Source organism: Pongo abelii, chromosome 10, assembly GCF_028885655.2.
Source record: "Pongo abelii isolate AG06213 chromosome 10, NHGRI_mPonAbe1-v2.0_pri, whole genome shotgun sequence".
Taxonomy (NCBI): domain Eukaryota; kingdom Metazoa; phylum Chordata; class Mammalia; order Primates; family Hominidae; genus Pongo; species Pongo abelii.
In genome coordinates, this window is record NC_071995.2 from 69,992,552 (window position 1) to 70,136,730 (window position 144,179).

General features: G+C 39.2%; 1 protein-coding gene across 1 annotated transcript; it reads left to right on the forward strand.

Moving 5' to 3' along the window:
- Window positions 1-8,913: 8,913 nt before the first annotated feature.
- TPH2 (tryptophan hydroxylase 2) lies at window positions 8,914-110,723 on the forward strand. Its single transcript, XM_002823521.4, has 11 exons — window positions 8,914-9,137; window positions 11,612-11,761; window positions 14,311-14,494; window positions 14,603-14,703; window positions 19,602-19,669; window positions 48,716-48,912; window positions 55,142-55,277; window positions 70,625-70,751; window positions 98,491-98,586; window positions 107,336-107,469; window positions 107,599-110,723. The coding sequence occupies exons 1-11, from the start codon at window positions 9,033-9,035 to the stop codon at window positions 107,771-107,773; spliced, it is 1,473 nt and encodes a 490-aa protein (XP_002823567.1). The 5' UTR covers window positions 8,914-9,032; the 3' UTR covers window positions 107,774-110,723.
- Window positions 110,724-144,179: the final 33,456 nt, after the last annotated feature.

Genomic DNA, 144,179 nt, shown 5'->3' on the forward strand with positions numbered 1-144,179 from the left:
ACTGAATCATTCTGAACTTGAGAATACAACTTCCTTTAAAAAAACAACACACACACACACACACAACACTTGTAGAAAAGGAGATTCTTTACCACAGAAATTCTCATTTTTATGGGTCACTCTGAATTTGATTTTGTGACACTTTTTCCCATGTCTGGGTTGCTGAGGTTTCCACATCCTTCTTCAGCTCTACTCCTCAGAATTGGACATAAAGAAGTAAGTTTAGAAGAGAGTTTATTCTATAAGAAGGTTTGAATTATAAATATTGTATTTGATAGCTTCACAATACTGAGTGGATCCATAAGAGGCCTAGCCTTGGTCCAGGGTTCACTCATATTTTAGTTTCCTGTTTTCCTTAAAGTCTCACATTGTCTAAGAGCATCACCTTGGATTTTAAAAAATACAGTCTTCGTTGTTAAGCTTGCTTTAAAAAACTGTGGCCGGGGACGGTGGCTCATGCCTGTAATCCCAACCTTTTGGGAGGCTGAGTTGGGTGGATCACCTGAGGTCAGAAGTTCAAGACCAGCCTGGCCAACATGGCAAAACGCTGTCTCTACTAAAAATACAAAAATTAGCTGGGTGTGGTGGTGGACACCTGTAATCCAGGCTTCTAGGGAGGCTGAGGCACAAGAATCACTTGAACCCAGGAGGCGGAGGTTGCAATGAGCCGAGATCGTGCCACTGCACTCCAGCCTGGGCAACAGCAAGACTCCATCTCAAAAGAAGAAGAAGAAAAAAAAATAGAAGTTTTATATGCCTTATTTTTATTCTTGTTCTCTTATAATTTATATGCTATCACTGACCCAAAGTTTCTTGGCCACAATTTAGAATTTTATACCCATGTAAACACAAATAATGTGAGCCGTGTTGATAGGTGGTACTTCTGATCAAATAGTACAACTTGCTTTAGGGGCTTGTTTTCTCAAGTTCAAGGTGAATTCAGGGTGGAGTCTGGATGCCTGGGTCACCTTTATAAGGTGCTTTATATTCTTGCAAAGGATATAAAATTTATTCTGTAAGCTTTGGAAGTCAAATGTCAGAAAATAATTTAGTCAAACTGAATTGTTCATATTAGAAAATGTCTACTTATGAAGTAAAACAAAAAGCTTAGACTAACACAGATTGAGTCAGTCATGGATTTGAGACCTGGTTCAGTTGCTTCTTAGTTTTGTGACCAGGCCTCTCAGCCCTCAGTTTCTCATCTGTAGATGAGGATATTACCTACCTCAGTTGTGAGGAGTAAATGGAGTGCATATAAAATGTCTAATATGGTGCTGGGTATGATAAAGCACTTATAAATGCTATCATTATTATATTTCATGGCAACCAAATAGATACTGCCACAAACTATCTTTTTGAATCTTAAAGCTACATGGTTTGCTTTTCCTCCCAAACATGCTATCCTACAGATAGAGCCTTGGGCACCCATTGATTTGTTTTCTATTGACTGAGGTCATTTTGACTCCAAATCTGAACTGTGTATTCTGGTTTCTTCTGAGCCACAGCCTCAATGACCCCACCATAAATCACTATTGTTTTTGTGCTTCAGTCTTCTTCATATTTGGCTTAGATATGCTTGCCTTTTATCCATTCCCCCTTTATAAAAATTATTATTAAAAATGATGATGAGAGATGAGTTAAGATACAGTTCATGTTTTGCTTTTTATGAAGTCTGATCACCCTCAAATCAATAAATAATCACAAAATTAAAAATGACATGTCTGCATTAAACATTTTTAGTAGTATGGGAAATTATACTGTCTGACAGTCAGTGAACATTTTATTAGGCAACAAATTAATGCTTAATATTGTGGACAGCTGTTTTTGGTTATGCTTCAACATTAGGTCAATTCGGTCAGACTCTGATATCAAATTGTCCTGCTTGATTTCAGGTCAGATTGTATTATCTGCATGTCTAGATGGTTGACACAACCTTCATGCAAAGTTTCAGTGCACTTTTTCTGTTTATCCTTTTTCCCTCTCAAAATGATAGTTTATGTAGTATCTGAGAGTAATCAGCAGGAACAAATACTTTTTTTGTGTTATAAACACCTTCATCTGTTACAATATGAGTTGAAGTGCTAAAAGCCACTTGAGTATTAATTTTTGGAAATTTTCATCTGAGCACAGTGCATCACTCATATCGACTATTGAGACTAATAATCAATCAAGACTTTTCACTCAAAGTCAGGAGAGATGTCGGTTTGTGCATATCTTGAAAATAAAATGGTGTTATGGAGGAGTCTGCTTGAGTTTCCTAAAGATAAATCATTGCATGCTTATTTCATTTCCTTTTATTGATAAGTTACAATACTACTAAATCAAGGAAGCACCTTAGGCAATAAACTTATTTTGGTATGATATTCATGTGATTAATTTGATGAAATTAGGAGCAGTTGGTAGTAATAGAGAACAATTCCTGCCAAGAAGACTAAAGTATACCCTATAATCTCTAGAAGACAAATGTCAATGGGAAAAAAATCCAGCCAAACTGATTGTTAGCTTGGTTGTGTGCTATAAATATAAAGGTCAGCCCTTTCTCTTGCCTTGTTCAACATGAATTTAAGCATAGTAAGCACACGCATCAAATTTGCTTGTGGCACATACTTGATAGACTAGAATGATGGCTTAAAACCTAAAGGACAAGTTATTAAAGGAAAAGGAATCAGACTTTTTGTCGAATTCCAATCTTGAAACTCTTACTTTGAGTATCTCCAAACTCTCACATCCAATATCTATCCTTTAATAACTTTACACCTGCTTTCTCCATTCACACTGGGGTGTTGCCAGGCAAATTCTCCCTTACTTTAAGTCTACTCATGTCCTTTCATTCTTTCTCCCAAACGCATTTCTTTGCACTACTGAAGCCTGGATTTCTCTTCATGACATTGCATTTCCAGCTGGCTTCTAACTTGGCTAGCATGGTGAGTGTGAGTGGTAAGGGAAGGAGAAGAAATAAGGAGTTCTCAGGCCTCTCACTTTCTGTCTACAAAATGGAAATTGGTAGGCATGGATAGGTTGGTCTCTTCCAATTGTGGGCCACGGATGCTTCAGCATCCCCTTGGTTGTCTTAGTTTATTTATATTGCCTGTTTCATTTCTTTGTTCATATGGGCTACAGCCTCTCAGAAGTCATTTCCATTTTTCCAGGTGTTTTAAGGACTAGTTTATAGTATTTCTCTCATTTCACTGCTTTCCTCAATGACAACAAATACCTATGTTGAGGACTTATTGATGTCCTTAACATAAAACTTCCCTAATTTTGTGGACCCCTATTTCATATCTCAGCTGTTTGCAATCATGGCCATTCATGATCACATGGCCCTCTTCCACCTGTAAGATCTTATGTTGGAGGTCTCCTTATCTGACAGTATCTCTCTTTATATTTTCCCACTCAATTTTTCGCTTCCTGACTCCTAGCGTCTTTAGCTGCTTGATCCAAGCCAATTCTGCTGGCTCACTTTATGACTATTGACTTCTTACTTATCATGAATTATGAGGGCAACCACCTCATTAAAACCTAGGTATCCACGTCTCTTAAATTTCTGTCAAATATTGCAAACCAATGCTCAATTTTATATTACTCTGGCTTCAGAATCAATGAGGCATAGGGAGATAATTAACACTTTGAGAGTTGAATATCTGCCAGCCACCATGTTAATCACTTTATACATATACAATACAATCAGCATAACAGCCCTATAAGGTTTAGATATTATTGCCCTTCTATTACAGAAATGGAGGCTGAAAAGTGTGAAGTAATGTGTCCTGATTAAGCACAAGTAGGCAAATAGCAGAGCGAAGATTTAAACTTAGTTTTATTTTTAAAAATGCCTTATTTCCATGCAGTATTTATTTATTTATTTATTTATTTACTTTAGAGATGGGGTTTTGCTCTGTCACTCAAGCTAGGGTGCAGTGGCATGACCATAGCTCACTGCAGCCTTGAATTCCTTGGTTCAAGTGAGCCTTCTGCTTCAGCCTCCTGAGTAGCTGGGAATACTGCCACATACCATTACACTAGTAATTTTTATTTTTATTTTTTTGTCTTTTGTAGAGATGGAGTCTCATTATGTTTCCCAGGCTGGTCTTAAACTCCTGGCCTCAGCAATCATCCTGCCTTGGCCTCCCGAAGTGCTGGGATTATAGGCCTGAGCCATTATGCCCGGCATAATTTATTTTTAAAGTTTATATTTTTGTAATCAATATCACACATGTACATGGTTTCCACAAGACTTTTTGTTATGAGAAACTGTTCCTCTCCTTCTCCCCACCATCCATATCCTCCTACCCTCCCCATCCCCCACCAGTGGCAAGACTTTCAACTGTCAGGTCATGCTTGTGGTATTTACTTCCATATGTCTCAATGCTGTCATATGTGTATGCTGCTGCTACTTTGATTTTCAGCCCTAGGCATTAACCATTGATTTTTCATCTTGGAAGACAAGAATTTAGCTGTTTACCCTCTCCCCACAGCCCCTATTATTCACATACACACTTTCTTATCTGTCTGTCTTCCAATATAATTGATATAATATTGGTTAGGTCAATATTTAGTGCTTATGTTATGACTTTGTAACTGTAATCCCCAAATGAGACATGCTCCCCTTCAGCCCTAATTTTCATTTTTCTTGGGGAGTTAATTCTTATCAAGGTTTTCTACTGGCTGATTTTATATACAGTTGTCACTAATCTAACCCCACACTCTCTACCAAATATTTAAATTGAGGCTTGTCAAATGTGACCTTACCTACAGGGTAATCTCATTGCAATATTTTGTTAAGAGCTTTCAATATTAGGTCTTTCAATGTGTTTTAAGATCTTGAGCTTTCAATGTGTTTTAAGATCTTGCCTTTGCCAGATTCTCCAAAGATATTTTTTGTCTTTATTTGGCTGGAGAATAAATGCCTGGCTGTCAGCCTTCTGAGGTTTGGGAGTCTCCATGTCATGATATCATGAGTCTCAATACCTCAATATATTCATTTAATCAGAATGGTACCCCTGTTCTCAACTATGCCTGATGCTCCTAAGTACCAGAGGCCCTTTGTTTTACCCTTTCCAGAGAGTAACCTTCAATTTTCTGCCTGGGGGCAAAAGAGGAGTTGGCTTGGCTATTTAGTCAAGGGGAATATGGAATTTTAACTGCTTTTTAAAAATAAGATAACAGCTTTATTGAGATACGATGTATATGCCAAAAGATTCCCTCCCTTAAAGTGTACAATTTTGTGGTTTTTGGTATATTCACAAAGTTGTGTAAATATCACTAATATTTAATTTTAGGACATTTTCATACAGAAACCTTGTACCTTTTAGCAGCTATTCCCCACCTCTTCTTTTTTTTCCAGCCCCTGGCAGTCACTGATCTACTTTCTGTGTGTGTCTCTCTCTCTTCTTAAAACGATCTCTTTTTACATCTTCTAGACATTTCATATAAACAAAATCTTAGAATACATGCATGGTCTTTTGTGACTGGCTTCTTTCACATTATGCTATGTTTTCAAGGTTCACCAATATCGTAACATGTATCAGTACCTTATTTCCTTATATTGCTAAATAACATTTTATTTATCATATATCATTTTTTGTTTTTTTATTAGGTGATAGTATTTGAGTTGTTTCTACTTTTGGCTACTATGAATAATGGTGCTATGAACATTCATGTACAGTTTTTGTGTGGATATATATTTTCATTTTTCTTCGGTGTATACCTAAGAGTGGAATTGCTCAATCTGTAGTAACTGTAGTTTTACCTTTGTGAGGAACCGCCAAACGTTTTTTCAAAGTGACTACACCATTTTACACATACCTAGGAGTGAAATTGTTGAGTCATACAGTAACTTTATGTTTTGCATTTTGAGAAACCACCAAACTGTTTCCCAAAGTGACTGTGCCATTTTATAATACCACCAGCAATGTGTGAGTGTTCCACATTTTCTGCTTCCTTACCAACATTTGTTATTGTCTGTCTTTTTTATTTTAGCCATCCTAGTCGGTCAGAAGTCATACTGTGTTTTTTGATTTGCATTTCCCTAATGACTATTGATGTAGAGCACCTTTTCCTGTTTGCACTGGCCATATCTTCTTTGGAGAAATGTCTATTAATTTTTTTTTTGCCCAGCCTGAGCATGATAGCAAGACCCTGCCTTTACAACAGCAACAAAAAATTAGCTGGGTGTGGTGGCCTGTGCTTGTAGTCCCAGATGCTTGGGAGGCTGAGGCAGGAGGATCACTTGAGCCCAGGAGGTTGAGGCTGCCAAGAACTATGATTGTGCCACTACACTCCAGTGTGAGTAACAGAGCCAGCTGTCTCAAATAAATTTTGTTTCCCAATTAAAAATTGGTCTATTTTTTTTTTAATTGCTGAGTTGTAAGAATTTTTTATTCTGGATACTGTTTCCTATGAGATATGTGATTTATAAATATTTCCTCCCACATTGTGGGTTGTCTTTTCACTTTTCTGAGGGTGTCCTCTGAAGCACAGAAGTTTTTAATTTTGATGAAATCTTATTTTTTTCTTTAGGTGCTTATGTTTTTGGTGTCCTATCTAAGAAACAATGGCCTAATCCAAAGTCAAAAACATTTACTCCTATCCTTTCTTCTAAGAATTTTAATTTTAGTTCTTACATGTGTGTTTGTGATTCATTTTGAGTTAATTTTTGTGTGCACTGTGAAATAGAAGTCCATCTTCATTATTTTGCATGTGGATATCCAAAGTTGTCCCGGGACAGTTTGTTCAAAAGATCATTTTTTCCGCATTGAATTGTCTTGGCACTTTTGTTGAAAATCAATTCCCTCTACATGTAAGGGTTTATTTCTGGACACTCAATTCTATTTCATTTACCTATATATCTGTCCTTAGTACCACACTGTCTTGATTATTGTAATTTTGTTATAAGTTTTGATTTGCCTAACTGCTTCTCACACTTTGAACCACTCTTTTTCAGTCTCATCTACCTTCAATTCCAGAGGTATTTGAGCCTTTAGGGTATTCTGTCATGTAAAGTGTGTTGCTTCTAAGTCTTCTTCATTGATAGCTTAAGGTTCAGCTTTCCCATGACTGCAAAGCCTTTGATCATTTTTTTCTTCTTTCAAGCTGCTAATTTTTTGTTGCCATTGTTTTCCAATTTATGCGACTCTTGTGTACCTTGAAAAGGAATTTTTTATCTTGTTTTAATAGGGTTTCCAGGGTGAGCAAAAGTAGTTGTCTTTAATATTCTAAATATATATTATAAATAAATTACTTTTCATATCTTTTTTTTCCCTCACTTCCACATCCAAGCAGGGACACTATCTAGTGGATTTTATCCCTTCACATCTCTGGTTCTTTCATTACATCTCAGTAACATTAGCTACTATTATTGTCATTACTTCATTTGTCTTATTTAAACTTGCTTCTCCTATTAGCTGATTAGAGCTGACCCTTACAGAAAATGTAAGCCAAATAATATTTTCAGAATTAGATCAATTAATAATTATGTCCCTTCAAGACTCCAGAAACAATTAAACTTCAGTCAATATTAGTTCATCCCGACTTGTTTTGAAATTTTTTTTCTATATAGACAAGCAGTGCCAGCACCAGATTTTGTTCAGATTTTCAGTCAAACAAGCACATTTGGTCAAGAGTTTTTCATTCTTCAGGAGATTGGTAACATTTTCCTTTGGCCTGGTGAATTTTATGACTTTCTAAGGTTTGAATAGTAAGAATATTGATTAATCTATGCATGTCAAGTTGCTGGATTTGATCTAGTTGACATTGATGTTTGACAGTATGTGTAGTCATTAAAAGCTCAAATGTCGTAGTACTCTTAACCTCTGCGTCCTCCTCACCACATAACACACAGATCTCATATATTTAAGTAGCACTTTTTATATGAAAGAGTCATGCCAAAGATTAAATTTCCATGGTTTCCAGTAGAGAGAAAAAATTCAGTAACCACAAGAGTATTAAAATGAATGGCTGATATATGGGAATCTAGTTTCCTTTTATTTCTCATTTAGTAAAGAAGATTCCAGGATTAGTAACTGAGCTATACGTAATCTACATGTGGCTAAGTCAAACCCTTATGCTTCCCTTGCAATGCATTTTCCTCCATATAACTCTACATAGAGGCATCACAGCATTAAGAAGAAGCCCTTTTATGAAAGCCATTACACATATATACACTCACACGTTTGCATGCACAAAATTATAAGATGTCAACTCAGAAAAAGCTTATTAACATAAAATGGAGTTGGTCAATGAGTAAAAAAAATAGAGGTTGATAGGAGGGATAAGATCTAGTGTTCGGGAGCACAATAATTTATTTTCTTTTGTATTTTAAAATAACTGCAAGAGTGGAATTGGAATGTTTCTAACACAAAGAAATGATAAATGCTTGAGGCAATGGATAACTTGATTACCTTATTTGATCATTACACATTGTACACTTGTGTCAAAATATCACATGTACCTTATAAATATGCACAACTATTAGTTATCCATAAAAATTAAAAATTAAAAAATCCGTAAAATGGTTTAAACATTCAGCAGTGCTGATCTTTCTTAAATTATTTTTCTAATTTTGGAAAGAAAGCACAAAATCTTTGAATTCACAGTTGCTTAAAGACTGAGGTTAACTTGCCAGTGGCAAGCTTGAGAGATGAGAGAACTAACGTCAGAGGATAGATGGTTTCTTGTACAAATAACACCCCCTTATGTATTGTTCTCCACCACCCCCGCCCAAAAAGCTACTCGACCTATGAAACAAATCACACCATGAGCACAGATAACCCCAGGCTTCAGGTCTGTAATCTGACTGTGGCCATCGGCAACCAGAAATGAGTTTCTTTCTAATCAGTCTTGCATCAGTCTCCAGTCATTCATATAAAGGAGCCCGGGGGTAGGAGGATTCGCATTACTCTTCAGCACCAGGGTTCTGGACAGCGCCGCAAGCAGGCAGCTGATCGCACGCCCCTTCCTCTCAATCTCCGCCAGCGCTGCTACTGCCCCTCTAGTCCCCCCTGCTGCAGAGAAAGAATATTACACCGGGATCCATGCAGCCAGCAATGATGATGTTTTCCAGTAAATACTGGGCACGGAGAGGGTTTTCCCTGGATTCAGCAGTGCCCGAAGAGCATCAGCTACTTGGCAGCTCAACAGTGAGTACTACGCACCTGGCACTATGGAGAAGTATTTTCTAGGGTGTGACCATCTTCTCCTCACCATATGAATCCCTTTTGTAGTGTAAGCACGCACACCTCAACTTTCTCCTTCTTTATAATCTGTCTACCCTGCTTTCCTCCTGTCTGCCTCCAGTCTTCCTCTTCTCTCCATAAGTAAAGCGAGCGTGCCAATCACTGCGTGCTAAACTTTTTTTCCGCAAAGTTTATAAGTAGAGAGTTAAGAAGTTCCTGAACATTAAGAATGAGAGATTGTATGAATCAGTGTCTTCAACCTACAACCAAAAAAGAAAAAAAAATAGAGTGTGGAGAATTTTGAAAAGCCATTTATTATGAGGAGGAGTAGGGAGAACAAATTAAATAAATTTCCATGGTTTTCAGAAGATCATTTTGTCTCCTACACCCCCTTCAGTTTACAAAGCCTGGTCTTTAAACATAGAACTATTATTTTCTGTTCTTAGTTATGGGTGCAGGTTATTGGACGAAAAGAAAGATTGGATTCCTTTCAAAAGTTTTTCTGTGTTCCACATTGCTCAATTTTTTTCAGTTTACTTGATGGAATAATGAAAGCAATACACCACTTGCTATAGTGTTTAGGGAGTTTTATGTTTATCATATCTACAGGATAAAAAAGCAGTATTTGCAGGATTTTAGATCCTGCTTTCAGGTAATAGTCATGGGATTTAATAAAAACCATGAAATAAAAATGTATCCAGGTCCTAGTCATTAAAAATATTAAATGGTATTTTATTACTGTACTATCAGAGTTTATCAACCAAATCCAATTCAGTCTGTATCATAGAACAATCTGTTTTAATATCGTAGCTCCAAATATGTGCCAGAGGGCTGCATTGTACTGACATTATTACTGATAAAAATATTGAAAAGTAAACATGGCAACTTCTGTAGAATTATTTAAATCAATTTGCAAAAATGAGGCCAAAACGTAAATAGATTTTCTAACATTTAAATATCATGAATATTTGGATGAGATATTACAATGAAGAATTTTGAAGTCATAATTAACTGCTAGAAGGAAAACAAAGAAAGCTCAGGGTAATGGTTAATGTATGACCCTTTTATATAAAAAATGCTACTTATATATGCAAGATCTGTGTGTTGTGTGGTGAGGAGGAGGCAGATGTTAAGAACACTGAGACATTTGAGCTTTTAATGACTAAACATACTGTCAAATATCAATGTCTGCATAAACTTCTTCCCTCCCTCAAGTCATAAATAATAAAATCTCCATCTCTATTATATACAAATCTAGTGAGTAAGGCAATACTGATGTGTGAAAATAAAGCCAGTAGAGAAATCAGAAGAAGACAATGGCAGATAACTATTCACTGGGTCCCAAAGCAAACCTACATTTCTCAGTTTCATGAGGAGGTAGTAGATTGGTATGATTGTATTAAATCACCATTTGCCAGGAGTTACTTCTATGTCTGCCCAATGCTGTATTTGCATATAAAGAATATAAAACAGACCATCATAATTTTGTGTTGTCTGTCAAATGAAAGTTTCCAGCTTGTTTTTGTTTTGTTTCCTCCCATTCTATTCCTAAATAAAGTTTCCAGCTTTTTATTCTGCATTTCTGGCAATGTTACCTGAGTTACTGGAATCTGTCATTTTTTTCTTTAGCCAGCAGGATTAATAGACATTACTTCATCAGGCAATATAAAATCTTAAGTGGCTAATGAAGTGTTAATCTTTTTCAGTTTCTCAGATTTTTACTATTTGCTCCTAATAATTAGCTGGCCAGGTTTCTTCCTTCCTTCCTTTCTCCTTTTTTCCTTTTATTTGTCGCTGAATTTTAATAGTCACTTTTCAAATATCTTCTGACACAGATGGCCTTAGAGTTATACACTTGTCTGTGCTAAACTTTTGCAGGCAGATTCACATTGACAATGTGGATCTAATTGAAGAAAGTAACATTACCCATTAATTTCTGGACATGTGCTGACATATTTCGGAATGAAATAGACATTTTGTTTTTAAAATTTAATTGAAACTAAAATTATTTTCAAAAATATGTTTGATCTTATTTTTATTGTGGTTAGTAATTAATATAGTTTCCGTATGATTCAACGAGGCTAAGAGATCAAATTTTGTGCTGTAAAATAATCCTAGAAAGGCAGGAATTGTTCATATATGATACTTCAGGCTTTATGACAGTCAGGTTTTTGTTGCTATTAAAGTGAAGCAAATCTGATCCCCTTTTAATTTCAACCACTAGATGATGTCTTAGACCATTGGAAAATAGTGTCTCAGAGCAAATTAGACCAATATTTATGATTGAAAGTTATGAGTGACACGGCAACTTCATCTTAAGTTTGTATGATTGGTGGAGCTTCCAGCTTATGAATGAAATGTGTGGGAAAAATCTAATTATGGAGGATTCTGGAACCCTAACTAATATTTTGTTTTATTATGCTTTGACATTCCTGAAGCTAAATAAAGCTAACTCTGGCAAAAATGACGACAAAGGCAACAAGGGAAGCAGCGAAATTGAAACTGCTGCCGACAGTGGCAAGACAGCAGTTGTTTTCTCCTTGAAAAATGAAGTTGGTGGATTGGTAAAAGCACTGAGGCTCTTTCAGGTGAATGTAAAATATCATTACATAATTTTAAAAGTGAACCTGTTATCTGCTATGAAACATTACTGAATCAATTTCTGGATAATGTGGTGAAAGATTCAAAGGAACCAAACTTCACGAGGCTTTAAAAGGGGAGTTGTCTGTCAAGCAATGAAATAAGCAGAATTGCATAAGCTGTGGCTTATTAATGCAGAGTTAGCTTGTTAGGAACTCTGAAGACTATTGCCAGGTTAGGAGGTCAGTACTTCAAAAATGTGAGCTTCACACCCGAAAATGAAAACACAAGAGGAGCCAAACAGGGTATCTTAAGTAGCAACAGCCTGCAGCTTGATTTGATTTGTTCAAATTTGAATTTACACATGTCCTAGGAGCATGTTTATTAGGAAAAACTGAGATAGATGAGTATAGGCACTCGGTATTCCCCTAAGCCTCATTGTTTATGTGTCTTAATGTATCTTTTTGCGAAGATGAGTCACTCTCCCTATATTATATATTGTTGGGCTAGCTCTTCCCTTATCTTATAGAAATGTTCATAGCATCTTCTCAGGCCCAAATCTGTAGTTTGAACACTCAAGAAAGATCCTGGTTAGGGATGAGGCTGGAAAAGCCCAGAAAAGCTGTTGTGTTCTTGCCAGCATATATCTAATTGTTTCTCTACCCTTCAGCAGACACCCTCCCTTACAAATGCGTTTTGTTTAGGGGCAGTGGCTGTTGATGAGAGCTGTTAAGATAAGGAGCCTAGCTCTGCGTGATGCCTTGGGCTGCTAGTGCAGTGGAAAGATAGCTGGAATTGCAGTCAGGGGATTCAGACCTGTGTTCTCCTGGCTTGGCTAAACACTAGCTTCTTCTTAGGTTCAATTTCTTTATTTGTAAAATTGCAGTAATAGTTCCTACCTAACAGGATTGCTGGGACGACATAATATGAGTGAAAGTGCTTTGTAAAGTGTACAACTATGAGGCATTATTATGATGCCTCTATGATGATCATAGCAGGGGAATTAGAATCCTGATTTGGCAAATAATTTCTTGTTCTCTTTTGACCTTGAAGAAAGGATCAGGCACCATAAACAGTGGTAATGGAAATCTGAGGAAATATTTTACAGATAATTATGTCATCCAAGGCTGTGTCCACACAGTGCCAAAGGCAGGCCAATTCAATTAGACAGCTGGGAGCAGTGGATAAATTCCTGGAGAAGGAGTTAGCAGCCCTGAGTTTTCACTCTGCCATCAGCTAGTCATGGGGCCTTAGCTAAGCCATTTAACCCATCTGGACCTCAGTTCCCCTAAAAACATCTACTCTGCTTCAACCAAAGGCCATTAAAAGCCCAACGTGACACAATGTATGTGAAGTCTATTGGGCCTTGAACTTAATCTTAATATTATTATCAGCCAACCGAAAAAACATGCATGATATTATTGTAAAGGTTAATAAAAACAGAAATAGGACGTTTAGTTTCCTCGTCACAAGACCAGTTTCTTTATATAGGGGAGAGTGCTGTTTGATTTGATACTATTCTGGCACTGGAAACTACCTATCCTGTTCCTATGCTGAAAATTCTGAGATCATCTAGGATTGTATCAGAAATTGTGTTGGTAATCACAGTATATCATCTGGAGTGAGAAGATGTCTGCTTATTTGGAGATAGGTTGGGATGGAGAGAACAGAGTCTTCAATTAACTTAGAGGAAATGAAGAACACGTCACTGGGGAAATTCTAACTTGATTTTTAAATATTAAATCACTGCCCTTATCTCTGAGATCCATCATAGAGTGATAGTTGCAGCAACATATCCTTGGTTGAAGCTAGTTTGAAGATTGCCAAAAGAGAACAATTATTAAGTGATCCAATTTAGGGGTAATTATCATTACTTTTTTACCTTTTTTTCACCCTCCTTGCAATCGCCTAAGTTGTTTGTTTTCCTTTTGCATTCAGAGATCCTCTCTTGACTGCTTATCTTGCTCCTATTTCTTTTTCTACCATATGGGTTACAGTTTAGCTAGTGTTTCCCAAGCCTCAGTCATTTTCATACCACCTCCCCAAATTCTGCTTGCCATTTGTACTGTTTACTTATAAAAAGATTATAAAAGGTTATTTCTAAAAGGTTATTTTAAAACTTTGTTTATTTTAAAAGAAAACTTTATATTAGGGGTTTGAGTTTTAGTTATATTTTTCAGAAACATATAAATCTGGATATTACATGATAATATAATAAATAATTTTTTCCCGAAATAATCACGTGCCACCTGTGGGATGTATACCACTCTCTGGGAAATGATGATGTTCATTTTATAGGGCCATTTTATATTTTAAATGCCCCTTCTGCTTTTTTATGAGGCAGGACAACCTGTACACAGAAGTATAAATGTATAGATTTTTTATTAATAGAAATAATGGTTGGAAACATTTCCAAGTTTTATTCAAAGAAAAAAGAGATTGTCTCTTCCTCTTGTGTGGGTACTTGGCACCTTACTTAAGATGTGAACAAGAAAAGCTCATGGCATTCCTTTTATTGTCCCCTGAAGGTGATTTTCAGATGCTCATGTTTCCACAGGAAAAACATGTCAACATGGTTCATATCGAATCCAGGAAATCTCGGCGAAGAAGTTCTGAGGTTGAAATCTTTGTGGACTGTGAGTGTGGGAAAACAGAATTCAATGAGCTCATTCAGTTGCTGAAATTTCAAACCACTATTGTGACGCTGAATCCTCCAGAGAACATTTGGACAGAGGAAGAAGGCAAGGGTGGTCTTAGCTTGTCGGGTAATTTTGCAATCTGACAAATATTGCAAAGGGGAAAACACAATCTGTGAACTAATATTTTTGAACCTGCACTGTTTTCAACAGAGCTAGAGGATGTGCCCTGGTTCCCTCGGAAGATCTCTGAGTTAGACAAATGCTCTCACAGAGTTCTCATGTATGGTTCTGAGCTTGATGCTGACCACCCAGTAAGTGTCCAGTAAAATCTATTTCTCACATGCTCTCTCAGCTCCACCCATGTGCGAGGCACTGTGCCATGTTCTGTGCTGCCATGCTTTAGTATAGAACAATTTATTATTTATTCCCCATAACTGAGAGCAGACTTCCAAATGATAAAGCTTCCCCGTACATGTGTTGACTGGAAGCAGGTTAGAAGGATGGTATTTTCACATAGCATTTATTTTTAAAAGGGTTGGATAGAGGAGGAGACTCTAAACCTTGGAGAATATTTCTGTGGAATTAGACAGCCTGAAATATACCTGCAGATGGTAACCCTCGGAAAAACAATGAACTGAAATTGATCACGCCTCTGGGAAACTAGGGAGGACTAGGTATTATGGGGCTCAGTGAGAGAATAAAATTCTTCTTTCTATTTTCCTTGACTGGAGGTAGTTAGGAGTATAGTAATGTAGTTGACTTCAGTCTCAATGGAAAGGTAGAGAGTTTTAGAATAACGGCTATGATGGAAGACATATCTCTTCCCACATCTACCCTGAATCTATCTACCATCATTCTTTCCTCTACTCCAATAAAAATGACCATCTGTAAAGAAATATGATACTTGGGTAAGCATTTCCCATTATTCTCCCCTTCCCCGCTTTACATCAGTTTTTATTTAACACAAGAGACCTGGAACTTCTTTATGGCCAGAGTGAAGTACAGTTAATAGTCTGGGGGAAGTAAGCAATGCGCCCATTCATTATAGGCATTTTTTTCCCTCCCCTGGTGCCCCTTGTCTAAAAATGGGCAGATAAAAGAGTGAAACCCAACCAGATCACCAATGCTTACAGGACGCCTCTGTGGTCTGCAGGTAATAGTTTACAGACATTCTTTGCTGTTTAAACTGAGGAAATCTGGGGGTTTGGCAGCGTGGCTATACTCTGCGCAGTGGCTCTCTAAGTGCTACCCCAACATCAGCAGTGTCAGTATCACCTGGGAATTTGTTTTAACAAGCCCACCCTGAAGTTTGAGAACCCCTATTTTAAAGGAAACTATGACAACTTTAACCCTAGGGAAATTTTCAATTAAACCAGTCATTTGACATAATATACCAACTCAGACCAATTCAAATATATCATTCAAACAAATGGTCAAACAGACCTAATTCAATTGCATTATTTTCAAAAAGCTGAATTCTCTCAAAGAAACAATGTGTTATATTTGCTAACATAGCCTAAAATTTCAGAATATTTTCCAGTAATTCACATGTAAGCCTTCTGAACATTACAAAACATTAAAAAATAGCTTTAATAATCACCCATTGTTATCTTTCCCCTCTCTCAACTTCCGGAAGGCATCAGGATTAGCACAGGAACCTGACTTAGGAGCTAAGCAGTACCCGGGCTGCACAGACACCAGCTGTTAACTTGCAGAATGACCTTGGCCAAGTCCCTTTACCTCTGCACCTCAAGTTCTTTATGTAAAAAGTGGAAATAAAATTGTTATTGACCTCAAAGGGGTGTTTGGAAAGCCTAGTTAATAAAACAACTGGAAAGCATTTGGCAAGAGTAAATGCTTAATTCCAGAAATAGAAATGCTGTATTAAATCATCCAGATCAATGCCTGGACAGTAAAGGATTTTTTGATAACCTCCTGTTTCCAAATGCTCCCCTTAGTCTAGTTTGAAAATTACTCAACCTGGAGAAAGGAGTTCAGCCATTTTAATGGAACAACCATAGGAACCACTGACCTTGCTGAGAAAAAATTTATTCCAATACCCAGCATAAATTTTCCTGTGCTTAATTTTATTCCATTACTCCTAATTATATCCACCTTATGATACCTTCTCTTATTTTCTGTGCAGCCACTTGAAATAATTGCAAGCACTTAGCAATCCCCTCTCTTGTCATTTTTTAAACTGCATATATTTATTTTATAAGCACACCAAATGTTCATTATACAGAATGTGATATTGGCAAATTGGTGTTTCTGTAAGTTGTTTGATGAGGATGGAAAAGTTGTCTAAGCACTTTTTCTGCCTGGGAATAATCCCAGTCCTGAGACAAACACAGGGACCGTTGTGATAGGATACTTCAGAAGGGGCTTGGAATATAAGAGTAAAGTTGCTGAGGCTCCCTAGAAAGGGTTAAATATCTAGGTCAGTGCCTCTCAAACCTCAAGGGGCAAACTAATCACCTTCGAGATCATTTTTAAATGCAGATAATGAGTCTGTAGGGCCTGGGATTCTGTATTTCTGGTGATCTCCCAGATAAGGCTTGCACCAGAGGGTCTTGAGACCACACTTTGAGGAGCCAGCATCTAGACTGGGAAGGTCTTTCGAAGTGGGGTTCAAGGTTCACTCATAAGGTGTTTGTTAAAAATACAATATCTTGATGCTCATCTGAAGCCTACTGAGTCAGAACTTTCAGGGATGGCCCAGGAATCTGCATTTAAAAGTATCTGCAGGGGATCCTGATGAGATCTAAAGTTTGAGAACTAATGTCTTAATTAATGTTCCAGCTCAGTGATTCTCATCCCTAGCTTTCCATTCACATCACATGTGGAGAATTAAAAAATACTGATGCCAGGGCCTCTGGGAATGCGGCCAGGTTTGATGTATTTAAAGCTCCCAGGTGATTCTAATATTGCATCACGGTTGACCTATTTGGGATAGCCACTTGATTGTCAACATAAATTTAGCTGAGCACTTTAGAGTTCAGGCTGGGTCTTCAATTTCCTTTGATTTCAATTGAGAGAGGGAGGGTGGGTACTCTCTGGGCGCTAGGGTTGCCAGATTTAGCAAATAAATATCTAGGATGCACAGTTAAATTTGAGTTTCAGATAAATAAGGAGTAGTTTTGTGGTATAAGTATGTCCCATGCAATACTTGGAACATATTTATACTCAAAAGATTATTTGTTGTTTATCTGAAATTCAAATTTAACTGAGTGCCCTGTGTTTTATCCGGTAACCCTATCCCTGGCTTCAGTTCAGAATGGATGGCCAAGGAATGCTGTTTTTCTGTCACTACTAGTGCAGCTAGCGTCCCTAGTTTACTTTGCCAGTCCATGGTTCAATCCAGGAAGTTCTGGATCGCCCACAACATTTGCGTAATCACTGCCACACTAAGCTAATGAGGCATGATGAGTAAATCACTCTCTTGCGTCCTTGGAAAAGGTGCAGGTGTTTGCAGAAGAGAGGCAGTTGAGATTCTTCAGGAGGCCCAGCAGATTATGATGCCGTTACCATGGCGTCCAGTCTGGCAGGAACCGGGGAACAGATGCTGTGCTTTTCACAGGACGCTTTTCCTTTTGTCATGGCCTGTTTTCTTTTTGAATAATAAAGGTGCTTGGAATTCTTTGGTTTTACCATCTCAAGTAGCCTGGTTTTACTAGTGAGTGTTGAAACAAGTACTTTCTAGCATGACTGCATCTACCCTCTACAGCAGGAGACCTTTTTAAAGGGCACAGATCTATCTGTGAATGTGGTAACTATTTATTTTATTTTATTATTATTATTATTATTTTTTATCAAATACCCAAACTTCAAGGACAGTGGTAACTATTTTGTAAAATTTTTTATATAGACATTTTAGGACTTCACAAGCCTGCCTATGAACCCAGTTTAAAAACTCCCAATTCACAGTAAAAGAAAGTGCTAGTTTCTTCGACAGAGGATACTTCATTTCTACATGGTGTTAAGGTGGTCTCAGGGCATCTTCTCTCTCCTCCCCTTAGTAACTCTCTTGTCATTCCTGAAAGAAAGGTTGTTGACAATGGAAGTTCTTCATTTCTGTCAAGCAGACAGCCCTGTGAAGATTTCTAGCCTCGAGGCCAGTTCTCTTCAGCCAGGCAAGAGAGGGGTGATTTGCTAATGAGTTTGAGGCTCCTCTTGAGCAGCCCGTCTTGCAGAACTGTCTTAGGTTCAGCAGAGGTAGTCTAGGCCTTTGTGGGCCTCACCCTGTTCTTCACTCTCCAATGCCAGGATCCCAGTGGCTTGTCTCCTTGCCTGGCCTCCATTCTTAGCAAGCCATTGCTTCCTGGTTATCCTTCCAGGTTGCAGGGCTGTAGTGGTAGGAGTCAAATTGCAATAACTCCTTCCGAGCTTCCAACAGCTAGAAGAAACAACCCTGGAAAGAACTGATTGTCTGAAAGTGCTTAAAGGAAAGGAAAATAGAAAGTCTGCTGACAAGAGGAGAGATTTTTGAGTAAACCAAGAAGTCCTCTCTGAAGGATTTCACTTGACTGAAAAATGACAGACATAATGTTTAATTTCCCAAGTGGATGATGATGGATAAAAATCTTGAAGTTGGCTAAGACTAACTAGAATTATAAGAAGTCAGAGTGAAATGGTGCTAGGCTTCTGTCCTGTGTATGAATTCTCTAAAATCGATTTTGCATTATGTGGCTGTAGTCATAAAATACAGCAAAACCTCTTTAATTCATACTAATTTGGGAATGTGTTGATTATTCTAAATGATAGAATTTATAATAAATGTCACATTTATTAGTTATTTATACAAAGCAATTAAAATTAGGTTAAGTTACTGAATAATCATGTTAAAGGGATCTGTTTTAATGAATAGGATAGGATTAATTTGTGATTAAGATCAATTACATGCAAATGATATTTGAAAACCTAACAGTATTGTTCACAATATCAATTTGCTCAACTAAGCCATTCCGCTTACTTAGTGGAAAGGTAAACTTTAGCCTGAATTGCCACACATCCTAAATTAGTACAGCCCCAATTTAATGAGGTTTTACTGTAAGCACAATTTGTTTCTGTCTGTGTCATCAAGATGACCATCCTAGGATAAGATTTACATATGAATTGAACGCTCAAACACCACAGTGATTTTCTTTTAGGTCTTCTGCAGCTAATTTTCAGCACTTTGTTAAATAACTTAATCTTTTTTGTGTTTAAGGGATTTAAGGACAATGTCTATCGACAGAGAAGAAAGTATTTTGTGGATGTGGCCATGGGTTATAAATAGTAAGTACCTGTGTAACTCTTTCTTGTCACTGGCTAGTTAGGAAAAACACATGCTGTGTTAAACAAACCTGTCATCTCATCACTTTAACTTTTGCAGAAGGCAGGCGTGAACCATTTTAAACACTCACCAACTCTGTAGGCTTTAAATGCCAACACTGATGTTTGACATCTGGGTATAATTGTAAAATAATGAGACCTGCGGGCCACATGCCAAGTGCTACATTTACACCATTGTGTTCCCAGCTCCACCAAGACAAAGACCATTTCTGTGCACTCTGCAGGCCTTAGAAATTGTGTTTTAATTTTAACTTAACTTTAGCCTTGACTTTTCAGTAACCCCCTTCAATCTCCTGCTTCCCTAATGAAAGTAGAGGATTCAGCAAGAACGGTGAAAGGGCTCAGTTAAGGAGCCGTAATAGAGAAGTCATGTGTTTGCTTTACATGGAGAGGAAAACTTCCTGTAAACTGCAGGGGTTGTGAAGGAGTTTCACACCCATTCCCAGATCAGAGTTGGGATGGAAGAGGAGGACCTCACTTTGGGGTGAGGACTGTGCATAGTACATAATGCTAAGTGGCAGTGACTTTCACTGACGTCCGTGTGAAGAGACCACCAAACAGGCTTTGTGTGAGCAATAAAGCTGTTGATTTCACCTGGGTGCAGGTGGGCTGAGTCCGAAAAGAGAGTCAGCGAAGGGAGATAAGGGTGGGGCCGTTTTATAGGATTTGGGTCGATAAAGGAAAATTACAGTCAAAGGGGGGTTGTTCTCTGGCGGGCAGAGTGGGGGTCACAAGGTGCTCAGTACGCTTAGCTTGGGCTCAGAGGCCTGACAGTGACAGGATGTGTTTGCGACTGGAAATGGTGTTGTATGTTGACTGCAGGCCATGTTTAGAAAAATGCAGTGGTGGTTAGGCCTGTGTTTGTTCTACTCACGCTAGTATAACTCATAGATCATCACAATGCTCTCTTTCCTCTGTCTGGTATGATTGATCAGCTACAGGAAACTTGTCATCAGAACAAAATGTAAATCCATATCTCGTAAGGGAAAGATTCGTCCTACCCCAATTGAGAGTAGGTGTGAAACTTGACTGTCCTGAGAGGTGAATTTGTCATTGGTGAAAGTTTAGAACATTATGTGTGTTATAGAGGGTCTCAGTGTGGGCTTTGTTTATAATAAGGAATTTGACACACAGGTGCTAAAGACAGATGAGAAGATTCTTCATCCCACCTCTCATTGGGTAGCCCCAGCTTGCTTTGATGCTTAGGTGCTCTTCCCTTCATCCTCCCAAGTCCCAGGCATCCTTCATCCTTTCTCCACTACATTTAGGAAAACAATGTTCTTAAAAACCAGGACCACATGGCACATGCCCTTTCACATGTGCCTATTCTCATCTCCTCTGTTCTAAGCAGCTTCTTTCCCCTCTCTACTGTGACTTGCCACAACTTGCAATGTCAGCATGCACTTGCCCTAGCCCAAGTCCAACCTCAGGCCTCTTTCTTACCGTCAGTACCACCCCCACTAGCCCCATGTCCCAGTGTTTCCTGATTAAATTGCCAAGAGAGGACTCGGATGGGCTGAGCTCATGTTTTTACCTCAGGCCCTGATGATGGTTGTGAGCCTTATGATTGGCTCCCCCTGGTCCACAGGCTCCTTCTGTGGAATCAGGTCATGACTGTAAAGGTGGATCATTAGAGGGGGTGTGGGCAGGGCAGTTCTTTGTAGCATGACCTGCCAGAACATGGTAGAAGCTCAATGCCTGGCAGAGCCTTTTCCCTTAGATAAAGCAGATAGCTTTGTCACTCAGTCTGCCTCCTGAGTAGCTGGGACTACAGGTGTGTGCCACCATGCCCAGCTAATTTTTAAAATTTACTTTTTGTATTTTTGACAGGGTTTTGCTGTGTTGCCCTGACTGTTCTCAAACTCCTGGGCTCAAGTGATCCTCCTGCCGTGGCCTCCCAAACTATTGGGATTATAGGTGTGTGCCATCGTGCTTGGCCAGAAAATGTATTCTATATGTAGATGCTATATGTTTTATGTGTGTGTCTGTGTGCATGTGTGTGTGTGTATAAAATGACATGATTTCGGCCGGGTACAGTGGCTCATGCCTGTAATCTCAGCACTTTGGGAGGCTGAGGCAGGCAGATCACCTGAGGTTAGGAGTTCGAGACCAGCCTGATCAACATGGAGAAACCCTGTCTCTACTGAAAATACAAAATTAACCAGGCGTGGTGGTGCATGCCTGTAATCCCAGCTACTTGGGAGGCTGAGGCAGGAGAATCGCTTGAACCTGGGAGGCAGAGGTTGCAGTGAGCCAAAACTAAAGGACTAGCTCAAGTGTTACTTATTTCTTCTTGATAGAATTCAAAAGCTAAACAAAGACAAGCTGATGTTGTGGTGACACAAGTAGAATATATGAGTCAACCAGTTTCATGGAACTTTGATAATGAGGAGTCATTTGGTTTTAAAGAAAACATATTTATATGGAGAGGACAGAAAATGAGCATATAGTCAAAATGATGGAGAGCGAGGTTCTCAAAGTGTTAACACAAGAGTTTGCATTTGCCACCTTTGCATAGCTAAAGAGTAAGATGAAGGTGTGATGTCTGTAGAAAAGAAAAGTAGAAATTGGAGAAACTGGTGGACATTTACACAAAAGAGGGCTGGATGGAGCTGTTGCATTCCAGGATCTGGTCACAGTTTGGAGGGCTGGGAAGTGCTAAGTTTCAAGGGGCTTGGCTGTTGGTAACTGAATATTCAGGAAGCCAAGAGAGCCAGGAAATGGCCAATTCATCATTTTATAGTGAGAAACAACCCTCATAGGACTCACAAAATGATCCTTATAGTCATGATAGCAGAGGAGGCTGGATTATAACCTTAGGCTACTTGGTGGATGCAGAGTCAAGTCAAAGCAAAGGGTATTTACCTAAGAGAGCTTAGAATCCGGGGAATTATAGCCCTCTCCCCTGGATGGTGCTGAGCCCAGACTGACTAGGCAGGATAACAACATGCTTAAAAACTGCAGCATTGGACTCCAATAGTCTGGGCTTGTGTGCACTCCTCTGCTCCAAGCCAGATGTGCAACCTCATTGTGTCATGGCTGCTTCATCTGGGAAGTGTGCTCAACAATAGGACCCATTTCACAGGGTTGTAGTAAGGATTAAAACAGAGAATGCATGTGCTGTACCTCACACATTGCCCAACACATGACCAATGATTATAAATGTCACTTATATTATTAGGCTTAATACATCTCCCCCGACCTTTTCCACAGGCTGTCTTCCATTTCCAGTGGACCTACTGTTTTCTTCTTTAGTGATGTTAATACCATTGTTTATGTGCCATTTACAAATAATGTAGCTCAAAACATTCTTGGAAGAAACTGTTTAGTTTCCCATTGAAGGGCTGTTGCATATACAGAAGTGTTTTGTGTTGACCCACATTCCTCTTTACAGAGAGATTTCATAAAAAGCAGTTATATTCCTCCCCACCCCCTTTTCCCTGCTTTTTTTTTTGCGCACGGGAAGCTGCCAAAACACAGATTGCCAGTACTTCTTGTGAGTGGATGAACTGAGGAAGGTGCCTACCAAAGGTAGTTAAATCAGGAAAGCACGAACCCAAGACTTGTGGGAAGTAGAGCCAAGGATCATTCCTTAATGTCCTGCATGATGTCATTGCTAAAGTTTCTCTGAGTACGAGTTTGAGGATGGATAAGAGAGAGACAGTCTGTGTGTCACTTTTGGGCTCTTGTGCCTGCTATGGTGCTGGTGGGGGTGGGGCACAGATACTAATGAATTCCTAGTGGGCCTTGTCCATTTTCTCCAGGCTGCCATGTAGCAAGTAAGGTTTCCCTTCAGTTTACAGGAAACAGAGATGCAATTTCTAATTGAAATAGGTATTTTTCTAGTGCCGATGGTTTTCTGAGTATATAAAGGAGAGTGATGTGAATACCATAATTACTTAAAATAATCTCATTTAAGTGTGCAACAACCTGATTTTCCAAACTGACGTTTAAAACCACTTTGTCCAAGGAATAGATCATTTGAGATTGGGGTAGTTTTGAAAAATCTGGCATACGCAGTCCTCGCAAATATAGTTTGGTGATAAAATTAGGGACCATGCTGGCAGGTGGAGAACAGTTCAATTCCCTGTTGATAATTAGTTAAGACTTTCTGGACAATGAGAAGAAGTCAAACATGTGGTCAGAAATACAGAGAAAGATGGAGTATGGATATTTTGGGGTTGTAATGGGGTTAGCAGGATATAGTTTGAGTTGTCTAAAGGTAAGGGGAAGGAAAAGAAATGAAATACAGAATAATATATATTGAAACCACAGCCAAGAAGCCCTCTGGGGGATTTGTGTTGAATACTATATTTTCTGTGATATTCTTGAAAAGATAAAGCAGGCGGGAAGAATAAACACAAGCAGAGAAAAATGAAAAAATTCCACTCTATGATGAAAAAACAGCAGGCTCAAAGTCTGTATTACCATGAACCCAAAAGAGGAGAGGGAGCGGGAAAGCGCCAGCATGCTGAGAACTGTCAATAGATGCCACTCAGGCGAGCTTCTGATTGACAGTGCTGCTGAGAAACATGATTGATTACCCAGGGGCCCACAGCAGCCTGCAGACGTGAGTGTGGGAAGGCCTAATTGCCTCACCAATAATAGCGCAGGAAACATTCATTAGTGCAAATATCATTCTTCATAGAAGATCTGAGAATGAACGCCCTGGATCGAGAGGACACTGTTTCTAAAATCATCTGTGAGAGAATGTCTAACACGCAGATCACGCCTCTCCTCCCCCGCCCAAATAAAATAAATTCTAGTATAAACAGGAAAAAAGTACCCCACGATTAGATAATGTGATGTGCATATAGACTTGCAGTTCAGAGGAAATGGAAGTGCATGGGGGGCAGATAGCATGTGGAGGAAGAGGAAATTATGACTGTGATGTTGTAGCTGTTAGGTTTGTCTGAAACTGTCCAGTTTTCTCTCTTTAGTGCCTTCATATTTGAACCTCAGCATTAACTTTGCTGCATTTCTGTGGACTTCACAATTACTATATTGTTGGGGGAACAATCAGTGATACATTTTTTCAATTGACTAGAAATAAACACATTTTTCTTTTGGGGGCTGTTACAATGATTATTCCTCAACAATATGCATGCATATTTAATTTAATTTTTTTTTCGTGGGGATGGTGGTAGTTATTTCAATCCATCTTATTCTCTTGGAAAGAGGCCCTGAGCTCTAACTTTAATTATGCCACTCTTGTTTGCTTAAACTGATTTTGAATATTATTGTGATTGTGTTTTATTATGAATGTACTTACTCCTGGTTGAAAGTAAGGTAGCACATGAACCTCATGCTCTTCTCATGGGGCTGCTTCCTCTTTGATTTATTTATTTTTATCCATGGAATCTGAAATGTAAATAGGCAACTACAACTGTCAATAGGTAAGGTAAATAAGAGAGTTTCAACATGTCAGAATTTCCAACTCTAACCTAAATTAGAGTTGGACAATTCCTTAATTTGCCAAGAAAACTCATTTGATTTAAAATTCACAGATTCAAAGCATCTCTTAACATTGCTCAGCCTCAGTTTTTCTCCTCTGTAAAATGGAGATAAAACTATCTCTTCTGCCTCTCCTGGGAGTTTTTTTAAGGATTAAGTGAAGTAAGTGGGGCATTGCTATACAATGTACTTTATTATCCTTATTAAAACAAGAATCAAACAATCTAGACGAAAGGCATGGGGTTTACTCAGACCCCTGACAACATAAAGGCCTTGGCTGCTTTTCCTGTTTTTCTTTAGATCTGAGAGGCAGCGTGTGAAGTTGTTAAGTGTCAGAAGTTGGAGCTGCACTGCCTGGGGTGAATCCCAGCTTTAACATTTACTAACTGAGTGACGTGGGCAAATTGTTTAAATCTTCTGTACCTCAGTTTCCTTATCTGTAAAATGGGGATAACTCTAGTACTACTTTATAGGATTGTTATGTGGATTACATGAGCGAATATAGTAACAAAACTTAGAACACTACATGCTATATAAATATTTGATAATATTGTTATTTTCTCACTTCAAATGATCTCTTCTTTTTGTCTGTCCTCATGCTCCAAATCATTTTATTACCCTTTGGTTGCCAGTCTTCTCCACTCCCCTTGGCCAAGGCTTTTGTACAATCCTGACTTCCGTCTGATTTTTACACTATATTAGTTATTGCTGCATAAAAAATAATCCCCAAATTTAGCATCTTAAAACAATAAACACTTATTATCTCACATAGTTTCTGAGTGCCAAGAATTAGGGAACAGCCTATCTGGAAGGTTCTAGATTAGGGTCTCTCATAAAGCAAACTGTTGACCAGGGAAACAATCATCCAAAGGCTTGACTAGGGCCAGAGGATCTGCTTCCAATATGGTTACTCATAGGGCTGTTTGCAGGAGGCCTCAGTGTTTAGCAACATGGCCTCTCTACCAGGCAGCCTGAATATCTTCAAGATATTGTAGCTGGCTTCTCCCAAATCATGTGATCCAAGAGAGCGAGCAAGGCAGAATCTGTAATGCCTTTTATAACCTAGCATTGGAAGTGACACACCATCACTCTTGCTGTATCCATTAGATTCATAGACCAACTCTGACACATTGTGGGAAGGGATTACACATGGGCATGAATATCAGGAGTCAGGGTTCACTGAGGACCATCTGGGAGGTTGGGTACCACATTCATTTAACTTGTTCCCTCCCTCCCTCTCCCTCCCTCTCTCCCTCCCTCCCTCCCTTCCTCCCTTTCTTCCCTCCTTCCTTCCTTCCCTCCTTCCCTCCTTCTTTCCCTCCTTCCCTCCTTCCCTCCTTCTTTCCCTCTTTCCCTCCTTCCTTCCCTCTTTCCCTCCTTCCCTCCTTCCCTCCTTCTCTCCTTCCTTCCTTTTTTTGAAACAGGGTCTCACTCTGTTGCCTGAGCTGGAGTGCAGTGGTATGATTTTAGGTTACTGCAACCTTGACCTACTGGGCTCAGGTGCTCCTCCTGCCTCAGCCTCCCGAGTAGCTGGGACCACAGGTGCATGCCATCATGCCTGGCTAATTTTTGTGTCTTTTGTAGAGCTGGGGTTTCCCCATGTTGTCCAGGCTGGTCTCAGACTCTTGGGCTCAAGCAATCTATCTGCCTTGGCCTCCCAAAATGCTAGGATTACAGGTGTGAGCCACTGTGGCTGGCCCCATTTCATTTCTTTATGACACTTTTTAACTGCTCTCCCACAGTGGGTGCTAATGTGCTATCTGTACAACTAATCCCATGAAAGAAGAGGTAGCATGGTATAACAGAAGATGTGGCGGAATGTATAGGCTTTGGAGCTAGACAGAATTAGGTTTGAATTCCCGCTCTACCACTTAAAAGCTCTATGGTCATGGGCAATGACCTAGTCTCTCTAATTCTCATGCTCTCATCTTAAAAAGGGCACAACACCTTGCATGATTGGGAGGATTAGCAATGATTACAGGACTCAGAGTGCTGACTGGCACAAGGAGATATTAAATCTATGATAGATATGATTATTAGTGTCATGTGGTAAATAGCTAATTGTTCCTCAATTTCATATAATCAATTGTTAGGCTCATTTAAAATGAGTAAAGGATTTTTTTTTTTTTTTTTTTTGTGAGACAGAGTCTCGCTCTGGTCACCCAGGCTGGAGTGTAGGGACATGATCATGGGTCACTGCAGCCTCCACCTCCCAGGTTCAAGTGATCCTCCCACCTCAGCCTCTTGAGTTGCTGGGACTACAGGTGTGTGCCACCATATCTGGCTAATTTTTCATATTTTGTAGAGACACGGGTCTCACTATGTTGCTCAGGCTGGTCTTGAACTCTGGCCTCAACCAATCCTCCTGCCTCGGCCTCCCAAAGTGCTGGAATTATAATTGTAAGCCACTGCACCAGACTCTACAGGATCTTAAGGAGTAATTGAATTAAGGAATTTCAGGCTCCATGATGGGCTGGGTTAAAGGAACTTTTAAAAAATAGGGGTGTGTGTGTGTGTGTGTGTGTGTGAGGGGAACTTCCAGCTTCACATAAATCATGCACATAGTTTGCTTCTTTAATCCAAAAAGTTGCCCCCTCAAAGGCCTTCCCAGGTCAATGTATCTCAGCCAGAATAAGGTTGGAGGATAAGCTTGCAACAGGGCTATGTTGGACTCATCCCTGAATGGCTCATGGTGGTAAAAATGTTCATTATGTTGACCTCTCAGCTAACACTTTCAGATTGTATTAGGTTCCTTTTCTTAGATCCTGCCCTGTGTTAAACATGTCACTTGATTTTCTGTCATTTAACCACACAACGAGCCCTTGAGGTAGGTGCCATTATTGTACGCACTTTGAAGAGGAGGAAACTGAACTTCGGAGACATTAAGAAACTTACTAAAGGTTACACAGCTGATTGTGCCACTTGCATGAAACACCAGGTATAGATGCTTAAAATTCCTCTGAAATGGAGCAGTAAATTGAAGAGCAGAACTGAAGCAAATATTTATAGTACTAGGGTCATTTCCTGGATGGCCATAATAGTTTCTGAGTAAGGTCAGTTTTAGAGGTTTCAAGAATGCCTCTGGAAGAATCTAAATGTCTGCTAAAAATTCCACACCCTTTTCTTTTTTGTTTTCTGAAGTGGCTTCAGCAACTTCCACTTGACATAGGTGGTTTCATACACAAGTTGGGAATAACAGCGACAGAACTAAGTGACTTGGCATTTGTAAAAGTTATTCTCCTTACAGAATTCTCAGCATATTTGAAATGCACAGTCCTTGTAAGTATTTAATACACTTAGAACTTTATGGACTCAGAACTCAAACCAGCCCTGTGACACTGCAAAGCCATGCTGTTTCTCGTAGGTTGTTAGGGACATCTGCCAGGGTCTGGCATGGCAGAACCATGTCTCTATTCCGTGTGGTGATTTTTCCCTCTCTCCCAGGCCCCATGCTCTTCTCCTCCTACCCAAAGCCTGACCCTCGTGAGATATAGAATGAATGGAAATAAACACAGCTGGGCTGTGTAAAATCAATTGCCAGGGATGTGTCACTCCGGTTTTTACTAGTTGCTAGCCTATTTATTTCTTGATTTTTTTTAATTTATAAAATTGCACCCTTTGTGATTCATTTGCTCTGAGTGTAAGTACACAGCTAAACAGAGACCCTAAGACAAAACAGCTCCAAAAGAGGACTAGCATGCTTGAAAAATGCAATCACCAGCTCAGCAGGCACATTCAATTTGGGTGAGCTTGTGAATATTCTACTCAGCTCCATCAGAGAGACAGAGAATTTTCTCCTTTTACATGGAGTGGTGTTGATTCTCACCTTCTATTCTCATCAAACAGAGAAGGGCACTTTTTTTTTTTACCCTCCTCTTCCTGCTTATACCGCCAAGTACTACATGATGTCAAAACAAAGCCCTCTGGGACTGAGATTCGGTAATATGCAGTGCATTTTAAGATATTTGAGTAGATACATAAATATGGAATGGATGTGCCTTGGAATGAACATATTGGATTTCCAAGCCAGCATCTCACTTCTTAGGAGGTCCTCTCAGTTTCCTCTTTCACTAGATGACTCAGCCATAGGTCTACAAAGAAAAAGAAAGAGACAGATGATCAGAGACTAATAAGGGTAGACTGCAGACTTGGAGCAGAGCTGTTTTGCTGCCCTGCCTCTCGCGTCCTAGTGCTCAGTACCGTGTGCACTGGGGCTTCTCCCGCTTGCAAGTAGCTGTGACAGTTTAGCTTTGTGTCTGAGCTAGGGGATTACTGATGCTGAGTTTTTCCTAAGAGGCATTTGCAATTATTGCAACTTGCAGAAAAATAACTGGGGTGGCTCTACCTCTCCACCTTTCCAGAAATTTCAGTTGACCTTAGCATTTCTCATTTCATGAGAGAAGAGGCATGATTTATGGATCCTGCTTGGTTTCAGAATGTAGCTTAAAGGAATACATTACTAACAGGAGTTGTGAGTGCCACATTACCTATTTTTAGATAGGCGAATCTTAATTGGAAGCATAACAAGTAGAAGGTAGAGGAAGAATGGAAGGCAAGTTTATGCTTTCTTAACAGGGAAAAAAACTTAACTGGTGGGGGCATTGCAAGTTTTTCTTTTTAATGATGTTTTCCTCATCAATTTCATTGGCAGATGGTCACCTTGATGAATTGTAGGCTCTACTGTGATGTGAAACCAAGCTTTAATTTTTTTTCTTTCTCTGCCCTTTTGAGAAGAAGCACCTTAGAAGGCAAATATGTTTTCTCCCTGACTGAGCTAATTTTATCTCATTCCATTATCTTCCATTGATTTGCTTTCCCAGGTTTTGAATGAAACCGAGATATATGTGGCTGTTTGGGTACTTTGTGACTCCTGCATAAACACCAGTTGTTGATGCTTTAATTTCTCTGAAATGAAGCGGTAAATTGAAAAGTAGAACAAAACCAAATATTTGTAGTACTGGGGTCATTTCCCAGATGAGTAGGATAGTTTCTGAGGAGGTCATATTAGGGATTTTTAGAGTGCTTCTCCTGTAGAATTCAAATATCTTTCTCTGCCCAAGATGCCACATCTTTTCTTTTTTAAAAAATCTGCTTAGCAACTTCCATTTGACATAGGTGGTATCACACACAGGTTGAAAACAAGACCAATAGAATTAAGTGACTTCGGTTTTTATAAAGTTATCCTTCTCTTTACAGAAGTCTTAGCGTATTTGAAATGCACAGTTCTTATAAGTATTTAAAATACTTCAGGCTTTATGAGAGAATCATTTTCATGCCAAATGTTTCTCTCTACCTGAAGCGCAGCTCAATGGCTGAAAGGAAGGGAGCCTGAGAGTTGCAAAGAAAGACAAAAGGGAAAATTGATTTGGAAAAGGTTTCTCCTTTTTGCTTTTTGGGCTTGGTGGGTTTTTAAGATGTGTGTGAAAGCCTCAGTAGGATGTTGTCTGATTATAGCATGGCTCCCACAGCTGTGGAAAACATTAACGCAGTATGGTCCTGTATCACTTACTGACAAGGACAACAGTTGCACCAAATTCTAATGTATTTCACAGGGAAAGAGGTATGAGTATTTTTACTTTAAAATGATTTTCATGAGCATGAAGGATTCGAATTACTTCCACAAGTCCTGCTTGAGAGGTGAATGGATTTATATGGAACAGTGCTGTTTTGTCATCTCCAGACCTGTTCCCAACCCTGCAGGGAAGTGATGAAATTTTATTCCTTTTTATACACCTGGAGGAAGAGAATCAGTTATACTGAGTACCTATTAGGCACTAGGCACTGGCCAGGATGTTTTACAGATGACCTCTCATTTGATCCTCACGATGTGAGAAGTCTTATTTCCCTCAGTTTCGAATGAGGAAATGGAGGCCAAACCTTGATGCTAGGTACACATTGGGTACTCAGTACCTTGTACTGATGTGTATTGGTCAAGAGTGGGGTCTCTATAGCTAGTCTTCCTACATCTGAGTCCCCACTATTGTACTTACTAGCTGTTTGATCTTGGACAGATTATTACATTTGTAAGCCTCAGTGTCTTCAACAGTTAAGTGAGGACATGAATAGTCATTTAGTCAGTCTGTGGGATAAGCATTATATGACATAATCCATGTAATGAACTGTTATAGTATTGTTATTGTTACAGTGAAATGGGTGGGTGAATAAATGAATGCTATTATTAATTTGCACAGGACCATGAGCTGTAGGATAATCACGCTTCTTCATCTATCACTCTTAAAAAGATCAGGGCCTAGTAGTTAGCTGTGTTCTGTCCCTTTCAAACAAGGTACAAGATGTATCTGATTAAATCTGTGGCTCTTAGAGATTCTACCTCTGTGAATCTTCATTCTAATGGCCCAGGACTGTTAGCTGCTATTGGCGACTGGGAATTTTAGCTCTTTTCTGTATCAAGTTCTTTGAGCTCAAGCTCCTTGTGTATGTTGAGCGTGCACATATTGATGGATGTTAGATCCATTGTTGTTGCTGTTGATATTTAATTTGATGATAGTTTTTGCAGATGAAAATCAGTTCTTTAGAATATGAAGAGGACTTTCTGCAAGGTGAGAAAATAGTGGGAAGCCCTACCCTGTGGTGCACAGGACAAATAAAAACAAATAATTTCTAGGAGTTAAATCTTTGTTCTCCCTGAGGCTCCTTAGGTGCAGTAGTTTATTTTCATTATGTCTCTTGTAAAGGCAGCACCAATATTAACAATGTGAACAAAACAAACTAACGTTTTTGTTTGCTCCCATCTGAAAGTTCCTTAGGGCCCGTAGACTCATTTATGAAAATTCATGTGTGCAAAACTCATTTGCAAAAGCAAATAAAATATGTGATCGCAAATGCTCTTTACCTGACTGGCCTAGGGGACTAGCTGAAAATGCGTTTATGCCTTTATGTTTACTCTATGGCATGGCTTAGCAGTCATGGGGCTCCTAACCTCCTCTACAGATGAGTCCCCATCAAGCCACGTATGTCAGATAACTTGAATGTTTTGAAATTCAGGCATAATTTAGATGGTTGTTAAGTTGCTGTACTGATTTGTGAGTTTTTGTTTGTAAAAAAATATTATTAAATCATTGTGCTCTGTAGCCTTGGAAATGTTTTTGAAGTTCATTGATTAGAATGTCTAGCCAAGGAAACATCTCTGTATTTAGTTAAGTTTGGACTCTTCTGTCCCTTTGGGTTTACATATGCTGCTTTCTTTCCTGGTGAAAATTTTGGTTACAAGTGTGACTGAGTGATGATGTCTAGACAAGGGTCAGGAAAACTGAATTGAGAAAATTAGAAAAAAGAAACCCTTATATGTAAATTGTACATAGGAATAATTGGAAGCTACCAGAAAGTTTGTTAAAATCCTGAATCTTTGCTTTTTGCACAGTAATTGAAATATATGAGGCAAGACAAATAAATATCTGCCAGACTCTCTGATGCATAACTATTTTTTCCCCAACATTTAAATCTGTGTTTTGCTTTAGGCTGATTGATTGATTTACTCACTTAACAAATATTATTTTTTTGTTTTGTTTTGAGATAGAGTATCTGTCATCCAGGCTGAGGTGCAGTGGCACGATCTCAGCTCACTGCAACCTCCGCCTCCTGGGTTCAAGTGATTCTCCTGCCTCAGCCTCTCTAGTAGCTGGAATTACAGGCACACGCCACCATGCCTGGTTAATTTTTGTATTTTTAGTAGAGACGGGGTTTCACCATGTTGGCCAGGCTGGTCTTGACCCCCTGACCTCAGGTGATCCACCTGCCTTGGCCTCCCAGAGTGCCGGGATTACAGATGTGAGCCACCGTGCCTGGCCTGAACACCTCTGCATTCCAGGCTCCACCCTGGGTAGCAGGGATACAAAAATGAACAAAGCAACAAAAATCTCTGCCTTCAAGAAGTGTATATCCTAATAGGGAGACACATTTAGCAGAGTAATATTTTGAATATTTTACTTTTTGCTTTTTTGCCCCTGGGCATTACTGATAATATTTTATCATAAATTTATTGAGTGTCCTTTATGGTCTGAATTCTGAAGTCTAATTTTATCAAATGCAGGACTCCCAGACTTTTCTTATGAATTCTTGGAAGTCAGTAAATAAAAATTATATTTGCTTTATGGTTAAACCTTAATTAGAATTCATCATCAACTCCATTTAGTGTGTATATATATATATATATAGCCATATATATTATATATATACTAATACTATGTATTAGCGTATGTGTGTGTATATATATAGGTATGTATATATATATGTATGTATATATATATATATGTATGTGTATATATATATATATGTATGTGTGTATATATATATATATATGTATGTATATATATATATATATATATATATATATATATATATATATACTGCCCAAGAGGCCACATGTTTTCGTTTTTAAAAAATCTGCTTAGCGGCTGGGTACGGTGGCTCACACCTGTAATCCCAGCTCTTTGGGAGGCCGAGGTGGGCAGATCGCGAGGTCAGGAGTTCAAGACCAGCCTGGCCAATATGGTGAAACCCTGTCTCTACTAAAAATACAAAAATTAGCCAGGCGTGGTGGCACGCGCCTATAGTCCCAGCTACTCAGGAGGCTGAGGCAGAAGAATTGCTTGAACTTGGGAGGCAGAAGTTGCAGTGAGCCGAGATTGTGCCACTGCACTCCAGCCTGGGTGACAGAGTGAGACTCTGTCTCAAAAAAAAAAAAAAAAATCTGCTTAGCAACTTCCATTTGACATAGGTGGTATGACACACAGGTTGAAAACAAGACCAATCGAATTAAGTGACTTGGGTTTTTAAAAAATTATTCTTCTCTTTACAGAAGTCTCAGCATATTTGAAATGCTGAGACTTCTTGTTGAAACCCACCAAGCCCAAAAAGCAAAAAGGAGAAACCATTTCAGAGAAATTAAAGCATCAACAACTGGTGTTTATGCAGGAGTCACAAAGTACCCAAACAGCCACATATATCTCAGTTTCATTCAAAACCTGGGAAAGCAAATCAATGGAAGATACTGGAATGGGATAAAAAAAAAAAAATATATATATATATATGTATATATATATATATATATACACACACACATACATACTGGCAATATTCTGGGCATATATATACACTTATATATATTAGTATATATATGCTTATTATATATTATATATTAGTATATATTAGCATTCTGGCAATATTCAGAAAAAAATATATATATAGTAGTTTTGTTTTGAGATGGGGTCTTTATCGTCCAGGCTGAGGTGCAGTGGCACGATCTCAGCTCACTACAACCTCCGCCTCCTGGGTTCAAGCGATTCTCCTGCCTCAGCCTCTCTAGTAGCTGGAATTATAGGCACACGCCACCATGCCCGGTTAATTTTAGTATTTTTAGTATTTTTGTATTTTTAGTTGATGCAGAATATATATATATATTCTGGCAATATTTTTCCAGTCTCAGAGGCATAAGCGATCTTCTTGAATACTCATTGAGTATTTGGCTGTACTCTGTAGACACTTGGATGCAGGTGACACTATTTCATGAAGGTAGTACCAACTAATATAGTACTAGGTAACACTACGGTCACTGGCTAAAAATGAGAGTTATCAATTACTGATTGAAATTTCTACACACCTGGTGTGACACCTCAGTTGTGAGACGTGCAACAAATGCTTGATAACAGTTAATTATAAATTTTGTGATGATGAATTCTTTTTTTTAACTTTTACTTTAGGTTTAGGGATACATGTGAAGGTTTATTACATAGGTAAACACATGTTGTCGGGTTTTGTTGTATGTATTATTTCATCACCCAGGTGTTAAGCCTAGTACCCCATAGTTTACTTTTCTGCTCCTTGCCCTCCTCTCACCCTCCACCCTCCAGGAGACCCCAGTGTCTGTGGTTTCCTTCTTTGTGTTCATAAGTACTTATCATTTAGCTCCCACTTACAAGTAAGAATATGCAGCATTTAGTTTTCTGTTCCTGCATTAGTTTGCTAAGGATAATAGCCTCCAGCTCCATCCATGTTCCTGCAAAAGACATTATCTCATTTTTTATGGCTGCATAGTATTCTATCGTGTGTATATACCACATTTTCCTCATCCAATCTATCACTGATGGACATGTAAGTTCATTCTGTGTCTTTGCTATTGTAAATAGTGCTGCAGTGAACTTCCGCATGCATGTGTCTTGATGGTAGAATGATTTATATTCCTCTGGGTATATACTCAGTAATGGGATTGCTAGGTTGAATGGTAATTCTGCTTTTAGCTCTTTGAGGAATGGCCATACTGCTTTCCACAATGGTTAAAGTAATTTACACTCCCACCAACAGTGTATAAGTGTTTCCTTTCCTCTGCAACCTTGCTAGCATCTGTTATTTTTTTGACTTTTAAATAATAAACATTCTGACTGGTGTGAGATGGTCTCAATGTGGTTTTGATTTGCATTTCTCTAATGATCAGTGATGTTGAGCTATTTTTCATATGATTATTGGCTGCATGTATGCCTTCTTTTGAAAAATGTCCTTTGCTCACTTTTTTATTTTATTTTATTTTTTCAATTCTTATTTATTTATTTATTTATTTTTTATTTATTATTATTATACTTTAGGTTTTAGGGTACATGTGCGCAATGTGCAGGTTAGTTACATATGTATACATGTGCCATGCTGGTGCAGTGCACCCACTAACTCGTCATCTAGCATTAGGTATATCTCCCAATGCTATCCCTACCCCCTCCCCCCACCCCACAACAGTCCCCAGAGTGTGATGATCCCCTTCCTGTGTCCATGTGCTCTCACTGTTCAATTCCCACCTATGAGTGAGAATATGCGGTGTTTGGTTTTTTGTCCCTGTGATAGTTTACTGAGAATGATGATTTCCAATTTCACCATGTCCCTACAAAGGACATGAACTCATCATTTTTTATGGCTGCATAGTATTCCATGGTGTATATGAGCCACATTTTCTTAATCCAGTCTATCATTGTTGGACATTTGGGTTGGTTCCAAGTCTTTGCTATTGTGAATAATGCGGCAATAAACATACGCGTGCATGTGTCTTTATAGCAGCATGATTTATAGTCCTTTGGGTATATACCCAGTAATGGGATGGCTGGGTCAAATGGAATTTCTAGTTCTAGATCCCTGAGGAATCGCCACACTGACTTCCACAAGGGTTGAACTAGTTTACAGTCCCACCAACAGTGTAAAAGTGTTCCTATTTCTCCACATCCTCTCCAGCACCTGTTGTTTCCTGACTTTTTAATGATTGCCATTCTAACTGGTGTGAGATGGTATCTCATTGTGGTTTTGATTTGCATTTCTCTGATGGCCAGTGATGGTGAGCATTTTTTCATGTGTCTTTTGGCTGCATAAATGTCTTCTTTTGAGAAGTGTCTGTTCATGTCCTTTGCCCACTTTTTGATGGGGTTGTTTGTTTTTTTCTTGTAAATTTGTTTGAGTTCATTGTAGATTCTGGATATTAGCCCTTTGTCAGATGAGTAGGTTGCGAAAATTTTCTCCCATTTTGTAGGTTGCCTGTTCATTCTGATGGTAGTTTCTTTTGGTGTGCAGAAGCTCTTTAGTTTAATTAGATCCCATTTGTTAATTTTGGCTTTTGTTGCCTTTGCTTTTGGTGTTTTAGACATGAAGTCCTTGCCCATGCCTATGTCCTGAATGGTAATGCCTAGGTTTTCTTCTAGGGTTTTTATGGTTTTAGGTCTAACGTTTAAGTCTTTAATCCATCTTGAATTGATTTTTGTATAAGGTGTAAGGAAGGGATCCAGTTTCAGCTTTCTACATATGGCTAGCCAGTTTTCCCAGCACCATTTATTAAATAGGGAATCATTTCCCCATTGCTTGTTTTTCTCAGGTTTGTCAAAGATCAGATAGTTGTAGATATGCGGCATTATTTCTGAGGGCTCTGTTCTGTTCCATTGATCGATATCTCTGTTTTGGTACCAGTACCATGCTGTTTTGGTTACTGTAGCCTTGTAGTATAGTTTGAAGTCAGGTAGTGTGATGCCTCCAGCTTTGTTCTTTTGGCTTAGGATTGACTTGGTGATGCGGGCTCTTTTTTGGTTCCATATGAACTTTAAAGTAGTTTTTTCCAATTCTGTGAAGAAAGTCATTGGTAGCTTGATGGGGATGGCATTGAATCTGTAAATTACCTTGGGCAGTATGGCCATTTTCACGATATTGATTCTTCCTACCCATGAGCATGGAATGTTCTTCCATTTGTTTGTATCCTCTTTTATTTCCTTGAGCAGTGGTTTGTAGTTCTCCTTGAAGAGGTCCTTCACATCCCTTGTAAGTTGGATTCCTAGGTATTTTATTCTCTTTGAAGCAATTGTGAATGGGAGTTCACTCATGATTTGGCTCTCTGTTTGTCTGTTGTTGGTGTATAAGAATGCTTGTGATTTTTGTACATTGATTTTGTGTCCTGAGACTTTGCTGAAGTTGCTTATCAGCTTAAGGAGATTTTGGGCTGAGACAATGGGGTTTTCTAGATATACAATCATGTCATCTGCAAACAGGGACAATTTGACTTCCTCTTTTCCTAATTGAATACCCTTTATTTCCTTCTCCTGCCTAATTGCCCTGGCCAGAACTTCCAACACTATGTTGAATAGGAGTGGTGACAGAGGGCATCCCTGTCTTGTGCCAGTTTTCAAAGGGAATGCTTCCAGTTTTTGCCCATTCAGTATGATATTGGCTGTGGGTTTGTCATAGATAGCTCTTATTATTTTGAGATACGTCCCATCAATACCTAATTTATTGAGAGTTTTTAGCATGAAGGGTTGTTGAATTTTGTCAAAGGCCTTTTCTGCATCTATTGAGATAATCATGTGGTTTTTGTCTTTGGTTCTGTTTATATGCTGGATTACATTTATTGATTTGCGTATATTAAACCAGCCTTGCATCCCAGGGATGAAGCCCACTTGATCATGGTGGATAAGCTTTTTGATGTGCTGCTGGATTCGGTTTGCCAGTATTTTATTGAGGATTTTTGCATCAATGTTCATCAAGGATATTGGTCTAAAATTCTCTTTTTTGGTTGTGTCTCTGCCCGGCTTTGGTATCAGGATGATGCTGGCCTCATAAAATGAGTTAGGGAGGATTCCCTCTTTTTCTATTGATTGGAATAGTTTCAGAAGGAATGGTACCAGTTCCTCCTTGTACCTCTGGTAGAATTCCACTGTGAATCCATCTGGTCCTGGACTCTTTTTGGTTGGTAAGCTATTGATTATTGCCACAATTTCAGCTCCTGTTATTGGTCTATTCAGAGATTCAACTTCTTCGTGGTTTAGTCTTGGCAGAGTGTATGTGTCGAGGAATTTATCCATTTCTTCTAGATTTTCTAGTTTATTTGCGTAGAGGTGTTTGTAGTATTCTCTGATGGTAGTTTGTATTTCTGTGGGATCGGTGGTGATATCCCCTTTATCATTTTTTATTGCGTCTATTTGATTCTTCTTTTTTTCTTTATTAATCTTGCTAGCGGTCTATCAATTTTGTTGATCCTTTCAAAAAACCAGCTCCTGGATTCATTATTTTTTGAAGGTTTTTTTGTGTCTCTATTTCCTTCAGTTCTGCTCTGATGTTAGTTATTTCTTGCCTTCTGCTAGCTTTTGAATGTGTTTGCTCTTGCTTTTCTAGTTCTTTTAGTTGTGATGTTAGGGTGTCAATTTTGGATCCTTCCTGCTTTCTCTTGTGGGCATTTAGTGCTATAAATTTCCCTCTACACACTGCTTTGAATGCATCCCAGAGATTCTGGTATGTTGTGTCTTGGTTCTCGTTGGTTTCAAAGAACATCTTTATTTCTGCCTTCATTTTGTTATGTACCCAGTAGTGATTCAGGAGCAGGTTGTTCAGTTTCCATGTAGTTGAGTGGTTTTGAGTGAGATTCTTAATTCTGAGTTCTAGCTTGATTGCACTGTGATCTGCGAGATAGTTTGTTATAATTTCTGTTCTTTTACATTTACTGAGGAGAGCTTTACTTCCAAGTATGTGGTCAATTTTGGAATAGGTGTGGTGTGGTGCTGAAAACAATGTATATTCTGTTGATTTGGGGTGGAGGGTTCTGTAGATGTCTATTAGGTTTGCTTGGTGCAGAGCTGAGTTCAATTCCTGGGTATCCTTGTTGACTTTCTGTCTTGTTGATCTGTCTAATGTTGACAGTGGGGTGTTAAAGTCTCCTATTATTAATGTGTGGGAGTCTAAGTCTCTTTGTAGGTCACTCAGGACTTGTTTTATGAATCTGGGTGCTCCTGTATTGGGTGCATATATATTTAGGATAGTTAGCTCTTCTTGTTGAATTGATCCCTTTACCATGATGTAATGGCCTTCTTTGTCTCTTTTGATCTTTGTTGGTTTAAAGTCTGTTTTATCAGAGACTAGGATTGCAACCCCTGCCTTTTTTTGTTTTCCATTTGCTTGGTAGATCTTCCTCCATCCTTTTATTTTGAGTCTATGTGTGTCTCTGCACGTGAGATGGGTTTCCTGAATACAGCACACTGATGGGTCTTGACTCTTTATCCAATTTGCCAGTCTGTGTCTTTTAATTGGAGCATTTAGTCCATTTACATTTAAAGTTAATATTATTATGTGTGAATTTGATCCCGTCATTATGATGTTAGCTGGTTATTTTCCTCATTAGTTGATGCAGTCTCTTCCTAGTCTCGATGGTCTTTACATTTTGGCATGATTTTGCAGCGGCTGGTACTGGTTGTGCCTTTCCATGTTTAGCGCTTCCTTCAGGAGCTCTTTTAGGGCAGGCCTGGTGGTGACAAAATCTCTCAGCATTTGCTTGTCTGTAAAGTATTTTATTTCTCCTTCACTTATGCAGCTTAGTTTGGCTGGATATGAAATTCTGGGTTGAAAATTCTTTTCTTTAAGAATGTTGAATATTGGCCCCCACTCTCTTCTGGCTTGTAGAGTTTCTGCTGAGAGATCCGCTGTTAGTCTGATGGGCTTCCCTTTGAGGGTAACCCGACCTTTCTCTCTGGCTGCCCTTAACATTTTTTCCTTCATTTCAACTTTGGTGAATCTCACAATTATGTGTCTTGGAGTTGCTCTTCTTGAGGAGTATCTTTGTGGCGTTCTCTGTATTTCCTGAATCTGAATGTTGACCTGCCTTGCTAGATTGGAGAAGTTCTGCTGGATAATATCCTGCAGAGTGTTTTCCAACTTGGTTCCATTCTCCCCGTCACTTTCAGGTACACCAATCGGACGTAGATTTGGTCTTTTCACATAGTCCTATATTTCTTGGAGGCTTTGCTCGTTTCTTTTTATTCTTTTTTCTCTAAACTTCCCTTCTTGCTTCATTTCATTCATTTCATCTTCCATCGCTGATACCCTTTCTTCCATTTGATCGCATCGGCTCCTGAGGCTTCTGCATTCTTCATGTAGTTCTCGAGCCTTGGTTTTCAGCTCCATCAGCTCCTTTAAGCACTTCTCTGTATTGGTTATTCTAGTTATACATTCTTCTAAATTTTTTTCTAAGTTTTCAACTTCTTTGCCTTTGGTTTGAATATCCTCCCGTAGCTCGGAGTAATTTGATCGTCTGAAGCCTTCTTCTCTCAGCTCATCAAAGTCATTCTCCGTCCAGCTTTGATCCGTTGCTGGTGAGGAACTGCGTTCCTTTGGAGGAGGAGAGGTGCTCTGCTTTTTAGAGTTTCCAGTTTTTCTGCTCTGTTTTCCCCCCATCTTTGTGGTTTTATCTACTTTTGGTCTTCGATGATGGTGATGTATGGATGGGTTTTTGGTGTGGATGTCCTTTCTGTTTGTTAGTTTTCCTTCTAACAGACAGGACCCTCAGCTGCAGGTCTGTTGGAGTACCCGGCCAGCCGTGTGAGGATTCAGTCTGCCCCTGCTGGGGGGTGCCTCCCAGTTAGGCTGCTCGGGGGTCAGGGGTCAGGGACCCACTTGAGGAGGCAGTCTGCCGGTTCTCAGATCTCCAGCTGCGTGCTGGGAGAACCACTGCTCTCTTCAAAGCTGTCAGACAGGGACATTTAAGTCTGCAGAGGTTACTGCTGTCTTTTTGTTTGTCTGTGCCCTGCCCCCAGAGGTGGAGCCTACAGAGGCAGGCAGGCCTCCTTGAGCTGTGGTGGGTTCCACCCAGTTCGAGCTTCCTGGTTGCTTTGTTTACCTAAGCGAGCCTGGGCAATGGCGGGCGCCCCTCCCCCAGCCTCGCTGCCGCCTTGCAGTTTGATCTCAGACTGCTGTGCTAGCAATCAGCGAGACTCCGTGGGCGTAGGACCCTCTGAGCCAGGTGCGGGATACAATCTCCTGGTGCGCTGTTTTTTAAGCCCCTCGGAAAAGCACAGTATTCGGGTGGGAGTGACCCAATTTTCCAGGTGCCATCTGTCACCCCTTTCTTTGACTAGGAAAGGGAACTCCCTGACCCCTTGCACTTCCCAAGTGAGGCAATGCCTCGCCCTTCTTCTGCTCGCGCATGGTGTGCGCACCCACTGACCTGCGCCCACTGTCTGGCACTCCCTAGTGAGATGAACCCGGTACCTCAGATGGAAATGCAGAAATCACCCGTCTTCTGCGTCGCTCACGCTGGGAGCTGTAGACTGGAGCTGTTCCTATTCAGCCAACTTGGCTCCTCCCCTTTGCTCACTTTTTAATGAGGTTGTTTTTCTCTTGTGTTAGAAACTGCAATTACTTTTGCACCAATTTAATAAATTGGTTTAAGTTCCTTATAGATGCTGGATATTAGAGCTTTGTCAGATGCATAGTTTGCAAATATTTTCTCCTATTCTGTAGGTCATCCATTTACTCTGTTGGTAGTTCCTTTTGCTGCACAGGAGCAGTTAAGTTTAATTAGATCCCACTTGCTAATTTTTGCTTTTGTTGCAATTGCTTTTGGTGTCTTTGTCATGAAATCTTTGCCTATTCCCATATCCAAGATGGTACTCCCTAGGTTTTCTTCTAGAGATTTTATAGTGTTGGGTTTTACATTTAGGTCTTTAATGTATGTTGAGTGATGAATTCCTTTAAAAAGTTACATTAGATTAAAAATAAGGTTATTCTTATAATAATGTTAGAATAATGTCAACCTCAGTCTTCTATATTCTTAGGTGCTTTCTTGAATAAGAAGGAAAGGGGATAAATTACAAATAGCTCTCTGGAAATAATGCCAAATTCAGGGTATATTTATTGAGGAGTGCAACAAAGGCATCTCAAAAATCAAGAAGGAATAAGAGACCACTAGCCTTGATGTTCCCATAATCTTTCTTCAAAGGCCCTGTCTAAATCTTTTTTTTTTTTTTAAAGGATTCTGTGTTTTATTGATTCAACACCATAAATTACACTTTAGAAATTAAGGTATAGTTTTCATACAGTAAAATTATATATATTTTATTATACTTTAAGTTCTGAGATACATATGCAGAACATGCCGAGGAGCTGCTAATTGCTAACGAGTTGCAAAGTTGATGAATTTAATCTCTTCTTATTTGTTTTCTGCAACCGCCAGGTAGAAATGTCAATCAAGACAGAAACACCAAAGGTGGGGAAGGAAAGAAAAGATGAGAGGGACAGTCTATTCCAGGCAGATAAACATCTCTTGAATAAGTGAGGCATCTCCTGCCCTAAGGAACATGTAATGAAATAAAATAGTAAATGAGTTCATTCTTAACTATTTCTATCAGATTCACCCATTCCTTTACCCAATTCTCTGTTATCTTCTGCTCTGTTTGCTCCTTGCCACTGAGAAAATCTGGCTGTTTTCAAAGAACACAATTGGTGTTGTGTTTCAGACAGTCTTGCCATCTTGATGTAAATACTATCAATAGCAGCCTGTCACATCTTCCTCCAATGAGTAAGTGAATTTCTTCCCCACACTGAAGTTCTTCTACAGATAACACAAGCTGAGAAACTGCATCTCATATTAGGAATTCTAGCAGCAAGGACTCCAGGAGGCAGCTAGGATATAGCATCATAATCGAGTATTTTCCAATTCCCCTAATTAAAAATATGTGTAAGAAAAATAGCTTGCTGTTGGACCGCTGGAGGAGAAGATCAAATAATAGTTAAACAAAATGAAAGCATTGTTGCTTATTCATCTGGCTGTAGAAAGAACTTCCACAATTGCAGTCTCAGTGGGGTATATGTCCCTGAATTTCTGAGTCAAAAATGTGTTTGTTAAACAACTTTGGTCTAACAAGCTCAGGACTCACACAAAATAACTATATCTATACCTGCCCTCAATTAGATTTGTCTATGCACTTTCCACTCCCTCTTCTCTGCAAGCACAAGGCTGGTTTTTCAGAATCATCTCCCTTTCTCTAGGAAGAGTGGGGTTTAACCATACAGGCAGACAGATGCCTGTCACAGCCTTCAATATTCTCAAAGAAAGTTCTTAGTCATCTCTGAGTAACATAATCCACCAGAAAATTTTCCCTGTTTTCAAGTTGACATCCCCATGGTGACCATTTTAGCTTCTTTCTAGTACTGCCGTCACTGAACACTGGTTCCCTATCAATGCTCATACAATCTTAGTTTGCCATTCTTTGACAAGAGGGCAGAATCTACAGTGAATGGAAACTACTGAAAGTCCCATTTGTTTTTCTCCAGTAAATTAAGAACCTGTGAATTATAATTTTGGTGGTTGTTGAGAATGCTGTAATTCCAACAAATGCAGGAGACTCTCTAGATATACAATTATAATATTTACATATAATTAGTCTGTTGAGGAGTATCATCTTGTAGCAACATAAAATGGTTTTATTTTTCCCACTCTTTACTTTCAACTGTATTGGGTTGAATTCTACTTTCCTACCGGGAAGCAAGTTCCTTAGCAACATCTAATTTCCTGTCATTTTCAATTATTAGTATAGTCTCGTTTGGGTATTTAAGACCTGGTCTTGTTCGTTTAAAAAATATTAATCTCAAACTTGATTCAAAATGTATCCTCCCTCTCCCGCAGTTATTTGGAGTGAATGTGTGTGGACGTGCATGTGTTTTTTGGGGAGTTCTCTGGTTCTGAGACACTTTTCCTTCCCTTCTCTAAGACCTATTTCTTCTAGAGTTGGGGGCTTCGAGGAGGGATGGAGGAGGCTGAGGCCCTTTTACATGCTTGCTGGAATGTCAGTGGTGAGTAGGTCTCAGGCCACACTCACCGTGGTTCTGACAAATCCCTTTTGATAGAGTGTTCTCTGCTGAAATGGTGTTAGGCATAGTTTTCTTGGGGGAGACCATTCCCTTACCTCCACAGCTGCAGAAATGTGCTCTGCCTCCCTTGGCCTTGTCAGTGACATATCATAGCTGGGGCAGCCCTCAGAGCTTCTTCATGACGGTGATGGGGACCACTGTGGTGTCTTCAGCCTCCTGAGAACTGAGCAGAACTGGATGGCGTGGGACTTTTCCATCTTTCTCGCAGGCACACCACACTGGGTCCCACATAAATGTCTAGATTTTGCTGGGCATTAGACTTCATGTTCACGTGAACCTCAAATTTCAGAGGACGTATGTCCAGGCTCCCCATGGTACACCATCCTCCCAGGCCTCCAGACATTCTCCCAGGGACTGTGGGTCCCCTGCTCTGCAGTGGTGGCAGCACCTGGAGGCCTGGATCCTGCTGCCTAGTAAGGGTCCAGTTGGGAAAGAAAGTGCCCTACTCCACTTCTCGCAGGTGCACTCTCAGGGAGCAGCCTGCTGTCTTGACTTTGAGAGGAGGAAAGAAACTGCCCTTTCCCTCAAACACTGACCTCCTCACAATGCTGAGCATCTCTGATTCCCTAGTAGGCTGGTGGACGAAGTCTGGGGAGAGTGTGGTACAGGTGGTACAGGAGGAGTTTGTTGGTGGTAGGGCCATTTGTGCTGCCTCTCACCAAGCCCTGTAAGGAGATGGTTGGCTTCAGCTGCTGGGGAATTTCTCTAGAATGTGGAGTCCTTACATAACTTTAGTTTTGGACCAGAGCAGAGCTGTAGGATGCTGGAATATGACTTCTGTTATATATATACATTACAACATGCGCCCATAGAAAGATGCATAACGGGCCGGACGCGGTGGCTCACGCCTGTAATCCCAGCACTTTGGGAGGCCGAGGCGGGCGGATCATGAGGTCAGGAGATCGAGATCATCTTGGCTAACACGGTGAAACCCCATCTCTACTAAAAATACAAAAAATTAGCCGGGCGTGGTGGCGGGTGCCTGTAGTCCCAGCTACTCCGGAGGCTGAGGTAGGAGAATGGCGTGAACCCGGGAGGCGGAGCTTGCAGTGAGCCGAGATTGTGCCACTGCACTCCAGCCTGGGCGACAGGGCAAGATGCCATCTCAAAAAAGAAAGAAAGATACATAATGATATACAAGGATATATCGAAGGCCTTGAAAAGACCAGGGCACCCCTCTGGCTCCCTTCTCATACACGATTTACAAAAAACCCACTAACCCATAACAAATTCAAAGAAATACAACACATTCTGATTTTCCCCATGACTATGATTTTTTTCCCAAATGTCAAATTTCAAAGTCCTAAAAAAATGTCAGTGCCCTGCATTCCTGGTGCCCCGCATTCCTGGTGCCCCAAACACATGTTTATTTTGTTGAGGAGCCAGGTAAAACCTCACAGTCTTACTGAGAAAGTTAAATGAGTGAATAAAGATGAAAGTACTCTTTGTGATCTACAAATATATCCTAGTATCATGATGATATATAATTGTATATGAGATTTTCTACATATGAATACACATACCTATAAACCTTATTTTAGTTTGGTACGTGAAAAATAAGTTGGGATGTGAAAAATCAATTTTACTCCATCAGTCTGGAGTACAATTTTTCATTTAATTTGTGTATACTAACCCATTAAGATTACAGCCAGTCTTCAGCTAGACTGACTAGGTTTTAAGCCTGAATCCATGATTTTAGACAAGCAGCTTAATTTCTCCGAGCCTCACTTTCCTCATCCATAAGATGGAGATAATAACAGTATCTACCTCATGGAATTGTGCGAATCAAATGGGTCAATTCATATAAAAACACTTAACCTTAAACATATGCCTGGCACATAGTAAGCTCTCAAATATCAGCTGTTACTGTATGCTTGTATTAACTACATAGAAAAATGGAAAATTTCTTATTTTTTCTGTATTTTGGATATTTTCAACAGAAATGAAGTAGATAAAACTAGTATTTACTTTGCGATCAAATTGATTTTTAAATATTTACCTTAAAGAGTTACCTGGGGTGTGGGGTTAGAGTGGTATGAGAAATCTGTTGATATGACCGGAGGCCGACTTACTTGGGTTTAGGGTAGCAGCAGTACATTGCACCGGTTTTTAACTCAAAGAGCAGGACAAGTTATCCAGGAGAGACAAACAGAACAGTTAACATACACGACCACTCATATTCCCAAGACTGCGAGGCTGGAAGTTCATTATTAAGTAACAGACCTGTATAACTCTTTCTTCCTATCCTAATTTACACTTCATCTCATTCTACCCCTTGAATATTCAGCTCCCCTCTGAAATGCTGCATGTTTGCAGATTGATGTTGAAGGGAAAATTTGACCTAACGATTCTTCTCAAGTGGCTTCTCAATATTTCCTTTATTGTCTCAGCCTCATTGCTTTCCTACCTTCTGATCATGCACAGCTCTTATTAGCTTTACTGGCTTACCCAACTCAAACAGATTTAGTTGAATTTTCTGGAACCAGAGGCAGACCATTTATATACTTATTTCCTTACATCTTTTCTATTTTTGTCTTTTCATTTCAAGCTTTCATTCTAAATTCATCACAGGTGCAAGGTCTTAGAAGCCTTGATCTTCCCAGCAAATATTTGCCAGGTTGTAATTTTTTATTTGTTATCAACAGCTAAATTTAAACAAGGCTAATCTTGTTCTAATTTGGTTTGTGGAAGACCTAGTCTTGGTATTTAGAGAAAGCAAATGTGAATTTCTGTTTTTTTCTTCAGTATGTGTTATTCCCTCATCCCTCATGTACTGCAATTAATTTTTTTTAAACAAAAATAATTTGGGGGCAGGAGAAAGTCCGTTTGGTCCTGAACTTTAAACAGAAAGTATTTTGCCGAGAACAATGAAATATGTAGAGAGTTGGGGAGGAGGAAGGCAGCTAGGGGATCTGTTTGATAGCCTATTCTTGTTATAGTCCTCTATCTCATTTTTCTCTCCCTCAGGGGTGCTCCTGAATGATCCTAGCTCATTGAAGATGCCCCTGTCACTGCAGCAACCCTGAGTGACAGTTGCTGTCTATGCATGGGTTCCTGTAGTGACCACCTGCTATAGGCTGGATTTGTAGATTGCAGGGGCACAACTCCTAGTTTTACGTGTATATGTTTGGACTTCCATATGTTGTACGTGTATATTTGCTAATTGCAGAGGCAGAATTTCTGACGCATGGCCAGGGTGGGAAGTGAGGGCGTGCTGCAGGTGGCTGTTGAGTATGTCATGAGAGGTTTTCTCAAATCCTAACTGAGTTTCAGAATAGGTATCTTAATCAGAGGCTAAATTCAGATTCGAGTCCCTCAAGCAATAGTTTACAAAAGCACATGATTGTATTCTCCCCCTTCTGCCCATCCCTGGTTGCATCACGAGGTATGTTCCTTGCCTGTGGCTGCTGGCTGCTATTATATTAGAGCACCAGTTTCTCCTGACTTTCTTTTTGTCGGAACCTGCAGGTCTTTACCTGGCCAAAAAGTCTCAGCTCAAGGTGTGCCTCCTCCAGGAAGCTCTCTCTGACCACTTCAGTCCAGCACGGTGTCTCAATATTCTAAACCAGTCACTAGCACACTACTGTTTATGGGCCAAATAAAGACAAGTTTTATTAAAATACACCTACGTCCATTTGTTATTGTGCATGGTTGCTTTTGAGATATAGTGGCAGAATTGAACAGTTGTGACAGAGACCATATGACCTACAAGCCTAAAATATTTACTTTTTGGCTCTTTACAGAAAAAGTTTGCTGACCTCATCTGAAATTGAGGGGCTTAATGTGTGTATCTTTCAGCATGACCTGCAATGAATGCTCCTTATTTTTTGGTTTGCAAAACTTTCACTTTTAAATTCAGCATAGTCTTTCAGTATCTCCCAGACATTTTGGACATTGAACAAATAATCTCAAAATTACACTTGAAGATTGGGGTGAGTCTGGGCAAGGGACAAAAAGAACCCATAAAGCATTTTTATTTTTAAGAGACAAAACACTTATTTATTACTGTTTTTAGGTGTTTGCAGAAAATGCTGTCAGAGAATAGTTTTGGACCTAAACCAGTTCCTTCCAACTCGGAACTATTACTTGTTACTGACCTCAGTTTAAGAATATAAATCTTATCACATTTCTCTAAGGATGTGTGAAGATATAACTGAATTAAAAAATAATTTATATGGAAATTCAAATACACATGCACAACATTAGAAGGTTAGCATTTGCTTTAAAAAATAATACTTAATGGGATCCTTTCAGACACTCATGTGCTCCACTTTGCCAGGGTCTGATTGCGATAGGTATTGAGGTGAGAAAACACTTAACTCAGTGATTCAAAGCTAGATTCATTTGGTTTTCTTCTCTCCTGCCTAGTGGTCAGCCCATTCCCAGGGTGGAGTATACTGAAGAAGAAACTAAAACTTGGGGTGTTGTATTCCGGGAGCTCTCCAAACTCTATCCCACTCATGCTTGCCGAGAGTATTTGAAAAACTTCCCTCTGCTGACTAAATACTGTGGCTACAGAGAGGACAATGTGCCTCAACTCGAAGATGTCTCCATGTTTCTGAAAGGTAAGATTTCGCACAGGCTGTCTCTTATTAGTCAATATCCTCAATTGCCTTCCAAGGACACAGGTTGCAGCAATGGCTCTTTTTCCAAAAAAGGAAAAATAGTGATTTAAAAAATTGTTGGCTTTGAGCCAACAATTACCTGTGGCCACCTGTGGGAAGCAGAGTAGGGACTCAGCTGTTTTTGCAGCTCAGGGGCTTGCTGAGGCCTCTTTGTGGCTGGCTGTTGTAAATGGTAAGGCCCAAAGATTGTTTGCAAGTTCAGCTCTGAGCTTTTTCTGATCCAGGAGCTGCTATGCTGGGCTACATGAGTATGAAATGACCTCCAAAAGTGCCTTTTTGTTTGCTTTGTTAAAAATTATGAACTGAATGATGATATTTTATGGATAATGTTGAATATTAGTGACTCTCCTCTAGCAGAAATCAGGCAACTGTCGGAGGCGTTTGGACCAGAGCAACTCCATCTTGAATAGGGGCTGGGTAAAATAAGGCTGAGACCTATTAGGCTGCATTCCCAGGAGGTACGGCATTCTAAGTCACAGGATGAGATAGGAGGTCGCACAAGATACAGGTCATAAAGACCTTGCTGATAAAACAGGTTGCAGTCAAGAAGCCAGCCCAAACCCACCAAAACCAAGATGACGATTAGAGTGACCTCTGGTCATTCTCACTACTCATTATACACTAATCATAAGGCATTGGCATGCTGAAAGACACTCCCACCAGTGCCGTGACAGTTTACAGATGCCATGGCAATGTTGGGAAATTACCCTATATAGCCTAAAAAGGGGAGGAACCGTCAGTTCTGGGAATTGCCCACCCCTTTCCCAGAAAACTTGTGAGTAATCCACTCCTTGTTTAGCATATAATCAAGAAATAACCATAAAAATGGGCAACCAGTGATCCATTCCACAGCTCTGCCTATGGAGTAGTCATTCTTTTATTCCTTTACTTTCTTAATAAACTTGCTCTCACTTCATGGACTCACTTTGAATTCTTTGCGTGAGATCCAAGAATCCTCACTTGGGGTCTGGAATGGGACAACTTTCTGGTCACACAACTAGTCAATCAATCAATCAACTAATTGATCAATACTTAACATTGTAATTTGTGTGTCACGGATTGTACTTGTTGCTGATGTTACACTAGTGAACCCGATGAATCATACAGTGACATCATTTCACACTCTCTGTGGGTCCCTTCACTGACAACATCCCCTTGGAACAAATAGCTGGGAAATAGGCTTGTGAGGGGTTGGGGGAAGAGGCAAAGTTTCATGGTGGTCCCGCTTCCTCTTCTGTTTTTCCTTGTGCGTAAGTCCTTGGATTCTCTGCCCTTTTCTCTCTCTTCTTTCAAGTGCAATAGTTCCAAAAGCAAAAACTTCATTGCCTGCTCTCTTTCCCAGAACTTGCTTTCTTGCTTGTCTCCCCAGTTTCTATCAGTACTGTTTTTTCTAAACTCATCAGGCTTGCCTCTAAGGACTCCTCTGAATTCCTACCCACTTTATCCCCCAATCCCATACTCAGCCCTTCTTTGTGTTAGTGTCCAATTATAGCTGTAACACATTACCACAAACTTTGTGACTTAAAACAACACGAGTTATCTCACAGTTCTGGAGCTCAGAAGTCTAAAATCAGGGTGTTGACAGGGCTCATTCCTTCTGGTGGCTTCTGTGCCCTGGCCTTTCCCAGCTTCTAGAGTCCCCCTGCATTCTTTGGCTCGTGGACTCTTCTTTGCATCACTCCAACCTCTTGCTTCCATTGTCACATCTCCTTCTCTGACGCTGACCCTTCTGCCTCCCTCTTATAAGGACTCTTATGATTATATTGGCCCCACCCAAATAGTCTAGGAGAGTCTCTCCATCTCAGGATCCTTAAGTTAATAACATCTGCAAAGTCTCTTTTGCCATGTAAGTTCACATACTCACAGATTCAGGGGATTAAGACGTAGGCATCCTTGGGGGGCCATTATTTAGCCTACCACAGTCTCCGCCTGTTGCCACTTATGGCTTCATGACATGTGGTAAATCTGTCCTTTTCTTTCCGTTCTACTGCTATCATCCAAATTGAGATCCTCATCATTTTATAACCTTGATGCCTATATTTTCTTCCCTTAACTCTCCTGCCCACTGCCGATAAATGTTACTTTCTAAAACATTACTTTTTTTTCTGACATCTCTGCTCAGAAACTATCATTGGCTCCCTCTTGTTTTCACTAGGACTGGCAAACTTTTTTTGTAAAAGGCCAGATGGTAAATATTTTAGGCTTTTTGGGCCAAGAGGCAAAATCAAGGCTATTATATAGGTACTTTTATAGCCATTTAAATGTGTCTATTAAAAAATATAAAAACTGACTAGGCGTGGTGGCTCACACCTCAGCACTTTGGGAGGCCAAGGCAGGCGGATCACTTGAGGTCAAGAGTTCAAGACCAGCCTGGCCAACATGGCGAAACCCTGTCTCTACTGAAAATACAAAAATTAGCTGGGCATGGTGGTGGGTGCCTGCAGTCCCAGCTACTTGTGGGGCTGAGGCACGAGAATCACTTGAACTTGGGAGGCAGAAGATGTAGTGAGCTGAGATCACGCCACTGCACTCCAGCCTGGGTGACAGAGTGAGACTCTGTCTCAAAACAAACAAATGAACAAACAAACAAACAAACAAAACTATTCTCACTTTTGGGGTGTACAAAAACAGGCAGTGGACTGGATTTGGCCTGTAGGTGATAGTTTGCTGATCTCTGTTTTACACACTCAAGTCTGAACAGCTCAGCCTCAATCTGAGGCCCTGACCCAGGTTTCCAAGTTAGTTTCCTGCTGCAACTGCCCTGTACAAACCCTCTGCCCTTGCTGTGGGCTCTCTTTACCTTTGCTTAAACTCTGTTCCTTACTAGAAAATTTCATCTCTTCTCCACCTACTCAAATTCTACCTATTCTTCAGGACTCAGAGCAAGTCCTGCCTCCTTCGTGAATCTTGATCATAGCAGCCACCATGATCTCACCAACTCTGATTTCATTCTATGTTATGTGTGAACATCATCTACTATATTTGTTACTGAGGAAAAGAGATTGAGAACTACCGATCAATATCACTTAATTAGCACCTAATTACCTCATGCCTTATGTTGTTAACTAGACTGTATTCTCCTGTCATCTTCTTTGTGTCCCACAGAGCTATATGCATATTACCTCTTTACCAAGAGCTCCTTATATCGAGATGGCTTTTTACTGCATTGTTCCCCAAACCCCAATAGTTAGAATATCACCTCATAAATATTGCCGTATTTGCCCCCTAAATTAATATTCTTATGAGAGGCAGTATGGTATAGTGGCTTGGACCGTAGACCCTGGATGTAGAATGTCAGGGCTTGGGTCCCCACTCTGCCCCTTCCTAGCTATATGACCTTAGGAGAGTCACCTTAACCTTTCTGTGTCTCTGTTTCCTCCTCTGTCAATGGAGATAGTAATTTTATCTACCTCACAAGGTGGTTGAGAGGAGAAATTAATTGATATACCTTAAAAGGCTTAATGTGCCTAACACACATTAAGCATAGCAGAGTCTTAGCTATTTCTTTCATTATTGTTTTCCACAACCCTTGGTGAACTGGCTATATCGCCTACTTTGTATCGCGCACTGGTATGTAGATAGTATGATGTAAGTATAGGTGTCCTTATATCATTTCATTGACTCACTTTTAAAATACCTAATTTATTTAAAACAGAAACTTTTAAAGCATTGGTATCTACAGATTCAAAGTTCTTGATGTCATGGTTTTATATTTTTTCTAATTCACCTAAAAATAGAATACATAACTGTTAAAAAAAAGTGTTCCTCTGTGTACTGTTACATATGTCCCACATGTGGGATATACTGGCTTAATTGATGTAATGTGGAAAAAGAAGAAAATACACTTATCTTTTTGATATTCACTGGGGAATAATCCAAAGTGAAGGCTTTTGGAATGAACATAGTGCTGTTCGAATTATGGGTCTGAGGAGGCCTGAGAACAGGTTATTTCCAGCAGGTACCAGAAACCCCAGGATGGGCCTATTTTATAAGCTTAGTTGGTTCTTGCCTCTTAAGATCATTTTCAACCATTGTGTGGTACTCTCCTAATGAGTTAAAGGAATAGCCTTCCAGGACATTATGCTAAATGAAATAAGCCAGACACAGAAAGAAAAATACTGCATTATCTCATATGTGGAATTTGGAAAAGTTAAATACACAGAAGCAAAGAATAGACCAGTGGTTACAAGGGGCAGGAGGTGGAGTAAGTGGGGAGATATTGGTCAAAGAGTACAAAGTTGCAGTTAGATAGGATGAATAAGTCTAGAGATCTTTTTTTAATAGTTATTATTTTTTAGATAGAGTCTTGCTGTGTTGCCTAAGCTGGGGTGCAGTGGCGTAAGCTCGGCTCACTGCAACCTCCACCTCCTAGGCTCAAGCAATTCCTGTGCCTCACCTGTGTTCCCCGAGTAGCTGGGACTACAGGTGTGTGCTGCCTATGCCAGCTAATTTTTTTATTTTTAGTAGATACAAAGTTTTGCCATGTTGCCCAGGTTGGTCTCGAACTCCTGGCTTCAAACCATCCACCCACCTTGGCCTCCTAAAGTACTGGGATTACAGGTATGAGCCACAGTGCCCGGTAATCTAGAGATTTAATGAACAGCATGAGGACTGTGTTAATAATATCATATTATATAAGGGAAATTTGTTACTACATTTTATGTGCTCTTACTACACACACACACACACACACAGACACACACACACGCATGTGCACATATAACTATATGAGAAGAAAGATATATTAATGAACTTGAATGTAGTAATCGTTTCACTATTACAGTAAATCCTCACTTAACGTCATCAATAGGTTCTTGAAAACTGTGGCTTAAAGTGAAACGATGTAAAACAAAACCAATTTTTCCCCTCATCAACATTATGACAATACAGTGTTGAAGGAAATGATGTTATTCTGGGCACTGCTTTATGTCATTCACTTAAAATCACATTTTTCAAGAACCTATCGACGATGTTGAGGACTTACTGTATGTGTGTATCAAAACATAAAGTTATATACCTTAAACATATACAATTTATATTAAAAATAGAACTGCTCTTGTGAGAAGAGCATAAAGCAGCCATTTAAAAATAGTCATGTGCTACATATAGACTGTTCGGTCAACAATGGACCTCATGCATAGTGGTGATCTTATGAGATTATAATACTGTATTTTCACTGTACCTTTTCTATGTTTAGATATGTTTAGAGACACAAATACTTACTAATGTGTTACAATTGCCTACAATATTCAGTATAGTAATGTGTTGTACAGATTTGTAGCCTAGGAGTAGGCTGTACCATCTAAGTTTGTGTAAGTACACTCTATGAGATTTACAAAACAAAATCACCTAATAATGCATTTCCTAGAATGTATCCCCGTTGTTAAGCAATATACGACTCTATACAACATTTTAATAAAACGCATATTTGAAAAAAAAAAAAAAAGAATAGCCCTTCTGCTGTAAGTTTTCTGGGCCTTCCTGAGAAGAAAACATTATGTAGCCCTTAGACTGAGAACACTGATGACTCACAACCTAATTGAATTTGTGGTATAGGGCAGGTTTATAGACTTTATTGCATTCTTACTTTGTTTCCTCTTACCATAAACCAATAGAGCACGTAGGGCTTTGGTGTACCTCTTCAAATTGTGATAATTGATATAACATCACAGAAAACAATATAGAGTGAAGAAGTTAGCGGGTATTGGCAATAGAAAGCCTCAGTGTGAACTGATTTGAAGATGCTAGTGAAGGGGGTGCTTAGCTGTGTGTCACTGAACACATGCACACAGAAGAGATCCCTAGGTATGTCTCTTAGAAAGATACCAGGTAATGTGTTGTAAGCATCACTTTCGACTGTAATCAATTTATCTGAGATTTCTTATCCTAATTGGGCTTCTGAATTTAAATCTCTAAATACTTTTTTCACCCTTCTTTTCGTTTTCTTGAATGTCTTGTTCTCCTGGAAACCATCATTTGAGAGTGATTTGAGTCATCAGAAGCACTAAACATGATAGCTGTTAACAGTGTATGTCACTCAGTTGTCAAGAGGTTTATGACCTTGATTACTTTGTTTCTGGATCTTCCTTATAAATAGTAGAAGCTCCTGCTTGGGCCCTCAAGTCTTGCTGGGTTAATATTTAGTTGGCTCTTTCTGTTGCCTTTTTAGAAAGGTCTGGCTTCACGGTGAGGCCAGTGGCTGGATACCTGAGCCCACGAGACTTTCTGGCAGGACTGGCCTACAGAGTGTTCCACTGTACCCAGTACATCCGGCATGGCTCAGATCCCCTCTACACCCCGGAACCGTGAGTACCTACATTAAAGCCCAGGCTGGACAGAGACCACCACACCATAAAGTGGTCAATGATCACTTTACTTGAAAATGACTTAGGCCCTGTTTTACCTCCAAACTAATTTCTTTGAGCTAGTGAGAGTCACATCACTCACCTAAAGAGAAAAGGGCTCACTGAAGGATCAGACTGCTCAGCTGTGTCCATGGGGGCCCCTGATATTCCAGCTCTGGCTTGATGCTCTAGCTTTATCCTAACACTGAGCCATCTGCTTGGCCAGATCTCCATTTTTGATGAGGAAGAGAAGGCACAGAAGTGTAAAGTAGATGCTGACACATGGTCAGAACATGTGAGGCTCTCTCATTAGGAGGCCTCTTTCACGTGAAGGAGGTTCATGTACACACACCATAGCAACTCATTACTAATCCCCTCTCATCTCTTTCATCACCTCCAAACTCAGAACTCTGTGCTTTGCTCTCCCTGCCATTTTAGTTTCTTGAACACTTCTCTAGTCCTGCCCGTCACCTCCAGATATAGATGAGGTTTGTGATTCTTCTCTGGTTCTGTTGGTTTTCCTTTGGGGCTTTTATCCATTCTCTCCTGGACAATGGGTATGCTAGGAGTGGGGAGAGAAGCTAAGAGGTGATGCTATACTGCTCTGACATGGGTAGGAAGCAGGAGTAAGCTGTGAACATCCACATGTTAATCATTTGGCCTAATCACACGTGGGATTGTACAGTCTCCAAGTGTGAAATGCCCTGTATCATATTTCTTTGAGTGCTTTAAAATATGTAACAAGCATTTACTGGGAGACAACTACATGCTTGGATTGTCTGGGAATGAGATAGCATTCCTGCCCTTCCAGGTGAATGGTGAAGACAATGGTTAGCATACAGACAGATGGACAGACAGGGAATATGGTGTCAGGTGTAAGTGCTTCCATGAAGTGCTAATAAGTGCTGTGAAGACAAATAGAGCATGGGGAGGAGATGGAGAGTCCTGGGTGCTGTTTTTTTGGATTGGGTCAGGACAGCTTCTTGGTAAACAACATCTGAGCAGAGACTTGAATGTGTATATGATGGGGTGGAGAATTTCAGGCTGAGAGAACAGCAAAAACAAGACCCTGAGGCTGGGAGGTCTGGGGTTCTTTTGCCTTCCTGGGCTGCATTAAAATGAGTGCCTTGCTTTAATCTTACCCCACTGTTCTTCAGGCCACTCAGGGTATCGCTTTGCTTATGATGCTGCTTTACTTGAATGCACTCGTGGTTAATGGGTTGCCATGGTCTTCACTGGGGAGCAGAGAAGCTTTTGAGGTTCAAGCAGTTAAGTAGCTGATGGTAGTAGAAGTGAGCAAGGGTAAGTCAAGTCCCTGAAGCACCCCTCCTTTTCCTAGGCTGGCATAAGGCTAACAGTCCAGGTAGGTCCCTGTCAGGTCACCACATTTTTTTTAAGCTTTTTTCAGCTTCCCTGAAAGTGTTTTCAGGGTAAACAAAGGTTACTTATAGGACCCCAGACATTTGGAAAAGCAATGCTTCTTTCAGTGGAGTGAGTGCTCAAAGAAGCACTGTCAGAGTTAGAAAGGCAATCTCTAAATCTAGCCCAGAGGGTTTACAAATGGCCCTGTTTACAAATAGAAGGCACTTTGTTAGTTCCCTTTGAATAACTGGCCCTCCTGAGACCTGTGATAGCGTGCCAATAGGTATGCAGAGAGAGAGAGAGGCAAAGAAATGAGATTTTAGCCACAGAGGATAATGTGTTACATTTTTACCAAAGTACTTTCGGCCAATTCATTCAGCAAACATTTATGTGCAATGCTAGCAGGGCAGTGCAGTAGATTCAGAGATAAATAAAATATAGTAGCTTTTTTTATTTTTTATTTTAAAGCAGCTCACATTCTGGCAGCGGAGATAGAAACATAAATAATTAGGAAATAGTGTGGTTAGGGTTATAATTAGTGTGTGTACAAAGTGCTGGAGAGCACAGAGGAAGGCACAGTCCTGAAAGGCTTTTTGAGAACGTATAACTTGTGTGGGGTTCTGGAAGGATGAGCAGAAATTTCATTTTTGTATAAGGCTGGACAGGGAGGGAAGGGGAGGCTTTGCAAGTCAGGGGAAACAGCAAGTGCAAAGTTGTGGAGACATGCAAGAGGCATACATGTGCAAGGCTTGTTAGACCAGAATAGCCAGGGTACAGTTTATGTATTAGGGATGAAATGTATCTTCAGGCCATATTATGAATGACCATTTGTCAAACTAGGACATTTGGACTTAATTCTGTAGGCAACAGGAAGCTATCCAAGGTTCTTAGGCATAGTCAGGTAAGTGTATTGGAGAAAAATGACCGGGGGTGAGGGCTGGGGAATTGTTGAGAATGAACAACACGGAAAACCAGCTGGGGAGCTCACATTCTCTGAAGGAATATAGTTCATATGGTGTGGAGCTAGATGAGGTCAGAGGTACAGTACAAGAGGGCACCTGTTTAATGCCCTCTTAACACCATACAGATGGAAGTAACAATATCCAGTGACTACAATAGGGGTGAAATGAGAGGAGGGCCCCTAAGGTAGGGCTAAGATTTTTGTTTGGGAAGCTGAGTGGAAAGTCATTTCTAATAATGACTGAGAATATTGGAGGAGGATCAAACTTCGAGGGAAGAGAAAAGGAAAGAGGGAGGGAAGAGGAGGATTTGGGTTTGGGGTATGGTGTCTGTGAGGTGCCCATGGCTAGAACCTCCAGATGGAGAAGTTTCTGGTAGTTACAAATAAAGATTATAAACTCAGAAGTGAATGTAAAGCACCCACAATAGATTTGAGTAGTTATTTTTCTTCCAAGTCTCCTATGACTACACAGATAAGAGGAGACTAAGTCAGAGGATGGAAACTTGGGATTCACTCACTTGGGGTTGTTTTTACAAGCCCTTTATTTTTTGTGGGTTTCATATCATTCGTATTTTTTTTTTTTTTTTTTTAGACAGAGTCTGACTCTGTCAGGTGTAGTGGTACAATCTCAGCTCACAGCAACCTCTGCCTCCTGGATTCAAGCAATTCTCCTGCCTCAGCCTCCTCAGTAGCTGGGATTACAGGCGTGCGCCACCATACCCAGCTAATTTTTTGTGTTTTTAGTAGAGACGGGGTTTTGCTATGTTGGCCAGGCTGGTCTTGAACTCCTGACCTCAGGTGATCCACCTGCCTCGACCTCCTAAAGTGCTGGGATTACAGGCCATTCATTTGGCTTTTAAAATTATTACTTTATAAATAGGTAATACATATGCATAATTCAGAATTTAAAGTGCACTAAAAGGTATATACTGTGAACAGTGAGTTTCTTTCCATCCTCTGTCCCCTTGATACCCAGTGCATCCTCTCCAGAGGCAACCACTGCTACTAGTTTCCATTTCATCCTTCCAGAAATATACTATGCAGACAAAATTCTCTGTAAAGATCTTTTTAATCCTTGTATATTGCAAAGTCCTAAGTCCCTTCTCAGCCACATAGTTTGAATCTATGGGTACTATACTGGGAGGGCTGTTTCCTGCCCAAGCACTTTCACAGGCATTCTCTTTGTAATGAAATCCCATTTCCTCAATTGAAAATTGAGGGCAGATTCTCAACTAGAGGGCAGATTCTCCAATTTATGAAGTTCAACTTGGCTACTGTGTTTGCTGCTTGTACTGTGCTTCCAAATAACTGCTTTCAATTGCTGAACTGTTGTAGTGGAGGCTGCGCTAATGAGACAAAGGTGAGCCCTGAAGACCCCGGTAGAAATGAGCACGAAGCAACAAAAAAGACATTATTTGAAAAGAGAATTTTATTTTCCCTTTCAGTCTGGTAGAATGTATTTTGCCATCACAGCTTTCAACACACATTGGATTTTAAACATATCTTCGACTTCTTTTTACATTTTACAATTTTAAAGACTCTGGCTTCTCTAAACCTGGTACACTAGAAACCAAACCTCGCCTTTACACAATATATTCCTGTAACAAATCTGCACATGGACTCCCTGAATCTATAAAAAGAAAAAAAAAAGTGATGGCAGATTAGACTGGTTTCCTGGGGGAAAGTTTTCTGGCCTGGAAAACAATAAAGAACCCCTGGAAAATTAGTGACTTCTGGTTTTCCTGGTGGGAGGAGTTGCTTTTCTATGCATTAATGCCTGGTTTGAAAGGTCACTGATCTGCTAGAAGAGGAAATGGACTCTTGCTTTTTCTATCTTTGAGCAGTGTCTGAGGCAATGAATCTGCATTTCAGTATTGCCTGGCTCTATGCTTTGATCAGTTGTGATTGCAATGTTCTCACTAATCGGGTAATGAAGTTTGCAAATGATTTCCTTTAAAAAAAATCAATTGGGCCAAATTCAAAGTTATTCCAATAATACCTTCCCTCTCACTCACTGGAATGAGAGGGAAAGATGCAGAGTTCCAAGTTATGTAGGCATGTGAGCATCGCCTGGCATGTGTACAGTGGCAGAACAAAATCTTGAGAAGTTCTAAATCTCCCTGATCTCATTTTTGTCTCTCTGGGAAGTCCATTGTGTGCTCTCTTATGCTATGCCCTCCGTCCACCTCATCTTTTAGAACAGAGTTGCTTGCAGATCCTAGGCAGAGAGGGTGTAGTATATGAGGAAAGCAGTCCTCCTTCAACCCTGGGTCCTGTGGATCAGGAATGGAGAGTCAGCAGAGACAGAAAGAGAGAGAGAGAGACAGACAGACAGAGAGAGAGAGAGAGACAGAGAGAGAGAGAAAGAGAGACAGCACAAACCCTGGCAACTAGCAGTGTGTGGGCCCCTTAAGGTTCGTGGTCAGATGTCTCAGTGGTCTGTTTAAAAGGCAAAGTGAGGGCCCAGTCTGCTAGGTAGGAACGATAACTCACAGTTCTTATCACTGGCCGCTAGCTTGGGCCATATGGGTGTGGTGTTCTATTTCTAATGCCAAGGCAGCACCCTTTGCTGTGTTGTTCCCATTCCACACATCTCTTCTTTTCTGCCGGCGTCACTTTTCAAATCAAAGAGCAAACTTTCAGCATTGAGGAATAATTCAGGGCACCAGTGACTAATATTGCAACTTATATTGCCATAATACAATGAAATACATTTGTGTTAAGGAACACCTTTTTGTTGCAGTTGACCAGTTTAGTGGCAATTAATGTTATTTTAAAATATAACTGTTTAAAGGCTTTGCAGTCAGGTGATTTTTCTTATAATTGCCGCTATTTAATTTTATAAGAAAAATAAACGTGAATTATTTCTGACACATTTTTCATCCGTTTCTAAGTAAAGTAAATGAATTTTTTGCTTATTAGGAAAGCTTGGTTGCTCCTCTCTTGATTGAACAGATGTCGCTCACTAGGTCCATAAGGAGAGGAAAAATATGAATTTTTTCTCTCCCAACTTTTCCTCCTCGTTCCCACTCCAGAGGTTCTGGGACTTGGGCCCTGGCTGTTGTTGGTGTTTTTAATATCAGGCCTTGCTGAAGTCGTCCCAGCATGGTCTTCCTGCAGAGCTGGGAGGATAAACCAGAGCTTTACGGAGTTTAGCCTGCATGCCCACGAGCTGTGTTTACCTTAAACTTGTTCTTCCCTATGGGACATGCAAGCTTGGTGCCAAGCCTCCTGCTCATCCACCTGGCTTCCTCCATAGCACTGTTAACATTCTTGCTGCTCAGGATTTCAGTGCAGCATTATTACCGGTGATTCTTGGAAAATGGCATGTTCCCAGAAAGCCGGTCATCTGGCCTACCTTTCCTGCTTTGTAACTGGTGCACATACCCTCAGTTTGGTAGCCATGCTCTCCCTTAGGAGAAGTCTGGTTTGGGCTGTACCGAGGGCCAGTTAAGATGTTAGAGGTCCTAAGACCTGAAAATACTTTAATTCCTTCCATCCTTCAGCATAGATAATGTTGACAGCAACCACAACAGCAGTGGTAAAAATACTTTTACTATGAATAGCAAACATGTCTACTATATATCAACTGGACACAGGTTTACTGTTAGTAGCACCAGACACTATTTTAAGTGTTATGTATGGACGAACTCACCTAATACTACAACACTTTGAGTTGTTATATTATTATTCTGAGTTTATAGATGAGGAAATGAGACACAGAAAGGTTAAGTACATTGCCCATGGTAACACAGCTGGTAAGTACGTGAGTCAGGGTTTGAACTTCAGGAGTAATGCCAGCACCTGTGGGCTTAGCCACTATTTTGTTAATCAGTAACACTAAACAAAAATACCCAAAACTTATTTGTATGCTGAAGCTGAATAGCATTTTTGTTGTTGTTGTTGTTGTTTTCCAATGGCACATTTTGTAGAAGGGATTTGAAAAGGCTACTTTCTTTTTTTTTTTTTTTTTTGAGACGGAGTCCCACTCTGTTGCCCGGGCTGGAGTGCAGTAGTGCGATCTCAGCTCACTGTAACCTCCGTCTCCTGGGTTCAAGCGATTCTCCCGCCTCAGCCTCCTGAGTAGCTGGGATTACAGGGGCCTGCCACTTCGCCTGGCTAATTTTTGTATTTTTCGATAGACGAGGTTTTATCATGTTGGTCAGGCTGGTCTCGAACTCCTGTCCTCGTGATCTGCCCACCTCGGCCTCCCAAAGTGCTGGGATTACAGGCGTGAGCCACTGTACCTGGCCTTGAAAGGGATACTTCCTTACTTTTATTTGGTGACCCTGATTTGCCAGAACCCTAAAGACTGTTTATGGCTATTATATAGTTTAGTGCTGTGCTGCCCCAACCAGTTCTTGGCCCAACTTCCAGGCTCCTTAGAGGCCCGCCCTCCCCTTTGATCTTCACAAGGTCACAGTTGGTCTGCCCCATTTATCAAGAGGAGGAGGCATCTGCTATCTCACTGGGAAAAAGAAGGGGACAGCACCTCTCTACAGTATTGAGCATAGCTTATATGCTAGGCTTTTCTAAGCACTGCAGACCGAAATATGAACATGGCCTAACCTCTGTCCTGGAGAAACTTACTCCTTCTTAAGTGATAAAGTACCTTCTCAAAGGGCAGTAATGCAGATAGGAGACTGCTGTGTCCTCAGGCAGAAGGACCTAAGGACTGCTTGCCCAGAAATGTAGGCCCCACTCTCAGCTCCCAGTGTGACTGTTGCCAAGCCATTTAACCTCCCTGTGTGAGCGATGATGAAATAACACTTTGATCTTTGGAGAGAAAAAAGCTTTATAAAAATACCAAATAAGTCCACTCTTACTCGGCACCTCTTAAATTCATGTGGAGGGCTAATGTGCCTCATAAAATTCCAGTGCGTCCTTAGTTACAAGGCCACGTTCCTAGACCTGGACTCCCAAGTTTTCAATCGTAATATTGTGTCTAGTTTTGTGAAGTGCCTAAAGCAAAAATAACCCCTGAGATTTCTTATAGAGCCTTTTGTCTAAAGAGCTTAAGCGTTCTAACAATATACATTCTATTTTTTTTAAATCCTATACATTATGTAAAATGTGCAGTTTGAAACCAAAATTGTGTCTAAGTGTCTGCTGGAGCCCTGTTTTTGTTCTTTTAGGCTGTTTTCTGTGGTGACTTGGGATAAAGCTTCAATGCTTCAGCCATCCTTCTTTTTTTTTTTTTTTTTTGTCCAGCAGATTCAAAGCAGGATTCCTTATGTCACTCTCCCCTACCCCTGTACCCAGTTCTGTTTTCCTTGTGCGGAGCCCATAATCCAAAATTAGCACTTAGAAGCACCTGGCCCAAATCAAAATTTATATTCCTTCAGCACTCTGTAGTCAGGGAGAGGTTCATTATGTATTTTCAGGTGTGGAAGACTGAGATGACCAGGGAGAAATTTTTCCAGCAGTATTTGCATTTTTAAATTGCAAGCTCAGAAGAAGAAATCCAAAATGATTGAATTTTATGCAAGAAAGAGGTAGTCACTGTTCCTACCTCTTTACTACCGTGTAGAGAATTGTGTCTATAGATGGGCACAGAAGCCACCACAGAGAGAAGGAAAGGGAGCAGACATTTCCCACACACATTTTGTTTGTCTGGCATCATCCCACTCATCTCTATTAGGTGGACAGGATTGTCACCATTTTACAGATGGCAATTCCAAGGTTCAAAGAAGTCAGGTAATTTCCCTGAGGTTACACAACTAGAAAATAGCAAAACCAAGTTCTGGTCCAAAGCCTTTATGTGACACTGGAAATTAGGAAAACTATACTTGAGTTTCACTTGGATTCACTTCTATTTGGAGCAACAGAGCCCCGTCATCACCTGCTCTATTCAGTTGAGTTAAAAAAGCAGTTATTGAGCATATCTTACGTGCCAGGCTTTTTTAAGCACTGCAGACCCAAATACGAACATGGCCTAATCTCTGTCCTGAAGAAACTTACTCCTTTTTAAGTGATAAAGTACCTTCTCAAAGGGCAAAACTTATTCAAGTATGATAGGCTTAGGTATAAATACAATTTAATATAATAAGTAATAATACCTAACTTACGGGAACTAAGATTTTCAATGCATTCTCTTACTACATCGTTTAATAATGTAAGAGATGGCTGGGTGCGGTGGCTCATGCCTGTAATCCTAGCACTTTGGGAGGCTGAGACGGGCAGATCACCTAAGTTCAGGAGTTTGAGACCAGCCTGGCCAACATGGTAAAACCCCGTCTCTACTAAAAATACAAAAAAATTAGCCGGTGGTGGTGGCGGGTGCCTGTAATCCCAGCTACTCCGTGGGCTGAGGCAGGAGAATCGCTTGAACCCAGGAGGTGGAGCTTGCAGTGAGCTGAGATCAGGCTACTGCACTCCAGCCTCGGCGATAAGAGCGAAACTCCATCTCAATAAAAGAAAAAATAATATAAGAGAGAAGAAATCTTACAATCTCCATTTTATAGATGAGAAAACACTATGTCTGTGCTGTCCAATATGGTAAGATGTGGTTATCTACATTTATTAATTAAAATTAAATAAAAGTACACATTTGGTTCTTCAGTAGCACTAGCCACATTTCAAGTGTTCAGTAGACACCTGTGTCAAGTGGCTATTATATTGGATGGTGTAGATACAGAACATTTTTATCATTGCAGACAGTCCCATTGGACAGTGCTGCTCTAAGTAATTTGCCTACACCAGAATATGAGAGATGAACTTAGGTCTGACTCCAGGGTATATGCTTTTGACTGTTGTGTTATATTGCTTTCTTAATTACACTGAACTTGGAGAGGTAGAGAGAAAGTTAAATATCTCTTATTTCTTCAAGAAATAAGAAATACTTCAGAAGTGGTGGGCGTATTAGGTCATACTTGCCTTGCTACAAAAAATACCCGAGACTGGGAAATTTATAAAGAAAAGGGGTTTAATTGGCTTGCGGTTCTGCAGGCTGCACAGGAAGCCTAGTGGCATCTGTTTCTGGGGAGACCTCAGGAAGCTTCCAATCATGACGGAAGGCAAAAAGGGAACACTTCACATGGCGAAAGGAGGAATGAGAGAGAGAGTTGGAGGGGGTGTGCCACACACTTTTAAATGACCAGATCTCGGGAGAACTCACTCACTATCCCGAGAACGGCACCAGGAGGATGGTGCTAAATCATTAATGAGAAATCCACCCCTGTGATCCAGTCACCTCCCACCAGGCCCCACCTTCAACATTGGGGTTTACATTTTAACGTGAGATTTTGGCTGGGTACAAATATCTAAGCTATATCAGTAGGGAGCTAGTGACATACCAACAGAATTTCCATTGCACTCTTTCTGTGGTCCCTCTAAGAACTGGAAATTGTTTCTTTTTATGCATCAGGAAAGTTTGTACTTGCTATTTGATTGCCTTTTTCTGGAACCAGATGGTGACTTTTGCTAGGAGCTATTCTAAGATTATGCCTTATTTACTTTTAAGCCTCAGTTCCTAATATAGCACCTGGTACAAATGGGCACACAATGAACTAAATTTTAAGAAAGACAACTATAATATCTGCCAGTCTTAAAAGAATTGTAGTAAAGAAGACAAACATCAGTGCACGTCCTTATGATTCCTAAGGGGAAAAAGCAAGGAAGATTTTCTGCAGGGCAACATCCAGGTTCCTGGCTTTATTTAAAAAAAAAAAAAAAAAAGGTGACTTTTTGTAGCTATACTGTGATAGGGATATAAGAAGGAGTGATCATAAGAATTGCCTAAAATCTTGTCTGGGTCAGATTTTACAGTATGCTATTTTAAATCTAAACTAAAGAAACTCTGTATATGGCTCCAAAACAAGCCCTGAGAAAAAGTTGCCTCACTACCAAGTTAATTCCCCTTATCATCTTATGCAGTGAAAGCAAACTAAGTCACCTGTCTGCAATGCATCCCAGTGTGTTATCCCACATTACTTGCATTTACCCACCAACTGTTGTGTGAAAGCTGAAAAACACACCCTATTTTGGCTCCTAGCTCATCCTCCTGCTTCCTTTTATTAATGCAAAGTCTTCACCTCTCCCGCTCATCTCCCTTTCCTTCTCTTCGTGATTTAGCTAGTGTTGGCCTCTGTGTCATTTAGAGCACATGTTTTAGAAATATGTTTTAAAACAGAGATGTGCAGATTTGGGATGGGAAGCAAATGTTGGATGCTCACTCAATTCCTTGTAAAGGCTTTAATTTACAACGAAAATAAAAAGGAGTTGTTCAACATGTAGTGTGAGGAGTCAGCTTTGAAAACTGATAAGAGGAGAAAAATGCCAGACTCATTTTGAATTTGAACTTAACAACCAGAACCCTTATTTCTTCATAGCAAAATGATGGCTACTTTCTTGGACTGAGTTAAGAATTTCCCAGAGACATTTCGCCAAGGATCCTTTGTGGACCTGTTTCTGCAGGCTTTAGAATCCTCCTAGCAGGGCTTATCAGAGAAGATTCCAATTTAGAGCAGCAAAAGTTTAGTGTCTGATATCTGCTCTTGCTTTTTTTTTTTTTTTTTAAATAAAAGGAGACATGATGTTTTACAGTGTTAACAGCTTTGAAAGGTCTTGTATTTCCAGTGAACAGAGCACGTTTGTGAAAAGGACTCTAAAAAGCATTATTCAGGCAAAAATGTATCAAAGGGATGGGAGTTAAAAAGAGAAAAGTTTGCTGATGTAGAGATTGGAGGCAGCATGTACTGACAGGTGCAATTATGGCCAAATAATTGAGTCTTTTTGGAGAGATCTGCTGAGATAAGGCAATAGTTGTGAACTCACATCAGAAACCTGTTCATAATTAGATACTCAGGGGTTTGGCTGTGGATGATACAACCAAAGTAGGGATCTCAAACTACTTTACATGCAGGACACAGTGCAGTGGCATTTGCACTTTGTAAAATAGAGTTTAATAGCTTAATTTCAGCCCAACAGACCTTCATTGGTACAGAGGTTAGAGAGAAGGCTTTGCAGTCTGCATTCTCCCTCAGACTTCCCATAGCCTGGAACCCCTCTCTGCCCCAAAGAGTGGAGGTGACTTCAGCTTCTAAGTCCTCTGGTCTCAGAGAATCTAAAAAAATGTAAACTTTTCAAAGTTAGTGAATTGCTTTTATTAGTAATGTTAAAAATCTTTGCTCTTTGGTTGAAGAGTTTCCAGGCACTTCAATTTCCTTTGTCTACAGGTACCTTAGCCAAACACAGTGGAATAGAGAACAATATGGTGTTTATTTCTGAGAAAGTTTCACCAAAGACATAAAATATAATAACCTTGTTCCTGGTCTTGAAATACAGGTGCTTAAAGCCTTGGCCCCATGACATGCTGTGTCCACACTTTGTTCAGGAATCTGAAGGGAAGTTCTTTCTCAGGGTCTCTGAGTGGAAATGGAGCTGAGAAGAGGTCACAAGCTAGCAAAATAGAGCATGATCATTTCTACTTATAACAGAGCAAGGAGTATCTCTGAGGTTCCATTAATAATTCTGCTAGACATCTCGCTTCAGGCTTTCATTCTTAGTGAAACAATATAAATTCCTCTGCTGTATTGTATGATTTTTTCTTCCAAATTTATAATTTCTTTTATCCTCTTCTATGTGTAGTTACTTTGTCATTGTAATGGTATTAAAAGTTCTTAAGTTGGCTAGTGAGTTACAGGTTTCTGATAATGACATCTTAACACTCAGGTGATAGCTCCTTTTTCTAACATGGAGAACTGACTCCTGAATGTCTTTGGATCTCTAGTATTTTCCTAACTGCTAACTTTTCACCTTACCTTCTACCAGTAAGCTTTTGGACTCCATTAGTATCTAAGTAGACAGAAGACTGTCTTTTGGATTGGCCTTCTTCAAGTATTTAACAAGGTCAAAGGTAAATTCCGTACTGCACCAAGCATCTACCACCACTGTAGCTTTGACCTACCCTATTCTCTTCTTACATTATGAAGCATTTAGCACAGTGCCTGGCTCATAGTAAGCATTCACTATAATTGTTTCTTTAGTTTCTGCTCACCTTGCTTATGTCAATGAGAGAATTCTCATCATCTTCACTATTTTCTTGGAGTTTGACATAGTGACTAATTTAAAATTATTGTTGCCACATCTTCTGCCTGGATCAGTGGGAGTTCTTTAGCATTTACATCATAAGCCACAATGGAGGTTTTCAGATTTTTCCATGGTAGGTTACTTGATCTTAATTCCAATATTGGTGCAGGTGGCATGACCTTTTAAAAAAAGTGATCACAAGAATGAGTCCATAGGGTCCACTCCCGACTTAGAACTATTGGACTTTTAACTGAATCAAATGCACATGGAGAACGAATTAGTTACCCATCTACCTCTCAGTCACCATCTTTCATTATTCTTCAGTATCATGATGTAATTTTAGTGGAATTAAACTTGAGCAGCTCTAAATTACATAATCACATTCAGGTGTAGTTTTAAGTACTAGTTGCTTGAAGCTTGCTAGGAGAGCTCCTAAAGTCATCAGTTATCACAGTGAATCTCAGCCCTGGCTGTGTCTTATTATCACCTGGTGAGAGGCTAAAAAAAAATGCTCAGGTCTATCTCAGGGAGGCTGATTGAATTAGTCTAAGGCAGGGCCTAGCCATTCGGTGTTTTTAAAATGCTTCTCAAGTGATTTGGAAAGTTGAGAAGCACTGAGTTGGAGGAAAAGAGACTTAGGAAATACTGACTACATTTTTACTTGTGCTAGCTAGCTTGGCTAAACTCTCTTCCTACGGCCTAAGCTGTGTATACCCCAGCCCCTTTCTTGCTTATACCATATCTACAAATTGAAACAACAGAGAGCAGAAAGAGTGTAGCTTTGGAGTTCAAAAAATTTGATTTCAAACCTTGTCTCTGGGCTGGGTGCAGTGGCTCATGCCTGTAATCCCAGCACTTTGGGCGGCGGAGGTGGAGGATCGCTTGAGGTCAGAAGTTCAAGACCAGCCTGGACAACATTGTGAGGAACCACCCCCCCACCCCGACCCCAGACATTTCTACAAAAAATTAGCCAGGTGTGGTGGCATGCGCCTGTAGTCCCAACTACTTGAGGGGCTGAGGTGGGAGGATCGCTTGAGCCCAGGAGGTCCAGGCTGCGATGAGCTGTGATTGCACTACTGCACTCTAGCCTGGGCAACAAAGGGAGACCCTGATTAAAAAAAAAAAGAATTGTCTCTGTCTTTGCCGAAAGTGTGGTAGCCTAGGAAAAGATTCTTAGGTTTACAAAATTTTAGCTTCCTCATTTGTTAAATTGGAATAATAAAGCTTCTCTTATTTCTATTTATTATTCCTTTATAAAACATGCAAGTAAAGATTCAGTTACCAACGTCACATGAAAACATTTAGCACAGTACTTAGTACATAGTAGGAGCTCAGTATATTCTCTCTCTCTTCTTTATTTTTCATTTCTTCATAGGTAAAATGAAGGGCTTGGATTACATTTAAATGCCCCTATACCCTAAAATCCAGTTAATCTGCTTCTTTGCCATAAGCAATGTGATTGAAGAATAACCACCTCATATTCCTTTTTTTAAAAAAACAAATTCAGTTCAGTTCATGTAGAAAAAAGGAAGTTATTGATACAGTTGACAAGGGATGAATTTGGAGTTTGTTTCAGTATCCTGTCCACTATTCTGAATTGGCTGACCTTTCAACCTGCTCTCTATGAAGTAACTGGCCAAGGTTGGGGATATGGTTTGAGTTGTGGGAATAAGATTTTTTGATTGAGTGATTGAGTGATGCTATCTGTTTTATGTAGGCATCAATCTTGGCCCTTGACCATCATTCATTTGCTTCAACTGTGTGACCATGCAACATACTTTATAATTGTAATAATGGTAGCCACCTGGTATTTGTATTCTAGCACCTTTTGAAGTGATATATTTCAGAGGAGTACAAGTGAAATAAAAAACATCTTTTAATTACTACCTAGGTAATTGGTGTTTCTTTTCGGTCAATAATTTAAAATGTTCCTGCGTCTCAATCCATTCCCAGACAACCATAGGGGAATTCATTCCATTACAGCTTGGTATCATGAAACGGTTCATTATTCATGGCAATGACTCAGGAAGGCATCTGCCATGTATTGTTGTGAAAGATACCTGTCTTTTGCCCACTTATCTGGCTCCAAATGAAAGCTCAGGCAAATGAGAGAGGTTCCAGGCTTCTATTATTACCTAGTTTAGGCTAACCAAAGCAGAAAACTGGGAGATTCTTCTAATGTGTTATCACAAGAGAGTTGCTTATATTAGAGCTATAAATCATCTACTGGAAAAGCTACTTTGATGATGATGACAATAGAATCCTCTGCCATTACCCATTGCCTGGCAAAGTGTAACAGAGTTGCAGTACAACTTAAGGGTTAACAGCAAGAGTTTAAAGGCGTGACAAATTGGATTCCAATTTTGCCTTCCTCACTATCTATAGCAAGAAACAGCAATTTTTTTTCTGTAAAGCGCCAGCTAGTTAATTATTTTAGCCCTATGATCTCAGTCACAACTACTCAACTCTGCAGTGTGGTCAAAAGCAGCCACAGATAATACACAAATGAATGGGCATGGCTATATTCCAATAAAACTTTATTTACAAAAACAGGCAATGGACCAGATTTGGACCATGGCTGTTGTTTGCCTATTCCTGATCTACAGGATCCTGTGCTAACAAGTTACTTTAATTCTCTAAGGTTGTTTTGAGAATAAAAGATATAATGCATACAATAAAACACTTACCATGTACTTGGTATATAGTAAGATCTTGAAAATAGTAGTTGCTTTTATGTTATTAAAATATTGTATAGCATATGTTTTAAGTGCTGTTGATTATGAGATGCACTGGGATTTCAGACATATTAAAATGATTAAAAAGTCCAAGCATTGATGAACTGTAGTAACTAATTAATTATAGTGACAAGGTCTTATTTAGGATTTTAAGTCTTGTTCTACCAGTGGTAATTTAAAGCTTCTTATATAACACGTCTTTGTGATGTCTTTTTTGTTAGAGACACATGCCATGAACTCTTGGGACATGTTCCACTACTTGCGGATCCTAAGTTTGCTCAGTTTTCACAAGAAATAGGTCTGGCGTCTCTGGGAGCGTCAGATGAAGATGTTCAGAAACTAGCCACGGTGAGTTCATTTTCAACTTAAAACCAGTTCTATTTATGTCCATTTGTGAGGTAAAGAAAGCTTCAGGATTATTGACTATGGGTTATAGGTAAAAGTTCTGGAGAAAGCATGGTGAATTTACCTTTTCCTATGTTGCATTCTTTTGAAGTACAATGAGTTCTCAGCTTATTGACCACCAAAACATTTGTATTTTATCATTCTTGTTCGGGGGTCAGCTAGAGATAAAGGGCTTGATAGTAAACATATTAGGTTTGTGGGTCATAAGGTCTCTGTCAGAATTACTCAGCTTAGCCACTGCGGTATAAAAGCAGCCACAGACAACAAATAAGTAAATAAATGAGTGTGACTGTGTCCCAATAAAACTTTATTTATAAAAGCTGGTGGTGGGCCAGATTTAGCCTGTGTGCTGTGGTTTGCTGACTCTCACAGAAATATTAGTAATAGCAAAAGGTATACATATATGATAAAGTAGGGGTTGCACCTGAAACTATCTGATTATTCTAGATGGTTGTAGTCAGACATAATTTGAGTCAACAAGCAGTAAGACACTGAGGCTCAACAATTATTCTAAGTACAAAACCAGGAAAAGATTTAATGGATGTTATAGTATCTTCCTAAAACTGAAGTTCTTCTGAAAACAAGCAATATGAGAGGAAAGGTTTAATGTTGGCTGCTACCTTTAAGATGCTGAAGGGCCAGATCTAGCATGCTCATATGCTGTACCCTAGCTCCATTTCTAAGGGCCCAGGAAGAGAAAAAGCAGTTTTAGCCAACCCGTTACCTACAGGGACCAGTCAGTTAGCCTAGTGAGCAAAGCCACCAGGGGATGAAAAATGCGATCTTAAATTGTATGTATTCAGCACAGGTACACCACAGTGGCATATTTGAAATGCAGGAATATTCTTCATTTCTGCCCAGAAATAAGTTTTCTCCTAGATTTCTCAAAAACACACAGACCTTTCAGTACATCTTTTGTTTCCTACTTTTGATAAAAATATAGGAACTGGGAGATATTTCTCAACTAAAAGATAAATAGCAATGCAGAAGCTATCTAAATGGCAAGGACCTCTGGGGTCAGTATGGAGATGAATAGGCTCTGGTGGGGGCTGTGGTGGACAAGGACAGCATGTCTCTTGTATAGCAGGTTCTCAGCTTCTACTGCTTGTTGCCAGAGATGGGATGCAGGACTTTGTGTTGCTAGAGATCTCCTAAATTTTTTAGAGAGACTGGCAATCTAGATTTCTCAAAGAAATTTAATGATTTTTAAATGTTGGCTTATTAAAAAAAAATCCCACCATTATGAGCTGAAGAAAATATATTTGTAGACTGAATCTAGATCTTGACTTCCAATTTGTAACTTCTGGTATAAGGATTGTATCTCATTTGTATTGGCTATCCATCACGATATAATAAATTATCTCAAAGCTTAGTGGCTTAAAACAACAAACATCTATTATATCATAATTTCTATGGTTGGATATTTGAAAGCAGCTTAGCTGAGTGGGTCTGGCTCAGGGACTCTCAGGAGGTTGTAGTCAAGATGCTGGCTGGGCCTGTAATTGTCTGAAGGTTTGGGAATTGGCTTACAAAATGGCTCACTCATGTGGCTATTGGCAGGAGGCCTTGGTTCCTCACCGTGTGGGCTTTTCCTTAGGCTACTTATGACATGGCCACTGGCTTCCTCCACAAGTGACGAGAGAGAGTGAGAGCAAGGAGAAAGCTGTGATGTCTTTTGTGGCTTGATCAGATGCTGTTCACATTGGCCATATTCCGTTCTTTAGAAGGGACTCACTTCAGCCCACGCTCAACTGGAGTGGAATTAGTTTTCACCATTTAGAAAAAGGATTGTCAAAGTATTTGTGGATATATTTTAAAACCACCATATCATGAGTTGTTTAGTTCTGAAACCTTGGTTCTGGTTTTAAATGCCTTGTTTTGGAACCTTTTCTGTGCATTTCAAACTTGCTTTGAAATTTTCTGGTTTCAGTCCTTGACTCCCTTCTGCCTATACCCTTGATCACGGAGCAAGATAATATTGCTCACTTGTCTGACCTTGAATAGCCATAAACTGATACTCAATGGCTGTGTGGAGCTGACGTGTGTGTGTGTATGTGCATGTGTGCATGTGAACATGTGCATCTAAATAGAGGAGAAGAAGAAATAAGGCAGGAGTTTATGGATGTAAATGTAGGTGGATCCTCGTGAGTGCTGTTAATCCTTTTTTTAAAACAGTGACACGAATACCGTTTTATTGTCCTTTATTTTTACAGTCCATCAAATTATGATTAATTAATTCCATCATTCAAATTACATTTATACGGAATATGACATTGTCCTCCTCACTTTTTGGAAATTTATAGCTTATGTCGACAAAACAGATTTTTTTAAGAGGATAGTTTGTACTGAATCTTTAAAGATGAGAAAAGATAGTCAAGTGGAGAAGAGTGAAAGAGGGAATAGAGGAATAGTTTTAGTCAGAATAATCTCTCTGGTTTGGCAGGGCTGTGTTCCTTTATGGGGGCTCTGGGGTATGATCCGTTTTGTTGCTTTTTCCACCTTCTTGAGGCCGTCTGCATTCCTCGGCTTATGGCTTTCTTCATTCCTCTTTAAAGCCAGCAACGCTGCATCTCTTTGATCTTGTTTCTGTCATCACATCTCTCTCTCTCACTGACCAAGACTGGGAAAGGTCCTGTGCTTCTAAGGGCTTCTATGATTAGATTGGGCCCACCCGGATAATTTATGATAATCTTCCCATCTCACTATGTATGGCCATCATCAACATCTGCAAAGGTAACATATTCACAGGTTCTGGGGATTAGAGCATCAAAATCTTTATAGGATCATTATTCTTTGTTTCTACTTTTACACTTTCTGGAAAAAATTAATACTCATATCTTGAAATCTATTTTACTAGGCCAGCAAATTTGTAGGATGAGTAAGTTTTCTTTAGGAGCTTGCATTTCTTAGGATAATTCCAATACTCTTGGCCTTGGGTTGCTTGAGCTCCAACAACTAAAAACACTTCCATCTAGTAGAGAACATTAGGCCATTAATCATGTTTCACCATCTCTTTTTCTCTCCCTCTCTCTTTTATTGTCCTTTCCCTGAAACGTACCTGCTTTTTTGCAAAAGCCAATTTAAGCTACCAGGTATTCTTTAAATGGCTAAAGGATCCTAGGTACCATGAGGTAGGGACAGGGGGAAAAAAAGAGGTGGTAGTTTCTTCAAGAAAGTCACAGTCTAGTACCCCAAAATACAAAAAACCCAGAGTCAGTATTATTTTTTATTTATATACATGAGTAGTTATGTAGAAGAAATGGATTTAGCTGAATATTCACCATGTGTGAGTGAGTTCTGAGTTCAGTGTTGGAGGCTGGGCTTCAGGATAGGGGGCAGGAGCTAGAAGAGATGGTCTTCTCTATATAGGTCATGGGTAGGAAGGATCAAGTGTCCACCAAAGGGGCCAACCTACCTTCAGTCTTACGTTGACTTTGAAAGTTTAAAAAAAAGTGTAAACTTGCAAAGGACTTAACATAAATGCTTTAAATGCAGTGAAGAATTTGGGATGGAGTAGGGGTGGGTGTTTGCCTCACCATGGTTTTGCCTGATTCACTCATTTCTCTTTTCTTGATATTGCTTGAGCTCCCACCCCAACTCACTCTGACTTTCTGTCTCTCATGTACCTTCCGGTTCCAAATTTTCCCAGTTCTATAGACTGCCCATTTACTTCGAATAGTGTTTTGCAGACCAAAGAGAAATTTGGAAGGATTTTCTGTATGATGTGGAGAGTATGGAGGAGGATAGCCTCACACAGTGTGAGGAGGCTAAGGGAGATTGTTCCTGAAATGATACTAAAACTGCTATTGACTTCAAGAGCCACATACCATCCATCAATTAAAAACAAAGTGAATAGAAAATTGCCAGAAGATAGTCTTGAAAAAAAAAACACAGATTCCAACCAGGCAATTTCAAAGTAAGCCCTGGAATAAATAACCTGTTGGATACCATGCATATTAATGAACCTCAAACCATATACTGAAACTAGAAGGCAAATTTAATGACCCACTTGCAGAAACAAAAATATTAAGAGCTCAGGTCTTACTGGCAGGGATAAAAAGTCCATGGCAGGGGGATAATGGTAGCTAGCAAGGCCAGATGAGAAATAGAGGTATTATTAGCTGATTTCCTCAAAGTTGTTCACATTAAGTCTTCTGAAGAAGTAGAGGAAAATGAGCAATGAGATGCACCAAAGGAGAAAAATCTATAGAGAGGACAAATGGAAAGCCATGGAAATCACTATTTACACAGAACAATGAGACAGGCCATATTACTGTTTGACTCTAGGTGAGATTTATATTATTAATGACTCTGTTTCTATAGTGCCTGTATTTCCTTGTTTAGTGAATTTAAGCACTTATGAAAAAGAGAGTCATGCCTAGTGAAAGCAGACACGTAATAACTTTCTGTGATGTACTATCAACAAATCCGCCTAAAGAAGAAAACAACCTCCACTAGGACTAATCGGCACCGCCAAACTCTTTGTCCAAAGCAGCTTTTGAACTTCTTGGTCTGATTTTCTGAGGTACTAGACTATATTGCCTATGGCTCTTCTATCTCCTTGCTGTATTTCTATAGAATATTTATTTTGACATTTTAATAATGCTCAGTTTTGAGAATAAAGCTATCTCTGCTGTTTAATGTGGGCAATGGTTTCTATGCCCTGAGAACCATTTAAATGAACTCTTTTGTATCTGAAGAAATTGATGACAATGCTTAGAAAATGTATTTCAAGTGCATTGTTATACATGTAAATAATTTGCCCTCTGGTGGATAATAAATAAGATCACTGGTTGTGGCAGCATTACTCTGTTTCATACTCATCATAGCTGTCCAAGGTCTGTGTGTGATAGATATGCAAAAATATTCCCAATAAAGGCTGCTTAGAGTGTGTTATAGTTTTGAGACCAGCTATTTACCGCTGTAGCACTAGTGGAAGTTAATTTAATAGATTAGTGTGTATGTTAGGAGTTGTAAACTTAAATGTTACTTCAGTGGCCAGCTAGGTAGCATACACGTGTGAAATAGCCTGATATAAGATAATAAGGAGTATCAGAGCATGTGGACAACTGAAGAATGTATATATCATGCTAAAGGGCTTCAAATTCCAAAACTAAAAGAAAACAAAAGTTCTTTGGCTGCAAGTGGTGTCTGCAAATAGCTGAAACAGAACTACAAGGCTCTCAATTCTCTGTCCTTATATCTAAAATTAAATTCTACCTTAGACTATACTATCCTTGAGGGACAAGCCCATGCTAGATTCTTCTTTATATTACATTGTACATTCTCAATTACTGTTTTCTGGACAGCACAATATTTTTCCTAAGAGAAGACACCTATGACAGTGTTCAGTAGAGATAAGTATCTTATTGTGGTTGAGAGGTGACTTGCCTTTGAGTTATAACTTTAAACCTGTTACAAACACGATTCTCATACATATGCACTGAACATGTGTCAAAGATTTATTTAAAACCCATTAACGAGGGAGGGAAAAGCAGGATGGTAAATCTAGTTCAAAGAAGAATTTGAGGGACCGAGAATATATAGCCACTGAAGGAAAGAATCTTGAAATAAGATGCAAAATGGTTAATGTTCTACAGGGCAATAAAACCATAACCTTGAGGTTATCTTTTCTACTGGGCAGAAATTATTTGCATGTCTAGTGGACAAAATAATTTGCAATTTATCAATCTTCACAAATTAACATTGAACTTTATGGTCTGTGGACCCTAATCAATAATAAATAGGAAGTCAGACAAAGATTATATCCCCTGGATCAGTGCTTCTCAAACTGTGATGTATACGAAGTTACCTGAGAATCGTGTTAAAATGCAGATTCTGATAGAATGGGTCTGGAGTGAGGCCTGAGACTTGGCATTCCTGACAGATCTCACATGATGCTGATGCTGCGGGTTCAAGGACCACACTTTGGTAGCAGGAAAGGTGGGTGGCATTTTAGACATGCGGATCCATTAGACAATAGGAGAATATGTCTTTCAAAAGGCACATAGTAATCTTTCATCCTTATTTCCATATTTTGCCTGCTTTTCTAACAACTGGATGAACAGGATATCACCAGATAAATACCATGCAGTATGAGATGAGTGTATTTATGACTTACTCAAGCCCTAAAAACAGACCTTTCATCTATGAGAGCCACGTCATTGCTTCTGTTTTGTGTCTCTGCTCTCATCCTCTTCTGTCTGCTGTTTTTCCATATGACTTACATTATTTATTTTTATGCAAATACACAAACAGAAATTTACTGATCAGATGAATTTAGGAACTAGTCTGTGAAATATATTGATTTCCCTTCCCCCAAATGTTAGAAAGTGTAAAGGGGCATCTTTCGTCAAACAGTACATCCCATCCTGTGATGCAGATGGCTGCAATTCAGTCTATTCATTTCTCATATCATAAAGGCATTTGAAACAGACAAAGCTGTGCATCATCTGTGGGGGAAGCAATCAGTGTGAATACACCACAGATGTTTCCAAAGCAGAATAAATCGGCCTCTGGCCCAGTTGGAATTTTTCCTCCACAAGAGTTTTAGGTGATCCATTCAGTTCTGTCAACCCTGAAACATGTTTACCTTCACTTTCTGATTGAAAGATTTGTTACTGGATCTTGGTAATGCTGATGAGAGAAGAGTCTTGGCTAAGGGTAACGAGGGAATAAGGAGTCTTTCCCAGAACCGGTTCCTGGAATGTTAGCCTTATGAAATGGCATTATAAGTTCTGTAAAAGGAGGGATCCATGGGCAAATATATTTGGACAACACCAGCTTAAATAAACAGCTCCGTGTTCTTCTTCTTCTTTTTTTTTTTTTGAGACAGAGTTCTCTCTTGTTGCCCAGGCCAAAGTGCAATGGCGTGATCTCAGCTCACTGTAACCTCCGCCTCCCAGGTTCAGGTGATTCTCCTGCCTCAGCCCTCCTGGGTAGATGGGATTATAGGCATGTGCCTGGCTAATATTTGTATTTTTAGTAGAGATGGGGTTTCGCCATGTTGGCCAGGCTGGTCTCGAACTCCTAACCTCAGGTGATCCATCCACCTCGGCCTCCCAAAGTGCTGGGATTACAAACTTCTTAGAACCTTTAATAACATAATATGTGGAGTGAATCTCCAAAAGTGATAAAAAGTTATTTTTCTAAACTTACCATATCTCCTCCATTTGAAGGTGCCATTGGTTGTAAACCATATTGGTAATTTAATAGTGGCTTTTTATTTTTTTAGAGGGAAAAAGATTTAGCTAGTGAAATTTTTGATATTGTAAGAGGAAGCTCCATTTTGGAAATGTTAAAGTATAAAAAAGTGAACTTGAGAATTGTTGGTCAAAGGGTACAAAGTTTTAGATAGAAGGAATAGGTTTTGAGGTCCATTGCACAGAAGGGTGACTATAGTCAATAATAATGTATATTTCAAAATAACTAAGAGAGTAACTTTCAAATGTCTCACCATAAAAATAATAGGTAGGTAAGTGAGGTAAATGGGCATGTTAATTAACTTGATTTAATCATGCATGTCACATACAAATACCAAAACATCACATTGCATCCCATAAATATATACAACCATGATTTGTCATTCAAAAATAATATTAGAAAAAGATAAATGCCACGCAAAGAGGGTCTGACTGTTTATACTCCCAGCTGAGAAAGAAAGGGTGGCCAGTGCTTACAGTTAGCGGCAGAACCACAGATGTCACTGGATGAGGGAGGGGGAGAGAGACAGAGACAGAGAGAGACAGAAGGGGAAGAGAAAGAGACAGCGAGAGACAGACAGAGAAAATGAGAATACACTGTAATCGTAAATTAGAAATTGGTTCTTTATCTGACCAGGAAAAGGGTGGAAGAACCATGGCTACATCTGAGCTCTGATAATGGCAAGGCTAGAACACTAGACATTTAGATACTGATTGCTATGGAGTGCACTTGACAAGTAATAGAAATCTTAGAAACAAAACAAAACACAAAAAGGAAGAAAATACATTATATGGTCACAGTGGTCTCTTTTTATGAAATGCATATTAGCATCCCAAGCTTTTAGTATTCCAAGAAACCCATTTTAGGAGATATAAATCTAGAATGTTTTTTGAAAGGGTGAAATTCATTGTGAACATGACCAGACCATCACCTATTTTATTTTACTTTTTTTTTTGCAGGAAAGAAGTGTCAGGAAATTAATAATACAGGGTTCTGTTTGTACTTTCCTTGATTAAAACAAATAATTTATTTGTTCCAAGTAAAAGAATTTGCATTGATTGGGGCTTTTGGTGGTCATGAATCACATGTATTTGAATTTTCAGGATAACCAGTACTTTCTCATGCTGAGAGTTGTAATGGAATGTACAGTCAGTCTTAAACTAATAATCAACTATAATTTATATTAGAAGTGTAATTATAAAGGTAACTTTAGTTAATAAATTGCTAATTAATATTTTCCTCCCTGCTAAGGATATTAGCTTGTTTCCTGGTCCCTCTTTTCTTTGCCTACCTGGCTGGGGATGGGGAATCTTTGGATGCTAAAAGACTTATGCACAGCTGTAGTTCTTTCTGAACATGGATGACATTAAAAATGACCACTTTAGTATCTCTACAGAAAGCTTGAAATAAGCCTTAGGCTTATTTATTCCATGTAGAGTCTTTGAACTAGTTCAGCTGTTTGGATCATTTTATACAAGGCTGACAAAGGGCTGGGAGGAATGCACTTTTATACATTCTTAATTGAGATGTTTGTGTGGATGATCAGTTTGTGTGTTATTTTTAAGAGTAACTTAATTAAAAGTTAATAATGTCTATTCCAAGTCATTACTTTCACTTTTATGTCTGCTGTGCATATAGAAGAGTAGTAGCATCTTGCAAGAAGTGCTTGAACTCTTTAACTAGTCACATAGACCTTAACTTCTGTCCTTTTTCACTGTTTTCACCACTACCTTTTCTTGGTCTTTCTTTTTCTACCTGGGTGCTCTGAGGCCACACTTTCTGCTGACTAATTCTCTCCTGAGAACTTTGATATTGTAGCCCGGGCTGTTTTGTTCTACTCATACGTGCATGTTTCCCTTATGATATTTGTTGTTGCCATTATGAGGTGTTTGCCATCTATTTATATTATGATGAGAACACCCCAGTCATCTGGAATTGGAAAACAAACAGGAGCTCTGCATTGTACACTATGTTCAGAAACAAATACATTTGCAATCTGGAATAGTTATATATTTTTGCAACTCAAATCTTTCTTTGTTATTTAGAACTGTATGCTAAGGCTCTCAGAGAGACATCATATAATTGCAGATGAGAAAGACAGCAACACAATCCTATTTTAGATATTTGGAAACTCATAAAGATAGAACTACCTTGGTAACTCTTTATTCTCTGTTCATGTGCTGAGTTGGGTGCTGAACCCACCATGCTTTGCACACACTTCATTTTATCCATGCAGAAGCACCATAGTCAACAGCTGGGATCTCTCAGCACTCATCCCAGCTCAACGAAGATGCTATTCGGCATGTTTGATGTGCAGTATGTGGTGTGGTGCAATGTGGTGAAAAGAATCTGAACTTGAAATTAGCACAGCTGGGTTTGAGTGTTAGATTTGTTTCTTCCTAACCTTGTGCTCAGCTTAGGCACAAAGAAACAAATCATATTACCTCTTTTTGTCTCAAATGTCATCTTTCAATTGAAGATATTCTTCTACTGTCCAATGTTGAATAAAGAGTAAAGGAGATGGCATACTTTAATGATGTACATATGACATTATCTATGTCATACCCACGTCTGGAAATACTTCTTCTCACCATTACCTAAAAAATTTTAACTGCACCAAAGGAGGTGTGTTATTGGATATATAATTTTAAAGTCATTTTAAGTCCCCCAGTTCTCTAGTTTTTCCCATAATTCAAAAGTCCTGACATTGAGGACTTCTTACTTTGTCTACTCAAAGTAAGCTAGAATACATTCATTAAGCACAGAAGATTTCTGCAGTCATTTTAATTTCCATAAAGATGTATAAAAGAAAGAGTTTTCTGGTTTAACTACAATGGAGTAGGCTCTCAAAATCTTAGACTTGTATTAGCAGAAATGTCTGTGGTGTAATTCCATTTCTAGCAAAAGCAGAAAGAAGATGGTTGGGACTTTTTTATGAGCTAGAATAGCAGAGGTAATGTTATATCAAACTATAGGGATTTAATTACCCCATTCCACAAATGTAGTTTTCAAATAAAGGAGTCAAAAGGATTTCTAAAGCTATTCTTCTGAACTGTGATATAAAAACCCAGAATACATTTAGTAGATGTAAAACGTATTACTGTACATTACGAGCCACCACAATGAATGGTATCACAATAAGAAACACGACATGAGATTGAACACACAGTGATTAGAAATCTCTTTGCTGTCTTCTTAGAAATATTGCAATTTGCTTAGAGTCTTATATGCTTGCCACTGTAAAGACGGGCATTTCTGGACTGTTTCTGATGGGTGAATTTCACACTGGGGAAACGTCTCCTAGAAAATGGAAATGCTGTCATTTGAGGGCTTAAATCCAGACTGGGGGTAAGTAAGAAATGCTGTTAGGTTTGGGAGGAATAAATCACCTTGTGAGGGGGGGTGCTCATCATTTTTTTCAGGATCTGAATGTCTGTCCTTTAGAACGTCCATAAAAAATCATCTCTTCAGCAACGAAGAGGAGGCTAATGCAGGGTGACTCAGGGACTTCTTTACTGAGGGGGCTTTAAAGTCTTTACAAAAACCTTTTTTCCTCTTTCTTATTAAAAAGATAACATATATTTATTGTAGAAAAAATTTAAAACATAGATAAGGAAGGAAAATAAAGATCATTTGCACTATCACAGCAGCAATAAACACTCTTAACATTTTGGCATATAGTCTTCTAGCTTTTCTGAAAAGTCATTTTGCCAAGTCAAATAAGAACTTAGTAAATGGAAGTTCTGGCATTGGAAAAAGGAGCATCGAGGTTTGCATCCATTTATCAAACACTTGTGCTGTCAGAAAAGTCTTTATCTTTTATATCTACAGAGGAAAGAATAAATTGGGTATATTCTAGAAATATGGGGTTTGTGACTTTCACTCAACTAAGCTGCAAAGTGTTTTAGTGAACATTATCTGTGGCTAATGAGTTTTGTTTGCTTTTCCTTCTTTGTTTTGAGAAAAAATTGAGCAGATACAACTTTTTAATTAAAGAATTGTTTTCCACACATATTTCCTCAATCTTCACATTTTCCTTTAGTTCTGTCCCCATTAGTGAGAGCTATTTTCATCCAGTCTAATCAATACTCGCCCCTTTCATTGTTCTCATTTTGAGTTTAGATCATAAACATACATCTGTCAGTAGCAAAAGTATTCTAAAGCTCCCCCACTGCACTTGGTTCCAGATACTCATACTGTTAGGGTGTAAAAGGGAAACTGGAATCCATAAAACAGGGTGAACTCTACTATATATGACACTATGTGGTTTTCCAGAGCTGTGCAGCACAGGGACCTGCTAGTGAGGCAGTATAGTATAGTGGGTAATTCAGAGTGCAGGTTTTGGGGTTAACTTACCTGGGTTTATACCCAGGCTCTGTCACTTACTGGCTGGATGAGGTTAAAGAGAAGATTATTCATAACACTTGTCAAAGAATGGTAAGGAAGACTTTATGCGGGACTATCATAATAGGTGCAGAAACCACTGCAATGGGGTTTTGCAGTAGGGGAGAGAGATTTGGTTCAACTCCTGATACAACAAAGAAAATAAGAATTTATAGCCAAGGAACAGGGTTGGGGAGGTGGTGGTCAGTGCATGGAGAGTTACTAAGAGGAAACCTCAGAGGCAAGGGAGGATTCTGGCTAAACTGACCTAACAGGACTCTTGTGGAAGGCAGACCAGGATGATTCAGACATCATCCGGGGAAAGGTAGGGGATGAGGAATCTGATCAGATACTGAGGGTGATCAAATATCAAGGGTGATTCCAGTCAGATATTGCGGGTGACCAGACGTCAAGGGTGAGGGATTCTGGCTAAATTAAGCAATTTAGCAGGATTCTTGCTAACACTGGACAATGTAGACATGAGCACAGAAGCACCAAAGTCAAGGTGTCGCTGGAAAAATGGCTCAGAGGAACCTGATTAGAGTTTGGTTAAGATAAAGATCTTTGTCAGTAACCTTGGACAAGTTACTTAACCTCTCTGTGCCCCAGTTTTGTCATCTTTAAAATGAGGCTAATGATACTATACAATCTTGTAGAGCTGTTGTGAGAATTGACGAGATAATGCATTGCGAAGCTGCTTAGCACAGTGCTAAGCGTTCAAAAAATGCCAGCTAGCATGTTTCACATGACTGTACTCTCAGACTTCTGGGTGGCCATATCAGAAAGCACTCATGTCCAGGAAAGGCCTCTGGAGAGTTTCTTACTTTCTGCTGTGGCCTTGGATAATCCTCTAACTTTCAACAGCTCACGTTTCCCCTTCTGAAGTGCAGACTATGCAGTTTATATTACAAAATGGTTTTAGATGGAGATAGCATGCTACTTTGCAATGTAAAGTGTTTTAACCATAAATAATAGAGGTAAGGCCTCCCCTAAGAGATGTGGAGCTTCTCGTTGGAGGTGGAGGAGGCTTCCCCTGAGTGAATAGCACACCTCCCCCGAGCATAGAGAAAGGCAAGTCACAGGAAACAGCTTGGGGAAAACAAATGAAAAAATATTGTTTGTGCCAGTGAGGGCCTTTGAAAGATGAATTCCTGACTAAACTTCTTAAGCAGATTAGGAGTGATGCTGTTCATAAATACATGCAGCCCTCCCTGAATAACTAAATAAAGCAATAAATTTGGGGTTTCAAATCTTGGCTGCTCCTCCTTATGAGTTCATGCGTCTGAGAACTCCAGCCAGGTGTTTGCAGTTTGGCTGTAAGATGGCTTCATTAACATATAAGTATGAAAAGAAGCCATTGTAAGAGTTCCAAAAGATGTTGTTTGCTCTAGTTTTGATGTGTTTTGGATATCTCTTCATGTTTGTACACAGGGGTCCTATGTTAGTGTCTAACTAGAAAAGTTTAAAAGTTCTCTGTAATAAAACAAGGGGATGTACCTTAAAATGACATGCTTTAGAAACATTTAATTGTTTAGCTCTCACAAAAACTTTTTTTTTTGGCTGTTCACTTTTTCCTCTTTCAAATCTAGTTAAAGAGTCTTAGTTCTTCCAAGAAAAAAGCCAACGGTATAATAGGCAAGGTAAGGGCATCGGATTTTGCTTCTTTGGAAAGGTGTTCTAGCAAAGACACACTCTTATTGTATTCCTACTAAATATCTTTTCCACAGCGCTGATAGAATCAGTTATGGCCCATTCATTTATTCATTAAGTAATATTTACTGAGCAACTACTATGTGTCAGGACTTAGTAATTCAATTGTTAAACAGCTAGTCCTACTTTTGGGGAGCTTACAGTCTACCGAGGGATATAGATAAGTGAACAGGAGCTTTATAGCTTGTGAAGGCAAAGATAGAAGAAGGCGGGCACTCACGTCAGGTTCAAGGAGCAAGATGGCTGATCAAAGGTGGCTTCCTGAGGGGAGGCTTCTCTCAGCAGTCAAATTGGTAAATTTTAATTTGCTGTTACATATGCTTACTGGTAGAATAGATGTTAATACTTCAGGAAACTTTTGCATCTAATGGGCTATCTCTACATTGGAAAACTCCTTAGACTGAGATTCAGAAACTGTTGACCTGTAATTAAGCCCATGCTTGCCTAATCAGAATGTAATTTCTTTGCAGAATCAGAATCCTGAGATGGGATGAGCCAGCCACACAGATAATGCTGTTCCTTATTGTCCCAGAGCAGGGAATCTTAACCTGAGTTATAGCTCTTACGTTTATTTAGCATCTGACATATGTTCATTCATGTGAGTCTCACAATGGCACTTCAAGGGAGGCAGTACTCATCCCTTAACACAGTCCTGGTATTCATTCACATGATGCTGCACGCACATTTTGTGCTTAATACAACTTTGGTGAGGAAAGGAATCCCCGTTTTATAGGTGAATAAAGGGAGGCTCAGACAAATTAAAGGTTGTGTGTAAGACCATAACGCAGAATAATGGCAGGGACTGAGTCATTAGTTTTCTGAGTCCTGGTCCAGTCTAGCAAACTACTTCTCAGGAGTTTAGGGTGTTAGGGTAAGTTGTGACCAGGTGAGACAGCAGAAGCCCTTGTTCATTGTCCTGGAGAGCCAATTTGTTGCTACAAAGTGGATTTCAGGGTCTTTAAATCATGCAATCCTCTAAAAAAGGGATTACAAAGCAGCATCTTCTGGTCTGGCTAATATCTGAGCAGTGTGCGTGTGTGTGTGTGAGTGTATGCCTGCATCTTGCTTATAGTGTAAAAAATTGCCTATATTTACACATCAGAGGATATCACATGACACCCAGATTCTTAGCTTCTCTGAAAAACAAAAACAGAAACAAAAACAAAACCAGCTTCTCTGGCAGTCAGATTGCTTTATACTAGTGGCCAACTGATCAGAGCTGAGTTGCTGTTGTTCCCTTAGATGGGGTTCATGATCCTCCACTGGGAAGTGGAACTTCATCTTCAATCACCTGCCTGTCCTGCCTCTACTGATTGATTAGGGGAAGGGAAAGAGAAGAGAGGGATTGTCATTCTGGCTACCAGCTCTCTTGGTAGCCAAAGCCAGAGAATAAGTTGGCAAAATAACTTGTCATGAGACACCAGAAATATTTCAAGTCATCATCCTTTATTGTCTCATGAATTTTCACTATCCTTTACCAAATTAATTTTGTGTCCATCAAATAATGCAAACATAAGTAGAATGCTGTAATATTACATAGTATTTTGTTTTGTGCTTTGTAATATGGCTTTTTAATAGAGACACAACTTATTATATTTCCAAACTAGCCTCATTGATTGTAATCTCAGCTCTCTTGAGCAGTGCTAATTGGAGTGCCATTTCCAAATGGTGAGACCAAGAGGACTAGTCTTCCTTTTGTGACTTGTTTATAGTGTGTGTTCTTCATTGGCTTTCAACAGGCCTGTGTTATGTTTCTTGGGATATCCAGGAGTCACAGAGGAAATGAAGGCACCTACCCCAGGGCAGGACATGGCAGAATGGCTGCAGGAAAGCTAGACAGACCCCTGTCTTTTCTGGCACACACCAAGCTCAACTATCAAGAGCATGATGTAAACATCAATTCTGGGGGCCTGTAATGTTCAGTCACTCTGGGGACAGAAGGAGGATAGTGTGGTATGGTAAAAACAGCATAGTCTTTGGGGGTTGGGCGCACTTGATTCCAATCTACTTCTATTGCCCTTAAATTTGCAGAAGTTACTCAAGCTGCGTCTCAGTTTCCCCATCTTTGAAATGGGGGATTTAGCACTGGCAAATAATAACACTTCAATAAGTAGTAGTTATTTTATTTTCTCCATTTTACACACAGGGGACCTAAAACTCAGAATGGTTAGATAACATCTCCAAGGGCAAGTAAATGGCAGAGCATGCCCTTGAACCTCGGTCTCTCACTCCAAAGTCAATGCTCAAACTACCACATTACATCACTTTCATAATGTCTGCCTCTCAGGGTTGTTGTGAATATGATGTAAAGTGCTTAACACTGTGTCTGGTGGAGTGCAGGCTTCAGTAACTGGCAGTGATTATTATTAGAGATAGGTGAGCTCAACTGAGCTTAAATGCCTTCTAGAGGTTCAATTACTAAAAGACCCTCAATGTGACAGGGACCCCAGTTCACAGGTATATCTTTTCAGCCCCATTTACACATATAGATGCTTGGTGTCAACTCTGAGTATGAGAGATGATGATGCTAGTGGTGATGGTTAGTGACTAGAAAAGAAACATGACTTCATTAATAAAAACTTAAAATAGAAGACTGCTCAGTGCAATGGAGTGGCAAGAATGACTCTCCCTGCCAAACATACCTTTCTCGTCAGTTTTCAGACATGAAATCATCTTCCAGGATTCTCTGTTTTGCCTGGAAAGAAATAGGCGAGAAAGTGCAAGCTCCTTAGACCTAACGTCTAGGAGGGTGTTGCTTTTAGTAATGCAGGAATAAAAATAAAACGACCCTCTAAAAGGCAGTGGTGACTACCCACAGCTCATGTGGGAGTCAGTAAAAACCTCATTTTTCATACTAGCATTCGAGAGCTGACCTTTAAAATCACCACGTCTGGGGAGAATGTGTGATTTGATGCAGAACATTTTAGGGCATGCCAAAGGATGAATGGCTGAGAATGCGCTCATCAGTTTTCTTCTTTTTCAAGGAGCTCAGAATTGCTTAGATTATAAAAGTCAGTTCCTGGGGACTGCCAAAGCTATAGCATTTGCTTAAGCAGGTCTTCTGTGCAAAGTAGATTAAGCACATATATAAATGGAATGCTGATCCATGCACCTGATATGAAAATGATGTGTACCTGTGTGTGTGTGTCCATGTCTTCACAGTGAAGTTTAGCTATTTCAAGGTAGCTAGTTATGTAAGTTCAGCAAAGGGTCATTTGGAAAAAGATGGAATTGCTTTAAAAGAAGAGCCAAACTCTGTCAATTGCTTTGTTATGGAGATGTTGCACTGAGGCTCATGCACTATTTCTAAGGTCCAATGAGTGAGACTGCTGAATATAAAACTAGCATTTGATTTGTGACACGCAAAATACCTGCAGGTCCAGAAGGAATAAAATAAGCCTGTTTGTATTAATAAAACCAATTTTTAAAGAGCCATGGAATTTTGTAAAAAACAGAATTGGATGGATGGACATCTCACAGATTCATCTCCAAGAAAAAATAGCATCTGTCTGATCTTGTGTTTCATCATCTGCTAAATGAAGGTCTGGTCAGTGATGCTGATAGAAATTCCTCGTAGCTGCTAATTCTGAGCAGGTTGGGCTGTGAGGCACTTTGGAGCTTGGATCTGTTACAAACTTGTCCATTCTCTAGCATTTTCCCTGGCAAGTCTCCAGTTGGCTACAACCTTCAAAAGCAGCAAACTGAAAAAACTTTCCCCTTGACATTTTTGGATGAGAATCCAGATGTCAGAATCAATGGGTCTTCAGAGTTGCTACTTGTAATGAAGGAGACCAGAAACCACTTAACTACAAAACTGCTGCCTAACTTCTATAGGAACTACCTGCCAACCAACCTTCATCCATGCTCCAAAAGGCCTGTGGTGTCTTAGGGCCTGACTGTGGCAAGGAGGCTGGTTCCACCCTTCTTCACTGACTTGGGGACCACTGGCTATTGCTTAAAGGGAGTAGAGAGAGAGGTCAAAGAGCAGACCTATTTCTAAACCTATAAGTGAAAACCACTTTGATGGCTACTGTAGACTTTTACAAAGTCTGTAATACTGGAAAATTGGCTGAGGTTAGTAATGACTCACTCAGAAGGCTGGCATTGACTCTGTTGGCATGGCCTGCAGGACAACTCTTCTTGCTTATCTATTTCCTCCCTCCCTCTCTTCCTTTCTTTCTGCCTTAACTATTTGCTGAGTACCTTCCGCATGTCAGGCAGGATGATGGAGAGCAGGAATTCAACAACAACAACAACAACAACAACAACAACAAAAGTCAGACCCTCTTCCTGATTCCAGGAAGCTCATGGTCTAGTGGAGAGGACAGGCAGGAAGACTGGCAGTTTCTGTGTGGATTCGTATGGGCTACCTTGGGGATGGGAGGAGGGCCACCTAAACTGCCAGATGGACAGGAATCGGACAAAGGGGCTCGGCAATGACAAGAGCATTCCAAGCAGAGAGAACACAGTGTGCAAAGGCCCAGGTGGAATCTGCAGAGAGCAGGATCAGTCTGTGCAATTGCCACTAGTTCCCCGTGGGGTGGACAATTGGGAGGAAGAGGGTTGAGCAATGAAGGTTGAGAGAAAGCGGTGGCTAGACCATGGAGGGCCTTTTCTGCCACATAAAGAAGTTTGGACTTTTACTCTAGAGCAGTGAGACCGTGAAGGTTTGTCACTGGGCTACCAGATGGTTGTCATGACCTACCATTGAGTCTTGGAGATGGGAGTATCTTAGATGGATCTTGCTAGGGTTTTAAGTGTGGGCCAACTGCTTGGGTGGCACCAATGTCAAATGAATGCATGACATTCCTGTTAGTCCTTAAGTGAAAGGAAGAGATTGGGGTATGTTTCTTCTTTTTTTTTTTTTATTTTAGAAAATACCGTTAGAGGCTGGTATAGGAAGTAGTGTTAAATAAGAAGTCAGGTGGCCTTCTTTGCAGTTGAAAATGCTCCCAGATAAGCTGAGGAAGGGGCAATAAAACTGAAATGGCCAGAGTACACTTAAACACAATCATCCATTTATTCTTGAAAGCAACCCAAAAGATATAGGAAGCAATAGTTAAGAAACACGCAGAAAAATTCAGACTAAAACGGTGCTGCTGAAAATCGCCTATGTCGACATATTCTTCAATAAAAGTTGTTTTCTGCTGACACTTTTTTTTCTTCCTACGGATGTCCCTCTTATATTTGATGATCAGTTTTCCACAAGGTTTGCCATAATGTTTCCTCAGAGCTTAGGTTTTTACATTTTAATTCATTTGATGGCTGTTCTTAACCTAAGACAATGTATGCTGTTTTCACAATTCAGTGTCATCTTTTTCTAGCTGACAAGATGTTTCTCAAATTCCAACTCTTCTCTTTTCTCCACATGTTTTTCCCTCTCTTGCTTTGAGGAGAATCACTGGTAAAAGAGGCCGTCTCTGCTGGTCTCAGTGGAGCCTGTGATCTGGTACATTCTGTAATTTGACTGACCTCCACCTTCCTATGACGTGCCTTCTGGGTTCCCTGAAATCACCCCCCCCCCCCAATACCTCAGGCCAATGTCCTAGACCATTTACTTTTTCCAATAACTTCTCTTCTTGCAGTCCTTCTAAGATCCCACTTCTCCTTCAAAATTTGACACAAGCTTCATATTCTTCACATCCTGAGACAGATAAGCAAAGATGATTTCAAGACAGAATGAGATGTTTGTGGTAGGAGTAAAAACAGGAGAGATTTATTATTATCATTAGTCTCTCTGTATCCCTATCGTGCCTTTCTTGAGCAGGGAGACCATCTCTTTAGCTACTTTTGTCATCTCAACTAGAGCTTAGCACAGTGGAATTTAGTACATTTAATTTAAAAAATACGGTTTGATGAAGTTGTGACCTACTGATCACTATGGACCAGCCCTAATGTCTTCCAGCTCTAAGTTTCTAGAATTTTTTACACTGTAGCTGGGGTAGGTGGTAAAGGGGTGAGAGTGGGAGGGGACCCTGAGGGGTCTTCACCTTTTCAACAGCTTTGCTATGAAACCCAGTGAATGGTGGGTTTCGTTGAGAGGCTCAAAGAGAGTATATGGTAAAATATGAGAATAGAAATCTAGGTGTAGCTGCAGTCGTGAAAGGCATTTGGACCAGTGGTACTTGGAATTTATATAATGACTGCCTCCCAAATCTGTGAATGCTTGATTAGTGGCTTCCTATTGCCAAAGGGAGGCTTCAAGATGTGACATGAGTGGCTTGTGATTACAGAGCAGCTGCAGCCCCAGGATTGCACAGAACCATGTTAGTGAGGACTAGAACTCTGGACCAGCCCTAACATCTTCCATCTCGAAGTTTCTAGCATTTTTACACTCTTAATTTACATTTTACATAGGACTAGCCCAGGGCAAAATAATAAAGCATGCAAAAACCTATTTTCTGCTATCTCTTGAAGCCTAGTCCCAGAATTTTTTTTTTTGTTTTTTTTTTTTGAGAAGGAGTCTCACTCCCTCACCCAGGCTGGAGTGCAGTGGAGTGATCTTGGCTCACTGCAACCTCTGCCTCCCTGTTTCAAGTGATTCTCCTGCCTCAGCCTCCCGAGTAGCTGGGATTACAGGCACTCGTCCCCATGCTCAGCTAATTTTTGTATTTTTAGTAGAGATGGGGTTTCCCCATGTTGGCCAGGCTGGTCTCAAACTCCTGACCTCAGGCCAGGCTTTGGCCTCCCGAAGTGCTGGGATTATAGGCGTGAACCACCGTGCCCGGCCCAGAAAAATTTTTAACTCAAGAATGCTTGCTCCGCAAAACAAAGCATTGGGGTAGTCATTGATGCCTTAGTGTGATTTGGCTTTATGTGTGATTCGGCTTTATGTGTGATTCTTAGGAGTATTTGGAGTTTAAATGATTGAAGAAACAACAAAAATTGATGTCTGGTGGGAGGTTTGAATGAATGATGTTGGGCTAGATATTTCAGAGGCAGTGGGACCTCCATAGTTTAAGCAATGCAGCCTCTGTTTTCACTTTTTTGATTCCCAATGTTGATTTTTATTGCCTTAAAACTTGTATTCCAAAGCTTTTTGTTTAGCTATCAAGCCTCATTCTTATTTCAGTACTATTGTCATTTGCAATTTAATCAAGATTAAGGAATGTTGGCTAAAGGTGGGAAAACACTTGCTGCTTGTAAACTGACATTTTGATATAGCAAAATTCCAACTCTAGTAGCTAGGGTAGGTGGTAAAGGGGTAAGTGGGAGCAGACCTTGAGGGGCCTTTACCTTTCAACAACTTTGTAAGTGTATAGATTGACATACTAGTTGTCTTCTCAAAAACTAGATGGAAAAATGTTAGTAAAAACACTGTGAAAGGAAGGCTGTAGGCCACAGAGCCCTTTTATGTGTTTTTTTTTTTTTTTTGAGATGGAGTCTCGCTCTGTCACCCAGGCTGGAGTGCAGTGGTGCGATCTCGGTTCACTGCAAGCTCCGCCTTCCGGGTTCACGCCATTCTCCTGTCTCAGCCTCCTCAGTAGCTGGGACTACAGGTGCCCACCACCACGCCCGGCTAATTTTTTGCATTTTTAGTAAAGACAGGGTTTCACCGTGTTAGCCAGGATGGTCTCGATCTCCTGACCTCGTGATCCACCGGCCTCGGCCTCCCAAAGTGCTGGGATTACAGACGTGAGCCACCGCGCCTGGCGTTATGTGTTTTTATCTGCACTTACCAAAGCTACAGCCGCTGATGTTAGAACATCTTTGAGTGACAGTCTTCTTTTCTGAGATTTATCTTTTTGTTATGATGTGGGCCCCTAATAGCACAGATGCTTGCTAGACTTGCGTCTGAAAGGATCCTGGAATTCCCAGCTTTATAGACATTGAGCCTTTATTTGCTAGATCATGAAGAAGTGGCAGTGGTGGGGAGGGTGCAGGGGATGAAACCTAGAAAGGGATGGGGCAGTGTCAGTGACTGGGGTCATGGGGAGCATAAGGTGATAGCTATTTACACTCATCCTGGAAATATTTCAATATTTCAACAACAGGAATGGCTGTGCCAGTGTGACTGACTGATAGTGGCCCTGTATCCATAAGTGCAGTTACTGATAAGAAAAGCATGCTGGATTTGTAGATGGGAAACTTGTGCGTGATTCCTAGCTCTGGCAACCACTAGTTTTGGAACCGGGCAAACCACTTGAACTTTGAGTCTCAGTATTCCCATCTATAAAATGGAAATAATAAGTGCTCTATCTACTTCACAATAGGCAGTAAGATAACATATGTGAGAACACTTTATTAAATGAGGAAGACTTCTTCTGGTTAAGTTTTCCTATTATTTTGATATTTCTGTATAATTGATGAATTCTGTTCTTTAGTGATAACATCAATCTGGAGCGTTTATTTACTCAAACACCAAATATTGTATTGATGAACTTTTTGGGTTGGGCTGCTTTTTGCACATATTTTTCTTGTTCTCCTCCAAAGTGAGGATGTGGGTTTGGAAGCTACATAACTAAGCTTTGTTAGAACTGTGTACAAGATAAAGATAACTAGGGTCTGAGGACCTGAGGGATTATCTTATAAGTGAAGTACACCAGATTTAGCATATAACTTTTTGTTATGTTTGGTACATCTCAAACCAATCTCAAATCCATCTTAAAAGGGCCCTTTTAAGTTCTCTTTGATAACTTCTTGCTTCCTGCCTATGTGCTAGATATATAGTTAATGGAATTCTAGATGTGGAATGATGTATGTGATTATTTTAAAATATATGCTACCAATATGCAAGATCAAATTTTTAGGGAAGGCGATAGAGAAAATATATCACTCAGTCACTTCTTCACTTGCTTACTCAGGAATTTATTTCTTAAATGATGTGTGTAAGCCAATATCCTAGAGAAAGTGAAAGAAGTAGGCAGCTCGGGCTTCCTCCTAGAAGTTTATATGTATCATTTTAATCTAATTTATGAATATTCAAGGACCCTCAGGAAGAGGCTATGTAATTATTTCAAGGAGGGATGCAGAGGGAGTGAGAGGAGGGAGGCAAAAGGGCCCTTCAGTAGGGAAATGGGAATAGTAAATTTCTTTCCCATCAAGTGTTCTTTGACAAAGTCATACATCTCTTTAATTGTGACCTTAGCAAGAACTTCAGGTGCCTAATGCCAAAGATAAGAAGGGTTTTGCATAGAGTGCTTTTATAAATCACCAGGTGGCACCATTACATATTTTACTGGTGTGATTCTGTGTCTGTGGATTCGGTCCCTTCAAGCTTTTGCCACTGCCCATTTGGCTAGGCCAGAACTGCTGCGAGAATGTTGTACTACCAGTAGTGATCTGAAGATGGCAGCATTGGGCGACCTATCTCATTTTCCTAAGCGCACTCACTGCAGCTCGGGTCCACAGCGTGTTTGGATTTCAGATTGTCACTCAGACTTTCTTCTGCTTAATGACTGCATGTATGTAAATGCCTCTGCCATTCTTCCATAAAAGAGGTCTGAGCTATCATTTCTGTTTTGTTTTTTAATGATTATATGTAATTATATCCAAATAAAATATTTATAAATAATTACATGTCATTAATAGTATGTAAAATTTGGAATTCATGAACACCAGCTTTGATGAAAGATACCCTTCAATTTGGGAGGTGTTAGTCTTAGTATTATTATTTGTTTCTGTTTAAAAGACATTAGTGGCCAAGAATCTGCAATTTTCTTTTACAGGTGTTCTTACAAGTCTCAGCATATTTTTATTTTTTTGTTTTCTTGATAATAGGTAGGATTATTCATTTGGTAAATCTCTAGGGAATATATTATAGATCCACATCTGGAGAATTCTCTGAGGAAACCAAATTATATTTTCTTAAACGTTCATGAAGCAATTAGTTATCCTCAACTTCTGAAGGGTCTTCAAGGGGTCATCGAGTGCAACTCTAAGTAGGCTTTGCATTTAAAACCAGACTGTAGCAATGTGTGGTTGCCCCCTCCTCCTGATTAGTGATCATGCCCTATGCGTTCTGAGGTCTTCACCAGTATTGAAAACAGAAAGAGAAAAATTATCCTGAGCAAGTTTGTGATTCAAATTTTGCTAAGAACTTAATTTCAGATGCAACTTACCATTTCTCTTTATCTGTTAGCCACACATGGAGCTGCAAATAGAAAACTGTCTCAGACTAAAAGGTCTAATTCTCTAAACAGAATGGGCTGTAGAAACAGCATTTAGGGACCTTCCTTGGTTGAGGACAGCAGGAAACCAAAGGGAAAGGTAGATAGGGAATGAGCAGATGGCACTATGTAAGGCCAGAGTTTCTGGAAGGACTCCCAGATGAGGTCTGGGGCCAGAGAGCATTCTAAGTGATGGGAAGGAAGAGCACAGGGGCTCTTTTCCTCTGAGGTTGCTCTGATTCTAGAAGCACATTAACCAAAGACACACTGGGTGAGAGATTTAGCTTTGAATCTTTAGTTGAATTGATGCAGACCTACCTTTTAATTCCTACCTTAAACTAGGATGGTTTACCAAATCTGTGTGAAGACTGGCACACCAGATTTTTTCAGAGGCTCTCTTAGCGTATTTTGGTTCGGATCATAAATGTGACCATGAATTGTGTATGCATTGATTCAGCATAAAAAAATTAAACATGTGCTTAATAGGCTGACCCAAATGCTCCTGTAGCTGGCTCTGAATGTGTATTTTGGATGCTTTTGAATTTGACAGCACATTTTTTCCATGAGCTCTTCTATATTCAATGTTAAGGCTCCAAGGATTTCATGTCAGGTGTTGTAAGTGCAATATAAATTAGGAAAATCAGCCAAAGGCACACTAAGAAGATACTGTGACATTCTAGTTTTCCTCCATTTTAGACTTTTATTTCTCCATTATTTGGTTGTGAAGGAAAATTATGCATCTATTAATTTTTTATCTAGAAACTTTAAAATGTGACAGATGTTGATGTCAAACTCCTTAAAATCCTGAGCTCTAGATCTCTTAAATGTCACCATCTAGACTGCTCCTGGGTAAATCACTTCATCTTCCTCAACTTGAATTTTCCTTTTGGTGAAATAGGAGAGCTGAACGTCCAGGATACTTCCAAGCGTTTGTGCTATATTCTACGACTGTATGATTACTTCCCTTCATTGCACCCAGAATTACGCAAATTTTTTGGAGGATATACTTGAAGGCTGTATTTTAGCTTTTCAACATGTATTTACATTTTTTATCTTGGTTCTTCTCCTAAGGGCTCTGTGATATTTACTTCTCCCAATCCCCTGCCATCCCCAGCCCAAGTCATACTCGTGTTCACTGACCACTCTTGTGTGACACTGCCTACTAGCTGGTCTGTTTCCACTCACTTTTGCTCCCCTACAGTCTATTTTCCATGCAGTACCTCCATGACCTTTTGAAAGCTAAGTTAGTACATATCTTTCTCCTGCCTAAAACCCTCCAGCAACTTTCCATTGCTCTTGGAAATAAAAATCTATTCCTGCCTCAGCGTCTTTGCACTTGTTGTTCCCCCTTCTAGGAACATCATTTTCTCTATATCCTTGCACAACTGCCTTTTTAATTTCTTAATGAAAAGCTGCTTTTAAAGCTGTTTGCAGCTTAAACATTACCCCTTCACAGAAGCTGTCTCTGACTCTTTTTCTAAAATAGTCACATTCCCTGCTTAACATTTGACATATTATATGGTTTTGTTATATATAGAATGTATTCCACCTGACATTATCTGGCTATTGATTTTTGTTTTTGTTATTGCCTGTCTCATCCCAGTAGCATATATGGTTCATGGGATCACAGGCTTTGTTGCCTTGTTCATTGCGTATCCTTAGCATCTAGGGCAGAGTCTGGCATGTAATAGTTGCTCAAGAAGTATTTGTAGAATACGTGAATGAATGAATGGATGGATGTCACAGAATAGATGAATGAATGGATGGATCGATGTCACAGGCAGGAAAACTACAACCCTGGGATTGGAGTCACATAGCTAATTAGAAGCAGGGCTCAGACTAGAACTTGGATCCCTTTGTGTGTTTCTTCTTCCAGGTCATTCTGCCACATGCCAGCTTAACTTAGAGATCATTAATTCATTCACCATTTATTTATTAACCCAGTGCTTATTGAGCTCTTGTTATCTTTCAGACACTAGTCTAGATCAGTTGTTCTCAACCAAGGATGATGTTGTTCTCCTGGGAACATTGCCAATGTCTGAAGACATTTTTGGTTGTTACAAAGGGGGTGGGGATGCTACTGGCACCTAGTTAGTAGAAGCTAGAGATGCTGCTAAACATCCTACAATGTACAGGACAGACTCCCACAATTATGTAGCCTAAAATGTCAATAGTGCTGACTTTGGAAAACCTTGTCCTAAATGAACAGATTCCTGCTTTTGTGGAGTTTATAGTCTAGTGTTGGGGGATAGATGATAAGCAGCACATATCATGCATACGGAAATTGCAGTCTTTGTAAAAAAGTGTTTCATAGAAAGAATGAAAAGGTGGAACAGAGTAAGGAGGAGTGCTAGTAAGTGCTGTAGGTTGTGATGGAGGGTAGGAAGGGCTGTTATTTTATTTTATTTTATTTTTGAGACGGAGTTTTGCTCTTGTTGCACAGGCTGGAGTGCAATGGCACGAACTCAGCTCACTGCAACTTCCGTCTCCTGGGTTCAAATGATTCTCTTGCCTCAGTCTCCTGGGTAGCTAGGATTACAGGCGCACCACCATGCCCAGCTAATTTTTGTATTTTTAGTAGAGATGGGGTTTCACCATATTGGCCAGGCTGGTCTCGAACTCCTGACCTTAGGTGATCTGATCCCTTTGGCCTCCTAAAGTGCTGGGATTACAGGTGTGAGTCACCACGCCCGGTCTAGGGCTATAATTTTAGCCTCTTTGGGAGGTGAATCAGGAAAAAAAACTTTACTTCTGGAGGTTAAGCTCCATGACCTGGAAATGATCAGTCCTTTGGGTCCAGCTCAGTGCTGCAGAGCTTTGGAAAACTCAACTTCAGAGATCACCCTCACATCAAAAAAATATATAACCTTCCTGAACCAAGGGACATCTTAGCCTCCAAATAAAAATAGAGCAAACTGCCATGTGCTGGAAATAATTATTATTTTCTGCCCCTTTGCAGGAGTGTTTAAATTCTCTTTCTTAACACCTTCAGTGCTCTATCATCATTAATGCAGGACAGTGCTAATTTGATGGAATTTTTATTGCTTGTTGTCAGCATCTCACTTTTCTTTCAGAGCAAAAATAGTGTGAGTTCAGCCTCTCTCAACAGCACTGTGAGTTTTTTGTTTTTGTTTTTTTTTCTTCTTGTTGTGCAGAGATTTCTCTGTCTGTTTAGGTTGATTTCTTAAACCCAACAGAAGCAATTGAAGATATTAATGTCCTGGGGAAGTTGTAGTAGTTGATGCTGATAAAACTTGGGCCAATAAAGTGTGTGTGTGTGTGTGTATAACATCCACCCCACTGCTTTCCAATTTATATTAGATCACCTTACAGTTTTTTTTTTTGACTTCGTGATGGTGTGAAAGTGACATGCATTCAGTAGAAAACACTTCAAATTTGGAATTTCGATCTTTTCAACACTTTATTATGAAATAGGCTTTGTGTTAGATGATTTTGCTCAACTGTAGACTAATGTAAGTGTTCTGAGCACTGTTAAGGTAGGCTAGGCTAAACTAGGATGTTCAGCAGGTTAGATGTATTAAATGCATTTTCAACTTAGGATATTATTTTCAACTTATTGGGTTTATTGAAATGTAAACCTATTGTAAGTCGAGCAGCATGTACATACACAAATACATATATAAACCTACACGTGCATATACATATGCAAACATAGATATACATTTAAGATTTTACTAAAAAATTATATTAATATTGTGGTTTTGGTAATTTGGTAGTCATATAGAGGTACTTGCTTTCTTGGTTGCTCTCTTGTTTCCTTACCACAATTCTTTACCAAGCACTGGCACCAACAAATATTTGTTGAATAAATAAACAAACTGCCAAAAGCAGTTAGCGATTACTGGATTCCAACTTATTTTTCCACATTTGCATAAACTGATTTATGTCACAGAAACAAAATTTGGTAAATATATAGCATATTTTTATGGAGGTATCATTGTGATATATTTATTCATTTCTATATCTGTGTTTTTTGTTTTTAAAATTATTGCAGGGGATGTAATTTGACTCATAGGGCTTCTGAATTCAGGAAGCATAAGACTCTTAATAGTTAATACTTTTTTCATATACATTCAACCTAAGGAGAGAATGTTGAGCAAGAGAATAGATTTCAATAAGTGTTCTTGATTTAAATGTATTTAAATTGATAATATTGAAGAAATTATGCACAGCACACCATTTTGTTTTGGGTGCCGTTTTATCCTATCAAATAACTCATTGACCAGTTCACTGGATATGTGTTCATTTTTTTTCAGTGCTATTTCTTCACAATCGAGTTTGGCCTTTGCAAGCAAGAAGGGCAACTGCGGGCATATGGAGCAGGACTCCTTTCCTCCATTGGAGAATTAAAGGTATGAAGCTGTGAATGAAAATACCCTTCCCATGCAAACTGGTTCAAGGTCAGGGAAATTATTGATTTGTTTGTCTGAGCATTTCTACTCACAGATACTCCATAAGTATTTAACATAGAGGATCTGGCACCTTGGATGTGGGTGCCGACCTCACTTTTTGCACTTCTGAAACTGGGTCATGCCTTTCTGGGTTTGTGGTGTGACTCAAATGGATGAGCAGCCACATGTACAAATCAACAGCAATGACAAATGTATGACCAAATCTTGGGTAACAAATGGCTGGCCTAAATTTAGTGCTAAAAAGTGGGCCATGAGCTAACAGCGATCCTACTGATTGAAATTCACTTGCGAATGTGGCTTGGCTACTCTGATTTCCATCACCTCCCTGGCTCCTTTGGACTCCCCAGCATCTACTTCCTAAAAGGGAGTTTGATGTTGTTTCAGCTTCTTCAAAATTAATGTGCATTAAAACATGTGTGGACATAAACAATTTGGAAAAACAAACCAAACATGTATATTATCAGAGAGGTATCTATTATGTGTAATGATGCCTAAAGAATGTCATTTTTTTGTTTTAAAATACAATAAAATGGTCATTTTCTTTTCAGAAATGTTGAGACCTGGAGTATTCTGATAATTTAAATATTCTGGCCGTTTAAGAATTGCCATTTATACCATGGAGGGATAGCAAGTTTTGCTGAATTTTAAATGCAGTGTGATACACAATCTAGAATAGTACTGAAAATAATTAAATCTTTCTTTGACTATTCAGACTAAGGTCAGGATTGTGGATCATTCTTGAGTTTTTATTTTGAGCATTGATTATTCTTATGTAATATAAATGGGAAGTATATAGTTATTGGTACTTTTTGGCCATTTGCATTATTGAAAGATGCAAAGTAATTGTAGTCTTATTGAGTCTGGTCATTTTATAACTTCATTCATTCATTCCTCAAACATTTGGTTGAACACCTAGTGCCATGTACTATGGCAGTCACTGGGGATAAAAAGACAAGTAATAATGATGAAGAATAAGAAGAAAGGCCAGGTGGCTCCTGCTTGGAATCCCAGCACTTTGGGAGGCTGAGGCAGGCAGATCACCTGAGGTCAGGAGTTCAAGATCAGCCTGGCCAACGTGGTGAAACTCCATCTCTACAAAAATGCAAAAATTAGCAAGGCATGATGGTGGGTACCTGTAATCCCAGCTACTCAGGAGGCTGAGGCAAGAGAATCACTTGAACCTGGGAGGCAGAGGTTTCAGTGAGCCGAGATCACGCCACTGCATTCCAGCCTGGGAGCAGAGGAGACTCTGCCTCAAAAAAAAAAAAAAAAAAAAAAAAAAATAATGATAACAACCAGAACAAACATTTAAATAGACAATATTTATGGTGCTTTAGACATAATAACCCATGTAATGCTCATAAGAACCCAATGAGATAAGGGATATTTATATCACAGATGAGAAAACTGAGGCATAAAGACATTAAGGAACTTGCCTAAGATCACACAGTTAATAAGTGTTGATCTGGGCTCAAATCCCAGCCATCTAGGCTCTAGGATCTGAGCTCCTAACCACTAGGCTGCACTCCCTGGGATCCCTGCCATCAAAGAGTTTACAGTACATTTTAGTGCAAGAGATAAACAACCAATCACATAATACAAAAAGTGTGACAATGAAAGAAATGTGCCTGGCTCATATTAGGCCATGCCTGAGAAGCCTTTCTGTCAAGGGCCCTGCTGTCCATGCTGATTCTTGAGGAATGGAAAGGGTAAATAAGGAAAGGATAGGGTGCACCGATCTGTCAGTGGAGAGCCATGTGTGGACCCTCAAGATTCTAGTTGAAGCCTGGTCCATTGAAAGAATGGTCTGGGGTTCACTGGAATAGGGGATAATAATATTCAACCTAACAAAAACCTGATGACCTGATGTAATGTGGTAATTTTTTAAAAAACTAAATTCTCAACAAAGAATCTATTTGGTGTTAATCTTAGTGCAGTGGGCAAATCCCACAGCAACAGCATAATGCCATATCCCCAATAAAGGCATGCACTCTATAGAGTGTTTCTTGATTTCCCTGAACAAAAGAGTCAGAAAATGATGTAGCTCTTGAGCTGTGTCTATTTACATCCTCCTCAGACGGTTTATAAGTTACACCAGAAACAAAGGAAACAGATGTCTCTCATGGCCCTGACTTTCCACAGGGTCTTCTGGTCTGGTTAATGAAGCATGTATGGGCAGCACTAGGATGAATCTGTTGTTTTTGTTCCTACTGGTGTGGGCAGAATCATCTGGAAATGGAAATCAGCCAGAAATACGTACCAAGAAGGGCATTGTTCACAGAGTACCTTCTTGCTCTGGTCCATTACCTCTAGTCATTAACATTCTTCCATTCTCAAATTTCTATACCTCAACACCCCTGTGATTGCTACACCGGACCATTTTTACAATTCAGAAATACTTTCTATGTGAAATATCTTCTGATTTTTCACAGAAAATACGTAACATAAGATGATTTCCGTAGCATCTCTTCCCCCACATTCTCCTTGCCCTGCTTGTGAAAGTGCCCAGAGCCCTCTCAAAGCACTTCTGAGTACTTTTAACCTTTATTTGAATGAAAAAATGATAGTCCTGGACCCATGTAGGGGTAACTTTATTAATAGCGTTATCATAATTCCTGTGTAAACAAGCTTACAGTTTTGAGTGCAGTTACCTTTTGCAGTAAAATATTTTGTGCTGTTCCAACTGCAGTCCAAATGTAAGTCCCAGCTACTGGAGGGTTTTGGGGTCATCTTTGTAACTTTTTAGATTGGATTGCTGGAGGTTTTGGTGTCATCTTTATAACTTTTACATAAGTATCCACAATCACCTTCTCTTCTTAAACAGAACACATTCTATACTTTGTGCTATAGGGGGCTAAATTTTCCTGAGACATAGATGTTGTTCTTTAGAGCTGGGCAAGTACTTCCAAGTGGTATACCTATAGTTCAGACAACTTTCATTTTTTCCTCTTATTTTTTGACAATACTTATTCTTTTTGAAGATAGAAACAAAATAAACATGGAAAAGCTTGTAAAAGTTAGCATAAATCTTATAACCATAAACACTACTTTTTCCACCACAGCAATGGTTGCCCCTCTCTTATTCTAATGATCTGTTCTGTGATGTACTTACAGGAATGCCAAAAAGTGCATTTGGGTGGGGCTTTTCCATACCTTTCATCACTGTGGAGAACAATTAACAATGAGCTGAGTCACCTGGAACACTGACTTTAAAGAAAAGGTTGAAAGTAGGATAATTGCCTTACCCACAGTCTAGCTTGTGTCTTTCCTTTCACACTTTTTCTCTTTATCCCGAGTTGATCTAACCGTATGTCTGTCATTTTTTGATATATTATTTGCTTGCTTATTCATTTATTTTGTTCAACAAACACAAAATTGATGGTCCAAGATTTCAAGAACTTGGAATGTAGTAGGGAAATTCTAAGAAAGTGATGATACGGATCTTTGTTGAGTCCAATTCTCTTGGAGAAGTGACAGTAAAGTTTGTTCACTTTAGGTGGTGAGGAAATGATTGCTAGTCAATGAACCGGCTGAGTTTTATATCAAAAAGTTAACCCATCTCAAAAGCAAAAGGCAATTTCTACTCCTTTTTCATGAGTAAGGGTAAGGTCTAGATATTTATATCTTTCAGGCCAGAGATTAGATTTTTTTTTTTTTTTTTTTAGCATCCACCCCATAGTAGTTGCTGACATATTACATATAAACACATCTGTTTTGCTCTTTGGGTTTTGAAAAAGCTGATGGTTTAAAGAAATTTACTTATTATTTTTTGGCTTTAATTTTAGGATATCTTGCATGGCAAATTTATTGTGTTGCCTTGATATAGCTATTAATCAGCATTCTCAGAATAGCTTTATATTTATTACAAGCAATTTGTATTTATTACCACTTGCAGCAACTCTGGAGGTGGTCAGAATTAGTGCTAGTCTGTATAGAAGAGGCCCAAGGGCCTTGCAGGTTCTCTGATGTCATCTGTTTGGTCAGTGGTGTGACTAGAGTTAAGGACTCGCTGCTGCTGAGCTCTCACATGTTTATCCTGTTCAGATGGCTTTCAAGTCCCTTCCTCCTGCTCTTTCTTCTCATGAAGTTAGCGGTGTTGGTAATGACAGAGTAAATGCTGGACGTTGGGAGCTGGAAACTCTGTCTTTGGTTTTTGTGGAAGGATTGCTTGAAGGTGGAGGTTGTTTCCTCGACCCTGCAGCTTATTCAAATTGGTGAAGCCTAATTGCTAATTTAAAAAAGTGTAATGCATCATTGCCTAATTTGGCAATGGGGATATAGATGTCACATTGTGCTTGTTTAGCAGGATGAGCCTTTGAGGGAGGCTCAAAAATATTATATACACACATAATGCATTTATACATACACGTATGTATATATTTGTTGTTCTTTTGATGTGGGAAAAGATGATTGTGGTGTGAGTGTAGAGTGTTTGCAAATTCTTATTCAGAATCTAGGGCCCAAACTATTCACAAACCTGACTTCACACTTGAGTTTTTTTTTTTTTTTCCAACTTTAACCAGTCCTAATATAGATAGTGAGGATCACAGGGTTTGCATCTAGAATAGTCGAGATAATAACTGTCATTGCAAAAGCAGGTGTCTAGGAAGAAGGAAGATTTTAAACTGATGAACCCAGGGCAGGCAGCATCATAGTCTAGGACCTGAAAGCCTGAGAGCTGGGGCCGTTTAATTCTCTATAGGTTTCAGACCCCTGAGGGAGAAGGGCTGCGCAAATGGTGGAAAGTGTGACTGAACACATATGTACACAAAGCATCATCTCTGGACTGAATTAGTGACGATAACTAAATATACTGAGCACTTCCCATGCCAGGCACTTTGCATCCATTACCTCATTTAATTTTGACCACAACCCCAGGTTATAGATATGACTATTAGTATTTCCATTTTCCAGATGAATACTCAAATAGGCTTACAGAGGTAAAGTAATTTGCCCAAGGACACGTAGTTAGGTAGAGATGGAGTCAGATTTAAACCTCAATTCTTAACTGTAAAGACCTGTATTCTTAACCATAAAGACCTGTATTTTTAATTACCTTATAGTATTGTCTACTAATAGTTGGATTCTGGGAAATTTTTGATATTGAAAAGAAATTTTTATATTCAAAAAGCTGGAATGGCAAATAAGTCTTAACTTGTGCACCAAAGTCAATTCATTGGTAGTAGCCGCCTCTGTGGAGAAGGGTGGGAAGTCCATCCGCAGGCCCAGTGGGAAAGGCTGCTATGGTCAATTTATTGTGGCTGGTGTGGAGGGAGGTAAAGGTGATATGAGTGCTGTGTACTTGCAGCCTGTTAAAATTATATTTCAAGAAGAGTCTTAGAATTCATCTAGGTCAATCTTTTCAGTTTATCAAAGATAAAGCTGCAGCCCAACATGGGGTAGTTTCATTCATTTGATATTATACGTCTAGCCTCTGGGGACAGCTACATTTAGAACCCAAGTCTCCTGGTTCCCAGCTCTGTGCCCTTGTCTCTAGCACTATGGGTAAATCCAAAATAGTCCTTTTAGAGGGTATTCTGATGAGAGAAGGTGACTCTCAAGCATTCCTGTACTTTAAAAATGGCTTAAAAGTAAAAGATTGTCAACCGGATTCTGTCAGCACTATAAAGCTTCTCTCTGCAGGAAGTTGGATTAATTCTTGCAAACTTCAGGATATCAGACTACTAACATTTCAAGATGGAATCGCTGCAGAGTTCCCTGGGGACATCAAGTAGTTTGGTTCAGTGTTTACAGAGAATCCACTCTGGACACAGAGAAGAGGGTACAATAGCTGCTCCCCAAAACTGAGGGGGGTAGAGAGAGACCTGGATAGAAAATGAGAAGCAAACTCAGTCAGACTTCTCCATTGGGCAATAGAAGTTGGAATCAAAGACATGGATCTATTTTATACCCCTTGGGACACACTGTAGTATTCAGAGATAGGAGACTTCATGGGCTGCATGGATGTTCCTGGAACTCAGCACAGAGTCAGCTCATGGTCAGGTAAATGAGGCAATTTATATGGGTGATCATTCCTTCATTTGTTGGCTTCATTCACTGGCTGCTCCCCCATCTCCAGGTTCTTGTCATTCTCCAGGCTAATCCATGGGTACCATTATTACCCCCATATTCATTAACAGCCAAACAGCAGCACTGGTCCCATACTCCATGGGTGGAAAGGTCTCCAGTAGGTAACCAGCATATCACACGCATAGCAGGCTCCTGATGGTAGGCTGCGTTTTTGAGAACTTAAGACAATTAACTTCCAGTTTTTCCTTTAAAAATTACATTGGTCAAGTGTGATCTATATTGCCTAATGGCCTGCCTCAAATTACAAGTGTGTGAACCCACTGGTTTTTCTTGAAGTCTGGGGTAGAGCACCGTATGCTCTGGGCCTTTTCTTGATCTACTTTAATGCTTTTTAGCTGTTAAAATGACTAAATAAGTATCTGGCTATCCAGTGGAATTGTCACAAAATGATTTTTTTTCCAAAACCACACTGATTTCAGTCTCTGTCATTGCATACACACCTCTGGAGGCATCCTCTATACATAGTGACTGCTAAGGTTGCTAATGTCTTATAGAAGCAATGGAGACACAAACAGATGAGTTTCACTTCTTTCTTGTGCTTGTCCTTGACCCAGTGAAATGTCTTTAGCTTAGCAAGGATGTCCCAAGGGAGCCATGGCTTTAATGTTCTTACAGCCTGTTCTGCTACCACTCTGGCCATGCCCCTGAATGCAGGGATGAGAGAGTAGGAAGACTAAACACATTGAGCCAGACACAGTCCTTTCCATATGTACTGATGGATGAACGGACTGTTAAAACAACATAGTACGTTAAATGTAACCAGAGTGTATGGAGGCAAAGAAAGCTAATTCGAATTCTGAAAATCATGGCAAGCCAATAGGAAGCCAATTTTTTGCAGAGGAGCAACAGCTTTCATAAAGGGACATTTTGTTTCTTGAAACTGTGAATATGTTTCTAAAATTGTGGACAGAATTATTGGTCATGTGGAACCCAAATCCCTTGATGTTCACTGCCCTGCATTGAATCTAGCACAAATGCATTTGCAAGCGTAGTGACCTTCTGCTTATAATGAAGTTGTTCTGTGGGCCAAAAAAAATGAGTTCACGCTGAGAGGCCCTCTGCATTCTGTGATTCATATATGTGTTTATCTGGACAACGGAATTTTGCAGGAAAGCAAATCACATGCAGGGTGCCCTTTCTCTTACATGTCAGTCTTTTGGTTCTCAATTGCATTTTCAAACTTAGGGAACCACAGACTTCTTCATGGAGGGCTGCAAATCATTCCATGCAGTTTGAAATTGTTGGAGGAATGCATGAAGAATGTTGAACAGGAAAGGGTTTTCAGAATTTCTCCAGGAAACCTTAGCTGTTAGAGACTGAGAAGGTAGAAAAGTATAATGGGTGGAATCCAGAGGCTGGGATAGAGATTGTCTTCAGAATCTTCCCGCCTAAAACCCTCATTTACAGTTGAGGAAATGGAGGCACAGGGAGGATGAATGATTGCTGAGGTTACCCAGTTAGACCTGGACTAAAGCCCCAGTTTTCCAACTCTCAGTTCACGGCAGTTTCTGCTACCCCATTTTTTCTCTCTGCCTCTCTCTCCCAACTAATCCCCCTTAAATTAAGAAAAAGAATCAAGAGGAGTATTTCTCAATATGTAGCTCACAACCACTTATGTTGGAGTCACCTTGGATGCCTTTAAAATGAAGATTTCTAGGTTTCATCCAGACCTGCTAAATGAAATTGAGACCCTGGATATCTGCATTTTCACAAGCTCCTCAGTGATTCTTATGCACATTGCATTTTTAGAACCATCAATCTAGGGTCTATAAATAGGCAGCACATGGCAGGAAATGACCACTAACTTTTAACATCACTGAATTTATCTTGAGAATATAGTCATTCATTGTTCCCTGCTGTTCTTAGTGCCAGTCATGTAGTGAGCTGAACGGAGCTAATGATGGTTCAAAGAGTAATTACACCAGCTTTCCTGTTTTTCTAATACCTGCTCTTGGCATAACTCTGACTATTAATATTAGCTCCTTTTTTCCTCAAGTGGCAATATTTATCTACTGTATATTGCTCTGCTGTACTTGGTGGAAGGTAAATGGATGCTTTGTAAGTATCCTCAAATATACAGGCCCACTCCAGACTCTGTTGATACACAGTACCTGGCTTCAAAATATCTCACCATGAGTCGACAAATAGTTTAGTCAGAGCCCCAATTACCTCTCCACGCAGATAATTATTACTTCTGCCATTTAAGTGAAATTTTAGTACATTGCTTATAGCAATAAATTTAGGAGCACATTTATGCTGTCCCTGCTTCTATTCATAGCATAGATTTAAAATCCCATTTCTGTGGGGGAATAGCTCCAAACTGTCCTTCAGTATGAATTTGGCTGGTAATAAATTAAATAATACCACAATCTCATTTTCTCCCACAGTACCTAGTATACTTAAAAAAACAAAACAAACAAACAAAATCCTAGTGTTCAATTTACCCTGCACACAGGAGAGTTCTATATTTCATGACAGACTAGTAACTGAGCAGCTCTGTAGGATTACCGAGCTATCAAATGTGTTGTAAAAATGTGATGTCATGGCACTTCGGAAGTCTCATTACAGAGTTTAACAGGTTTTGTGGTATATTTTGCAGCATGCCCTTTCTGACAAGGCATGTGTGAAAGCCTTTGACCCAAAGACAACTTGCTTACAGGAATGCCTTATCACCACCTTCCAGGAAGCCTACTTTGTTTCAGAAAGTTTTGAAGAAGCCAAAGAAAAGATGAGGTAAACTTTTTTTTTCTCCTAGCTAGAGAAAATAACTTTTTATTTTTCTGTCTCTATTCCTTCCTTTTATCTATCTCTTGTACCAATGAGGGTTGATCACATCTCTTTCTATTTCTGTTTATTCTGCAGGGACTTTGCAAAGTCAATTACACGTCCCTTCTCAGTATACTTCAATCCCTACACACAGAGTATTGAAATTCTGAAAGACACCAGAAGTATTGAAAATGTGGTGCAGGACCTTCGCAGCGACTTGAACACAGTGTGTGATGCCTTAAACAAAATGAACCAATATCTGGGGATTTGATGCCTGGAACCGATGTTGTTGTCAGCATGATCTTTTTGGGGCTTAGCAGCAATTCAGTCAATGTCATATAACACAAATAACCTTCTGTGTCATGGCTTGGCTAATAAGCATGCAATTCTGTATATCTATACCATCTTGTAACTCACTGTGTTAATATATAAAGCACCGTAAGAAATCCAATGGCAGATAACCACTCATTGTATGAAATAATGTAATATGTTTAAACATCTTAAAAAGATTTGACATTCCTGCTTAGTGTCCTTAACCAAACTGCATCTACTTAAAATTTGTAACAAGTAGCCCTCTTATGAGTCTAATTTATGCCCTTTTCTTTTTCAGATCTAAGCCTTTCCTCTGTGTTCATTAGATAAAATGAAAAAAAGCAGTGAAGCTGTTTCCATTTTCAATAATATCAGTGTTTTCACGCATTATTTGAGATAAACCTAGAATTGTAGGAAACTTCCCAACACAATAACAAAGGTTCAATATTCTATTTCAAAAATTGTTGAGGTAACACAGCAGTTGGAATGATTTTTAGGTTGAGTATTTACACAATGCAAGAAAACACCTTTTTACAAATGGAATTATGTAGGTTGCATTGACCTTGTAGAACCTGAGTTATGACAAGCTTCCTGAAGTATTTTGGAAGATAGTACTTCTGGAAAGGACATTAGGAAAGACTAAACAGTGGACAATCAATCTTGGGACTGTGAATTTTATGCTGGAATAAAGTAAATTATCATGTTCAGGTGTTTAAACAATTTTTTTCTGGTCAGAGGAGAATAAAATCACAGAGCTATAAAAATCATCTTTGATTTCAGAGATGTGGAAATTGAGTCACAAAGAAGTTGTGATTTGCCTGAAGCAGTACAGTGAGTTGTACACTAACATTCACAGTCCATTGCACTTTCCTTTTGTTTTGCTGATAAATTCATCCCAGTGTGTGCATGTGTTTCTGTGTCATCCGAGATGGGAAACTTCATCTTTGTGTGTGCATGTGTTAATATGTCGTTGGAGATAGGAAATAATGCCTATCCAAACTAATGTTTATCAGTAAATAGAACTTCGTTTGTGGTCAAGGGTTGCCAACTGTATATATGTTGTTTCCCCTCACAGCTGCAAATCAGGCCAATTCTATGGAAGGTTTTCCACTTTCCTAAAGTTTGGGCAACTTTGGGTAAACAGTAGTGATGCAGCACAAAGTTTTGGTGGTCTTTGCAGTAAAAGATGAAATTAAGTGGTTAAGTGAACAAATAGAAAACTGCTGAGAGTGAATGAATTTCTTTGGATTCCCTCACTGAACATCACTACTGTTCTTCTGATTCTGCATTTGGTAGTAGGGAACACTGGACTGGGGAAGGAGGGGGCAAGAAAAACTAGAGAAAAAAATGACAAAATAACTTTTAGCAATTTAAAATATTTACTTGAGCAATTTCCAAAGATGTTCTTTTAGTAAGAAATTATGTATAATTTTAAACTAATTCATACTCTTATATGGAGCCCACTAAGGGTCAGAAATCTCTGGACTAAATATATTCAGGAAGAACATGAGAAAGGGCTAAAAGATACATCAGGGAGAGATCAAACTAAAATGAAAACCCAGAGGTTTGAATATTGGTTGTCTTAATGATTGAGGATCTTTTGTCTCTGAAGCATTCTCAGAACAACTGAATTTTGAGAAATAATTTGGTGGATAGAATGTGAAAGTCACAAAATATAAATGCTATTCCAGGTGAAGGGAATAGTGCCTTGAAAAATTGGTGGTGGAGAAATGAGGAACAAGCTAAACCAAATTTAAAAGATCTAGATTGATCAAGCAGTCATATATTTTGATAGTTTCATAGATCCATAAATATATAGCTTCTTATATCTTGCTTTGCTAGCTTTAGATGATCCTGAATAAATTACTTATAAATTAGAATCCAGAATCATAATCCAGAATAGCATATCCACAAATTTTCAGAACTGGTTGCTGAATTTTCTCAGAGAAGAAAATTGGCTAAGAAATGCTCAATGTCTGCCTTCGGTGTTGTTTTCATAATTTGGTACTGCTTTAGACACAAGTCCTAGAGTCCTGTCATATATATTCATTAAAAAACCCCTACAAGTAGCCATCAAGCTTTCCACTTCTAGTCCCATGAGATTAGAGCTTCTTAATTAAGTATACTTGAGAGAGAATTATATTTAATTGTAAACAAATTCCCTCAACAAAAAAAATAGCATTTGAGGTGTCTTCTGCTTGGCTTGTAGTGGAATCCAGTTTTCTAATATGTGCAAAAGTCTATCTTGTTTCAAAAATAAAAGAGTTGCAAAGTAAATGGGCTTTCCCACAGAGCTTATATAGGTATCATACAAAGAAGTGGAATTACTTGATTCTTTTTAGATTTGTTCTCCATTTGGAATAGCAGTAACCGTGGTTTTCCCCCTATGAAATAATGGAATCATGGTTTTCATTTGTTGTGAGCATTTAACATGCAAATGCCATTACAGCTAATGGTGGGAAAAATCCTATAAAATTTAATAGCCATCATAGGAAAAGTGTTGGCAGAAAAATTCCCTGTAAGGAAATAGTGTAACAAAATAATCACAGCCAGCTCCTTGTCATATTTGATACCTGCTCAGTGTAACCATTTATCTCAATTATGCTTCATGACTTACAGCTAAATTAAATAGATCCAAGGGCAATTATAAATTTAAAGACACTTGCTCACTGTCATCTCACTGTGAGTTGTTACTTTATTATGGCTTTGCTGCTGACTTCTGTAATCAGCCAATCAGAAATCAACACAAAATTCCTGGCAGGACCGGGGTGCTTACGCATCACACTTTGCAAAAGATAGCCAAAATCTGATTAGTCCAGTTTTATTCTTGAAGCATTTTAGTCTATTATGAGTTAGAATAAGGCATACAGTATATTCTTGAATGTTCATTTTATTTGGCATAATAAAAGCATAATAGACTATAAATTATACCTTTTAAGAGTGGAAAAATTTGAACTGAAATTTCTTCTTCTTTTTTTTTTCTTCCACATTAGTGGTGAAAGTTGTGAGACTTGGGTTTCTGACTTAGTCTCATTTATTTACTGTGTAATTTACAAATGATGCTTTATGGGCATGATATATCTGTGCTTGTCTTGCTTGCTTATAGTAAATGGGCCTGAGCCTAATGATTGTGAAGTATTCCAACATTTACCAACATGAAAAGTCTACAATGAAAAACTGTGCTTTAACGTGAAATTGAATAGAAATACAGAGTTTCATTTTCAAATGGAGTCATGGCTCGCATCACCTCATTTTCTTCATTCGAGGAGGAAAACATTAACACAAGATGTAGTTGTCCTCCAATTCATTTGATCTAATTTTCAACTTCTAAAGAATCAAGTCTTGATGTTTATTCTCATGAACTTGTCTTACTTATAATGAAGAAGAAAGCAGTCCAGAGTTTTCTGGTGTGTCGGAGGTTTTTTCTTTCCTTTTGGGAAATGATTCTTATGCAAATTGTCATGTTCTGGGGAGAGTCAATGGAATTAACAATGGGAGACTGTTTCTTGTAATATTAGATTTGCAAATGTTTGAAATAAAACCAGTTCCAGAACATAAAATGGTGGTTCTTTATAATGCGACTTGGAGTTTCAAAACATTCATCCAGTTTCTTGGAACATGTCAGGCACAATATCAGCATTGTTTTAGACACTGAGGATGTAGTGATGAATAAAGCAGAGGAGGTTTATACCCACTTTGAACCTACATTCTAGAGGGAGATACAGGCAAAACAAAACAAGACAAAAAACAGATGAGTTGAAATCACAGCAAGTTCTATGAAGAAAATAATCACAATGATTTGATAAAGAGAAATGGGGAGATGGTGTCGGGGGACTCTAAAGGCCTTTCTGAGCAGGTGGCATTTGACCAAGAACCAGGGATGAGATGGAGCCAGGCCTGAAGAGGGCCATGGTTAGCGTGTTCTCAGAAGAGGGAACAAGAAGGACCAAAGACTCCAAATCCAAATTGGGTTTATGTGTTTGAGGAAGAGACAGATTGTCAGTGGGTGGAATGGAATTATATGAGGGCAGCATGGAAGACAAGGATGAGATAATAGTACAGCGTTCCACAAGAGGTCAGGAGCACTCTCCGTGCAGCGGAAGGTCACTGGAGGGATGTAAGGAAGACTGTGACAAGATCTGATTTACGTTTTTAAGAGCTTACTCAGGCTGCTCTGTGGAAAGGGAGTGTAGTGGGGTTAAAGGGTGGGTGTGGGAATAAAAGTAGAAGCAGGAAACCAATTAGGAGGCCATTGCAATGTTGGGGATCTGCAAAGTCAATATCTTACTTGATCATGGTGGATGTTATTAAAAATAGTTGTAATTAAATAAGTTACAAAGTTAAGAGGGTGGGCGCCATCAGGTGAAAAACAGAGAAACTGGAATGATCTGTACCTGGGTTGATTCTCATTTGGCTGGAAGAGAAGGCATCCAAACATATCCTGTGTCTTTCACAAATACTTAAAGCTTCCTTTGACAAACATCATGTGAAACTTTCTCTGGCCAGCTTTTAAGGGAAAGAAAGCTACACTGAAAAGCAAATGCATTTGTTTTTCTTGTGACTCACAGATATTGACAACAGAAGCAAAAATGACACAGAAAATGAGGTATTATTGGTGAATGTTGGTGGTGCTGATGTATAGGGTAATTCAGGAAAAAAAACCTCTCTTACCTCCAGGCAAACTGAATAGTTGTGTTCACTGTTCACTCTGCTATTTCTGTGGGAATAAGCCATATAAACGTTAGTGGATTAGTGAAGTCTATTTCCACTCTTATCTCTGCCTCCCATCTCCCCAAATGCATAGTTCAGATATTCCAGAAAAGGTTCACCTGCTGTGATTTTGTCCTCTTTCCAAGAAGGATGGGTCTGGTGCAGCAGCTGGAAGTATATTTCCTTCTTTGGGAAGATTGCAGTGAGCCTGATGTTCAACCCAGGGGCATCTGTGGTTATGGTGCCTGCAAACAGCATTCTCATAATCCAGTCTGGATACAGTTTTTATAATTGAACAACAAAGACATCTGACAGATGTGGGCAGGGTAATTTGAAAGCTAGATGGCATAAAGAAATCAAGTTCATTTTCTGTCAAAATCAAATCTTTAAAAAACGGTACAAAACTAGTCATTAGTTTACAGGTTGAGAAAGATAATATTAATTACAGCTAGGTGGGAGGAAGTTCCTGGTCCCTCCTTCACTTCTAGATCTCTTGGAGTCTCCTTGCTTTTTAGCTTGTTCATTTACATGGAACTAGCAAGATTGCTGATTCAGTAGGTCTATTATTCCCAAAGGTTTGCAAACCACTGAACACATCTAATGTACAGCTTGCCCAATTTTAGCAAACAGCCAACTTCACAGACGCTAATGAGGCCAATTATTGGCAAGTGAATTTGAAGTGGAGAACACATTAGATTTGCCACTATAGCAGTTATTTGTTTATCAGGATTGATTGAGGCAAACTTTCTTTTGATCATTACATCTGATTGATCACTGCACATGGCATTATGAAAGAATGAGGTTTCCAAGTTAGATAGCTACTTGTAAGAAAAATCTCTACCTTGCAAAGGCAGAACATGTTTCCCTATCCATTTCAGTGTGAAAGCCTAGCCATTAAATTGGAATAGATCCTAATTAGTCTCCTTGCAAATCTCTAAAACTTTTTGGTCTTTCCTGTTGAGCAGAACTTAAAAGAAGCCTAAATTTCTCCCTTGCCCACGTAGAGTCAATATCAAAGAAAATAACTTGCACGGTAATACAGCTGAAAATGAGTGCAGACATAGCAATCCTGATTTGAAGTGGCATTGGAAAGTATAATTTGATTCACCCAGCCAAATGATTACTGCAAGTACAGATCATCAGCATGGCCCACTCCAGGACATTTGAATTGGTGATGAGCTGACAGCTAATTGCCAGACTGAGTCTGCCTCTTGAGCTTCTGCCTGAGAACAGAGGGAAAAAACCCCATAGCTCCTACAAACTCCTAACCTGGACAGAGGCTATTTTTCCATATTGGAAATATGTCTTTTAGGATGATTGTCTCTCTGATCATACCGACCAGCTGTTGTTAGCCCAGTATCCATACCTTCATTGTCCTGTAATTGCACCATAGTTTTCCTTTTGTGAATCCTGTCCCTGGCTCTTATTCCTTACCTTGGGTGGGGCTGATTCCACTTCTCAGTTCTAGGGGTGGGCTTATGACCAATGTTTAATCAGTGAGCTATTATATTCTTCTGGTCACAATGATTGGTTCATAGGTAGGCCAGGACCTGGGTTGGGCCAATTAAAGCCAAACTCTGGACTTTTCTGAAACCATTGAGAAAGAGGTGTGCTGCTTTCTTCTGTAATTGTAAGGTGGTAGAAAGTGAGTCTGGAACTTCCATGGACCACCAAATAGAGAATACAAGGCCAAGAGTAAAAGATAGAGACAGTGTTTTACAATTTTTTTTTTTTTTTGAGACGGAGTCTCGCTCTCCAGCCCAGGCTGGAGTGCAGTGGTTTGATCTCGGCTCACTGCAAGCTCTGCCTCCCAGGTTCACGCCATTCTCCTGCCTCGGCCTCCCGAGTAGCTGGGACTGCAGGCACCCGCCACCATGCCTGGCTAATTTTTTTTGTATTTTTAATAGAGACAGGGTTTCACCGTGTTAGCCACAATGGTCTCAATCTTCTGACCTTGTGATCCGCCCGCCTCGGCCTCTCAAAGTGCTGGGATTACAGGCGTGAGCCACTGCGCCTGGCCGAGACAGTGTCTTTGGCCTGGCTGTCAAGCTCATGACATTGTCAAGCTCACAGATTTAGCTGTGCATGTAGCTAGATGTACCTTCAGACTTTCTAGGTCCATGAGCTAATAAATGACCCCTCCTCTCTGCTCTCATTTTCCTGCATGCTGTCACTGGCATCAAAAAAGTGCTAACATTCATGATGAAAGCAAGAGAGAAGGGGTAGAGGATTCTAGATTTGCTTTCTTCACACTTTTCCAGTTGGTTCTGGGAATCATAACTTCCTGAAGAAGTACAGGCAAACCTCAGCTATATTGTGGGTTTGGTTCCAGACCACTGCAATCAAACAAATATAGCAATAAAGTGAGTCACACAAATTTTTTTTGTATTTTCAATGTACGTAAAAGTTATATTTATACTACACTGTAGTCTAGTAAGTATGCAATAGCATTATGTCTAAAAATGTAGATATCATAATTAAAAATACTTTATTGCTAACAGATGCTAACAGTCATCTAAGCCTTCAGTGAATCATAATCTTTTTGCTGGTGGAAGGTCTTGCCTTGATTTTGATGGCTGCTGACTGATCAGGGTGGTGGTTACTGAAGGTTGGGGTGGCTGTGGCAAGTTCTTAAAATAAGACAACCATAAAGTTTGCCATATTGATTGACTTTTCCTTTTATGAAATATTTCTCTGTAGCATACAATGCTGTTTATAGCATTTTACCCATGGTAGAACTTCTTTTAGAATTGGAGTCAATACTCTTCAACCTTGCTCTTGATTTAAGAATTATGTTTATGAAATATTCTAAATCCTTTGTTGTCATTTCAATAGTTCATAGCGTATTCACCAAGAGTCAGTTCCATCTCAAGAAAACACTTGCTTTGCTCATCCGTCAAATGCAGTTCCTCATCTGTTCAAGTTTTATCATGAGTTTGCAGCAATGTAGTTACATCCTAAGACTCTACTTCTAATTCTAATTCTCTTGTTATTTCCACCACTTCTGAAGTTGCTTCCTCCACTGGAGTCTTGAACCCCTAAAAAGTCATCCATGAGGGCTGGAATCAACTTCTTCCATACTTCTCTTAATGTTGATATTTTGACCTCCTCCTATAAATCAGAAATACACTAATGACATCTAAAATACTAAATCCTTTCCAGGTTTTCATTTACTTTGACCAGATCTATCTGATAAATCACAATCTATGGCAGCAATAGTCTTATGAAATGTGTGTCTTAAATAATGACTTAAAAGTCAAAATTACTACTTGATCCATGGGCTGCAGAATGAATGTTATATTAGCCGGCCTGAAAGCAATATTATTCCCTTGTATGTCTTCATCAGAGCTCTTGGGTAACCAGGTACATTGTCAATGATCAGTAGTATTTTGAAAGGAGTCTCTTTTTCTGAACAGTAGTTCTCAACAATAGGCTTAAAATATTCAGTAAACAATGCTATAAATAAATGCTCTTTCATCTAGATTTTGTTACATTTCTAGAGCACAGGTAGAGTAGAATTAGCATGAGTCTTAAGGGCCCTAGGATTTTTTTGCTGTGGTTAATGAGCGTTAGCTTCATCTTAACAGTCACCAGCTGCATAACAAAAGAGTCAGCTTGTCTTTTGAAGCTTTGACTTCTCCTCTCTAGCTGTGAAAGTCCTACGTGGAATTGTCTTCTGATAGAAGGCTATTTTGTCTACATGAAAAATCTGTGGTTTGGTGTAGCAAACTTCATCCATAATCCTGGCTAGATCTGTATAACTTTGCTGCAGTTTCTCCCTCAGCACTTGCTGCTTCACCTTGCACTTTGATATGATGGTGATGGCTCCTTTCCTTATATCTCATGAACTAACTTCTAGCTTCATATTTTTCTTCTGCACCTTCCTTACTTCATTCAGCCTCAAAAGAATTGAACAGAGTTAGGACCTTGCTCTGGATTAGGCTCTGGCTTAAGGGAATATTGTGGCTGGTTTAGTCTTCTATCCAGACCACTCACACTTTCTGCATACCAGCAATAAGGCTGTTTAACTTTCCTATCATTTGTGTGTTCACTAGAGTAGAACTTTCAATTTCCTTCAAGAATATTTTCTTTGCATTCCGTACTTGGTTAACTGGTACAAGAAGTTCAGCTTTTGGGCTATCTTGGTTTTTGATATGCCTTCCTCACTAAGCATAATAATTTCTAGCTTTTAATTGAAAGTGAGAGATGTGTGACTCTTTCTTTCACTTGAACACTTAGAGGTCATTGTAGGGATATTAATTGACCTAATTTCAATATTGTTTTGTCTCAGCAAATAGTAGGTTTGAGGATAGGGGGAGAAATGGGAGAATGGTTGATTGGTGGGGAAGTCAGAGCACATATAACATTTATTGATTTAATTTATCTTATATAGGTGTGATTCATGGCACCCCCAAACAATTACAATGCTAACACCAAAGATCACTGGTCAGAGATCACCATAACATATAATAATAATAAAAACGTTTGAAAGATTGCAAGAACCATCAAGATGTGACACAGAGACCGAAAGTGAAGACATATTGTTGGAAAAATGGTGCTGATAGGTTTGCTCGATGTAGGGTTGCCACAAACCTTCAATTTCTAAAAAATGCAGTATTTGTGAAGTGTAATAAAGTGAAGTGCAATGAAACATGGTGTGTCTGTACTATTTGTGTCTTTTTGTCCTTCCTATGCTACCGAAATATGGGGTATCTGACCTGTTTATACTCCTCTAATGTTGGGAGTGGTGTGACTTGATTTCAGTGAGATGTGGCCAGCAAAATTGCTCGACAGAAGTGTTTAATTAGATTCCAGGTGACAACTTGAGATTCATTCTGTAGGTTACTCACTGGTTTGTTCCATGGAAAAAGAAAATCAAAGTGAATTCAACTTAGGATGAGCTGCAGCTTAGATAACTGGATAAGACTTTTGCTGTCCCAGTGTTTCAGTGTAACTCTTAGGATGATCTGGTTTTCATTAGGGCACCTTTAAAGAAAACTTGTCTCCCAGAGTATAGGAGAGAGAACATGGACGTTAACATCATGTAGACAGAAGTACAAATTCTGATATCTCTACTTACTGGGTGATCGCTATAGAATTATTGACACTTTCAGGGTTTCATTTTAGTTGTCTGAAAAATAGGAATGAAAATACCTCATTTACAGACTTATCATTATTATATATATAATTGAACTGTGGCAAGTGGGCTCTGAGCCATTCCACAATTGTCTTTCTTAGAAAAACTGAAATACAGGGCATAGTGGTTGGTGGGTGTTATGTTCTAGTCACCAGACCATCTACTAAAAGGAAGGCCAAATCAATCCCCTCTATATGAGAGGTACTGCATTCCCAAGGCTTCATTTCACAAAGCAATTACTTAAGTTGTCTCTGACTAAAATAATCTCCTGGTCAGAGGGAACAAATTAGGTCCAGAATATAAATATATATTATTTGCAGAGCAGGAAAGAGAAACGCTAAGCAAAAACAGGAAATTGGAATATTATGTGTTGAGAGAGCAATTCCTTTCATCCTTGCAGCTAATGGGCTGAGCAAAAGTGAACAATTTGTTTCATGTGATGATTCGCTAATACTAACTGACAAGGTTTCCATTTCTGAGTACCATTCCACATTCAGCTGCTTGTTTTGTAGTGCAGTAGTGCAATTATCCATCTTTTGCATTGCATAAACAGAAGGGCTCAAATGTATGTGAGGAATAACCATAACTGCTTAAGTCCTTCCTGTTAAAAAAAAAAGGAACAAGGGAAAGGCAATATGGAATGTCTCCTACTTTCCTTAAAGTAACCATCTGTTTCCTTTCTGATGTCCTCTTTGCTGGAGAATTCACTTTTAGAAAAATATCCTAATATGGGAAGGGGAACAATGGCTGGGTTCATTTTCCCTTAGAGCTTTATTTTTGTCTCCATTTTGTCTTTGTTGTAAATAACATTGAAAGGAGCACTAATTCTAACCATCAGCCTAGACACAGAGCAATTACGCTTGTGGCCTGCCTATACATGGGGAACTAGGGTAGGCCTTGGGAGAGCTGATGTATGACAGCCTACCTCATTTCAGTAGGGTTTATAATTAAAACTTGTTCAGTCTTAGCTTCATTTTCCATTTCCTACATTTATTTTGTTGACTTTTATTTTTGTGTCATTTGTATAATTTGAGTTTGCTTGGCAAACTAAAGGGAGCTTTATTATATGTGAGTCATGGAATCCAAGAGCAGGGATGTGTTGGCCTTCAAAAGGAATGAGAGCTGGGAACTGAGAAGATTTCAGAATTTTCTCTCTGCCTCTACTATGCTTTCTATGCACATCTGTTTCACTCTACTGTCTGTGACTCTCTTTTCTTCTTTTTTCTCTGCAGATGGGATTTTTCTACTTACCCATATGCATGATGGAATATGGTGACTTTATAACTTCTGAGTTAAGGGTCATAATTTTAGACAAAGACAGACTCATTGCCTCTGAATTCAAATTCCAAAATCTTGGGAAAGGGAACCTGATAGATCCAGTGTGGGTCAGCTGTCCATTCCTGGTCCAATTGACTATGGCCAGCATAGAAGAGTAAATAAAGTGGCTTAGATATGACTGCAGAGACCCTCACCTGTGGGTAGGGAGGCTTTCCTGGAAGCAGAAGGGCTGGGCAGAAATCTGAATAGATCTCTAGAGTCCAGACTACAACCATTGTCCCTTTGGAAATCACCATGCCTAATGAAGCTTGTCCTTGGATCCTAAATGATCAGACTAAAGGGGTTCAATTTATGAACCCCTTTTGGATTTGCTGGCTTTTCATCCAAATATTCTAGTTTTTAGAGTGGGTAAAGTGAACTTATATTACAGGTAAACCACCTTTAGCCCATCCATTCTTTCTTTCTCCCTTTCCCTGACGTCAGCTCAAATGCAGGCTGGAAAGGCTTTTGGTAAATTGGTGGCTGAAGAGGAGGAATGATGCAAACAGGAGGAGCATCAAGAGAGGTAGGAGGCTTAGCAAAGTGTGGTCCCAGAAGCCTGAGGAGAAGCATCTTAAACAAGGGTTAAGGAGCTATGGGCTATGCAAAACTGAGACCATAGTCTCTCCAGAGGTGTTGGTGGAGACCCTAGGCACTGGGCATAATGATGAGCAAAGCTGGACAAGTTCCATGCTTGTGGAGTATGTGTTCCTACAGAGATTCTTGCCTTCTTCTGGGAGTGGTATTTTTCTTGTTTTTAAGAAGTAGGTAGATTTTATTGCAGCCTGGTTTCTATCAAGATACTATCAGAAAAACATGCTGTCACAACAGATCTAAATCTCATTTGACTAGCTAGATTTCATATATGTGAAAGGTTTGTGGTACCTACTGTGGGAAAATTTGGTCCTGCTTATTTTCTCTGTCTTAAACTTTTCCAAAACTTTTTTCCTTTGTATACTGTGACCTTGTGGTTGTGATGGTTTGTGCTGTATAACCTAGAAAAATGAGGGCAGAGGCTGATGTTTAAGAGGTCTACACAGTGTCAAATGTCTTCTTTAATCTTAGAAAGAAATGGACTCATTAACTTCACTCAATGCTTCAGAGTTGAAGCTTCTACCTACACTAAAAATGTTGGCTTCAAATGACCACACTTGAGTTATAAAGATATTTACAGCTTTCCTCTCTCTTTTTTGAAACGTGTAGTATTTTTTTAAATGAGTTAAATTGTTTCACTAATCATAGTTTATCATTTAGAATTACCTATCTCAATCCAGAGAAAATTAGATAACTGAGCACTAATATTAATTAGCTTGTTTTGTCAAGATTAGTTTAATACCATTATTTTTAGTATAATTGCTACACATAAAATGACACCAAAGAGAATGTAATAGTGGATTTGTCTGAACACAACATCACGTTGTCCTATATTTCAGAGGCACACACACATACAATTAAACAATGTCTCTCTTTGGTTTGTAGAATAATTTTCTTTTTCTTCTTCCTGAATCAGATTTAAAGCCTATCAAACAATCAGTATTCTTCCAGTATTGATGAAGAAACAGGTTTGCTTAGGCTTAGCAGATATGTGGATTTTTTTTCTCTGTGAAATTGGGGCTAAGAATGTAGATGCTGGGGTTAAAGAAAACAATTGAGTACTCAATTCTGCTACTAACAGGGGTAATTGGCCTAAATGCTCTATTTTTTTTCTGTGAAATGAGAACTAATAATGGTACTGATATTATAGAGTGGCTGTGAACACTAAATGAGATGATACATTTAAAGCACTCAGAATGGCACCTACCACCTATCCCACAGAGTTTTTGTCAATAGAATAATATATGGAAAGCATTTGGCCCAATGCTTGACACATGACATTTGTAGACACCCAATAAATATGAGCTATTATTATTTTATCCATTGTTCATTTTTAATCATATGGTTATATCTTCATAACTTTTCTTTTTTCATACAATTAATATATCAATGCATTGGACATGAGCCAAAGACATAAAAGAGTGGAGAACGAAGTGTGAACATTTCCCTTTGTTACCCACCTCTGTCAAACTCAATTAACTGTCAACATTTGCTTTAGTGAGATTTTGGTCACCTCATAATCTCTATCAGTCCTTCCACATCATTCTTTAACAGTGACATTTTCTGTTTTTTTCAGTTTATTCAAAGGCTCAAGCAAACACAGCTTGGAGCTGGGGATACTCTTAAAATGTCTTATCTCTATGTCTTGTCTCTATATCCACTTTCTATGCATTGTATTCACAAACATACACCTTTCTTGGTGTACTTGTGTTTGGGACCATGTTATACATAGTGTTCCTTTACTAGCATTTTAAAACTTGGAGTTATTTCCATATCAAAGTGTGTAAGTCAATCTCATACATTTATTAAACAACTCTGTCACATCTATAGTACAAATCAGTCACAATTCATTAACTATTTCTGTTTTAATGGATGTTTTTATTTGTAATTTTCCATGATTACACATGATATTGCAATAAATATTCCTTATATAGTTTATATGATTTCTGAACATATGTGGTTATTTCATGGGACAGATTTATTTCTGGAAGTGTAATTTCAGCATCAGGGAATGTGCACATTTACAATTTTGATAGCAATAGACAATTCAGAAAAACTTAATGAAAAACATATCATCAATTTAAACTGTCACTAACTGTAAGAACCCTCATTTCTTATACACCTACTAATATGAAATGTCGTCAATCGTAAATATTTTTTGCCAATCAGAGAAGCAAAGGATAAAAATGTCATTTTATTATTCAATTTGCATTCTTAATTACCAATAACGTTACATCACTTTTTTTGGAAGTTTTTAGCTATGATTTCTTTGTGTCCTTTTCTTAGCCCTGCCCTTTTTCTTCTCTCCTTGCAAGACTCCAGTGACAGGAATGTTAGATCTTTTGTTATAGTTTCATAAGTCCCTGAGGTTCTTTTCATTTTTTTAGTCTATTTTCTCTCTGTTATTCATACTGCTTAATTTCTGCTGCTCTATCTTCAAGTTCATTGATTTTCTTCCTGTCTCGTTTATTCTGCTGTTGTCTTTTGTTTTGGCTTTTGTATTTTTCACTTCTAAAATTTTTATCTGGTTCTTCTTTATATCTTCTATGCTTCTGCTGAGACTTTCTATTTTTTATTTGTTTCAAGTATGTTTGTAATAGTTTATTTCAAACATTTATATAATGGCTGTCTTTAAAATATTTGTCAGATAATTCTGCCATCTCTGTCATTTTGATGTTGGCATCTATTGATTGTCTTTTTCCATTCAAGTTGAGATTTTCCTGGCTCTTGATATGATTTTCGATGGAAACCTAGACATTTTGGATATTACATTATGAGATGCTCAGTCTTATTTAGACCTGTTGTTTTTGTTGGCTTCCTCCAACACCACTCTGGCAAAGAAAGGGGTGGAGCCTGCCCTTTGTTACTACCAGGTGGGTGTAGAATTCCAGGTTCCCACTCAGCCTCTGTTGACACCTGGGATGGGGAGGGGCTCCTCTTACTGCTGAGAGAGGGTAGAGGTGTCTTGTCATTGCTTCCATGTCCCCATGTGATTTCCACTGACACTGTGGGAGAGGACAGCCCCAGTTACTGCTCAGTGATGATAGAAGTCCCAGCTCCCTACTCATTTTTCTCTGACATCGTCCTGGTAGGGGGTTTGAGGTAGGAGCTTAAAGCCTGGCAAGGAGAAAAGTCTAGGCTCCCCTTTGGATTTCACTAGTTGGGGTGGGGTCACAGTTTTTTCTGCCATTTTAGCTGCAATAAAGTGGTATTGTCTTGGAAGGCTGCACATTTCCTGGTTCTCTGGGTGCAGAGAGTGGCATTTGCTGGGTTTTTTTTTTTTCTTTTTTGTCTGTACCTGTTGTTGTGTCTGTCTAGGTTGCTGGCTTCTCCAGCACCCAGTTTGGGATGTATAAGCCAGAAAGGAAACCCAGGGAACTCACTGGTATGTAGTTCCTCAGATCCCAAGGTCTCCAGATGGTCTAACTTCTTTTCTCCAACTTTCAGAGTCTTCTTGTACTTCTTTTACATGTAATGTCCTGGAGAGTAAGAGAGAAACCAAGAAAGAGAGCCAGCGAAGGAGAGTAAAACACAGAGACACAGAGACAGAGACAAAGAGGTGATATTTGGTCTGCTAATTAGGAACTGATAATGGTTAGTAGGGGAGTAAGAGCACTATGCTTCTGGGTGAATTAATATTCTGACCAAAACAGGGTGAGAACCACAAAGATATAGGTGGGTTCTTACCACTTCCCTCTGCCTTTTTTCTTTCTTTCTTTTTTTTTTTTTTGAGACAGAATCTCTCTCTGTCACCCAGGCTGGAGTGGTGTGATCTTGGCTCACTGCAGCCTCCACTCCTGGGTTCAAGTGATTCTTCTGCTGCAGCCTCCCAAGAAACTGGGATTACAGGGACCCACTGCCACACCCAGCTAGTTTTTGTATTTTTAGTAGAGATGGGGTTTCACCATGTTGGCCAGGCTGCTCTTGAACTCTTGACCTCAGGTGATCTGCCTGCTTCAGCCACCCAAAGTGCTGGGATTACAGGCATGAGCCACCATGCCTGGACTGCCTTTTCCTCTTGATGAGCTACACAATATACTCCTTGTTCCTTGCAGGTACAGATTGGCAATATGGCCTGTACAAGCACTGTTTGGGGTGCTGTTGTTCCAGAAACACAACTGATGTCTCCTGGGGGTGGTAAGACAACAGGATAAGTGGTAAGTTGAAAAGTTTCTCTGCTTATGTATCATTGGAATGACCCAGCCCTACTCCGAAATCTTCCTTTATGATTCATGGGTAAAATTTGCTGAATTCATTCATTCAAAATATTTACTGAGCACCACCTATTCATTCATATGTACAGATTATGGAGCAAAGTGTCTTATGTGAGGGCATATATGTTTGTGTCTTGTGTGTGTGACTATATATGTGTGTGTGTATATACACAGACACATAAACAAGACACATTGCTCTGTGACATAAACGTAATCATGAACAAAATGCACACATATTATGTTCATACGTGGATTTTACAATCAGAAACAGAAGACAGTAATGAAATAATCATAAAATTAATGGAAAACGTTAGTTTATCAGTTATAATGATTGCTATTAAGGAGAAGTATTGGCTCTGGCAGTATCACAGGCTGTCTGGGAAATCTTTCCTGAGGGAGTGAAGTATAAGCTGAAATCCTAAGGATGATGATGAGGTAATGTGGTGAAGGAAATGGATGGACATGATGTGGGGAGGGAAAAGCTTTCCAAGAGGAGGCAACAGACAGCATACGTGACTTGGAAGGATGGACAGGTCATCAGCAGAGTGGCCATGGATAGCACTGTTTCTTTCCTAGTGTGTGTTTGGACCTTATTCATGCCTTGTGCAAATATCAGGTCCGTATAGGCCAGCTTCTTGATTACAGAGAGTTACATTTAAGCCACATAATTATATGGGGCTTAATTAGGAAAATACACTGTCAACAAATAATTGAGTCTGTTTATGACTGGGTTTAACAGACCAAAGGGAAAGTTATAGAATATCAAATATGAGAAAATATCCAACTTTAACAATAATGTTAGCTATGTATAATACACTACAGATATCCTACACTACAGATATCCATTCCATTCAACTGCTATTAATTGAGCCCCTGTATGTGATATGGAAATGTGCCAAAATAGGGACATTTCCCTTCACCAATGCCCAGGCTAGCTGGGAGACAGACTGCAAATAAATATATCATGTACTGTCAGAAGATTTGGCCAAATTGAGATTTTAGCCAAACTCTGAGAAGAGGGTAGGATGTATTTCTGCATTTTTCTGGATCTGATCTCTCTTGCTCTTAAAGAGTAACTACTGAACTGGTCAATTCCTGAAAGATGTCTATTAGTTCTTACAAAGAAGCTACCAACATTAGTGACTAGCATGAGCAACTGAAGGTGCAACCCGGCCAGTCACGGTGCCTCACACCTGTAATCTCAACACTTTGGGAGGCCGAGGTGGGTGGATCACCTGAGGTCAGGAGTTCGAGACCAGCCTGACCAACATGGAGAAACCCATCTCTACTGAAAAAACAAAAATTAGCCAGGCATGGTGGCGCATGCCTGTGATCCCAGCTACTCGGGAGGCTGGGGCAGGAGAATCGCTTAAACCCGGGAGGCGGAGGTTGTGGTGAGCTGAGATCGTGGCATTACACTCCAGCCTGGGCAACTAGAGTGAAATTTCGTCTCAAAAAAAAAAAAAGTGCAACTCATTTGGACTCCAGTTGGTATTTATTCTATGCCACTTATTATGTTAATTATTTTGCATGGATATATTCTGTCTCCCCAAGTAGACTCTAAATTCCTTGAGAATAGGAATTGTGTATTACATGTTTTTGTGTTCACAAAGCATTGTGCTTTGCTCCGTAATATTTTTTTTGTTGGAAGGCCAAGATAAATCAGGTTCTGAAAACTACTATCATGTAAGTAGTACCTGTAGGAACAGGGAGATTTATGCAACAGAATATCTACTGGTAGATAGAACTGTCTTCAGCCATGTAATTAACATCTATGAATTAGCTACCTTAATACACTCCTATAAACTTTCACAAAACTGTATGTTTTGTCAGTTATTTTCCACTGCTACTGCCAGTTTTACCAAATTATAGCCTAGGAGAAGCTTCAAGGGAATCAAACTTCTTTTGAATGATGTTTTTCTTTATCCCGTTTTTTTTTAAACTTTAAAATTTTTTTTCCTTAAATGGACTTTTCATGATACTTGGGAGGGGACTTGGGAGACATTTAGGTTTTTGGAACATTTAAAAAATAATTTTGAAAAGCAAAGAAAGATGACAAAAATAACTTCCAGTTGTATGGAGTCTCGTTTATTATTTATCAAATGCAATGGTAGGCTAAGCCTTTGAAATGTGTTATACCATTAATCTTCACAACAGCCTGATGTTGTGATCTATCTGATGCGATAGATAATAAATAATAAAGACGTCTATTTTTATTATGCTTTTTCCTTTTTAAGATAAACAATCTGAAATTGAGAGAAGGTAAGTAACTTACCCAAGGTCATACTGAGTGCTGGTGTTGTTTTTTAAAACCTGGAATGACTGACCCCATGGTCCAGTCTCTGACCTCTGTGCTATTCTGCCCTATTTGTGCTGAAATGGTACCAGGCACTGAAACTGCATAGATGAGCAAGACCTAATTCTTGCCCCCGTGTAGTCCATTGTCTAAAGCAAGAGGGAAGCCAGAGCCTGTCTACAGCTTAGCTCTGGAGTCAGGCTATCTGGGCTCAGATTCTAGCTCTACCACTTAGTAGCTGAATAACTGTTGACAAGTTATTAAACCTTTCTGTGCTTCAGTTATCTTGCATGTGAAATGGGGATAAAAATTTTCAGGGTTACTGCAAGGATTAAGTGAGATAATACATGTGAAGCACTTGGAATTGTACATGGCAGTGCACACAGCAAGTGCTCAATAATGCTAGCAGCTATCATTACTATCCTTTGTCATTATTACTGAGGTCAGCTGAGACCAACTGGGCTGTCATATCCACTGAAGGAACAAGACTAGTTTGAGGATCTCAAAGGGACTCCTCCCATTCACAAAATGTGGGTAGATGAAGGGCCTTGTTTAGGACAATTACTTGGAATTTTCCCGGTGCTTAGCTACCACATCTCTGAAGAAGTTGCTTTTCTCCCAAGGACATATAATGCCTCTCAAGCTTAGCATGTCTCCTTCTTCCCATCCAACATTAATATCCCATTTTGGCTGGGGCTTTAATTTATTTTTTCTCACTAACCAGAGACAATGATTTTGGTCCTACAGTTTATTTTTAGAGTTTATTAGGAAATAGAATAATTATGGAGTTGTAACCAGATCTTATACTTTTTAGGCAAATCTACTAATTTGGAGAACTGAGTTCTTGTATTAGCTGTGACATAAACTGGTATCAGCAAACCATTATAACTCACTGAGCCTCAGTTTCTTTTTATGTATAAAATGAGAATTGGATTTATAGTTTCCAAGACTACTTTCCTTTCTAAAATTCATTTAACATGATTTTGTAATTTTGTTTCTATGTGTCAACATATAGAGGTCGGATTTTTCCCCAGACTACAAAAACCTATATACTCCTCTGTCATACATGGTTATTAAAGGTTTTTAGGTGTTTTAAGAGCTGATTAGTCTGCCAGGAAGTGTGTTAACACTGTGGAACATCTCTCAGTGTCCTCCCCTCATATTATATTAGTCACTTTCCTTCTACACCCTATCACTAATTGCAACTCCCTCTAATTACTTTTGGGAAACCTCCCCAGAGGCCTGTTTGAACCACACAGGCAGATAGATATTCTTTTACCTCAGTCACCTTTTAATTTTTGCTTTCTCATCTATCCATATCTACAGACAGATTTCTCACATTAGTAGTGTATTGTTTTTTATCATTGCCAAAAAATTACCCCAAATTAGTGGCTTAAATTAACACAGATTTATTACCCAAGTTCTACAGGTTAGAAACCCAACATCACTCTCATTGTGCTAAGTTAAGATGTCAACAGGACTGCACTCCTTTCTGGAGGCTCCAGGAGAGAATCTGTTTTCTTGCCTTTTCTAGCTACTCAAGACTGCACCATTCCTTGGCTCATGGCTCCCTTTTTCCATCTTCAAAGCAAGCAATGGCAGGTGGGTCTTCACATTGCGTCCGTTCTGTCTGACTGTGCTTCCATCATCACATCTTTTCTGACTCTTCTGCGCCCCTTTTCTACTTATAAGGACTCCTGTGATTACACTGGGTCCACCTGGATAATCCATGATAATCTGCCTATTTCAAGGTCAGCTGATTAGAAACCCTAGTCCCATCAGCAGTTTTAATTCTATCAACTACCTTGATTCTCTTTTGCCATGTAATTAAAAATATTCACAGGTTCTGAGGATTAGGAAATGAACCTGTTTGGTATTCTGCATACCACAAATAGACAGAGACATCTTCTAAAACCATAGTTCTACCATCTAGACTTTATACACTGCTTCATCTACATCTTACACTTCCTAACAAGATAAAACAGTGAAGAATTTTAAAGGGATCAATAGAGGCACTGGCTAAGAGGTGCTAAAAATTTCAGGTCGGTTATATTAGGTTTGAAAGCCTTCTTCATATCCCCTATTATTTACAAGCTTAACAGATTTACAGGAAGAAGGGAATTCCTTGCTTTCTGCTCATACACTGCATCCTAGAATACAAAGCTTATTCCCTGACCAGCTGCCTTTTATATGCCCAGGGTTACAGAGGTAAACCAGATTCCCAGGTGCTCCACTGTAGGAGAGAATCAAAAAAGAGTAAACATCTTTGGTCCCTTTGTCAATGACAAGGCTTCCAGCAGTGCCAAAGTTGTTCCCTGCTGAAAAATATGAAATAACATATTAGAAGCTCCTGGTAGAGTGCCTTGCATATGCTAGAGGCTTGGTAAAGAATATCATTATTCTTTATGTAATATCTGGTACACCCAGACAAAGAGTATGGCTAAGAGAGAATTGTATAAGAATTATTTTTCTGATTTGCCCTCTGTTTTATTAGAATCTTTTTCAATACAATATTTTTCCTGTCAGAAAAATAATGTCTTTTCATTACAGGATGTTTGATAAATAAAAAAAATTAAAAAGTAAATAAAGTGGCATGCTGTATCAGTTTGTTCTCACACTGCTATAAAGAATTACCCGAGATGGCCGGATGCAGTGGCTCATGCCTGTAACACCAGCACTTTGGGAGGCCGAAGCAGGTGGATCATGAGGTCAGGAGATGGAGACCAACCTGGCTAACATGGTGAAACCCCGTCTCTACAAAAAATGCAAAACATTAGCCAGGCGTGGGGGCACACGCCTGTAGTCCCAGCTACCCAGGAGGTTGAGGCATGAGAACAGTTTAAACCCGGAAGGCAGAAGTTGCAGTGAGCCGTGATCGCACCACTGCACTCCAGCCTGGGCAACAGAGTGAGACTGTCTCAAAAAAAAAAAAAAAAAAAGAATTACCTGAGACTGGGCCATTTATAAAGAAAACAGGTTTAACTGACTCACAGTTCCACAGGCTGTACGGGAAGCATGGCTAGGAGGCCTCAGAAAAACTGTAACCATGGTAGAAGGGCAAAGGGGAAGTAAGCACATCTTCACATGGCAGCAGGAGAGAAAGAGTGAAGGGCGAGCTGTTACACACTTTTAAACAACCAGATCTCATGAGAACTCACTATCATGAGAACAGTAAGAGAGAAATCCACTCCCATGATCCAATCACCTTCTACAAGGTCCCTCCCCCAACATTGAGGATTATAATTCAACATGAGATTTGAGTGGGGACACAGAGTCAAATCATATCACTTGCATATCTACCCCATAAACATGACTACTTTTGACATTTTCGTGTATTTCTTGCTTTCATTCTTGCTCTCTTGCTGTCTTAGAGGTTTTTTGCAGCTATAAGCAACAGAAATTCAAACTCTCTTAATGAAAAATGGACATTTATTGAAAGCATATTTATGAAACTCAGGAATGTTAAGAAAGAGTGTAACCAGTAATTGAACTGACAGCAGTAACCACCTACTCTCTTCATTTCTCGAAGGCAGAATGTATTTCCAATCTTTATTTCCTTTTGGTGATTTTCTGCTCTTGAAGACTGGCTTTCTCAACTTTGGCCACACATGTGGCTACCCCAGTTCTGGCTTTACATGGCCTTTGTATAGGTTTCAGAAAAGGCAACAAAGAACCCTCAAAATAGAGTGGTTTCGTAAGAAGTTTACTCAAAGAAGTTATCTCACTCCAGGTTGATGAGACAGGCCTACTCCATGCAGTTATTCTGAGATCTAGATTCCTTACGTATTTTTTTTTGCTCTGTCACTCCCTAGAGCATTGCCCAGTTTGCCTGGATGAAGCTGGTTCAAAGGCATGCCCAAGTTACAATTCATGGGAGGGGGTGGAAAGCACTAGTTCAGGAGAAAGGGTTTACCTTTAGGAGATAATCCAGATGTTACATGTGTGACTTCTATTCATAGTCCTTTGACTTGAAATAAACCAAATAATTGTAGCTAGCTGTGAGAGGCTTGGAAATGTCAGATCTAGCTGGTCTTAAATGTGTCCAGCCACAACTGTGTTGCTATGGACAAAAGAGACTGGTGAACAACTGGCAGCCTCTGATACGACTTCCTAGTTCAAGAACAGAACTACAGCTCCTCTGCCTCAGTTCCAAACTCTCTTGAATGGGGCTCTGATTGTACTAGTTTGGGTAAGGTGTCTACTCCAGTTTAGTCAGTCCTTGTCTTGGGAGACAGGATCATGTGGATTATGGCAACATCATAGGGGTTCTGGGAGAAGACTAAGAAGGAGCAAGTACTACAAAGTGCTCATCTGTATCTGAATATATGTATTCCCCTCCCAAATCTGGACACATACAAACACACAAATATTTGGGAATTATCTCTTTTTTATCTTTCCTTCCCCCCACATCAGTCTATAGATTTTATCTTTATTCCATCCATCCATCCATCCATCCATCCATCCATCCATCCATCCATCCATCGTGCCTCCACATCTTACCTAGTTCATTGAGATTTAAATAAATTTGGCTTGACCCCACTAAGTCAGAGAACATAGTTCTCCTTTCCTCCTGGACATACATCTAGATCACAATTCTTAGCCTTTCTTGCAATTAGGTGTGGCCATATGACTGAGTTATGGCTAACAGAATGTTGAACATGGAAATATCTTGCATGGTTATCCACTCTTTCTCTCTCTCCTACCAAGAGCTAGCTGATAGTCCAGGTTGACCTTGGAACCCATGTGATGTACCCTTTATCAGCCTGGGAACTTAAATAACTGTGTGGAGCAGAGTTCATACCTTGTCACTTGCCACCCGTTGAATTGTGATATGACATAGAAATAAATTTCTATTGCTTTAAATCACTGATATCTTGAGATAGCAGATAGGGTTACCTTAATACGTTCAATAATTTCTGTCTTATAGGGTGTACAATATCCTAGCTATATTTTCTATCACTTCTTAGAAAAGTGATATTACATATTTTATGGTACCGCTCTTTTCAATTTCTTATTTCCTTAAAGCCTCGAAACTAACTCATCTCTCAACTCCTAGAGTGACTCTTTTATTCCTTGCCTGCACCAACAAAGGGGGATGTGCAAATAGCTACTGTCCTTTGATTTTCTCAAAATACCATCATCCAAGGCATTTATATGCATGGCATAGTTTACTGAGGGTTCACAGCAATCCTAGTGAATTGAATATTTAGAAATCCATGTTTTTATAAGTCCTTACTTCACCTACTGTTGTGTTACTTCACTTCCTATTCCCTCTCCTCTTTCCATTTGTCTACTTTTCCTCCAATCCCAGATTAACCTTTTTTGCTGAATAGTTGGTCTAGCCATTCTTTGGAAATTTTTTCTGGCCTATCCAGGCTATCCCTGGACAGCTTCCTTGTTCCCAAAACCCACAGTCACTAAGGGATCTTAATTTATTTTGACCTCTAAGCCAGATGCAAAGAAAAAACAAAAAACAAACCCTCTGGCATCCCTTGGGTTAATATGAAACGACCCTTTAGATTATTGACTATGATGACAGAAAAAGCATAGCAAAATCCAGGCGGTAAGCTCCTTTAGAAAAAATCAGAAGAAATGGCAACAATGGGTGCACATTCTCAGATACAACTGGGCTGGAGCTGAGTTTTGGTTGTCTGTATAGATTGGCAAGTGATCTTCAGTATGCCACAGATGCCCCCACTATCACTCTTCCATGTTACCTCTTATACAGGGACCATTTCACTCATTTATGTCACTTACCTGCCTCCTTTAGGCATATGAGCTTGCTACTTCTCTTCCATCTGGAAACAGTTTCTATACTGATAAGAACAAAGTGCTCAACTCTCAAAATAACAAATGTTCTCCCCTGTACACATATACGTTGCCCATTTTGCTATTTATCTTGTCCATGGAAGACCCAATAGTAACATATAAATGTATCATAATTTATCTATTTCTTTAAAGTTGTTAATTTAGGGTATCTCCAAATATTTGTGTATAAGTGTTTATTTATTCTCCATGTTCACAGACCACATTTCTTGATGTAGTATCACTTGATGAAGGCATATAAAGAATTTATAGTACCTGTTACAGATCACTAAATTGTTCTGAAAAAGATGATATCCATAATGGGTAGCAGAATTTTGCTTGCAGTGGTTAACAGGGTTACAACCCAGTCTTCAATCATGGCTTCTAAAATACCTAGAGGGGTTTTTAAACTTTGAACTTTAATTTTGACTGAATTAATTGTATGGAATGAAAACTACATAGAGTTTAGTATCTAGTTAACTTAAGTATAATTACATATGATAAACTATCAATGATGATAATGAGACCAGCATTTTAATTCACCTTTACTAAAGAGTGAGTGCAAACCTGAGCTAAACACGTCTGAGAGAACAGTTTTGGTTCCAGTTTTTTCCTCCTGGTCCATCCAAGTTTTGTTGATTCTTTCCCATGTATTTCATGGTGTCCTAGTTCTACATTAGAAGGTTATTTCCTTCAAACAGGACATTTCTCACTATCTGCAGCAAATTTGTAGTTTCCTTCTGCTTCTTAAAACTATACAGTCTAGGTGGGGAGCGGTGGCTCACGCCTGTAATCCCAGCGTTTTGGGAGACCGAGGCGGGCAGATCATGAGGTCAGGAGCTCGAGACCATCCTGGCTAACACAGTGAAACTAAAAATACAAAATACAAAAAATACAAAAAATTAGCCGGGCATGGTGGCGGGCACCCGTAGTCCCAGCTACTCGGGAGGCTGAGGCAGGAGAATGGCGTGAACCCGGGAGGTGGAGCTTGCAGTGAGCCAAGATCGCGCCACTGCACTCCAGCCTGGGTGACAGAGCGAGACTCCGTCTCAAAAAAACAAACAAAAACAAAAACAAAAACAAAAGCCTATACAGTCTATTTTAGTGTTCAGAAGAGACTGGTATTCTCTTCTATCATGCTAAATACTTCTCATCTGCTCCATCCTACCTTAATGGTATTTTTAAGGTCCTCTCCAGAGTCTTTCTCTGTTCCATGGATTGCCTAGTTATAGTAGTTTCATCTAGTATTTTGGATTTAGGCAGAAATATTGGGTCAAATTGCCTAGTAGCATAATCACCAGGATGTTTTCTGTGTCACACTGTTACGTGTCACTCAGAACACTTACCTTAAAAACATGTATATTTGTATTCACTCATCAATATTTTGATGGAGACCCACTGTCTTCATTTCTAGTATGGGTCCCCTGGTTGAAGCTCTGCATTGTCTTTCTTGCATCAACCACACCCATAATTCATTGTCTGTGAGTTCTGGTTTTGCTTTTGTAAGTGAAACAATAACCCAAAGACATGGGTAAAGCAGCCTGAGTGCTGACACCTTCTACGTTTTTATGATTCTTTAAAAATATTTTACGTTTGTCTCGCTCACACCTAATCTGATAGCATGTTTCTTAGTGACTCACCTTTATTAAATCTTTCTGGCATTCTACGTGGTTTTCAAAGAAGCCACATTTTTGCATTCATATATCATTGACTTATATAACATCTCATGAAACTATGTCATTATGTAATTATAACATTGAATTTAAGAGGCACTAACAGTGTTGGAAACAAACATAACTGACTCTTGGCAAGCATCCAACTCAACTGGTGGGAGTAGAACTGAGTGAGCAGACCAGAGAGCAGTCTCTGCCAGGGGCTTTCTCTCATCTTTGGGCTTCAACAGAAAAGATTTGCAGAGAAAGGGAAGCATGTGGATAGATAATCTGGCAAGTTGGCTGAGTGGAAATGGGTTAAGAGAGTTCTACTGTACTTTTAATATCCTTATTAAATGTTTTATAGAACAATTTGAGTGCTGCTTGCTATGATTTCAGTTAAGGTACGAAATATTTTGCAGAAATGCAAAATCTTTTACTTTGAGTTTCCGGAAAATTTTACCTTTTACATCACTGGCACTGTAACAGTACTCCTGCCCTAATCTTGGCAATTTCAATATCTGGATTGGATATTGGAAGGTGAACTTTCCAGTACATTGACTTCTCACTTTCTTCATCTCCCCTCCTCCTCCTCTCTTGTTTTCCACCCTTCAGGTAGTTCTTCATTCTCAAAGTCTATACCCCATCTTTGTGGTTGTTGATACCTGCAATCTCTCCATAAGCTCTGTTTCAAACAACTGCTTTCTGCCATCACCACCCTGACTGTGAAGCTTCCTTCAGTAATCACAACTCTAAAAGTGCTTCCATCCAGTCTTTCACTTCCCCTTACCCCCCTTTTGTACACATTTCCCTTCCTCTCCAGCTTCAATTCCATGGTCATTCATTATTATTCCTTTGCCTGTGCTCTCGGCTTCCCTCATGTACCTTTTTATAAGTTTTGTTTGACAGAATCCTAACCTGTATAAATCTAATTATCCCTCTACTCTATGGCTGCACCCATGAGACAGAATGTGATTGCAGATAAACACAGAACTATATGCTTTGTCTCGCTTTAAATTCGTGATCACTCACCTCAAGTGGGTCTTATGTAGCCTGGCTTTATGTAGTGCATTTATTTTTCCATTCTCCTATCTGACTATTTCATACTTTCTCCTTTCTTATTGAATGCTCAGATCTCCTCCCTCATTCTCTCTTAGCTGACCTTGCTTCCTGTTCCATTTGGAAAGTATAAGCAACCAAAAGATACTTTCCTTATGCTCTTACTCAACACTGCTTGCCTTCTAGCATGAGTTTCAATATACTCTGCCTTCTCTCCAGTTTATCAATTAGTCCCCTCTCTTCTTCATCAGGTTTTCTTCTCTGCTGGTTCATTCTCATCAGTAAATAAAAAAAGCCATTCTCAATGCTATTAAAGAATCAAAAACTCCTTTTTAAACCTAATTTTTCTCTCTAGCTACTTTCCCATTTCTCTGTTACTCTATATAGCAAAACTTAATAAAGTAACCAGACCTTCACATTGCAGGATCCAATGGTACTATTTCAGTCTTCATCCTACTTGACCTATCAGTATGTAATTTGGTCCAGTGGACCACTAATATGGTTTGGCTCTGTGTCTCCACACAAGTCTCACCTTGGATTGTAATAATCCTCATGTGTTGTGGGAAGGACACAGTGGGAGGTAATTGAATCATGGGGACAGGTTTTCCTATGCTGTTCTTGTGATAGTGAATAATTCTCACAAGATCTGATGGTTTTATAAAGGGGAGTTCCCCTGCACATGCCCTCTTGCCTGTCGCCATGTAAGGCATGGACCTTCTCCTGTACCTTTGTCTGCTCTTGCTCAGTCTCTTTTGTGGTTCTTTCTCATTTTCCTAACATCTTCACATTGAAGTGTCTCAAGATTTAGATTTCATCTAATCTTTATCTACATTCACTTGCTGGAAGATCTTAACTAGTCTCATGGCTTTAAATACCATCTAAACTCTTACGATGCTTACGTTTATACTTTAGCCTATACCTCTTTCTTGGTATATGCAATTCCTATTCAATCTCCCCTTTAATATATCAAATTTAATATGTCCAAGACTAAAATCCTGTTTTCTCTCCCAAAACTTGCTCTTCCTGCAGAATTTCTTATTTTAGTAAATATAACTTTATCCTCTAAGTTGCTCAGTGTATCAGCAAGCTATTGCATCATAACAAACCACTCCAACCCTCAAAGGCTTAAAACAACAATTATTAATTATTACTCACGTGTCTGAGGTTGATTTAAATTTGACTGATCTGGGTTTGGCCGGGTACCTCTCCTTCAAGCTTCAGAGGCCAAGGCAGTTCTACTTCCTACTGCAGGTCTGTCGGTCACTTGAGCAGCTCTCTTACACTTGTTTCTTATCTTACTAGAACATGAAAGCTGGTTAGGGTATATTCTTTTCATGCTGATAGAACAACTGTAAGAGGGCAAGAAATAATGTGCAAGGCCTTTTAAGTCCTGGGCTCAGAATGAGCAGGCAGTCACTTTCATACACATGTCATTCGCCAAAGTTAAATTTGTGTTTGAGTCCATAGTTAAGGAGTGGAAAAAGAGATGCTGCCCACAATGAGGCCACAGAGAGGGCATGGATGCTGGGAAACATGAAGAATTAGATTCAATCATTTGGCTGATTACACTCAGCCAAAATCCTTGGTGTCATAGTAAATTCCTCTTTCTCACATTCCTCTCCACCCCCCCCACATCCAATCAGTAAATCCTATAGACTTTACCTTCAAAATATATCCTACTCCTGATCACTTGTCACCACCTTCACTGCTTCCACTCGGGTCCCAGCCACCATCATGTCTTATTTGGATAACCATAATAGTCTTCTATCCAGTTTCCCTGCTGCTATCTCTTTTTCTTGATCATATTTCTTAATGAGGTAACCAAAGTGGTCCTGTTAAAATGTCAGATCACGTCATTCTTTTTGAACTCTTCCAGGAGCTTTCTAACTTAGGAAAAAAGCCAAAATTCTTACTATGGCCTAAAAGAACATACCCTGATCTTAATCCTATTCCCTTACCTCTATGATTTTGTTGTTACTTTCTTCTGCCTTGTGTTGCTCCAGGCTTATTGCACCTCTTGATTTTTTTTTGAAAATGTCAACCATACCCTTGTGTCAGGATCTTTGAACTTGCTGTTCCTTCTACCTGAAATGCTTTTGCTGCAGGCAGCAACATGTCTTATTCTCTTACTTTCTTAGGTCTTTGCAAAAACGCTATCTTTTCAGTGAGGCCTTAATTATTCAATTTGCTTCTCTTCACTCATCCCCAAATCTTGCCATCCCCAGCATTCTCCATTATCCTTTCCTACATTGTTTCTCCATAGTACTTATCACCATCTAACATACATATGTTTTATTTTTTTGTTCATTTTTTATTTTTCTTTACTTGAGTTTAAACTCTCTTCTTACACCTTTTATCTGAGTTTTTTCCCCCATCTTGTTCACTACTGTATCTCCAGTGTTTCGAAGAATGCTTGGCACATAGTAGTCCCCTAATAAATATTTTTTGAATGAAAGAATGATTGAATGAATTTTACTGTTTTATCAGTATTTAGTTTATAATGGACAGAAAGATTACTCATTTGCTTATGTGTGAATAATTACCAGTAAATATCTTAGGGATGTTTAATTTTTGAAATATTATTGATTATTTATAGTTTTCTGCAATCAGCTATGGATTTAGGAATTATTTTGCTAGAATATTTTTATCATTTAGATGTTGAAACATTGTTGTTAAAATGGTAGAGAATATATTCATTGAAATTATTTCTTTTCACCTGAACTTCATTTTGATTTTTTCTTCTTTTTGTTTAATTCATATTATTTACTCTGAATGGCACAGAATCTATGTGATTTGTCCCTTTTGTAAAATGACTGTTTTTGGAATTTCAGCAAAAATGACCTCAGCTGTATAAATAAATAAGTTTAATTCTCCTTTAGATTTTGAGATGATTAAGATTGAGAATAGATCAGATTTTTTATCTGTTATTTTTTCAGCTTTAAACATTTATTTTCAAGCTAGTTTATTTTTCTAAGCCCCCCCACTTTTTTCCTCCACTAAGGGCAAAGTAAGTTTCTTTACTTTGCAGAAATGTGCCAGGAGCATCCTGCAAAATCACTGAGGAAGCTTATCCATTGCCATTAATTTTGGAAGATTCATGGAGCTCTGAAAAGACATAAAAAGTCTGTGCTAGGAAGCTGGTTATTATTATTTATTTTTCTTTCCTTTCATATGCAAGGGGAAGGTGGGAATATTGCCTCAGTTTTAATGATAGTGAGACATGATCAGAGATCATGATATTCTTCTCAAGCTCGAATGGGAGGGAGTGACTGCTCATCCAAGAAAACGGAGGCTGGTCTGCAGTCAGAATTATGTGTGCCTGGATGAAATGAATTGGCTTAGGTCTCCCAGTGTATATCAATAAGTTTACTTTCCTTTGTATATTTTACAAAGTTCCTTTCATTTCTTTTACTTTATGAAAGGTGATTGAAGTAGAGGTTTAAAAGAACTAAATATATTGCTGCAATTCTCTACAACTATTATGTTTCCTTCTGTATGTCAGGCTGAAGACAAAAATTATCAATAAAATGTACAGAATTATTATTTAGCACCGACACACCACTTCTCATGCACATTTGTAAAGGCACAGGAGATGTGTTGGGTTCGGTTTTTCAAGCCTTTATAAATAGCTCTTTTGATCTTTGATTGTTTTCATTCAAATTTAAATGTTTTAAAATTCATTTTTAATCTTCAAATTGTGTAGGAAACAAAATCCTCATTATGCTGCTTCTTCATGTTCCACATCCCAAAGGAGGATTTTTCTCTTTTTTTTTTGGGAACAATGCGTAATCTTGTTTTTTTTTTTTTCCTCCAAAATCATCAAATGAAAATTTCTCTTTATATAAAAAAATTGAACTTAAATGATGTCATTTTTAATGGCTGGCATATATTAAGAAAAATACTTTACATCTGGTATTTAATTAATCTCATTCCTAAAATAAAAGCAAAAGATCAGTGGGTCTATGAGAATGAATAGTGACTTTAGTGTTTTCTTACCGAAACGTTTTCAGTTTGTCAATATGATCCTCTCACATTTTCTTTGTGGCCCAGTGATCCTTTGTCCCCACGTCTCTTCTAGAAAATAAATAGGAGACTCCACCTTAAAGAAACAAATAGGAAGGAAAATGAATGGACATATAACCATGTACATACTTTGCAGATATTTCCAAAGTTAATTTCTCCCCAAGGAAGGGCAGTAAGCAGTCATTCACTTTGGAAGGTCAAAGTCTTATTTTTGGTCATTTAAAATGGGAATGTTAATAAGAATACAATTAGAGTAAACAGTCTACAGCCCATGTGAGAATCATCAAAGTTATGAACAAGAGGAGGCATTTAAGTGATAAACACAATTGCTGAAATCGGGTTGTGGAGATAAAAGGAGATTAGACTGAGAATATGCTGTGGGATTTTAATCAGATCTTTTCTTTTTTACAACATTCCACTTCCCATTTCCTTCCAGCCCAAGTATTGGGCAAACTATGGTCATCCTCTTAGGCTAGAGGACAGGGCATGTAAAGCTTCATAGACAAGATAGTGAATATCCACTGTCCCTTTCCACTTCCCACCTATGACAACCTATTGACCCAGCCACTCCTGGTGGGTTACAATGCTTGCTGTAGCTACACCCACATGCCTAGGAGGAACAACCATTTTCCTCCACGTGAGGGCATACAGGGTGTGAAGTGCTGTTAAGACTTTCTCTACCTCAGGGGAAAGCTAAAAAAAATGGGGTTGGTTGGACCTCAGCACACCTTTTTTAAAATGTAAAAGCACTAGGATAGGCACTATTGTAGAAAGAGGTTTTAAGTTTCTGCTTTTAGAGATTGTCAATGAAAACATTCAGTTAATCAACAGCTATTCACTGAGGCTTATTTTGTTTTCATGTTCAGAGTTTTCACATCTGCTGTCATATGGCTACACCAGGACATTGAGGGCACAAGGAAGTTCTTATTCTGCATCATTTAGACTTCACTTGTCTGAAGGCGAGATGCCGCACCCAGTCTGCAGAGCCAGGAGACAGCTGGCTGGTAAAGAATGTGGCCTCTGTAGTCACATTGCCTGGCTTTGAGTCCTGGTTCTCTTGCTCGCAAGCTGTGGGACCTTAGTAAGTCATTGAATCTCTCTGTGCCTCAGTTTCCTCATCTGTAATATGGGGGACATAATATCTCCCTCATGGGGTTGAGGTGAAGTTCTTAGAACAGTGTCTGACACATTGTAGCTCATGAGCTGTGAGTGGAGGAGGCTGAGACTAAGAATGATTCTACTTTTTATTTAATGTGAGATGTGACTGAACCACATAAAATTAAAGTGACTCATTAAAAAGTGCTACAGCAGCCGTGAATTTTATTCCACCCCAACACTTAGGTGTAAGATATTTCTTTTACTGGCATACCTCGATTTTTGCACTTCACTTTTTTATACTTCTCAGATACTGCGTTTTGCTTTTTTTTTTTTTTTTTTTTTAACAAGTTGAAGCTTTGTGGCATCCTTGTGTTGAATAAGTCTATAGGCACTATTTTTCCAACAGCATGAGTTCGCTTTTTGTCTCTATGTCACATTTTGGTAATTCTTGCAGCATTTCAAGTGTTTGTATTGTTATTGTATCTGTTATGATGATTTGTGACCCCCACTCTTTCATGTTACTATTGTATTTGTTTTAGGATGCCATGAACTGCACCCATATAAGTTGGCGAACTTAATTTATCAATATTGTATACGTTCTGACTGCTTTACTGACTGGCCATTTCCTCATCTTCTCCTTCTCTTCAGACCTCCGTGTTTCCTGAGATAGAATAATATCGAAATTGGGCCAGTTAATGACTATAATGGCCTATATGTATTCAAGTGAAAGGAAGAGCCACACATCTCTCACTTTAAATCAAAAGCTAGATATGATTAAACTTACTGAGGAAGGCATGTCAAAAGCTGAGATAGGCTGAAAGCTAGTCTTCTTATGCCAACAGTTAACCAAGTTATGAATGTAAAGGAATAGATCTTAAAGGAAATTAATAGTGCTACTCCAGTGAACACACAAGTGATAAAAGAGCAAAACAGTCTTATTGCTGGTACGGAGAAAGTTTTAGTGGTCTGGATAGAAGATCAAATCAGTCACAGCATACCTGTAGGTCTAAACTTAACCCAGGGCAAGATCCTAACTCTGTTCTGTCTTTTGAAGGGAGAGTGGGGGTGAAGATGCTACACAAGAAAAGTTGAAAGCTAAGAGATGTTGGTATATGATGTTTGAGAAAAGAAGTTGTAACATGAAAGTGGAAGATGAAGCAGCAAGTGCTGATATAGAAGCTGCAGCAAATTATCCAGAATATCTAGTTAAGATCATTGATGAAGATGGCTAAACAACAGATTTTCCATGTAGACAAAATGGCCTTCTATCAGAGGATGAAGCCATATAGGATTTTTATAACAAGAGAGGGGAAGAAGGCAATGCCTAGCTTCAAAACTTCAAAGGACAGGCTGAATCTTAGTAGGGGCTAATGCAGTCATTGACTTTAAGTTGAAGCAAACGCTCATTGGTTATTTTAAAAATCCTAAGACCTTTAAAAATTATGCTATATCTACTCTGCCTATGCTCTAGAAATGGAACTACAAAGCCTGGATAAAAGTCCATCTGTTTATAGTATGATTTACCGAATATTTTAAGGCTATGATTGAGATCTACTGCTCAGAAAAAGAGACTCCTTTCAAAATACTACTGCTCATTGACAATGTACCTGGTTGCCCAAGAGCTCTGATGGAGGTGTACAAGGGAGTAATATTTTCAGGCCTGCTAATGCAACATACATTCTGCAGCCCATGGATCAGGAAGTAATATTGACTTTTAAGTCTTATTATTTAAGACTTACATTTTGTAAGGCTATAACTGTCATACATTGTGATTTATCTGATAGAGCTGGTCAAAGTAAATGGAAAACCTTCTGGAAAGGATTTAATATTCTAGATGTCTTTAAGAACATTTGTGATTTATGGGAGGAGGTCAAAATATCAGCATTAAGAGAAGTATGGAAGAAGTTGATTCCAGACCTCATGGATGACTTTTTAGGGGTTCATGACTCTGGTAGAGGAAATGACTGCAGATGTGGTAGAAATAGCAAGAGAATTAGAATTAGAAGTAGAGCCTGAAGATTTGATTGAATTGGTGCAATTTCATGATAAAACATTAGTAAATGAGGAGCTGCTTCTTATGGATGAGAAATAAAATGGTTTCTTGAGACAGAATCTATTTCTGGTGAGAGTGCTATGAACATTGCTGGAAATAACAACAAAGGATTTAGAATATTTTATAAACTTAGTTGGCAAAGCAGCAGCAGGGTTTGAAAGGATTGGCTTAAATTTTGAAAGAAGTTTTACTATGGGTAAAATGCTATCAAACTGTAATGTGTGCTACAGAGAAATCTTTCCTGAAAGAAAAAGTCAATCAGTGTGGCAAGTTTCATGGTTGTTTTAATCTAGGAAATTGCCACAGCCACCTGAATCTTCAGCAACCACTAAAATGATCAGTCATTAGCTTTCAATATGTAGGCAAGACAATCCGCCAGCAAAAAGATTACAATGCACTGAAGGCTCATGATTTTTTAGCAACAAAGTATTTTTAATTAATGTGTGTACTTACTAGACTACAGTATAGTGTAAATATAACTTAAGTATGTACTGGAAAACCAAAACATTCATGCGACTTGTTTTATTGCAGTATTTACTTTATTAGGTGATCTGGAACAGAACCCACAGTATCTTCAAGGTATGTGTATACTTCTCTAAATCAAATTTAATCTGATCCAATCCTTCATCTCATTATATTGGCTGAAAGTTCAATTTCAATAATTATTGGAGTTTTTTTCCATTTCTGGATTGGGCAAATGTGCTATTTAGGGTAGATGGGTGGAAGGTGGATCTTGATGTTTTTGGTTCAGATGGATTTCTGCCCAAGCTCACATCAGCCCTTGAGGGGGAGGGGATCTTCTACTTTTGTTTCAAGCTTCAGCCTGTGTCTTTGTGAGACTGGGTGCCCAGGCACTTAGTATCCAGTCTCCCTACATACACAATGCAGTTGTTCCTTTCAGAAGTCTGCCATCTCCTCCTTTTGTAGAACTTCCTCATAGAACCTACAGATCTCAGTCCCCATTGTAGTCTCGGGAGAAGCTTTCCCTAGATATATTCACCATGTTTTCTTTTCTTCTTACCCCAAAGACCTAGCATAACTCCCCAGATGAGTGTAGGCTTTTAGGAAGAAAAAATCCAGAAAAATGCATAATCTTTAGGCAAATTCTTCTTTGGCCATACAACATGAACTCCTCTAAGAAGAAAACCTAAAGACCTGGTGACCATCTTGGAGCCAGGAAGCAAAATGACAGGAGAAATAAGACACATATTAATCTCTCACCATCTTGGTTCAACACTGGTTTCAGAATGTAGAACATGGGAGTTTTCTTTGAAGTTTGTGTTGATACTTCTTTCACACTTTTAAGAGTCATCTTTTCAGTCACTCACTGAAATCCAGTCATGTTAAATGGCAGTCTACACAGTTTTAGTAATTTCTGACCTATCTTATAGCCCATATATGTTCTTTCATTGGCACATGCAGTATGATTCTTCCTACAACAGAGATCTCAAATGATGGAGATGCAATGCACACCAGCACAGATCTTGAGGGGCCCAAACACACTGAGATAATAATATGTTAATTATATTTGGTCTGGATTTTAGAATAGATTTTTTGATTCATAGAATTGAAATAAGCCAATTACCTTTAGTTCTGTAAAAATACTATGGAATGGATTTTTAAAAGTACAGTGAAGCAGGCTTTGGTCGTTTATGACTTTGAAATCTCTGCCTGACCTTGAAGGAATTACTGAGAGTCTGCCACTTCTCTATTGCAAGCTCGTTGGTCTCTTCCTCTTCTCTTTTATTCTCTATTTATTATATTTCTTTCTCTTTTTCTCCTGTACTCTTCCTCATTACTTATTCATTCTATTTCCCCCACCTCCTTTCCCTAATTTTTTTTTTTTGAATCATAGAATAGTCATTTTGTAGCGCCATCAAGAACATTCAGGACTAAAAAGGCAATTTCCATGTTAAGATATTTTCTTTTTTTTTAAACTGAAGAGCTTCTTTATTTTCCCATTAAGAGAATATAGATATGTTAATACTTTTATCTACATATATAAATAGTGTTTGTTATTCTTTTCTTTTTCTACCTCAAGGAACTAAACTATAATTTAGGGAAGCAACATAATCTCAGTAAATATCATTCCTAGAGTTCACATCAGAAAAAAATCAGGTCAATTTTCTCTACACTAGTTCTTATGTTTCTAAACTGATATTCCCTTGGATCTTTTTAAGACCAACTGGTAGTATTGAGGTTAGGACTTTAATTGTGAAAATCCAGAGATTTTTGTTTTCATTAAGAAGCTGTATAAAAAAGATGTCCCATCCTGTTTCCATTTCTGCAGCAGCATTTTTCTAAAAATGGTTAGTGTTAGTTATCATTGCTCCGTATCTTGCTTTCTCTCCTGCCCTCTCTCCTTCTCTTTCTCTCTCTTTGTGGATATGTGTGCAAAGATCAGACT

Coding starts and splice junctions, on each gene's coding strand:
- TPH2 (XM_002823521.4), top strand. CDS start 9,033: ATGCAGCCAGCAATGATGATGTTTTCCAGTAAATACTGGGCACGGAGA. Junction 9,138..11,611: donor AGCTACTTGGCAGCTCAACA/GTGAGTACTACG, acceptor ACATTCCTGAAG/CTAAATAAAGCTAACTCTGG. Junction 19,670..48,715: donor GTGGCCATGGGTTATAAATA/GTAAGTACCTGT, acceptor TCTCCTGCCTAG/TGGTCAGCCCATTCCCAGGG.